We start from the raw sequence: 133,277 nt of genomic DNA, 5'->3' as shown, positions 1-133,277 counted from the left end.
CATCTACCTGTTATCTACATTAGGTACTTTTCCTAATGCTGTCCCTCTTCTAACTCCCTACCCCCTGACAGGCCCTGGTGTGTGATGTTCCCCTCCCTGTGTACATGTGTTCTCATTGTTCAACTCCCACTTATGAGTGAGAACATGCAGTATTTGGTTTTCTGTTCTTGTGTTCCTTTGCTGAGAATAATGGTTTCCAGCTTCATTCATGTCCCTGCAAAGGACTTGAACTCATCCTTTTTTATGGCTGCATACTATTTCATGGTTCATATGTGCCATATTTTCTTTATCCAGTCTATCTTTGATGGGCATTTGGGTTGATTCCAAGTCTTTGCTATTATGAACAGTGCTGCAATAAAGATATGTGTGTATGTGTTTTTATAATAGAATGATTTATAATTCTTTGGGTATATACCCAGTAATGGGATTGCTGGGTCAAGTGGTATTTCTAGTTCTAAATCCTTGAGGAATTTCCACACTTTCTTCCACAATGGTTGAACTAATTTAAAATTTCCCATCCCTGAACATGGAACATTTTTTCAATTTTTAGCGTTTTCAATTTCTTTCATCAGTGTTTTATTGTTTTCATAATAGAAATCTCCCACTTCTTTGGTTAGGTTAATTCTTAGATATATAATTTTATGTGTGGCTATTGTAAATGGGATAACTTTTAAGTATTTTTCAGACTGTTCACTGTTGACATATAGAAATGCTACTGATTTTTGCATGTTGATTTTGTACACTGCAACTTTACCGAATTTGTCGGTTCTAATAGTTTTTTGTGGAGTTTTTAGACTTTTCTAAATATATTATCGTATTCTCAGCAAAACAGGAATAATTTGATTTCTTCTTTTCCAATTTGGATGCCCTTTATATTCTGCTCTTGTCTGATTGCTCTAGCTAGGACTTCCAGTACTAGATTTAAGAACAGCATTTACATGGGTCTCCTTGTTGTGTTATGGATCTTAGAGAAAAGGTTTTCACTCTTTCCTCATTGAGGAAGACCCTCATTGTGGGTCTGTCATATATGACTTTGGTCATGTTGAGATATGTTACTTGTTTCCCCAGTTTTTTGAGAATTTTTTTTATCATTAAAGGATGTTGAATTTTATTAAATGCTTTTTCAACATCAATTGAAATAATCATATGGTTTTTCTACTTCATTTTTCTAAGTTCCTGTGTCAGACCTTCTGTTGTCCTTTGAAACTTCCAGAGTAAGTTGCCCAGCAAAATACAAAGTCAAGCTTAATCCCCATAGTATGACACTAAACTGTCTCTAGATAACAGTTTGATGCTAAATGAAGACCACTGATCTATTTGATTTTAAGGGTAACCTACTGCTTGGGGATGGGGTGCAGGGAGAGTATGTGTGACATGCTTTACTGAATGTGTGTTAATCACATCTTTCCCCACCTTTGTTCTAACTTTAGAAGCCAGGCAGAGAAATCAAACTGCAAAATGACCTAAAGATATTACAGTTTCATCTTGTGAAAAATGGAGATTGTTAGTGTGATGGTAACAACCAACTAATAAAATTTCGAGACTAGACTGCTTGTCATGTCTGGGGTTCACTGATAATAAATGATTAACTGGAAAAATTCTACTGTTAAAAAAATGAGGTTTATAACTTGCCCTAAGTATAACAAGGGATGTATTTTAACAACAGATGTGTTTTTTCTTGGGAAGCAACCATTTCTTGGCTTAATCATAATAGCAACAGTAAAGGCTTTGAATCTACTAATGGTTTTCTTATCTTATTGGATATTTATTTTTACAGTTAATCACTGCATTTTATTATGGGAAGATTTAAATATTAAATAGAAACTAGCCAAATATAGTCTGAACAGAGTTAATGTCTGTCATAAGACTCATTTTAATAGATTTCTATCCTTTATTCTGTTGATATTATGTATCACATTGATTGATTTGCATACATTGAGCCATCATTGCATCCCAGGGATTGCACTGGGTCATGATGAATGATCTTTCTAATGTGTTGTTGAATTTGGTTTACTAGTAGTTTGCTGAGGATTTTTGCATCAATATTCTTTAGAGATATTGGCCTGCAATTTCTTTATGTGTCTTTGTCTGTTTTTGATACCAGAGCAATGCTAGGCTTGTGGAATGAATTTCAAAGTATTCCCTTTTCCTCTTTTTTTCTGAATAATTTGAGTAGGCTTGGTATTAGATCTTCTTTAAATGTTAGATGGAATTCACCAGTGAATTATTGGGTCCCAAGTTTTTCTTTACTGAGAGACTTTTTCATACAACTTCTACCTCGTGACTTATTATTCATCTGTTTGGGTTTTGGATTTTGTATCAGTCTGTTTTCAGGCTGCTAATAAAGACATACCCAAGACTGGGTAATTTATAAAGGAGCGAGGTTTAATTGACTCACAGTTCCACATGGCTGGAGAGGTCTCACAATTGTGGTAGAAGGCTAATAAGGAGCAAAGCCACATCTTACATAATAGTAGGCAAATGAGCTTGTGCAAGGGAACTCCCACTTATAAAACCATCAGATCTTGTGAGACTTATTTACTACCATGAGAACAGTATAGGGGAAACCACCCCTATGATTCAATTATCTCCACCTAGCCCTGCCCTTGACACATGGGGATTATTACAATTTAAGGTAAGATTTGGGCGGGGACACAGCCAAACCATACCATTCCACACCTGGTTTCTTTCACATCTCATGTCCTCACATTTCAAAACCAATCATGCTTTTCCAACAGTCTCCCAAAGACTTAAATAATGTCCACCGTCCAAAGTCTCATCTGAGACAAAGCAAGTCCCTTCCACCTATGAGCCTGTAAAACCAAAAGCAAATTAGTTACTTCCTGGATTCAATGGGAGTACAGGCATTGGATAAATACATCTATTTCAAGTGGGAGAAATCTGCCAAAACAAAGGGACTACAGACCCCATGAAAGTCCAAAATCCAATGGGGCAGTAAAATATTAAAGCTCCAAAATGATCTCCTTGACTCCATGTCTTACATCCAGATTATACTGATGCAAGAGGTGGGCTCTCATGGCCTTGGGCATCCCTGTCCTTGTGACTTTTTAGGGTATAGCCTCGCTGTTGGCTGCTTTCATGGACTGGTGTTATGTCTGCAGCTTTTCCAGGTGCATGGTGCAAGCTGTTGGTGAATCTACCATTCTGAGGTCTGGAGGATGGTGGCCTTCTTCTCACAACTCCACTAGGCAGTGCCCCAGTTGGAACTCCGTGTGGCGGCTCCAACCCCACATTTCCCTTCCATACTGCCCTAACAGAGGTTCATGAGGGTTCTATCCCTGTAGCAAACTTTTGCCTGGGCATGCAAGCATTTTTCATACACCCTCTGAGATCTAGGCAGAGGTTCCCAAACGTCAATTCTTGACTTCTGTGCACCCACAGGCCCAAAACCATGTGGAAGCCACCAAGGGTTGGGGCTTGAACCCTCTGAGGCAACAGCCCAAGCTAGAGTTCAACAGTGATGTTGGCCCCTTTTAGACATGGCTGGGAATGCAATGAACCAAGTCCTGAGATGGCACAAAGCAACAAGGCCATGGTTCAACCCATGAAATTATTTTTTTCCTTTTAGACCTCCAGGCCTGTGATGGGAGGGGCTGCTGTGAAGACATCTGACATGTCTTGGAAACATTTTCCCCATTGTCTTGGTGGTAAATATTTGGTTTCTTGTTACTTACGTAAATTTTGGCAGCTGGCTTGAACTTCTCAGAAAATGGAGTTTTCTTTTTTATTGCATCATCAAGCTCCAAATTTTTCAAAATTTTATGCTCTGCTTCCCTTTTAAACATAAGTTCCAATTCCAAACCATATCTTTATGAATACATAAAACTAAATTCTTTTAACAGCACCCAAGTCATCTCTTGAACACTTTGCTGCTTAGAAATTGCTTCCACCAGATGTCCTAAATCATCTTTCTCAAGTCCAAATTTCCACAGTTCTCTAGGGCAGGGGCAAAATGCCACCAGTCTCTTTGCTGAAGCATAACAAGAGTCACCTTTGCTCCAGTTCTCAACAAGTTCCTCATCTCCATCTGAGACCAACTTGGCATGGATTTTATCGCTCATATCACTATCAGCATTTTGGTCAAAGCCATTTAACAAGTCTGCAGGAAGTTTCAAACTTTCCTACATTTTCCTGTCTTCTGATTCCTCCAAACTGTTCCAACCTCTGCTTCTTACTCATCTCCAAAGTTGCTTCCACATTTTTGGGTATCTTTACAGCTGCACCCCACTCTACTGATACCAATTTACTGTATTAGTCTGTTCTCATGCTGCTTACAAAGACATAAACAAGACTGGGTAATTTATAAAGAAAAGAGATTTAATTGACTCATAGTTCCACATGGCTGGGGAGGCCTCACAATCATTACAGAAGGTGAATGAAGAGCAAAGTCACATCTTACATGGTGACAGGCAAGAGAGCTTGTGCAGGAGAACTCCCATTTATAAAACCATCAGATGATAGGAGACTTATTTGCTATCACAAGAACAGTATGGGAAAACATCCCCATAGTTCAATTAGCTCCACCTAGCACCACCCTTGACACATGGGGATTATTACAATTCAAGGTGAGATTTGAGTGGAGACATAGCCAAACCATATCAGATTTCTTTCTGGTTCAACCTTGGTAGTTTTTATGTGTCTAGGAATTTGTCCATTTCTTCCAGATTTTCCAATTTATTGGGGTATATTTGTTCATATTAGCCACTAATGATCCTTAGAATGTCTGCAGTATCAGTTCTAATGGCTCCTTTTTCATTTCTGATTTTATTTATTTGGATCTTCTTTCTTTTTTTGTTAGTCTGGCTAAAAGTTTGTCAATTTTGTTTAACTTTTTAAAAAACTAACATTTTGTTTCACTTTTTTATACTTCAGTTTTAATTTGATTTATTTCTGCTCTAATCTTTATTTTTTCTTCTCCTAAGTTCTGGTTTGGTTTGCTCCTGTTTTTCTAGGTTTTTAACATGTATTATTAGATTGTTTATTTGAAGGTTTTCTTGTGTTTTGATGTGAGCACTTATAGCTGTAAACTTCCCTATTAATACTGCTTTTGCTGTATCCCATAGGTTTTGGTATGTTGTGTTTCCATTATCATTTGTTCCTAGAAAATTTTCAATTTTCTTAATTTTTTCATTGATTCACTGATCATTGAAGAGCATATTGTTTAATTTCCATGTATTTGCATAGTTCCAAAATTCCTTTTTAATAATTTTCACATTTATTCCATTGTGTTCAGAAAAAATACTTGATATTATTTTAATTAAAAAAAAGTTAAGACTTGTTTGTGATCTAACATATGGTCTATCCTTGAGAATTATCCATGTGCTAAAGAACAAAAATGTGTATTCTGCAACTCTTGTATAAAATGTTCTGTAAATATCTATTAGAACCATGTGGTCTACAGTGCATATTAAGTCTGAGGTTTCCTTGTTAATTTTCTGTGTAGAAGAGCTGCCTAATTCTGAAAGGATAGTGTTGAAGTCTTCAGCTATAAGTCAGAAGCATTGGGGTCTATCTTTCTATTTAGCTTTAATATTTCTTTGTATCTCTATTTGCCGTTGTGTTGGGTGCATATGTATTTAAAATTGTTATATCCTCCTGCTGAATTGACTCCTTTATCGTTACACAGTTACTTTGTCTCTTCTTGTAGTTTTTGTCTTGAAATCTATTTTTCTGATATTAGTATAGTTACTCCTGTTCTTTTTTGGTTTCAATTGACATGGAATATCTTTTTGCATTTTTTTTTTATTTTCAGTCTCTGTGCGTCTTTATAGGTGAAGTGTGTTTCTTGTAGGCAAGCGATCATAGTTTGTTTGTTTGTTTGTTTATTTAATTCATTCAGCCAGTGTATGTCTTTTGATTGGAGAGTTTAGTCTATTTGCATTCAATGTTATTATTCATAAATAAGGACTTTAGCCGGGCCTGGTGGTGAGTGCCTGTAATCCCAGCTACTTGGGAGGCTGAGGCGGTATAATTGCTTGAACCCAGGAGGCAGAGGTTGTGGTGAGCCAAGATCATACAACTACACTCCAGCCTGCGTGACAGAGTGAGACTCCATCTCCAAAAAGAAAAAATAAATAAGTAAATAAGGACTTACTTCTGCTATTTTGTTATGTGTTTTCTGTTTTTTGTTGTTGTTATTGTCATGTACATTTTTTCTTTCCTTCCTGTCTTTATCTAGTTAATATGAATTTCTCTAGTTATATGATTTAGTTTATTGTTTTTTATTTTTTGTAATTCATTGTATATTTTTTGGTTTGAGGTTACCTTGAGGCTTCCAAATACTATCTTATAATCTATTATTTTAACTTGATAACAATTTAACACTGGTTCCATAAACAAATAAGCAAAAATAAAACTAACAAAAGCTGTATGTTTTAAGTTTGTCCTCCTGATTTTTAACTTTTTATAATTTCTATTTATATCTTATTTAATGACTATGTCTTGAAAAGTTGTTGTAGTTTTTATTTTTTATTAGTTCATTGTTTATTCTTTCTACTTAAGATAAAAGTAGTTTATACACCATACTTACAGTGTTATAATACTCTATGTTTTTCTGTGTATTTACTATCACCAGTGAGTCTTGTAGCTTTAGGTGATTATTGCTCATTAATGTCCTTTTCCTTTTGATTGAAGTGCTCTCTTTAGCATTTCTTGTAGAACAGGTCTGGTAGGGATGAAATTGTTCAGCTTTTTTCTAGGAAAGTGTTTATTTTTTCTTCATGTCTAAAGGAAACTTTCACTAGATATGCTATTCTGGAATGAGGGTTTTTTTTTTTCTTTAGCACCTTAAATATTTCATGCCACTCTCTCCTGGCCTTTAAGGTTTCTACTGAAAAGTCTTCTGCCAGAGGCATTGAAGACTCTATTGTATGTCATTTGTTTATCTTATCTTGCTGTTTTTATGATTCTTTCTTTATCCTTAACCTTTAGGAGTTTGATTTTTAAATGTCTTTAGGTAGTCTTCTTTGGGTTAAATCTGCTTGGTGTTCTATACCTATTTGTACTTGGATATTGATATCTTTCTCTAGGTTTGGGAAGTTCTCTGTTATTATCCCTTTGAATAAACTTTCTACCCCTATCTCTTTCTCTACCAACTCTTTAAGGCCAATTACTCTTAGATTTGCTCTTTTGATACTATTTTTTAGATCCTGTAGGCATGTTCATTTAACTTTTTTTTTTTTACTTTTATCTGCTCTGTGTATTTTCAAATGGCCTGTCTTCAACCTCACTAATTCTTTCTTCTGCTTGATGAATTCTGCAATTAAAAGACTGAAGCATTCTTCAGCATGCCAATTGCATTTTTTCAGCTCCAGAATTTCTGCTTGATTCTTTTTAATTATTTCCATCTGTTTGTTAATTTTTTCTGATAGAATTATGAAATTCTTCTCTGTGTTATCTCAACTTTCCTTGAGTTTCCTCAACACAGCTATTTTGAATTTTCTGTCTGAAAGGTCACATATCTCTGTGTCTCCAGGATTGGCCTCTAGTGCCTTATTTAGTTTATTTGGAGAGGTTATGTCTTCCTGTATGGTGCTGATGCTGGTAGATGTTCTCCGGTGTCTGTGCACTGAAGAGTTAGGTATTTATTGTAGTCTCCACTGTCTGCATTTATTTGTAGCCGTTCCTCTTGGGAAGACTTTCCACATATTTGAAAAGACTTGGGTGTTATAATCTAGCTCTATCTGCTTTAGGGGACACCCCAGGCCCAGTAATACTGTGGTTCTTGTAGACTTGAACCTCTTGTAGAGGTGCAGCCTTGATGGTCTTGGACAAGATCTAGAAGAATTCTATGGGTTACCAGGAAAAGACTCATTCTCTTTCCTTACTTTCTCCCAAACATGCAGAGTCTGCATGTTTGGGAGAAAGTAAGGAAACATTACTTTGGGAGAAAGTAAGGAAACATGTTTGGGAGAAAGTAAGGAAACAAGAACCTTTGTGGCCACCACCACTATGAATACTCCGGGTCAGACCTGAAGCCAGTACAGCACTGAGTCTTGCCCTAGGCCTGCTGTAACTACTCCATGGCTGCTGCCTATGTTTACTCAAGGCCCTAGGGCTCTACAGTCAGTAGGTTGCAAAACAAGCCAGACCTGTGTCCCTTCCTTCAGGGCAGTGAGGTCCCCAGGCCCCAGGTTGATCCAGAAGTGCCATTAAGGGGTCAGTGGCTAGAGTAAAAAACCTTTAAAGTCTATACCTTGTGTTCTTATTTTAGTCTCACTGAGCTCACACTCAAACTGCAAGACGCAGTCCTTCCCAATCTTCCCTTCCCTTTCCAAAGGCAAAGAGTCTCATTCCATAACCACTGTCTCCCCAGGCCATGAGGAGTACTGCAAGACTAACACTGATGTTCCCTTAAGGCGCAAGGCCCCTTAAGTCAGATTTTCATGAATACTTCCTGACGTAGGACTCATCCTTCAGGGCAGTGGGCTCGACTCTGGCCAGGGCAGGTCCAGAAATGTCATCCAGCAGTCACATTTTATAATCGAGGACCCCAATTGCCCACTTGGTGCTCTGTTTCCCTGTGGCCATGCTGGTACCTAAAGTACAAGACAAAGTCCCCTTTGCTTTTCTCAAGCTGAAGGAGTTTTGCCCTGAGGCCACCAAAGCTGGTAATGTGCTGAGTCTCACTTGAATCTAGCAAATTTCAGAGGCTCACCCAAGGCCCTCAATATAGTACCTGGGTATTGCTGCTGGTCATTCAGGGACCAAGGGTACTTCATGTAGCAAGTGATAAATGCAGCTAGGACTGGATCCTTTTCTTCAAGGCAATGGGTTCCCTTCTGGCACAGGGTGTATCTAGAAATGTTCTCTGGGGTCAAGGGCCTGGAATGGGGTTGTCACAGCTCTAAGCAGTGTCCTATCTTGCTGTGGCTGAGCTGGTATCCTAGATGCAAGACAAAGTCCACTCCACTCTTCTCTCCTCTCCTCAATTGAAAGGAAAGGGTTTCTTTTGGAGCTGAAAACTGTGTATCCTGGGGTTTCAGGTAGGGTGATGCTTACATTCCTTTGGCTGTCCCAGCTGGTATTTCAGTATGCCATGTGCCCCTACAATCTACTGTCTCTAGGTTCAACTCTAGGATTCATATAATTATTCTAGTTCAACTCTAGAATTCATGTAATTCTGGTCCTTATAACCTAGATTGCCTTTCAAGTTTGCTTAGAAACTAGAGAACTTTGGCCCTCAGTGATGAGGTTTGTGGGAACTCGAGTTTGAACTGCTGGAATTGGCAGTTCTCCTCTGGCTGGGGCTGGCTTAAATGCTCCTTCCGTGTGTGGGTGTCAGCTGAGTTTGGTCTGGTTTTTATTTCTGCTCTAACGACAGCACTAAGTTTGATGCCACACAATTGCTGTGTTCCCCATCTCCCAGTGCCCAGAGAAGCTCTCTGCACTAAGCCACCACTTCTGGGCATTGAGGGAGGTGTGACATCGGCAACTCAGGGCTGTTTTTTCTATCTCTTTAGTGTCTCTGTCAAGGATATGAAGTTAAAACCAGGTACTATGAGTGCTCACGTGATTTTTGCTCCTTATGATGGTGTTTTTCTGTGTAGATAGTTAACTTGCTGTCCTTGCAGGGAGGGGAGGGATGATTAGTGGATCTTTCTATTCTGCCATCTTGCTCCACTTCTCAGCATGAGTACATCTTTTGTTCTCAATGACATTGTTGTTAGCCTAGGTGGCCTGGAGGTGGTGTTATATTAGATTGATAAAAGGATATATGTGACCAATTGCTTTGCTAATCAGAATCCTGAAGACAGTAATATCCTGGCACTGATGCATGAAATAATTGACCATATCTGAAAATATTTCTCTGGCAGTCAGTTTTAAATAAACAGTAACCCAGTCATCTGGTGATGCCTTATGGTATAGTGAAACATGCATCAGCTTTGGGATTAGTCAGAGCTATACTGGAATACTAACGCTACCATTACTAGTTGTGTGACCTTGAGTCTCATGTTCTCATCTTTTTAAATGTCCTATTTCTTTTCTTTCTTTCTCTCTTTCTTTCTTTCTTTTTTTTTTAAAGATGGGGTTTCACCATGTTGGCCAGGATGGTCTCGATCTTCTGACCTCGTGATCCACCCACCTCAGCCTCCCAAAGTGCTGGGATTACAGGCATGAGCCACCACGCCCGGCTCTTTTGTTTTTTTTGAGATGGAGTCTCACTATACCTGGGTTCAAGCGATTCTCCTGCCTCAGCCTCCTGAGTAGCTGGGATTATAGGCATGCGCCACCACACCCAGCTAATTTTGTATTTTTAGTAGAAATGGGGTTTCTCCATGTTGGTGAGGCTGGTCTCAAACTCCCGACCTCAGGTGATCCACCCGACTCAGCCTCCCAAAGTGCTGGGATTATAGGCGTGACCCACTATGCCTGGCCTTTCCTTTCTTTCTTTTTAAGATGGAATTTCACTCTTATTGCCCAGGCTGGAGTGCAGTGGTGTTATTTCGGCTCACTGTAACCTCCGCCTCCTGGGTTCAAGCAGTTCTCCTGCCTCAGTCTCCTGAGTAGCTGGAATTAAAGGTGCCCACCACCACACCTGGCTAAGTTTTTGTATTCTCAATAGAGACAGGGTTTCACCATGTTGGCCAGGCTGGTCTTGAACTCATGACCTCAGGTGATCCACCTGCCTTGGCCTCTCAAAGTGCTGGTATTAACAGTTGTGAGCCACTGTGCCTGGTCTAAAATGACCTATTTCACATGGGTCATAGATAAAAGCATTAAATGAGGTAATATACAATTTAATAGTTAACATTAAGACAGTATCTGGTGGGGGGGTGCCCGTGACCCATGACGCCCCAGAAGGAGTGTTACAGTCAGCACTCTTTTTAGCTTTGCTGTCTGCAGATGGCTTAAGTGTTTAATAGATCAGTGGACCCTCTGCCTTTTCACTAGGACAGAGGATCAGTGTGACAGGCTTCTGCATCCTAAGCTTTTGCCTGGCATTCAGGAAAAATTAGGTTCCACAAATGAATTGAAGGATAGTAAATTCAGGAGATTTTATTGCTGATGGAAGTGGCTCTCAGCAGGAAGGGGATCTGATCTAGAAAGGGGATGGAGCAGGAAGGTATTCGTCCCCTGAAGTCCAGCCATCTCCAGCCGGACTCTTCTCTAAAGTCTTGCCGTTAAGCTGTCCCTCTGAAGTCAAACTGCTTCACTTTGATGTTCAGTTACTTCTCCCCTTCTCTGCTCTTTGCCAGTGAAGCCTGGGGCTTTTATGGGTACAGGATAGGGGGTGAGGGGGGCCAGTTGTGGTTTTGGAAAAGGCAACATTCGAGTGGGAAAACGGGGATGTAAAGTTCCAGGCTTTAGGGTGGGGCCCTTGCCAGGAACCCCACCCTTTTCTGCCTAGAATTTCTCTGCCTCCCATCCCTATCACTGTTTTAAGCGTTTTATGGATTATCTCTTTAAAACTTCACAGCAATTCTATGACATAATGTTATGAACTGGATTGTGTCACCCCCTTGCCTCAAATTCATACGTTGAAGTCCTAATGCCCAGTATTTCAGAATGTGACCTTATTTTAAAATAGGGCTATCACAGATGTAATTAAGTTAAAACGAGGTCATGAGGGTGAGAATATTGAGAATGACCTCAGTCAATTCAATATGACTGGTATCCTTATGAAAAGGGGAACTCTGAACACAGACATATGCTTAAAAAGATGATGTGAAGAAATATGAGAAGGGATGGATCTATTCCAGTCCTTCTCTTTGGCTTGCAGATGGCCAAGGAGAAGGACTGGAATAGATCCATCCCTTACAAACCTTTAATAAGAACCAGTCCTGCCAATGTCTTAATTTGGAACTTTTTTTTTCTTGAGACAGGGTCTCACTCTGTTGCCCAGGCTGGAGTGCAGTGATGTAATCTTGGCTCACTGCAAACTCCGCCTCCTGGGTTCAAGCAATTCTGTTGCCTCAGCCTCCCAAGTAGCTGGGATTACAGGTGTGCACTACTACACCCGGCTAATTTTTGTATTTTTTGGTAGAGACAGGGTTTTGCCATGTTGGCTGGGCTGGTCTTAAACTCCTGTCCTCAGGTGATCTGCCCACCTCAGCCTCCCAAAGTGCTGGGATTACAGATATGAGCCACCGCACCCAGCCAATTTGGGACTTCTAACCTTTCAAACATGAGATAATAAATGGCTGATGTTTAAGCCAATCAGTTATGGTACTTTGTTATGTTAGCCCTAGCAAACTAATACAAACAAGTACTGCAATTAGTTTCATTTTACAGGGGAAGAGACTAAGACAGAGTGGTTAAAAAATTTACTCAGCCACTTTGGGAGGCCAAGGCGGGTGGATCACGAGGTCAAGAGATCAAGACCATCCTGGCTAAAACAGTGAAACCCTGTCTCTACTAAAAATACAAAAAAAATTAGCTGGGCATGGTGGCATGCGCCTGTAGTCCCAGCTACTCGGGAGGCTGAGGCAGAAGAATTGCTTGAACCCAGGAGGCGGAGGTTGCGGTGAGCCGAGATCGTGCCATTGCACTCCAGCCTGGGTAACAAGAGTGAAACTCCGTCTCAAAAAAAAAAAAAAATTTACTCAGCATCACAGAGCCAGGATTGGAATCCAGGCAGTCCAACTCCAAAGTCTAAACTATTAACCACTGCATCATACTGCCTTCCTTGCATAAATACATCTCAAACCTTATAACCAGTTTTATATTTCACACATAACAGGTGTTATGCTCAGCACCTGTCATTATCCTTCCAATTTAGAAAACTATTGCTAAATTACGTACTATGAGACAGGTAAGTGGGCAAGTTGATCAGTAAACTATGAGTCTTTTGCAAACAGTGTCCAGGTCTTAATTTATTTTGAAATCTCCAGAGCCTACCAAATAAGATGCATCTCATATTAAGTGCTCAATAACTGTTTGCCCTTATCGTTGTTATTAAAGGAATGTAAGTGACAACTTGAAACTATCATTATTACATTGATGATCTGTATATTAAATGAGCCAGTGATCACTATTGTGGAGATGGCTAATTAATTAGATGGCGGATTCAGGAGAGTTGCTTGGACAAAAGATAAAACAATGTTTGGCTCCATATTAAATAAGTCTCACTTAATTCTAAAACACATTTGGAAGAGAGGCCCAAGTAGCAGCTCAGAAAAGTGCATTTCTATAGAGTAAAACAAGCCTTGAGGTCTGCAGAAGCAATTGCTGCTCTATGAGGTTTAGATCCTCCACGGTGAGTATACAGCTCCTCAGAAATCCACGTATCCAATTGCTGGCCGCGTATGGTGGCTGACACCTGTAATCCCAACACTTTGAGAGTCCTAGGTGGGTGGATCACTTGAGGTCAGGAGTTCAAAACCAGCCTGACCATCATGGTAAAACCCTGTATCTACTAAAAATACAAAAATTAGCAAGGCAAGGTGGTTGACATCTGTAATCCCAGCACTTTGGGAAGTCGAGGTGGGAAGATCACAAGGCCAAGAGATGCAGACCATCCTGGCCAACATGGTGAAACCTCGTCTCTACTAAAAATACACACCTGGGTGTGGTGGCACACGCCTGTAGTCCCAGCTACTCGGGGGGCTGAGGCAGAAGAATTGCTTGCACCCAGGAGGCAGAGGTTGCAGTGAGCCGAGATTGCACCACTAAACACCAGCCTTGCAACAGAGTAAGACTCCGTCTCAAAAACCAAAAAAAAAAAAAAAAAAAAAATTAGCCAGGCATGATGGCCAGCACCTTTAATCCCAGCTACTCAGGAGGATGAGGTAGGAGAATTGCTTGAACCCAGGAGGTGGAGGTTGCAGTGAGTTGATCACACCATTGCACTTCAGCCTGGGAGACAGAGTGAGACTGTCTCAAACAAAAAAGAAAGAAAGAAATCCACAAATCCAATTGTTTACTTGGCCTTGCCTATAAGGCACCTTAAACTCAAGTTGTCCAAAACCAAACTCATAATATTCCCTCCCCAAACATGTTTCTTTTTTATTGTTTCTCAGTGAATGGCACCACTATTCATCCAGTTGCTCGAGTCAGAATTCTAAGAATCATCTTAGACACTTCCCTCTCCCTCAACTTCAATATTCAATCTGTTACCTAACTTTGTGGATTGGACCGCCCAAACACCTAAATTCAGTCTACTTCTCTTCATCTTCACTTCCCCCACCTAGTATAAGCTGTAATCCTTTATTGCTGAAGTCCTGCACCAGCCTCTTAATTGGTCTCCCCTAATTTGCCACATCCCCTTCCAATCAGCTCTCTATGATGCAACCAAAGATCTGTTTTCAAATATCTTATCATGTGGCTTCTCTGCTTAAAATATTGAGTGGCTCTTTAGATAAAAACAAAGCTCGTTGTTGTAATTAATTGATTTTTTTTTTTTTTTTTTTTTGAGACGGAGTTTCACTCGTTACCCAGGCTGGAGTGCAGTGGTGCGATCTTGGCTCACCGCAACCTCCGCCTCCTGGGTTCAAGCGATTCTCCTGCCTCAGCCTCCCGAGTAGCTGGGACTACAGGCACGCGCCACCATGCCCGGCTAATTTTTGTATTTTTAGTAGAGACGGGGTTTCACCAGGTTGACCAGGATGGTCTCGATCTCTTGACCTCGTGATCCACCCGACTCAGCCTCCCAAAGTGCTGGGATTACAGACGTGAGCCACCGCGCCCAGCAAATTGATTTATTTTAGAGGCAGGGTCTCTTTCTGTCACCCAGCTTGGAGTGCAGCATGATCATATCTCACTGTAACCTTGAACTCCTGTGCTCAAGTGATCCTCCTGCTTTACTTCTCCAGTAGAGCAAGTAGAGCATGCCACCATACCTGGTGGCTGATTTATTTATTTATTTACCTATTTATTCATTTATTTTAGAGATATGGTCTTGTTATGCTGCACAGACTGGTCTTGAACTCCTGGCTTCAAGTGATCCTCCAACCTTGACCTCCCAAAGTGTTGGGATTACAGGCATGAGTCACCACATCAAGCAAACAAAACCCTTTAGGATCGCTATAAACTCCTGCATAGTGTGGCCCCTTCATCTCCAGCCTCAACTTGTACTGCGTGTCCTGTTGCTCACTTTCCTCCAATTTTTCTGACCTTTCATGTTTTTGAACATGTATGGTCCTTCCTGCTGCAGGGACTTTGCTTATGAGGTTCCATCTTCCTGTTCCCTCCCTGTTAGTTTTTCTCATCTTCAGGTAAGCCTTCCTTGATCTTCCTTCCTAGCTCAAATCTCTCTCTCATAGCATATAGTACGTGCCAAACAGGTATCTGTTTAATAAATAGCTGGATTTCAAGAGGGAAAGGCCTTAATGTTGCTCAGAATCTGGCTCTCCTGGCCTATGGTAGCCAGGAATGTGAACGTGTTCATGACTGTTTTACAGTGGTAGTGAAAATACGTGCTGTCTATTTGGAGAACAACATAACTAAGCAAAAATTAGTACTCATTGCCTTCCTGTCTTGGAGGCATACTCAAGAATAGCGAACCACATCTTGGTAATGCTTCATATGTAGCATGTATTAGAAACCAGCAATATGGAAAAAGGAGTCATTATTGGTAGTGTTTTCCTGATAGAACCAAATTAGAGGCTAATTGCTTCAGGTTCTGTCTAACTGGATTTGTAGAATCCAGGATTATTCCATGCCGTTCTCAATTGTACCTTTTAAAAGGCTACAGATATTGGTTGAACCCAAGAGTTAGAGCAGAAGCAGATATTTTGACAGACAGAACACTGAAATAGAGAAGTAAATTAGAATTGGGAATGTGGATAGATAGCAAAAGGAAAGGGGTTAGTACCCTGAAGAAGGACTAGTGGTAGGTAGAGGTCCAAGCTTCTAGGCCCTTGGTGATAGCTGGGGTCACTTGCTGCAGACCAGGTGAGAGTGGAATCACTACTAGGAATGGAATTGGCAGAATCTCAGAAACTAGTCAGGTCAGAGATGAGACCACTGAGCAGCCATCGCATCAGTAGCACTAGTGTGAGGCAGAATCATTTGACTTGTTTTACCTACCAAAAGCAGAAAGGAAAACGTGTACCAATGCCTGCATCTATGTAGAGAGGATCCAAAGGTAACCTGTTCCAAGGAGCAGGGATAAAAGAACTTTGATGTTTTTGATTAATTATTTTAGAACTCTGTAAATGTCTGAGATATCAGATAAAGTGTGTAAACTCACTCCTGCTACAAGCGGGGGATAGTGAGGTAATATACCTAGGCTGGAGTTCTGGGAGCTGAGCCAAGAGTCTGGGTTAGAGTGATGAAGAGCAGAGTCCTGCTCAGTAGCAGATATATTTTGGGGTATGATAAAACAGTCCTTTTGCTGGTTCAAAACATGTTCTGTGATAGGAACTCCTAAATAAATTGACTATTTCCTGTGTACGAAACTGGCAATAAACGTATCACCAGTCTCCTCTTAAAACTAATAACTCTTCTGTTTTCTAATAAGCAGATCATCATTCCATCTGAGCAATATCCTATGACAATCAAAGGAACTCATCATGTACTAGTGATATAGTCAAACTTAGAACATAAAAGGTAACCTAACACATGTTTACTGATACACATAATTGGTATTTTGCCTTATAGTAATTAGTCATAAATAGGAAGGAAGGTTTAAAGGCCGATTAAAAATTCAACTTTTTAATTTTACACTAAGTCCCAAACGGGCAAATCTCCTTCTCAGAAACTATTCATACAGATTTGTAGAGCTGTAAAACGGTTTGTGAGGATTAGGTTAGGATTTCAAATTGAGAAAACAGAGATGTGAGATTAAAAAATCCAGTTGGTTTAGAGAAGAGGTTAACAGCATGAGGCCAAGACCTCACAGTGGTCAAAGGAATTTGTGCTACTTCTTTTTTGAGATTCTCATTATATATATATATATATATATATATATATATATATATATATTTTTTTTTTTTTTTTTTTTTTTTTTTTTTTTTTTGAGACAGAGTCTTCCTTTGTCGCCAGGCGCCAGGCTGGAGTGCGGTGGCGCGATCTCGGCTCACCGCAACCTCCGCCTCCCGGGGTCAAGCAATTCTCCTGCCTCAGCCTCCTGAGTAGCTGGGACTACAAACGCGCGCCACCACGCCCAGCTAATTTTTATAGGCGCGGTGGCTCATGCCTGTAATCCCAGCACTTTGGGAGGCCGAGGCGGGTGGATCACGAGGTCAAGAGATCGAGACCATCCTGGTCAACAAAGTGAAACCCCGTCTCTACTAAAAATACAAAAATTAGCTGCACGTGGTGGCGCGTGCCTGCAGTCCCAGCTACTCGGGAGGCTGAGGCAGAATTGCCTGAACCCGGGAGGCGGAGGTTGCAGTGAGCCGAGATCGGGCCATTGCACTCCAGCCTGGGTAACAAGAGCGAAACACCATCTCAAAAAAAAAAAAAAGAAATATCAAAAATAGTGTTCTTCAAAATTGTGGCATATTTTAAATATTTACATTAAACAAAACAACACATTTTAAGATGCACACATAATAGAATGCTATTTACAAGATGATAAAAATATTCTTATATATAAATATAAATATCATAGTGTGCAATAGAAGGTGTAGTCCAATCATAGGCTCCATGTTTGAATTTGTATGTTGAAATATTCTTTCAAAAAAAAAGAAACAAAAATTCTTTCAATGTTGTGATTTGGCAATAAAGGCAGAAGTTTAAATTTAATATCTTTTGGGAATGTGAGGACTTGACCAAGTAATTTTCGGGACCCATCTGTGATAGTCCATGAAAGAAACCTCTTCTTAGGCCTCCCTGAGGAATGGAGTGTCATTAAACACAGATGATTAGTGGCCAGTTACGACAGTATCTCTAGCAGGAGGGGTCTATGCGGGCATAGAGATTATTAAAATCAAGAAGTTCTGAACCCTAAATATTAGCAACTGGGAATGGGCCGGCTAAAGCGCCAGGCTTGCTTCTTGACCTATACTAAAAATAACCTCCATAAATGGAAAAAATAAAATAAAGGTGCTTCTTAGCTATCACGAGGCTAGTGTCTAGAAATATTCAGATAGGGACCAGTGCTGAAGATGCCTGTTGACCTCCAACCTCTCCCCAGTGTCCTCACCTTCTCCGACTTTTTCCCAACTTGTCCCCCTAACTCAATTCAAAAGTGGTGAAAAGAATACAAAAATTAGCCGGGCGTGGTGGTACGTGTCTGTAATCGCAGCTACTGGGAAGTCTGAGACAGGAGAATCTGTTGAACCCAGGAGGTGGAGGTTGCATTGAGCCGAGATCCTGGCACTGCACTCCAGACAGAGCCAGACTCTGTCTCAAAAAAAAAAAAAAAAAAAAAAAAAAAAAAAAAAAAGAAACAAAAAACAAACAAACAAACAAACAAAATACAAAATACACTGGTGAGAGGTTGAGAGGTTGAGACAACTCTAAACATTGGGGGACAGTAGAGATTACAATCTGGTGTGTACTTGGCAATAAAACAGGGATAACTCACTACTTCCTCAGGGTAAAATGGGAATCTCAACGTTGTACTGAGGAGTAAACGAAGTAATGTATAAATAGTGCTAATTTGGTAGCTGTTATTATTAGATGCTTTCATAAAATGGAAATTAAAAAAAAAGAATTAAAGGTAGAAAATATTCTTTCCTCTGAAGATCTACAAAATGTACTTCCTATGACTCAGTTGTCTGTTTACAACACCTGTGGAGCAATAACAGAATAACAGGATACATGGTCTTACTCCCTACAGAACGAGGTCCAGGCCATTAGTATTCCAAGAATAGCAATCGTTATTATTAGTCTCCAGAATAGCAACATCAGCACCACCTGGGAATTTGCTACAAATGTAAACTATTGGGTTCCACCCATGACCTACTCTATCAGAAACTCTGGAGGTAGAACCCTGCAATCTGTGTTTTATCAAGAACTAGGGATTCTGATGCATGCTACAGTGTGAGAACCATAAGATAACAGGTTTTTTTTTTCGTGTTTTTGTTTTTCTTTTTGTTTTTGTTTTGTTTTTGAGACAGAATCTCACTATGTTGCCCAGGCAATGGCTTGATCTCCGCTCACTGCAACCTCCACCTCCCAGGTTCAAGTGATTATCCTGCCTCAGCCTCCCGAGTAGTTGGGACTATAGGCATACACCACCACGCCCAGCTAATTTTTTTTTTTTTTTTGTATTTTTAGTAGAGCTGGGGTTTCACCATGTTGGCCAGGCTGGTCTCGATCTCTTGATCTCAGGTGATCTGCCTGTCTTGGCCTCCCAAAGTGCTGGGATTATAGGCATGAGCCACTGTGCCTAGCCCAGATACTGAAGTTTTAAGTGCTGTCATAGAATCTTAAATCGGTGAGAGGCACTTCTTCTTCACACAAAAAAATGTGCTATTATTCACATGTGCCTTTTATTTTATCAAATGTGTTCATGTTTCTCTGACAAATGTGTATTATACAATACTCGTATGTTTTTGTTCTGTGCTTTGTCATAGTTTACATAATTATCTGAATAAAGAATCTAACATTTTGGGTTTCCATTTTTAATACACTAATTTGTATTCTTGGCAAAACAATTTAAGTTAAATTATACTTACTTACTTGCACATAAGCATAATAAGCCATATTGATGATTTCACGGAAAAACAAATTTGTGCGTTTCTGGAGCTCTAAAATGGGAAAAATAATACTGACTGAAATTGTCAGAACTAGTTCTGAAGCAAAATTTAAATTAATAAATAATTATACAGCAAATGGTGTTTTTGGTCACCATGGAAAAGTGCCTCCTGTTTTATTCCTACTTGGGTCATGACTAGAGGTGCCTCCCCTGGCCTTATTAAAACACAGTGTGTCCAAGGACAGATACGAACATGCAAAAAAAATCGTCATTTGCCAAAACTTGTACAGGTTTATAATAGTTCCTTATCCAGACCTCTAGGGCTCATTTCTGAGGATCCATGGCATGTCCTACGGTCTATGTTCTTTGGATCCAGCTACAGTCAAAACAACTGAAAGGAGTGATATGTTATGTGATCTTGGCAAACTCACTTAACTTCTCTCTGCCGCAATTTTCTCCTCTGTAAAATCGGGATAATGGTACTCGTAGGAATTAAATAGCTAACTACATGTAAAGCACCTAGAACAATGACCGTCACATAGCAAGCACACTATTCGTGTTAGTTATTATTACAGAAATGTAGACTAATTTCAGCCTCAAACTCTTACTCCAATTATCATTAGTAGGAAAAAATAACTTACTGCAACCTAGCCTATCCTCAAGACTATGGCCCCTTGCCATCCCAGCATATTCAGGAGTTTTGTAGATCAGAGAAGTCAAAGATGAACACTGCATTAAAAAGCAAATGAGGATATCACTTAGTCAGCCAGACAGCGAATTTAGCAATTTTTATTGAGCAACTACTCTCTTTCAAACAATGGATCACATTTGTGAGAAAAGTTGACCTAGATTCTTTCACAGTAAAGATTCAAGTGAGAGAGATAGGCATAGAAAAAACAATCACACAAATACATAACATACCTAATTACAAATTGTGATTATTGTTACTAAGCCAAATTTCTAAGCAGAGAGAAAGATGTAGCCAGGATTTTCGTACTTTGCCTTGCACAGCATTGTCTTGAGCAAGTGGCAAATAAATCCTGGTTGGGGAGATGAGGCTAGGGAGAAAAGCATAAGCTATTTCCAAAGGCTTTTTTTTTTTTTTGTAGATTACATTAAGAGATTTTACTTTTTATCTAACACTTGTTTATGTTTTTGTCTTTTTTTTCCTTTTTGTGGAGAACACATTCTCACCATATTGTCCAGGCAGGTCTTCAACTCCTGGGCTCAAGCTATCCTCCTGCCTCTGCCTCCCTAAGTGCTGGGATTACAGGAGTAAGCCATGGCGTCTGGCTTAGTTTCTATCTTGAGGGCAATGAGACACCTTTGAGAAATTTCTGATTTTTTGCTGTAGTCAGCCCTAAATAAAAAAGAAAAGAAAAAGAGAAATTTCTGATTTTGGAATGATACATTTTAGCTGCAGTGCCTGAGGGTAGAAATGGTTAGGGAGCCTAATTAGGAGGTCATTTTGATAGTGTAGGTAAGAAATGTTATGGTGGGTCTTGTTACTAGCGTTACATACTCGTGCTCCGAGAGTATTCTTTCCTAAAGCTGATATGACCCAGGTAAATGAAAATTATGATAAGATGTTGCTTTATAAACAGTTCATCTTGTTTTATCTAATTATATAAGTACTATAAATCTGTCATAGAAAATGTGAAAAACAAAGAAGCATAATAAAGGAAATTAAAACCACCATAATCCTTCAGCTTCCTACAACTATAGTCCTATGTCCAACTAGATCCTTTTTATTATAGAAGCAATACATGATCTTTATAGAAAAATCTTTAAATAAGATAAAATTTTCTTTTTTTTTTCTTTTCTTTTTATTTATTTAGTTAGTTTTAAATAGAAACGGGGTTTCACCATGTTGGTCAGACTGGTCTTGAACTCCTGACCTCGGGTAATCCACCCGCCTGGGCCTCCCAAAGTGCTGGGATTACAGGCATGAGATACTGCGCCCAGCCATAAGATAAAATTTTCTTGTAATCCTACTAGCTATCCTTTGTTTTAATCCTAAACTGTGTTTGTTTCTGTGGCAAAGATGAATGGCATGTGTTTATGTCTAGCAAAATGTAAATGGTAGTGTAACTATACTTCTATGTCCTGTTTTTACACTTATTATTATACAAATATTTTCTGTAGTGATTGAGAATTCCTGAAAAATTTAAATTTTAATGGCTATATAATGTATATGTTTTACTCTGTTCCTGCTGCTATAAAAAAATACCCCAGACCTGGTAATTTATAAGTAATAGAAATTTATTTACCACAGTTCTGGAAGTTGGAAGGTCCCAAATCAATGTGCCGGCAGATTTGGTGTCTGGTGAGGGCTTGCTCTCTGTTTCCAAGATGGTGATTTGTTGCTGCATTCTCCAGAGGGGATGAATACTGCCTCCTCACATGTAGGAAGAGACAGATGGGTAAAAAGGGGTGAACTCGCTCCTTGAAGCCCTTTTATAAGGACATTATTCCCATCTTTGCAGGTGGAGACCTATGACCAATCACCTTCCAAAAGTCTCTACCTCGTAATACCATCACTTGGAAGTTAAGATTTCAACATATGAATTTGAAGGGTACACATATACTTAGATCCTAGCAGTGTGTCAATCATATGGTGTACTGTAATTTAGTTACCCAATATGTTATTATTAAACATTTAGATCTTTTCAATTTTTTTCATTATTGTATTTAAATCCAGGGTGACCATCCTTTGTTTCCATCTCTGGTTTTCTGGTAATAGAGACATTTATTCTCATCCTTGCACTTGCTTACCTGGCAAACTATATGGTAAAGCATCTTGGTCTCTGTGAGATGCCATCCCTGGCCTAGGAGTCTTTAATATTTTGCTCTAATCAACCAACTAATAGGTGGTAAGGGGGTATGAAAACTATGTTATGCAAGAGATAGATTACATAATCAGAGAGGTTTATGGGAGAGGACAGAAGGTAAGACGTATGAGGAATCTGACATGGTTCTCCAGGGATGAGTCCCAGGACCAATAGGTGGAAATATCAACAAGGCATGTTTCAGTTCAACATAATAATAGCAAAAATATATATAGTGCTTACTCTGTGGCAAGTACTCCTCCAAGCATGTTATATGTACATGTATTAAGTTACATAATTCTTTCAATATCCTATGTGGTAAGTACTATATCATTATCCTCACTTTACAAAGGAGGAAGCCAAGGCCCAGATAGGTTAAGTAACCTGTCCAAGGTCATACAGTTAGTAAGTGGCGAAGTCAATATTCACACTCAGGCATTTGCAGCTCTAAATTATTCCATTCTACAGATTTTTATTACTTGTCATATGACAGGCACTGTGTTCAGAGTTGAAAGCCTAAAGATGATTGAACTACTTATTAGACTCCTGGCCTCAAGGAGCTGACAGTCCTTGAGTCAGCTCCTTAAGGCCAGGAGTCTAATAGTAGTTCAATCATCTTTATCTCTTTTTATGTGGCAATCTTATTCATTAGACTATCTCTTTTTATGTGGCAATCTAATGGATAAGACATATCTCCATTAGAGATATGTCTTTTTATGTGGCAATCTAATGGATAAGACTGCCACATAAAAAGACATATCTCTGATGGGTAAGACTGCCAGATAAAAAGAGAGGTATACTATATTGCGGTGAGCCCTCTGTGAGAAATATGTCAGAGTGCTGTAACAGTCAGCAGAGGACCCGTTAGCCCAAACTGGAGATTCAAGGAAGAAGAGTAGAAGCCTTCACCTAGGCTTAGGGGAAAAATGCCATGTTCTGTTAAGAATTCTGCCATGGGCACAGGAGGAGGAGGCAAGCTTGCTTCATATTTATTAATTTCTGGGTTAGACTCTCCTCTAGACCAAGGTGTCTAAATAAAGGAACTCCTGAATTGGGAATAGAATTAGATTCAATCATGGGTTGCTAAAGTTCAATTACTTATGTTTAAACTTCATGATTTAGACCATATCTGAGTCCTACCTATATCGTTATTTACTTAATATGCTTCTTTAAATCAACTGACATGTATTACTGAAATAAATTTCATCACAAATAGCATTACCATAAATGGAAAGCAAGGTTTACTCTCCATAAATAGAAGGTAACCATACAAATAAATATATACTATTAGAAAATATTTATGTGCCACCTGAATCACATGGTACGAGTGCCACTGGATGAAACAACGTCTTTGGGTGCTTCTTACACCAATGTTCTGTGATTGGGTGAGTAAATCTTGCTAGCTTATGTGTGTCCATTGTTTTATTGTCAGTATATTTTTGTGTATTCTCCCCACTTGTTCACACAGTCCTGGTCATTTAGTTATGTGTTTATATCATGTAAACAGGTATCATTGCCTCTATCTCTATGACATACTAACTAGACTCTTATCTTGAATCAAATAATTTATCTCACCTTAGGAAGTAAATTGCTACAGCTAACCTGCCTGGCTTACTCTTTTAAATTCACTGCTGGCCTGACTTGAGAAGCGAATATCCTGTTATTGTGGCTCCAGGGTAAACTGCTCAAACTATATTTGTGGTATTGACTTGAGGGAAAAGGACTACCACAATGCAAGGCCATTCGGGCAAACAAAAGACAGAGGAAATGAAAAATAAGGCTGCAGTACTTCAATAGGTGTACTGGCCGAAAGGTTTTAAGAAAGCACCAAAGACATGCTCCCCACCCACTTTCTTCTCTCCCTTTTACTTTCTGAGGGAAGTGATAAGACTGCAATGGGAAGAAGGGTGAAGGCCAATCTCCTGTTGGTTTAGGGGACAGTGAAAGATGGATACCACCCCTCTGTTGGGGAAGTGAGAACTGCTTGTAGTAAGTAACACAAGGACGATAAGCATGAGCTTGCCTTTGGGGGCCTTCAGGGCCCTGGCGCCTCTCTGGATTAGCTCAGTGATAAAGAAGTTCCTGTTCTATTTATACATTTCCTTAGACAATCTCATACATTTATTTGTTTAATATTAAAGCAGTAATGCAAGTATTTTTTTTTTTTTTTTGAGACAGAGTCTCGCTGTGTCGCCCAGGCTGGAGTGCAGTGGTGCGATCTCGGCTCACTGCAACCTTTGCCTCCTGAGTTCAAGCGATTCTCCTGCCTCAGCCTCCTGAGTAGCTGGGACTATAGGCTTGTGTGAACCACCACTGGTAATTTTTGTATTTTTAGTAGAGACCGGGTTTCATCATGTTGATCAGGCTGGTCTCGAACTCTTGACCTCGTGCTTCGCCCTCTTCGGCCTCTCAAAGTGCTGGGATTACAGGCATGAGCAACCAAGCCTGGCCTGCAAGTCATTCTCTTGTTTACACAATAGGCTCTTTCCTGGCTGGGCTTGGTGGCTCACACCTGTAATCCTAGCACTTTGGGAGGCCGAGGTGGGCAGATCACAAGGTCAGGAGTTCACGACCAGCCTGACCACATGATGAAACCCGGTCTCTACTAAAAATACAAAAATTAGCCCGGCGTGGTGGTGCTTGCCTGTAATCCCAGCTCCTCAGGAGGCTGAGGCAAGATAATCACTTGAACCTGGGAGGCAGAAGTTGCAGTGAGCCAAGATTGCGCCCCTGCACTCCAGCCTGGATGACAGAGTGAGACTCTGTCTCAAAAAAAAAAAAAAAAAAAAAAGACTCTTTCTCTGATTCAGGAATATACATTTTGGGGACAAGGCCAAGGATGTTATCCCTTTTCTGCAGGTGCAGTTTTTCTGGTTTGACTTGGTTGTTGATTATAAAACCTCTTCCCTCTTCCCTCCTCCAATTTATGAGTGTGGTAGTATCTAGGGTCTAAAATGGAGTGAAAAACCCATGCATACTCAACCCCCTAGCCCCAACACACACACACACACACACACACACACACACACACACACACACACAGTTCCCTACCTAGTCAAGCTCCTTGCTCATAAAGATAGCAGCCTGAGGCACAGCTAAATTTATAGGACTCAGCAGGCCTGCTAGAGCTTGTCTGGGATGGTGCTGTGCCAGGAGAATTTCAAACCCTGGCCACATGTTTCTGGCCCATTGGCCATTCCTAAACCAAATTTAATCATACCTTTGAATGTCTCAAGCAAGCAGTTTAGTTGCTGATCTTTATAAACTGATTTATTTATATATACAGTGGCAAGGGTTGTGGAGAACATGGGGGCATGTTCTCAATATCTATGACCAGAAAGAGATTCAACCTAAAGCTGGTAGTTTTCACAGTTGCCATCGCTATGGATATTAGTTAACCTTTGTTGAGAGCTTTTTTTGTATGCCAGGCACTGTACTTTGTAGGCTATAATCTCATCGGGGGCCAACCTAGGTTTTGTGGCGCTGGAAGCTTATGCCACTTTGGGGACCCTCTTTAAGAAAAACACAATATTTGATCCCTCCTAAAGTCTTGGAAAGGGGCATAAAGCTTAAGCTTCATTAATTTTACTGTAAAGCAACCTTTGCATCTTATTTAATCTTTTTGACAATTCTGTGAAGTAACAAGATATCTTTAAAACAGGTGAGGAAACTGATGTATAGAGATATGAAGGCATTTGCCCAGGATTGCACAGTTTGCAATCTAAATCATTGTTTTACTCCCGCAATCTCCTTCCAGGCTTTCTTCTCTCAGCTAACTAAATTTCCTTCTCCAAAATGTCTTTATCCTCTGCTGGCAGTAACCTTAGCGCTGTCCTCTGGGACATGTGAGGAACTTAACACTGGTTCAACATTAGCAGAGGGGCGAAAGGTCTCCTTCTAGCTGAGCTCGCAGAAGAAATATGCTCTCTGGGGAACTGTGGAATAAGAAGAAAAGTGGGTGAGGAGGACAGTTTTGTTTCCACTAGGTCTGAACTATGCCCTGGTTTTAGCTACATTTTTGTTGTTCCATGAACAACAGTGATTTAATGAATGCAAATTTTTCTGTTTATATATTGCTTGACTTCCCTCCCATCTCCAGGCCAGCTTTACCCAGCTGAGGCCCTAACTCCCCTCCCATCTACCCACCCTTCCTCACTTTGCCCTATTCTGCCCCACCTTCCTGTCAGCCCCAGCTTCTCAAGCCTTCTTTTTTTATTGTTGTTGTTCTACTGGGAACAGAGAGGGTGGAGTCCTCTTACTGAGGCTTTTCCACCTCCCCTCCCTCCAGCCTTCAGACTGGGCTCCACCCTGGTAGTTTGTAAGCTGGCTTTCAGGAGGAGGAGAAGCAGTATGATGAAGAGGAGAAAGACAGGAAGGGAAGAACAGCATATGTGTGCCCAGAATAGTGTCTGCATCTTTCTCAGCTGCTTTTCATTAGGTTCCACACTTAATTTAATTCTTTTTTTTTTCCTTATAAAGATGGGGTTTCACCATCTTGGCCAGGCTGAGTCTTGAACTCCTGACCTCGTGATCCACCCGCCTCGCCCTCCCAAAGTGCTGGGATTACAGGCGTGAGCCACCACACCCGGCCCTTTTGGTTTTTTTCTTTTTTTTTTTTTTTTTCCACTTAATTTAAGTCTTACACTCCTTGTCTGATTCCTTGGATACACAGAGGAAAGCACAGGCTGCTTCTTCAAGCAGTTTCCCTCAGGCATAAGGTAGGATGGAAGGAGTTGAAAATACCGCAGGTTGGTATTTGGTTCATGTTATTCTAGCTAGCTAAAGAAAGGAGAGCCTGTAGTGCTTCCTAGAAGGACAGAGAAATTTATCAAAACTTCTAGTTCTCCATACCTGCTCCCTCACACCCTTTCCTGTGACATAGACAATACCAACCACATACTGATTATTTTGATGTGTCAAGAGTAAAAGAATATAAAGGCAAATTCCCGCCTTTGATATTAACTGTGGTGATGGGTTACATAGTTCCCTGTGAACTACCTTTGGGTCCTAATTTGAGTGAGACCGAGGCCATACTTGAAGGGGAAATGTGGACTAATACGCTGTGTGTGTACAGTGAAATTGAGGGCCCCTCCTCTGGAGCCTCTTGGATTGAATGGATGTTCTCATTCTATCCCTCACCCCAACACCTAGCATTTTTCTTGATAAAGCACAGGTGTTCAGTACATTTTATTGACTGAACGGATGGAAGAACAGATAGCAAAGGATCTTGGGTTTGTTTCTACAAGTTTCAATAGCTTCAGGTTTTTCAAAAACTGAATTTACCATCTAAGGTCTACATTTTCCCACAAATAAATTTGAGTCAGTATTTCTAAAACAAACAAAAAACTAGAGCTTAAAATAAATTTGTTAACAAGAAAGACTTTTAATAAAATATAAACTGTTCAGTTATCTGTGTACGAATGGATCTTCTTGAAAAGCTCTTTCAGAATAAACAAGTAATGCGATGGCCTTAAGGCATACCCACTGTATTCAGGGCTGGTAGTGGCTACTGTTTTCAAAATGTTACTTCGGTGATCTACTCATTTTCATCTACACATCACAAAAATGCATTTATTGTTGATATAAACTGTTTAGTGTCTTTCACACACTTGAATCTAAGAGAAAACTTTTCAGCATTGCTCAAAATATCCTTGGCTGTAGTGGTGAGAATCCTATGTTGAATAATACTCCCCAAATTTTATACATTGAGAAACAAAGGCTCCAAGGGATAAAGTAAATTTTTTAAATGAAGGCATAGAGAGTTATACACTTCTCTGTATGATTCCATGTCAATATATTTTACCTTGTAAGCTTGGCAGGGGTGCAGGTGGTGGTGATGAGATATAGTGAGATAGAGTTATTTATGAAACCCCTACTACAGGGACATTCTTTTATGAAACAAATACTTAATGCATATGTATTTATTTAACCTCTGTCACTAAGTTTCCTCATCTGTAAAATGGGGATAGCAGTAATGTCTACCCGTAGGATTGTCAGAAGGATTCAATGAATTAATATACATAAGAGGCTTACAACAGAGTTTAGTACATAGTTCATGCTCATTAACTATTATTATGGTTAATAATAATGTAACGTGGCATCCAAGTTACAGAAATGAAATCGCCTGGTGCTTCAGCTCAAGGACTTTACAGTTTAGTAGGGGGAAGCAATTATACCAACAAATATGTGCCCTGAGGAAGAGAAGGGGACAGAGGAAGCAATGGTCAGTTTTGCCTGAAGAAATTAAGTAAGGAGGGGAGATGACCTTGAGTTAGTCCTTTCCAGAAAATGGACGGATTAATTGGAAGGACATGCAAGAAAAAAGGTGGGCAGAGAGCTTAGTCTATTTCAGTCAGAGAAAGTAAAGCAACCCAAGGCATAGAGATTGGAAACAGCTTGGAATTCCCAGGGATTTGTAATCCAGGTAAAGCCCAGGAGAGCAGCAAAATCTCTGCTGTTTGAGAGGTAGGCAGAGGCCAGATCACAGCAGGTTAAAAGATGAGTTCCAGGGTGCTGCCTTGGATGTGTGGTGGTGCCATTCAGGTAGTTGGTGAACTACAGTAGGAAGAACAGTGTTTTGGGGAAAGGAAGGTAGATGAGATGCTCGGAAGACATTCAGGCAGAAATATCAACTAAGAAAGTGGACCTATGTGTTCAAAAATACTGGGCTGTGGCCCTTCCTTATTTTTTTAAATAAAGGGCACATAGAATATAAAAATATCGTTTCCAGGGTTGTTATTGGGACTAAATGGGGAAATGATGAATGTAAAAGCACCTGGCCCAGGGACTTGCCCATATTAGGTGCTGAATACATGGCAGATACTATTATTTCTCCTGTGTCTTTGCTGTTCCTCCCTCTGCTTTGTTTCTCGTCTCTCTTCTTTTGCCTCCCCTTTAAAAGAATTGTGGTAGGGAAGAGGCACTGAAAATGGGCTGTGGTTGCCTGTGACTTCCTGGCCTCCCATTAAAATGAGCTACAGAGAGACTTTCAGGCAAGCGTAAAGAAATCCTGGAAACATGGCTCCAATCCTGTGGATTCAGCTTTATGGGGATTTTCGCCAATGCCTGGCTGAGAGGCGGTCTCAGGGGGTTGAGAACTCTATTCTTAGAGGTCTGGTATCTGGGAGACTGAGAAAGCCTTTCTTAAGTCTCCCTGCTGGGCCACGCTGTATTCACAGATCATCTTCAACTCCTCCTTCTTCCCCACCTACTCCTTCGCCCTCACCTCCTTCGCTTATCTCTTGCTAGAAAATGCACCGAGCTCCAATCTCCGTTCCTTTTAGCTTCCTCCCTGAGAAGACACTGTGACCTCGCTGTCCTTGCTGGTGTTACCATGGAGAGGTAGGAGGATAAATATCGCTTCCAGTTGCCAGCTTTTTTGTTTTCTCCTTTACCCATCCTTTCCCTCCTAGACAGCCCCCAGCCCCAATCCCAGTACCCGTTTCACCCTCCCCTGGAGAGTTAGCATAACCGGAGTAAATAGGTAACCGAGCAGTGTGCTTGCAAGCCTTAATTTTGCTACAGATAAGGAACTGAAATTGATTCGAATTATACCTGCCGCTGCTGGAGGCTGAGGGAGTCGGCCGCCGGGGGTGAGGCCAGCTCTCTCGGCCCAGGGCCCCGCCCCACCCCCTCCTTCCTCCCTCCTCCTTCTCAGCCCCACCCTTCTCCACCTCCTCCCACTTTGCTCTCTCCTCTAGCGGCCGCCTGTCCTTTTTAAGGAACTCCACCCTAGGTGGAGTTCTCACGATAGTCACACCTCTCTTTTGGGCCTAGCAGGGCCAGAGAAAGACGGAATCACTCCACCCACTCAGGTTGCCCAGAGAGCACTTTAGGTTCTGACCCGCGTGGGGGAGCGAGGTCCCCAGTGGGGCAGCTAGGTGCCTCCAAGAAACCCCGCCCCGGAGGACCCGCACGAGTTGCTGCCATTTTTCGCTGAAGCCCCTGCCCTGGGGCTGGTGTTCTTCTCTATGATTCTACCAATCGTCGGCATTTTTCTCCTCCCTTCTTTCTTTTTAGGAAGGCGCTGGGGTGTGCGGCGGCAAAGGCGGCGGTGAAGGGATCCTCTTGTGGTATATCCTCGTGGGTTCCTGTCTTGAAGGATTTCTTCTCCGCCTCAACTTTGTATTCAAGTAGTGCTTTGGGGTTTGGCTTGGTTTTCTTAGCCCCCACCCCCGGCCGTCTCCTTTTAAAGGGTGTGTGGAGTTCAGAGGATGGGTGGAGAGTGGGCTTGGCCGGAACTGAATTGGTGGAGGTAAAAGGGGAACGGAGGATCTTAAGCTCTGGCCACTTCGGCCCAGCGAACCCACTTTATTTTTGTCCAAGGAAAAGCTGCAGGGGGAGGATTCTTTTTATGAAGTCTACTCTGCCGGCCCCTGATTTTTGGGTTGGATGCTTAAGAGCTTTGTTTCCCTTGTTCCGAGAGTGGCCCAGCTGGGTCTGAATCGACTCCCTCCCCTTTCGATCCCCTCCTCATTTTCCAGCCCGAAGAAAAAGGGGAGTAGGGGGCCAAGAACGAGCAGACGAGAGCGCGTCGCCCTGCGCGTTGTCAGAATGGGGCGGGTGTGAGGGGAACTGCTCTCTTGCCATCAGCTCAGGAGTATGAACCTCCCGGAGGACGGCATGAGTTCTGGACACTTCAGGAGTCCTCAGCTAGTGACATGGTCGGTAAGTGACTCTGGGACTAGTACCCACCCACTCCACCTCTTTCGTCTAGATTCTATCCCCCTCCCAGTCCCCCTGCTCCCCCCACACACCCCACTTGGTGTTTTAGCAATGGGGGCGGGAGCGGAAGGTTAATAACACCATGTGGAATCAGATGAAACTCAATGGAAAATGACTTTGCTAAAGGGCTGGGCCAAGAGGGGCTAAGGAGAGGAGAGAGCTTGGTGGAAGAAGTGAAAGGGGGCAAGAATAGATGGATTTGTCTAGTCTAGTCCGCCCTGGCTCGGCACTCCCAATACTCCTTAAGCGTACAGGATTGTCTTTGACTTAACCCCACACAGCCAAAGTCACAACCAGAGAGAACAGGATTCAGAAAGCCAGTGCTCCCAGGTAACCCCCTGAAGCCTTGGCGGGTACCTAGAGAAGCTTCTGAAAAGAGGGAGGAGGGGACAGGGGTTTAAGGTGCAAACTTAGGCTCTGGGAGGCACAGAGTGAGGCCTGGAAGCAGCTGCGGGGGAGGAGCTGCTTTGGGCGTGCCAGCTCTTTAAGGAGGGGCTGAGGTTGGTTGGAGAAGGAAGCCGGAGCCTAGGCTCTGCTCCGGCCCCTTAAGACGTGGCCAAGGCTGTTGGTTCGTCTGTGTAGGTGGAAGATTGATTGGGCTGAATTGCTGTGATTGCTGAACTGAATCCATTTGTTCAGTCACTTGGAGGAGCTGTCTTTTTGTGGGCTTTTTTTTTTAACCCTAAGAATTTGGGAAAAAAATAAGTCACATCCAAACAGGTGGCCAAAGACACGATGTCTTATTTCTTTTGGTATTGTCTTCATCGTGAAGAAAGGCATTTATTAAGTGTGGTAATAACTGAGCAAAAAGAATAATCTCTAAATTTGGATTTGAGACTGATGGAGATTGCCATGGTGTGGGGTAAAATAAAGATCTGCTTTGAAACCCTAGTATCACCACTTATTAGTGCATCACCCTGGGTCTTGCTTTTCTCTTCCATACAATGCAGTAGATACTCAGGTGGATGAAATATCTTGTATATGTGGCAGAGGTTGCCACTTGTATCTTACTTTAAGTTCCTTTTTCTACTCAGTTTGGAAGTCTTTTTCTGAAGCACTGCTGATAAAATTGGTGTTTTTCTGTCCTTAAAACACCTTCCAGATGTGGTAAAGGAAAACACCGGAAGACTGAATTAGTTTGCCCAAAGGCTGAGGCTAGAACACAGGTTTTATTTGCTTCTTATTTAACATCGTTTTCACTAAACTATCACTTCTGAAAGAGAGGGCCATTAGCCTGCCTTTCCTCTCATTCTTTGGACAACTTGACCAGAATGGTATAACCAATAGGACCTTTGGACAACAGAAACAAGTGATTCATAAATGACCTCATCCCATTCTTCAGAGTTATGGGGGAACCCCTTTTATGAGAGTTGTTGACCTTTGGTGACTGCTGAGGACACAGAGAATGGGTGGGGAACAATGTCTTCAGGAAGCCTGGGGGGCAGACAGGCGGCAGCAAACATAGGAAGAGTAGAAATAACCTCAAAAGTAAAAATGACAAGAGCATCTATATAGTCCGTTCTCAAGACCAACTGAGTTAATGGCTGTACCTTCAAGAGGGCTCTACCCTCCTGTTTAGACTTTTCAGGATACTTTGGAAATTCAGAAAAAATAACCATGAACCAGACTACCATCACCACTCTCATTGTTGTAGTGCACGTATTTCTGAGATGGGGTTCTCATTGGCTCAGTTAAGTGAATTCCAATAACCAAAGTACCAAGCAGAGTCTAGTCATCTTTGATCTTGCCAGATTGTCTGTGTCTGGTGCAGTGGGGTCTTCAGGAGGGAGCCTAACCACTCTTTCTCATTCTGGCCGGAACTTTATTATTATTTAATACATTTGTATGTTACCCTTGCCTTGAGTAACTTGTACTTTATGACCTCACTTAAATTGCTGAATGAAGAGAAGATCGTCTTTGGATATATGATTCATTTAGCAAATATGTGTTGAAATACTAAATATCAGGCACTGAGAATATTTTTTAACTCATTTTCTATTCCTACCATCTTAAATATCTTCTTAATCCCCTCATCCAACCCCCACTTTTCTATCAAGTCCTAATTTAATTCCTAGCCCCCACAGCAAGTCTTTCTTTTCCTCTCAGCTATTCCATACATTTCTTACATCCCTCTCTGTCTGCTCAGTTGATATTTATCATAAACGAACTGCCTTATAATGTACTTGTTTTCATTATTTTTCCTGAAAACGGTATTTATGGATTCTCTTCATAATCCCAACTTAAATGCCATTTCTATGAAACCTTTCCTGATCCTTGCATCTAGAAATACCACTTTGAGTTTCCATATCACATTTTCTGCATTTTCTAGATTACTCTGTCCTGCATTATGGTTATTTGTATACATATCTAAGCCTTTCTCCTTTTTTCAGACTGAGAGGTGCTTGAGGACATGCACTATCATTGTATCCCCAAAGTATTTACGCATTTACTGGATGCCATTTACCTTTCCCATGTAAATACTTGGCGCGTATTTTGTAGACAATCTAAGATCTAGCTTGACAATGCCATGTTTTTGTGAATGAAGGAAAACTTGATGAGGATTATTGACCTAGATGATCATCTAGTATGATTGCCATTTTATCGCTAAGTAGAGTATGAATAAATGAATAACACTGTATATTGGGCTCATTTGTTCATTCAAAGACAGTGTGAGATCATGGTTGGTTTTCTTCCTGACTTTTATTTTTTCTTTCTTTTTTTTTTTTTTTTTGAGATTGAGTTTCGCTCTTGTTGCCCAGGCTGGAGTGCAATGGTGCGATTGCAGCTTACCGCAATGTCTGCCTCCCAGGCCATGGCTTGAACTCGGCTCACCGCAATCTCTGCCTCCCAGGTTCAAGCAATTCTCCTGCCTGAGCCTCCTGAGTAGCTGGGATTACCAGGCATACACTACCACTCCCAGCTAATTTTGTATTTTTTTTCTTTATTTTTTTTAAAGATGGGATTTTACCATGTTGGCCAGGCTGGTCTTGAACTCCTGACCCCAGGTGATCGACCTGCCTTGTCCTCCCAAAGTGCTAGGATTACAGGCTTGAGCCACTACACCTGGCCTAATTTTGTATTTTTAATAGAAATATGGTTTCTCCATGTTGGTCAGGCTGGTCTCGAACTCCCGACCTCAGGGGATCCACCCGCCTAGGCCTTCCAAAGTGCTGGGATTACAGGTGTGAGCCACTGGCCCTGCCCGGCCTCTTCCTGATTTTTATATACTAATATTTTTTATTTAGTTTTTTTTTTTATACCTGGAAGTTAAATTTCTGTTCTGTTTCTCCTCAACTGAGTTTCATCATTTAACCTCAGTTTCCTCATCTCTCAAATGAAATGGTGATTCATAATTATAAATAATGTAAGCATTGAACCCTGTTACTGATATCTAATATGTATTTCATAAGTTGAGGGTCTCATCATATTTGTTATTTTTAAAAATTTGTTTTATTTAAATGCTGCTGTGTGTTTGCAGAAGAGGAATGTAGATTAGCAGACAGGAAGCTGGATTTAAATATCTGAAAGATGCTAGATGCTCCATTTAATATACTAAAAGATGTTATCTGTGTATTTAGACAAAATAGATGTGATGTTGGCAAACCAAGCTCTAGGATTATTAAGGAGCAATAACCTAACTCAAGAGCCCAATCCAGATATTTCAAATCACTAGCAATTTAATAATGTTGTAACCTCACACTCACCATTCCTAATACAGAGCTTCACCTCTCGACTCTTCACTCATCCCTTATTCAAGACTCTTCCTTTCGCTTCCTTGGTCCTGCAACTTACTATGACCATAGTAATGGTGAACTTACTTAAACTCTGTACTTTAGTTTTCCCATCTGTGCAATGGGGATAATAGCAACTACCTCATAAGGTTGCTGTGAAGAATAAGTGTGTTAATTTTGTAAACACTTAGAAGGCAGCGTGAAAGTGAAGTAAGCAGTGGGAAAATGTATCTGTTGTGGTACTCATGCCCCATGCTCAAATGCTGGCGTTAAACTTTCCCCTTCCTCATTTTCTCATTTAATTAGATGCCTACAGCTGTTTATTTTTCCCCTTTGTATCAGGTATCTGATTCTTTCTTATGCTAACTGCCACCACCTATAATTGAATTTAGGCTAGAGGCGCAAACAATTAGCCTACAGACCACTGCACATCTATGGCGAGGTGCGGTGCCTCACACCTACAGACCACAAGCTCACACATGTGTTTTGTTTTCCCTAAAATTTAAAAACTTTCAATTAAAACATGCTTTTTAAATTGGCAATGCATTCCACATAGCTCAAAATTCAGTATTTACAAAAGGGCACATAGTGAAAAATGTCTCCCTCCTATTCTATAGCCACCCATTTTGACTCGCTGGAGGCAACTAATATTATCTATTTATTAGGAGTCTTTCCAGGGCTATGTAATGTATATCAAGCAATAGGTGTGTGTGTGTGTGTGTGTTTATGAATAACATTGTAGTATTGGGCTCATTTGTTTACTCAAAAATAATGTGAAATCATGTTTGGTTTTCTACAGATAGATGGAGATATATATGTGTGTGTGTGTGTGTGTGTGTGTGTGTGTGTATATATATATATGGTTCAGTATCTTCTGATTATTCAAAAGAAACTGGAATTCTAGGATTTTAAGTGAAATCTGATTTTGAAATGTTGACAATCAATCAACTTTTAAAAGTGTGGGACTAGGCAACTTGACATACTGACGTGAACTGAATTGTGCTCCCCTGCCAAAATTCATACAGTGAAGATCTAACACCTAACCTTGTGACTGTATTTGAAGATAGATCCTTTAGGAAAGAAATTAAGGTTGAATGACCTCCTATTAGGTATAATACGCATATAATATGCATATATATATGAGTACTACAACAACTATATTTTCTCACTGCTTACTTCACTTTCATTCCTTTTTCTTTTCTTTTCTTTTCTTTTTTTTTTTTGAGACGGAGTTTCGCTCTTGTTACCCAGGCTGAATGGCGCGATCTCGGCTCACCGCAACCTCCACCTCCTGGGTTCAGGCAATTCTCCTGCCTCAGCCTCCTGAGTAGCTGGGATACGCGCCACTATGCCCAGCTCGTTTTTTGTATTTTTAGTAGAGACGGGGTTTCACCATGTTGACCAGGATGGTCTCCATCTCTTGACCTCGTGATCCACCCACCTCGGCCTCCCAAAGTGCTGGGATTACAGGCTTGAGCCACCGCGCCCGGCCCCATTCCTTTTTTTAAGTGTTTACAAAATTAACAGTTATTCTTCACTGCAACCTTATGAGGTAGTTTCTATTATATATGTGTGTGTGTATCTATCTATCATCTATCTATCTATCTATCTATCTATCTATCTATCTATGTGTATATATCCCCTTCACCTTTTATACACAGGTAGTAACACATTCTGCATATTGTTCTCTACAACTTTCTTGTCTACTTAAAAATATACTTTGGAAATATTTTCATGTATGTACTTTTTTTTTCTTTTTCTTTTTTTTTGAGACGGAGTCTCACTCTGTCACCCAGGCTGGAGTGCAATGGCGGGATCTCGGCTCACTGCAACCTTTGCCTCCCGGGTTCAAATGATTCTCCTGCCTCAGCCTCCCGAGTAGCTGGGATTATAGGCGCCTGCCACCATGCCAAGCTAATTTTTTTTTTTTTTTTTTTTTTTTTTTGAGAGGGAGTTTCGCTCTTGTTACCCAGGCTGGAGTGCAATGGCGCGATCTCGGCTCACCGCAACCTCCGCCTCCTGGGTTCAGGCAGTTCTGCTGCCTCAGCCTCCTGAGTAGCTGGGATTACAGGCATGCGCCACCGTGCCCAGCTAATTTTTTGTATTTTTAGTAGAGATGGGGTTTCACCATGTTGACCAGGATGGTCTCAATCTCGACCTCGTGATCCACCCGCCTCGGCCTCCCAAAGTGCTGGGATTACAGGCGTGAGCCACCGCGCCCGGCCTAATTTTTGTATTTTTAGTAAAGACAGGATTTCACCAGGTTGGCCAGGGTGATTGCAAACTCCCAACCTCAGGTGATCCATCCACCTTGGCCTCCCAAAGTGCTGGGATTACAGGCGTGAAGCACCGCACCTGGCCGTATATACATTTTTTTAATGCCTCATTCTTTTGTGGTACTGCATAGGTTTTTACTATATGTGTGAGCCACAGTTTTTTAAATAGTTTTCTGTTGATTGATCTTTAAGTTACTTCCAAACTTTTGCAGTGACAAACTTTGTTATTTGTAATGACAATAAAAACTTTGTAAGCAGTACATTAGAGAGCTCAGGCTGCCATAACAAAATACCATTGACTGAGTGGCTTAAACAACAGAAATTTATTTTCTCACAGTTCTGGAGGCTGGAAGTCCGTGATCAGGGTGGCAACATGGTCAGATTCTCATGAGGGCTCTCTTTATGACCTGTAGAAGGCCACCTTTTCACTGTGTACTCCTGTGACCTTTGTACAAATGGGAGGAGAAAGAGTGAATTCTCTCTGGCGTGTCTTAGAAAGATACTAATCCTATCAGATCAGAACATCACCTTTATGAGGTCATTTAACCTTAATTTGTTTCCTAAAGGCCCTATCTTCAAATATAGTCACAAGTTTAGGTCTTCTACTTATGAATTTTTTTGGGGGGTGGCACAATTCAGTTCACAGAAGTGTGTCAAGTCGCCTAGTCCCACACTTTTAAAAGTTGGTTGGTTGCCAGTATTTCAAAATCAGATTTTCCTTAAAATTCTAGAATTTTAGGCAGGCCGCTATGGCTCAACGCCGATAATCTCAGCACTTTGGGAGGCCAAGGTGGAAGGATCACCTGAGGTAGCAGTTCGAAACCAGCCTGACCAACATGGTGAAACCCCATCTCTATTAAAAATACAAAATTAGCCAGGCGTGGTGGTGCATGCCTGTAATCCTAGCTACTTAGGAGCCTGAGGCAGGAGAATTGCTTGGACCCAGGAGGTGGAAGTTGCCGCAAGCCTGGGCAATGAGTGAAACAACGTCTCAAAAAAAAAATTATAGAATTCCAGTTTCTTCTGAATAATCAGAAGATACTGAACCAGCATTCTCCCCTGGCAATAATTGCCTAGAGTTGATGAATCTCTCCCTCCCTCCCCTTTAAAACGAGACTTATATTTTTGGTTTACCATGTTACTCATCTGGCCTAGGTGCCCTTAACCTGTCTGACCTCTAGTATAGGTATTGGGATTATGGCACCTCTGTAAGCTCTTACTCCAGTACTCATAGAACATTCCAATAGTTTCTAGTTCTACCTTGATTCTTTCTGCTGTCTCTACTCTGAGGACCACTGCAAGGATATATTCCTTAAAACACTTTTTAAAATTATTCTACTCTCCTTCACTCCACAGTCATTTACTGGGTGTCTACAAAGTTCGAAGCTCACGCTAGAAGCTGAGGTGATAGTGGTAAACTATCACTTTAGGTTAGGTAAAATATCAGTTTAGGTGGGATCCTTGCCTTCATGGAATATGCAGTTTACTTTTCCTCTCATCTGGATTTCCGTCTTGTTTCTTCATTGTCCTAGTTCTTCAAGGCCCACTTCAAAAGCATTTATTTGAAATTTTTTCTGACTATTCCATTATCAATAATCTCCTCCTCTCCTAATTATCGCTCATAACCTCAAATCATAATTCAGCAATGCAGCATCTATTATCTTGTGATATTTGATTGGTATTATTTTATGCATAATTGTTTCTCATCACATGGACCTGGTATCTCAAACTCAAATCATCAGGGCCCAATAAAATGAGAAAAGTATACGCTGTCTAAAGGGCGCAGCCATTGATCACCTCCAGCTAATTTTTCCCTTGTGTCAATGTAGACTCTGTATTATAAGATCTCTCAGCTTTTTCAGAAGAGCAAGAAATAGGGTTTTTTTCTTTAAAAAATATGAAATCTGCTTTTGAAAGGTTGTCAGATGATTCTGTTTTAATCTTTAACATCACTGTGAGAACCAGGCCAACATCTGCAGTGGGCTGCCAGTTTTCTCTGACCTAGACTGCAAATTTACTGAGGATAGAGGCCAGAGACCACGAACTTTGTTTTCTTCCATCTGGTATTACCTCCTCCCACATTCCCACACAATATCAACTACCCCTGTTGGCTATTTAGTAGGTTCTTGATAAAGACCTGATTACCATCAGAAAGTTCCTCTTTAAGTTAACTGTGATGTCCTGTAAATGAGGTGGCAGTTCTGCTTTCTCCACATACCTAACATGTGCCTTTGAAGACAATTACCAGGCCAGCTTTTGTTTTCCCTGTCCCCCTTTTTGCCAGATGTGACCATCTATGTTTCTTGATATAGCTCCGTTTTGTTTTCTTTTTTAAAAATTGGTTTCCTTATTTCTCTGTAGAGTTTCTTTCATTTTTTTCTGCATTTCTCTTCTATGTATCATTTTTCTTAAAATATTGTACATCACAAATAAAGTACAGTATCTTCAGAAAGGTCTACCTGATGCTGAGCACATAATTAACTTTGATTCGTTGGAGCTAATTATTCTAGCTCTTTTTCTTCTTCCTATACTTAGAATGATGCAGTTGTGTCATCTTCAGTTAGAATGGGAGGGGATGTGATATGAATCTATTTATTTCTTAAACGTTTGTTAAGGTAGTTCTGATAAATATACATACCTATACCTTATTTTTGTAGCTAGATCCTAGAATAGATGTGTAGCGTCGAATTGGCCACTGCGTTAATCTCACTTTCTGGAGTTCTACAAACTGAAATGGTTCAGGAGTTTTCTAGGATGCCTTGTCTTGGTGCTCCTGAGCCATGTAGCTCAGGCAGTGAGTAGAAAGGCTATTCAAGAGCCAGGGTCTCTTCCCTTAAGCACCTGTTGCACAAAACATGTGTGGGGACCAATTGTATTGTTACAAATTGTTTGTAGTTGCCACACTACCACCGTGTTTAATTTATTGGAAGAGATTGTTGTATGAAATAATGGTATGAAGTAATGAAGAGGATCACTTGAGATGTTACATAATGTTGCAGAGCAATGAGTTTTTGCTGCTGTGGCTCTTTGTCCCTTAGTGTCATGCTGGAGTTGTAATTTCTAGAGGCTTTGTTTTATAATTAACATAGTTAGTAGGAATCCTTTAATACTCTCTGCAAATGTTCAATATTAGAGTATGCTACAAAGATATAAAAACACCTTCATCATTATTATTTTTAACTTCAACAAACTATTTCAAAGTGCAGGATAGTAGCAAGTACCTTAAGGAAAAAAAAAAAGAGCTTCATATCAAACATCGTACCTGGATTCAAATCCCAGCTCAATAATTTACCAGTTTATGTGACCTTGGGATTACTTAACCTCACTGACTCTGTTTCTTCATGTATATAGTGGGATCAACAGTAATACCCACCTCACAGGGCGATAGTGTAAATTAAATATATCCCATTAGAAATGCCATGAAGTGTGGCACACGTTTACCTGTGGAACAAACCTGCACATCCTACACATATACCTCAGAACTTAAAAATAAAATTAAAAAAGAAATGCCATGAAATGATATTATATCTGGGATTTGCATAAAAATATCCATTGAGAAAGCGGGAGTGGTTTGAGGTACAGATGAAAGAAGATTTACCATTAGCTGAAAATCATTAAATCTGAGAGTAGGCACATGGGGTTTTTGTCTACTTTTGCATGCACTTAAAATTATCCATAATAATTTTTTTAGACAGAGTTTTGCTCTGATGCCGAGGAGGCTGGAGTGCAGTGGCATGATCTTGGCTCACTGCAGCCTCTGCCTCCTAGGTTCCAGCGATTCTTCTGCCTCAGCCTCCTGGGTAGATGGGATTACAGGCACACACCACCACGCCGGCTATTTTTTGTATTTTTAGTAGAGACGGGGTTTCGCCATGTTGGCCAGGCTGGTCAAACTCCTGACCTCAGGTGATCCACCCACCTCAGCCTCCCAAAGTGCTGGGATTAGAGGCGTGAGCCACTGTGCCCAATTTTTTTTTTTTTTTTTGAGATGGAGCCTCGCTCTTTTGCCCAGAGTACAGTGCAATGGCGTGCTCTCAGTTCACTGCAACCTCTACCTCCTGGGTTCAAGCGACCCTACTGAGTGGCTGGGACTACAGGCATGTGCCACCATGCCTGGCTAAGTTTTGTATTTTTTAGTAGAGACGGGATTTCATCATGTTGGTCAGGCTGGTCTTGAACTTCTGACCTCAGGTGATCCACCTGCCTTGGCCCCCCAAAGTGCTGGGATTACAGGCGTGAGCCACTGCGCCTGGCCATCTATAGTAATTTTTTAAATGCCATTGGAATTAGACTCAAGTTTACCTAATGATTTGTACAGAACTTACTCCTTCTTGATATCAATCTCACAGGTTAAGCAGAAACTTGAGACAATTATTTTGGATTTTCCTTCTGTGTCCTTGTAATAAAATCATGTATCATAGAATGTTATAAACTGGAAGGGATCTGAAAAGGACTAAGTAGATTACTCAAAATGACACTGCTAGCTAACGGTGAAGCCTGATCTAGAATACAAGTCTCCCAGATCCTAGTTAAATGATTTTCCCATTGTTTCACATGGCCTTTTTTAATAGTAAGAGTTTTATCAGTTTATTGCATGTAAGATTATTGTTTAAACATAAACATATTTGTTCAATGGAGATTCAAGGCAAGGGGACTGGTTCTAGGTATCTGAGGTTATGTAATACCTCAGATTACATATATGTTATATAATACCTTTAAATCTGTTTTGTCAATTGATTCTTACAAGTATCTTGTGAGGTGAGTGAGAAGGAGTTATTTCCACTTTCTATATTAAGTGACGAGACTTGCCCAAGGTCATGCAATAATGTAGCAATTAAATTAGAACTAAAATGTAGGCCTGGAGTTTATTGAGCTTCAACTCCACTTGTATTTTCAGTTTTAGACTTTTATCATAATTCCTCTTAGCTTTCATCTTTTTCCAGAATGAGGAATCTTAATCTCTAGCACATTCCAAGGTGATTCTTTTTTGTTTGTTTGTTTGACACAGATGCTAGAGCATCCAAGGTGATTCTTCATTCATGCGTATTTATTTTCTTTTTGTGGAAAAGAAAATGTAGCTTAACATCAGCATCTGAGAGAAGCACAAGTGGCTGAAAGCATTGGAGGCTGTGCAGGTGATATTGTAGAACATGAACTCATGGGAGAATGGAGATAAAGATATCAGAAAGCACACATCAGTTTGTTGCTGGAAATGGTTTACATCTTAAGTATGTGACTGTATTTACTTTTATGTACTTTAAAAAATTTTCTGACACAAGTAATCCTAAAACTTATATGGCTATTTTATATTTACATCTTATAAGAAATTTTTACATGTCAATTGTCATGATTGGTCTTCATAACAACCATGAGCGGGAGGGCTACACTGATGTATTCCCATTTTGCAGAGGAGAAAACAGACATAGAAAGGTCAGATAACTTGCCCAAAGTTATACATCTCTTTTCTGGTATTTCTTATCACCTTATATTTTCAATACCTTACATTAGTTTATTACTTACAGCTTAGCTGGCTGTTGCAGTAATTACGTAATACTCAATTTCAGTCTTTCTGCCACTGTCATTCATACATGTTATATGCTGTCAGCCTTCATTTATTTTTGCGGCAATATGTTTTCTGCTCTTAAATTCTGTTCTTTTTAGCATCCTAGTTTGCCCCCACTTCCTTTTATCTCATACCTCATTCCAGGTAAGCTAAGAAGGCAAACTACAGGGGTTTTCTGTTTGTTTTTTTTTTAATGGAAAAGATATACATGTATTTAGAATTAGTCAGATGGACTCAGTTTAGATGATCCTAATTTTGTTGGCAACATCCAAAGCATCGTGATCAGGAGCCAGTTGAACATATGCCTTCTCTCCATCAGGCCGAATCAGGTGTTGAACTTTTTAACATCCACAATGAACACAATTGTATTGTTGTCTTGTATCTTCTTCGTGGCAGACTCAGTGCAGTGGAAACTTGATGATCGCATAGTGGTCAGGCTCGTTTCTCCTGGGGGCACTCTTCTAAGGATATTTGGGTGACTTCCGGAGTCGCAATGAGTAACGTTCGGATCTTTTTTTTTTTTTTTTTTGTGGTCGTGGACACCTTTCAACACTACCTTCTTGGCCTTCAAAGCCTTCACTTTGGCTTCGGCTTTAAGAGGGGCAGGAGTTTCCTTCTTCACTTTCGGCACCATCTCGGGGTGTTATGTTTTTACAGCTACTTCTGAGTGCCTGCTGTGGTAGTGGTTCCTGTAATTTAGATTGGGTACCTCAAGTCACCCTCAAGCTTTTGTGTATGTTGAAACTCTTGTGATTTTTTATTTTTATTTTGTTTTTGAGACAGAGTCTCACTCTGTTGCCCATGCTGGAGTGTAGTGGTGCGATCTCAGCTCACTGCAACCTCCCCACCTTTTGGATTCAAGCAATTCTCCTGCCTCAACCTCCCATGTAGCTGGGATTACAGGCATGTGCCATCACGCCCGGCTAATTTTTGTATTTTTAGTAGAGATGGGGTTTCGCCATGTTGGCCAGACTGGTCTGGAACTCCTGACCCTAGGTAATCTACTTGCCTCAGCCTCTCAAATGCTAGGATTACAGGCATGAGCCACCACGCCTGGCCCAAAACTCTTGAATAGGAAAATCATACAGAGCTGCCTGCTGAGGTGCTACAACTGGGAGTTGAGGTTGAGCTTTCCAATGGTGATAGGTGTGAGCCTGTTTGGGGGAAATGAGAGAAACTGCAGGCTCTTGCAATCTCCCTTTATTAAGTCATTGGTTTACAGCAACCATTTACTGCCTGCCATGGAATCTGCTTAAAGCAGAAGTTGGGAGATCCCGCTGGTATCCAGGTAATTTCATTATAGCTGCATTTTATCTCCAGACTACTGAGGTTCAAATCTTCTCTCTGCTGTTTATTAACTTGGTGATTTGGTGGTAAGCAACTTCATCTCTCTGTGCCTCAGTTTCCTCTTTTTAAAATTTCATTCAATTTAATTAAGTTTTATTTTCTGTTTTCGAGACAGCATCTCTCTGTCACCCAGGCTAGAGTGCAGTGGTACAGTCATAGCTCACTGCAGCCTCTACCTTCTGGGCTCATGTGATTGTCTTACCTCAGCCTCACACACCACCATGCCTGTCTAATTTTTAAAATGTTTGTAGAGATGGAGTCTCACTATGTTGCCCAGGCTGGTCTCAAACTCCTGAGCTCAAGTGATCCTCCTGCCTTAGCCTACCAAAGTGCTAGAACTACAGGCATGAGCCACTATGCCAGGCCCAGTTTCCTCCTTTTTAAAATGAGGAAATAATAGTACCGACTACTAGAGTTATAAAGATTAAATGAGCATATCTATAGATAGATAGATAGATAGATAGATAGATAGATAGATAGATAGAGATATACATCACCATTCCATTATTAATGTCATGCTGCACGCTAGAGTGACCTTAATCCTGAAGGCTTTTGCAAAGGCCCATCCCAACACTACCCTTTATTCCTCTGGAAGATATGGAGTAAAATTATCTGAAAATGAATGTGTAGTCTAGTCTTTCTCAAAACCCTAAAACATTAACTTTTTTTTTTTTTTTTTTGAGACGGAGTTTTGCTCTTGTTACCCAGGCTGGATTGCAATGGCGCGATCTCGGCTCACCGCAACCTCCGCCTCCTGGGTTCAAGCAATTCTCCTGCCTCAGCCTCCCGAGTAGCTGGGATTACAGGCACACGTCACCATGCCTAGCTAATTTTTTGTATTTTTAGTAGAGACGGGGTTTCACCATGTTGACCAGGATGGTCTCGATCTCTTGACCTCGTGATCCACTCGCCTCGGCCTCCCAAAGTGCAGGGATTACAGGCGTGAGCCACCGTGCCCGGCCCTAATTTTTGTTTTTTAATAGTTCCAGTATTTCTTGTAGGTTAGAGGCCAAAGATAAATGATATCTGCTTAAGATCTTCCTAAGTGATTAGTTGTATTGTCCTTAAATGTGTTCGTATTTTAGCAGACAGTTTTTCAGAAAGAAAATGCTCACCAGATTTGAGGTAGTAGAAAATGGTTGGGGAGCCCTAAAATTTGAATCAGAGGATCAAAGTTTCAGTTCTGATTCTAGCACTTCTAAACTATGTGATCTTGGGCCGCCAAATTTATTATTTGTGAAATGGAAATTATATGAAAGCTGTCTATTTCCTTACTGTAAAGCTATGTCAGTGTACATAAGAGATTATTATTTGAATTGTCCAAATGCTGTATCCTGTTAAGGCACAAGGTCCCTTCTTAAGCCTGGGTCAGGGTTTCCAATGCTCTGCTTTGTTTTTAGATGTAGGCTCTCATGACTCTGCTTTGCATCCCTCCTTACTTTATCTCTTCTTGTATCCCTTCTCACTTTATCTCCGGGCATTTTTCCCCTTCCAGCGTTAGACAAAGGGTGGGATATTTTCTCCTTAGCCAGCCACCTCCTCCAGTTTCTTGGAGGCACTGTTCACTTTTGTAAAACAAGCTGATCATTATAAGAAATGCCACTTAGGTATAATATAAACTTGGGGACATGACAAAAGGTACATAATTTTATCAAACTTCTGTAGTCACAGTTGCTGGAATGTGGTTTGTGATGTCCTGCATATATGAGACATTGACCCACTGGCAATGGGACTCAATTCTTCACTATTTCTTCTTCCTCTCTTTCCTTCTATAGTACCCCTCCCCTTAGGAGAAGGACCAGAAACTCCAGCTTGTAGACACAAAGGCTTGAAGAGCCAATCCAAGCAGAATAATGGTTATTACCTCAAGTTGGTAATTTGCATTTCTAATGTCACCCTACCTGAGTGAGTCACGTCTCAATGGCCCAGGCCATACATACTATAACCCCCTTTTATAGATTTCCTTACCACTTCCTCACTGACAGCTTCTGTGCAGCTGTCTGGTCTCTCTTAGACACTTAGAGCAGAAATTCCAACTGTAGAGAAAAGCAAGAGGCTTATAAATCCCTCTTTTTTTGTTAAAAACCAAACAAACAGAACCTTCTTTAAGACCTTTTGTGGGCCTTAATTTCCTTCAGTTTTGAGTTTTACCTGGGTAAATATTTTTAAAAATTAAAGTTAAAAGAGAAGGTTATATACATGCCCAGTATCCTTCCTTATAGTCATTCCTACCAACATTTAGAATGTTGACCAGGATTACATAATGGCTATTCCATTTGGTTGTTCTCTGGGTGAGGGCACTAACCAGAAATGACTGAGACATTCTTAATTGTCAGTTATTCCCATTATACCATTTGACTAAAATATTTGTGATATATGAGGGGCAAGAAGTATTTTTCAGGCTCCTTGACTGTTGCTATTAAAGCTTTTGAAGATGACCAGTTATAGTTCTGGATATGGCTCTATCTTTCCTCATAGAAGTCGCAGAACCAGAATGTGATTCTAGGCACTCACCTCAGAGCCCACATTTTACCACACTTTGATAGCAATGTGGAGTATTTACCAGAAGGGAAAGGAAGTGAATAGGAAATGATGAAGGACTAGATTTAAGAGATATATCTGCAGGAGAATTATTTTTTTTCTTATTTTTTTTTTGTTTTTTGGTTTTTTTTTGTTGTTGCTTACTGTATACTGAAGTTTATACCCTGACTGCAGGAGAATTATTACAGCTGATAACCAACTGGCTAAAGATGGGGAGAGAGGAGTCAAAGATGGAGAGAGAGGCCCCCAAGTTTTTAGACTGATAGACTGGGTTTATGGTGGTGCTAGAAATTAAGATTAGAAATATAAGAGGTGGAGCAGGTTTGTGAACTCATGGGGTATAAAAGTCCTATTTGATACACAGGAGAGATTCTTTGGGCCAGAATTCAAGATTCTTATCATCAACAATAATAATAGTGGTGATGATAATAATAGCTAGTTGAGAGTGTTCTACATGCCAGGATTTAAGTGTATTTACATGTTATTAATCACTTAATGGCGGTGATACGTTCTGCAAAATACATCCTTAGGCAATTTTTACATTGTGTGAATATCATACAATGTACTAACATAAACCTAGATGGCATAATCTACTACAACCTAAGCTATATGGTATAGCCTATTGCTCCCAAGCTACAAACCTCTCCAGCATGTTACTTTACTGTATACTGTAAGCAATTGTAACATAATGGTGTGTATTTGTGTATCTAAACATAGAAAAGGTACAGTAAAAATATGGTATAATTTTAAAATGGTATACCTGGATACCACTTAACATGAATGGAACTTGCAGAATTAGAAGTTGCTCTGGGTGAGTCACTGAGTGAGTGGAGAGTGAATATTAAAGCCTAGGACATTACTATAGCTTACTGTAGACTTTTTAAACAGTGTATACTAGGCTACACTAAATTTATAAACAATTTTTTTCTTTATTAGTAAATTAACCTTGGCTTACTATAACTTTTTTAGTTTAAAACACAAATGCTATACCACTGTGCAAAAATATTTTATTTCTTTGTATTCTTATTTTATAAGCTTTTTTCTATTGTTAATTTTATTTATTTATTTTTTTGCTTTTTACAACTTTTTGTTAAAAAGCAAATCACAAAGACACACATTAGCCTAGGCCTACAACGGTCATCAATATCACTGTCTTCTACCTCTATATCTTGTCCCACTGGAAGGTCTTCATGGAGCTGCCATCTCCTATGACAATAATACCTTCTGGGATACCTCGTGACGGACCTGCCTGAGGATATTTTACAATTAACTTTTTTTTTAATAAGCAGAAGGAGTACACTCTAGAATGTATAGTGTAGTAAATACAGAAACCAGTAACATAGTCATTTATTATCATTGTTAAGTATCATGTACCGTATATAATTATATTGACTGGCAGTGCAGTAGGTTTGTTCACACCAGCATCACCACAAATACATGAGTAATACATTTCACTGTGTGTGACACTACAATGTCTGTGATGTCACTAGGTGATAGGAAGTTTTTAGCTCTATTATAGTCGTATAGAATCATCTTATCTGTGGGTCATCGTTGACTGAAACGTCATCATGTGGCACATGACTGTATTAAGATGGAATGCTCACATTAACTCTGTTAGGGCAATACTGTGTTCCCCTCTTCTGGCAAGTGCAGAAACTGAAGTTTATAGAAGCTAAATAGCTTGTTAGAATCACTCTGCTTCCTCAAGACTGCTGTCTCTTAATCCATAGGAATTGAAGAACAGATTGGAGATGGCTCTTTTTTTTTTAGGAATATACACAACATTCATTACGTTTGCTGTCTTTATAAACCTGGTTCCTGGTGCCCGAAGATGGCTCTCTTTAAGTTGTATTTGATAGAAATAATGAAGCCTGGTTGAAGGTGTTGTGAATGCAGAGGGAGAATCGAATCTTCTCCACTCCTACAGATTTTTCTGGCAACAAAGAAAGCTCTCCTAGCATTTTGGTGCCCCCCTGTGGACTGTATGAGAGTTACCTGACCTCATATTGTTTTTCCACCATAACACCTCCTTTCCCTATGGTAGAAACCAGAAAAAGCTCAGCTGTCCTTTCTACCACCTATCACTTCATAGTTGATTATACCTCAGGCATCCTTCATACATAAATTCTCTAATTTTCTTTCATTCTTTTCTACTCTTTTCCAATTTCTGTATTTGAGAAAACACATTCTCTCATTCTTCTTTTCTGTCACTGTCATCAAAAATCTTCAGAAATGTGATTAAACACTCATATATCAGGCAATGTTGTAGGGCCTTGGGTATCTGCCTGCAAGGAGCTCAGATTCTATTGGAAGTCAGTTTTCTGAATGCTGGCTTCTATTATTCTTATTACTTACTACAGTTCCTCCATTAACCTGTTAAAAGAAAAACTTTAGACAAACTACATTTAACAGAATTGAATTGAGCAAAGAATGATTAATGAATCAGGCAGCCCCCAGAAGAAAAATAGATCCAGAGCAACTTTTGGGCTGCTGTATTTTGGCAGATAGTATTTATGGGCAGAAAAAGGAAAGTGAGATACAGAGAACAGAAGTGAGGTACAGAAACAGCTGGACTGGTTACATCTCGGTGTTTGCCTTATTCGAACAGTTTGAATAGTTGACCACCTGTAATTGGCTGAAACCCTGTAATTGGTGCAAGAGTAGGTTACAATCCGTTTACACATCCAATTAGGTTATGGTTCATTATGTATAGGGAAACCTTTAGGCTGAACTTAAAAGATGTAAGGAGGCAGGTTTAAGCTAACCTTAATGTAACAAACCCCACCCCCAAATTCCATGGAATCCTTAGGGCTCTGCAGAGGATACTCTGAAATCCTTTAATCATAGATGGACAAGTTGAGGCTTAGAAAAAAAAAAAGGCCTTGCCAAAGATTACAGGTTGTGAGTGCTGTGCATCTGACTTGCAGAAAATCTGGTTGAGGAAGAAAGCTAGTAGGTGCTTCTAGTATGAATGACTAATAGTTTAACTTAGTTGAATGAGGTTACCAATTCCCTCTTTTCGTAAGAGGAAAAACTAAAGAGGAAAGAAAATAACTGTTTTTATTAACCCCACTTGACTTGTAGATTTAAGAGAGATAGACAGATAAAATACTTCTCTCAAGAGATTTGGCCTTGATGTGTAAATAAGTCCACTGGGGTAAATACACATATAGGAGCTTGGAACTCCTTCAAGCAAGAACTAGACCAGGAAGGTAGGATTCTGAAAACTGTAGCTATGCTGATGTTCCTATGAAGGCAGAGCAGGTTGGAGAAATAAGAAGAAACAGATTACCTGCATGCAGTTTGGAGGGGAGTGGCTAGTATTATTGGGGAAATGTTAGGGCCATCTTGATGAGTAAAATAAGTCAGCGTGTTTCAATGACTTACCAGTATTCAGTAAGTACTAAAAGATAAAGTTCATAGAACACACATAACTGTGAATAGCGTTCTTATGTCTGTAGTGGGTTAGATTTTATTCTAAAAGTTGTCTTTTCCTTTTATCTTTTCCAGATATGGATCAACTCATAAACAACTTGGAGGTCCAACTTAATTCAGAAGGTGGCTCAATGCAGGTATTCAAGCAGGTTAGTTATAAGGAAAATAGGGTATTAATATCGGGCCATAATAGTGTTGAATATCTGGTAATGATTAAAATTTAAACTCATTTTTCTTTCTACATGTTTGAGTATTGAGAAGAGGTGAAGGAAGACAGATTTCCAGAAAGTATATGAATGCCTTGGTTTCATATTCAACTAGGGAGTAGATCGGGCCTGAGAGAAACATAGCTTCTGGAATCAAGGCTATAAAGACAAGATTAGTCTTGAGTATACAGTGTTGTTTATACAGTACTTGTCTGTTTCTTTATCTAATTCATCAGATAAAATATCTAGGTTACATTTAGGAACCATTGTTTTTGTTATAGTTTCAACTTTTATTTTTTGAATTCTAAACTTTTTATTTATTTGTTTTTTATTTATTTTGAGACAGAGTCTTGCTCTTTCACCCAGGCTGGAGTGCAGTGGCGTAATCTTGGCTCACTGCAACCTCCACCTCCCGGGTTAATGCTATTCTTCTGCCTCAGCCTCCTGAGTAGCTGGGACTACAGGTGCGCACCACCACACCTGGCTAATTTTTTTTATTTTTTAGTAGAGATGGAGTTTCACCCTATTGTCCAGGCTGGTCTTGAACTCCTGACCTTGTGATCCTCCCACCTTGGGCTCCCAAAGTGCTGGGATTATAGGTGTAAGCCACTGTGCTTGGCCTAATTTTTAATTTTTGTAGGTACATAGTAGTTGTGTATATTTATGGGGTACATGAGATGTTTTCATACAGGCATGCAATGTGAAATAATCACATTATGAAGAATGAGGTATCCATCCCTGCAGCATTTATCCTTTGTGTTACAAACAATAGAATTACACTCTTGTACGTATTTTTAAGTATACGATTAAGTTATTATTGGTCCTAGTCACCCTATCATGCTATCAGATAGTAAGTCTTATTTGTTATTTCTACCTTTTTTTGTTTTTCTATTTTTTTTTTTTTTTTTAGTTGGAGTCTTTCTCTCTTGCCCAAGCTAGAGTGCAGTGGTGGGTTCTCAGGTCACTGCAACCCCTGCCTCCCAGATTCAAGCAATTCTCTTGCCTCAGCCTCTTGAGTAGCTAGGACTACAGGCACACACCACCACACCTGGCTAATTTTTTGTATTTTTAGTAGAGATAGGGTTTCACCATGTTGGCCAGGCTGGTCTCAAAATCCTGACCTCAGGTGATCCACCCACCTCGGCCTCCCAAAGTGCTGGGGTTACAGGAGTGAGCCACTGCACCTAGCCAATTTCTAGCTATTTTTTTGTACACATTGACTACCACCATCTCCTCCTCATCATTCCACTGCCCTTCCCAGCCTCTGGTAACCATCCTTCTACGCTCTATGTTCATGAGTTCAGTTGTTTTGATTTTTAGATCCCACAAATAAATGAGAACATGTGATATTTATCTTTCTATACCTGGCTTATTTCACTTACCATAATGATCTCCAGTTCCGTCTATGTTGCTGTAAATGACAGGGCCTCATTCTTTTTACGGCTAAATAGTACTCCATTGTGTATCTTTACCACATTTTCTTTATTCATTCATCTGTTGATGAATACCTAGGTTGCTTCCAAATCTTACCTATTGTGAACAGTGCTGCAACAAACGTGGAAGTGCAGATATCTCTTCGATATATTGATTTCCTTTCTTTTGGGTATATATCCAGCAATGGGATTGCTGAATCATATAATTAGCTCATTTTTCAATTTTTTTGAGGAACCCCCAAACTGTTCTCCATAGCAGCTGTACTAATTTATTTTCCCATGAACACTGCACAAGTGTTTTCTTTTCCCACATCCTCACCAGCATCTGTTATTGCCTGTCTCTTACATAAAAGCCATTTTAGATGTTATGAGATGATATCTCATTGTAGTTCTGATTTGCATTTCTCTGATGGTCAACGATGTTGAGCACCTTTTCATATACCTGTTTGCCATTTGTAAGTCTTCTTTTGAGAAATATCTATTCAAATCTTTTACATATTTTTAAATTGGATTATTAGACTTTTTCCTATTGAGTTGTTTGAGCTCATTATATATTCTGGTGATTACTCCATTGCCAGATGAGTAGTTTGCAAATATTTTCTCCCAATCTGTGGGATGTATCTTCACTTTGTTGATTGTATCCTTTGCTGTGTAGAAGCTTTTTAACTTGATGTAATCCCACTTGTCCCTATTTGCTTTGGTTGCCTGTGTTTGTGGAGTATTGCTCAGGAAATTTTTGCCCAGACCAATGTCCTGGAGATTTTCCCGAATATTTTTTGTAGTAGTTTTATAGTTTGAGGTCTTAGATTTAACTCTTTAATCCATTTTCATTCAATTTTTGTATATGGTGAGAGATAGGGGTCTGGTTTCATGGTTCTGGATATGGATATCCAGTTTTCCCAGCACCATTTATTGAAGAGATGGTCCATTCCCCAGTGTATGTTCTTGACAACTTTGTCAAAAGTGAATTCTTTGTAGATGTATGGATTTATTTCTGGGTTCTCTATTCTGTTCCACTGTGCTATGTATTTGTTTTCATGCCAATACCATGCCATTTTCGTTACTATAGCTCTGTAGTATAACTTGAAGTCAAGTAATGTGATTCCTTCAGTTTTGTTCTTTTTGCTTAGGATAACTTTGTCTATTCTGGATATTTGTGATTTTATATAAATTTATGGATTTTTTTTTCTATTTTTGTGAAGAATATCTTTTTTTTTTTTTTTTTTTGAGATGGAGTCTCACTCTGTCGCCCAGGCTGGAGTGCAGTGGCACAATCTTGGCTCACTGCAACCTCTGCCTCGCAGGTTCCAGCAATTCTTGTGTCTCAGCCTCCCAAGTAGCTGGGACTATGGGCGTGTGCCACCATGTCCAGCTAATTTTTGTGATTTTTTTTTTTTTTTTTTGGTAGACACGGAGTTTCACCATGTTGGCCAGACTGGTCCCAAACTCCTGACCTCAAGTGATTCACCTACCTTGGCCTCCCAAAGTGTTGAGATTACAGACATGAGCCACTGCGCCCAGCCAAGAGTGTCATAGATATTTTGATAGGGATTCTATTGAATCTGTAGAGTGTTTTGGGTAGTATTGAAGCAGGATATTTCCCTGACCCCCTCGTGAGTGGTAATTGGAGTACACAGGTGCTGGACCTAGCTGGCACTTTGGCACTGGCAGGGGTGAATTCCACTCAGTTGAACTTGCTATGTTCTACCCCTTGTGGAAGGGGAAGCACAGGTCAGTAAATATAGGAGGTGGGGTGAGCACCTTCGGGCACCAGCAGGAGCAAAACATTGTGTGCACCCCACAGCAGCATCTGGGGGGATGCTTGTAACCCCTGAAGCCCCAGGAGGAATGTTACAGTGCCCTTTTAGCTTTGCTGTTCACAGATGGCTTAAGTATTAACAGCTCACTGGAGGGTCAGTGTGACAACCTTTTGCACCCACACCTGAGCTCTTGTCTGGCATCCAGAAGGAATGAAGGTTATACAACAAATCAACCTCATTGATTGGGGGATTTTATCGCTGATGAAAGTGACTCTCAGTGGGAAGGAGAGCTGAAAAGGGGATGGAGCAGGAAGGTAATCTTCCCCTGGAGTCCAGCTGTCCCCATCTGGACTCCTCTCCAAAGCTATACTGTCAAGCTGTCCCTCTGAAGTCAAGCCACTTCTCTCCAATATCCAACTATAATCTCTGATGTTCAGCTGCTTCTCCTTTCTCTTCCAGCTAAGTGTGGGTTTTTATGGGCACAGGAGTGGGGGCAGGGTCAGCCATGGGTGCTTTTGGAAAAGGCAACATTCAAGCAGGAAAACAGGCATGTAAGTTCTCACTTTGGGCCGTGGTTCTAGGCTTGAATTCTGTCTAGAATTTCCCCACCTCCTGTCCCTATCAGTCTGGACATTTTAACAATATTGATTCTACCCAATCCATGAGCATAGAATTTTTTTCCATTTGTTCATGTCCTCTTCAATTTCTTTCATCAGCGTGTTATAGTTTTCATTATAGAGATCTCCTACTTCTTTAGTTAATTTGTAGGTATTTAATTTTGTGTGTGGCTATTGTAAATGGGTTTACTTTTTTATTTCTTTTTCAGATTGTTCACTGTTGGCATAAAGATGCCACTGATTTGTACAGGTTGATTTTTCTATACTGCAACTTTACTGAATTTGTTTATCAGTTCCAATCGTCTTTTGGTTTTTCCAAATATAGGATCATATCATCTGCAAACAAAAATAATTTGGTTGGCTTATTTTTTTCCAATTTGAATGCCCTTTGTATCTTTTTCTTTTCTGATTGCTCTAGCTAGGACTTCCAATACTATGTGGAATAACAGTGTAGAAAATGGGCATCCTTGACATGTGCCAGATCTTAGAGGAAAGGCTTTCAGTTTTTCCCCATTCAGTATGATACTAGCTGTGGGTCTGTTTTATATGGCTTTTATTATGCTGAGGTATGCTACTTGTATCCTCAGTTTTTTGAAGAGATGTTGAATTTTATCAAATGCTTTCTCAGCATCAGTTGAAATAATTATGATTTTATCCTTTATTCTATTGATATTATGTATCACATCGATTGATTTGTGTATGTTGAACTATCTTTGCATACCAGGGATCTCACTTGGTCAGGATGAAGGATCTTTCTAATGTATTGTTGAATTTGGTTTGCCAGTAGCTTGTTGAGGATTTTTGCATCAGTATTCATCAGAGATATTGGTCTGTAATTTTATTTTTTTGATGTATGTTTGTCTGGTTTTGGTATCAGGGTAATACTAGCTTTGTAGAATGAGTTTGGAAATAGTCCCTTCTCTATTTTTCAGAATAGTTTCAGGAGAATTGGCATGAGCTCTTCTTTAAATGTTTGGTAGAATTCAGCTGTGAAGCCATCAGGTCCTGGGCTTTTCTTTACTAGGAGACTTTTTATTATGGCTTCAATTTCATTACTTGTTATTGGTCTGTTCAGGTTTTGGATTTCATGGTTCAGTCTTGGTAGGTTGTATGTGTCTAGGAATTTGTCCATTTTTCTAGATTTTTCAATTCATTGACATAATTGCTCATAGTGGCCACTAATGATTGTTTGAATTTCTGCAATATCAGTTGTAATGTCTCCTTTTTCATTTCTGATTTTATTTATTTGGATCTTCTCTCTTTTTCTCCTCATTACGCTGGCTAAAGGTTTGTCAATTTTGTTTAACTTCTCAAAAAGCAACTTTTTGTTTCATTGATCTTTTGTATTGTTTTCTTTATTTCAAATTCGTTTATTTCTCCTCTCTGTTATTTCTTCTACTAATTTTAGGTTTGGTTTGCTCTTGCTTTTCTAGTTTTTTTTTTTTTTTTTTTTTCAAAAGAATATGCAGGTAACATTGCTTTTCTAGGTCTTTAAGATGCATTGTTAGATTGTTTATTTGAAGTTTTTTCTCTCTTCTGATGTAGGCACTTATAGCTATAAAACTTCCCTCTTAGGACTGTTTTTGCCATATCCCATAGGTTTCAATATGTTGTTTTCCATTATCATTTGTTTCAAGAAATTTTTCAGTTTTCTTCTTGATTTCTTCATTGACTCACTGGTCATTCAGGAGCACATTTTTTAATTTCCCTAGTTAAATTAAAGCTTAATGATATGATGAACCATTAATATTTTCATATTTTATAATACTAGTGGTGTATGGTGTTTGTATAGTTTCCAAAATTTCTCTTGTTATTAATTTCTAGTTTTATTCTGTTGTGGTCAGAGAATATGCTTGATGTTATTTCAGGTTTTCTGAGTGTCTTAAGACATGTTTTGTCACCTAACATGTGGTCTGTCATTGAGACTGATCCTTGTGCTGAGGAAAATAATGTGTATTCTTCAGCCATTGGATGAAATGTTCTGTAAATATATATTGGATTCATTTGGTCTATAGTGCAGATTAAGTCTGATGTTTCTTTGTTGAGTGTCTTCAACTTTTATTTTAGATTCAGGGAATACATGTGCAGGTTTGTTACATGGGTATATTGTGTGATGCTGAGGTTTGGGATATGGATGATCCTGTCACCAAGGCAGTGAGCATAGTATTCAATGGTTTTTCAACCATTGTTCTCCTCTTTCCCTGCTCCTTCTATTAGTCCGCAGTGTCTATTTTACCATGTTTATGTCCATGAGTACCCAACATTTAGCTCTCATAAAAAGAACATGCAGTATTTGGTTTTCTGGTCCTGCATTGATTCCCTTAGGAGAATAGCTGCTAGCTGTATCCATGTTGCTGCAAAAGACATGATTTTGGTCTTATTTATGTCTACATAGTATTTCATGGTATATCTTTACCACGTTTCTTGATCCATTCCACCATTGATTGGCAACTACATTGATTTCATGTCTTTGCTATTGTGAATAGTGCTGTAATGAATATGAGTGCAGGTAAATTTTTGGTAGAATGATTTATTTTCTTTTGTATGTATACCCAGTAATGGGATTGCTGGGTCAAATGGTAGCTCTGTATTACGGTTCTTTGAGAAATCTAGGAGTCATTTTTAAAAATTGTTCTCAATCGTTGTTTGGCCCATGTGTATAAATGAATTTGCTTAAGTTACATGTGCATATGGATGAGAATTCTTTGTACTGTTTTAATGATATTAAGCCCAATTTGATGTCCCATTTACCTTAATCATAGCTGTTGCTACGATTTAGGAATTATTAGCACATCGAAACTTGCTAATTGTTGCAAAACTTCTGCCTATTGCTAGAGCTTACTCATAGTTAATACCAAGAGGAAGCTGAGTATAAGTAGTATTAGATCAACATCTATTGTACTTGTAATAAAAATACTCTGAAATATCATTTAGCATGCATAGCTACCTTATTTTGAAACCTCAGTGTACCTAAGTATAATTCTAGGAATGTTTTTCTATAAATTCTTTAGGTATACTGAACTTCCAGAATTTGGAGACACTTTGAAATTGGTTCAGTTTGTAGAAAAGTCCTGATAGTAAGGGATCTAAGCCCTTTGTTTGTTTGTTTCTTGGCATTTCCAGGATGTCTCGTTTTTAGAAAAGCTAGAGTGCTTTTGATAAATGGCCACAGAATACTGACCATGACTCAGGGGACAAGGACCAGGAGTTTGTATTCTATAACTACACAATGCTGGCATCATTCTAGTGTGGAGAAGCCTTCTGCTTTGAATCATCATATGATTTGTTTATGTCACTAGTTAGGATCAGTGTGTGGGTGTGTAGCTCAGGGCATACATGCTGCTCTCCCTTCTCTAAATTTCTATATCATCATACCATACCGTGAATGAGAATTTGGTTGTCACCTGCCCTTTATTTTTTGTTTCTGATTACCTCCTAGAAGTGGGATTTCTTGGTCAAAATGTATGAGCAGTGTTAGGGTTAAATTTTATCATATGTGTCTCTCCTTTACCCTCATTTAATATTGTTAATATGTGGCACATATCTTCACACAGACTAATACTCTCTCTCTCCCTATTTTATTACTACTGTAAGTTGCGTCAAGGAACTTCACCACTAAATTATTCTGCGTGCATCACCTACAGATAATGACATTGTATTATATAACTAGATCAACAGTGTCACACCCAAGAAAATGAACAATATTTCCATGATACTATCTAATTGGCTCATACATTTCTTTTTTCCCTTTTGTTTTTTTACAGCTGGGCTTCATTCTTAGGGCCTATACATTTCTGTGCCACTTTTTCCCCCACACTATTATTTTTTTGAGACAGAGACGTTCACTTTGTTGCCCAGGCCGGAATACAATGGCATGATTTCAGCTCGCCACAACCTCTGCCTCCAGGGTTCAAGTGATTCTCCTGCCTCAGCCTCCTGGGTAGCTGGGATTACAGGCATGCGCCGCCACTCCTGGCTAATTTTTATATTTTTAGTAGAGATGGGTTTCTCCATGTCGGTTAGGCTGATCTTGAACTCCTGATCTCAGGTGATCCACCTGCCTCAGACTCCCAAACTGCTGGGATTACAGGCGTGAACCACCACGCCCAGCCCCACACTGTTTTTTTTTTTTTTTTTACTTGGATTGTGCGTCAATCAGCTTTTTATAACTCACCAAACGCTCCACTTTTCTTAGGGCTCGAATTCCAGTTTCATCTCTTCCATGAAACATTCACAGAAAACCCCAACTGTCACGAATCTCTAGTGAACTCATGTTCCTGGAACACTGAGTCATCTGTATTAGTCACTAATGCGGCTCTACTCATTACCTGTTCTCTATTGTCAACTACTTTATGTAAACATCTCTTGTTTCCCCAGTAATATTTTTTGTCTCCAAAACTTCAGTTATTTACTTACCACTTTGACGATTTTTGCCATATTCTTGCCATCAGTATTATTTACATACTTTAAAAATTATTTGAATAAATAAACAAACAAACCTATATTAGTTTTGGCCTAAGCTATCTGGAGAATTCTTGGTTTGATGTGAGGTATTAGTTTCCTAGAATTGCTGAGACAAATTACCACAAACTAGGTGCCTTAAAACAAGAGAAATGTGTTCTCTCATAGTTGTGGAGACCAGAAATCTGAAATCAAGTTACTGTCAGGGTCATACTCCCTCTGAAGGCTTTAGTGAATAATCTTTTCCTTGTGTCTTCCAGCTCCTGGTACATACAGGTGTTTTGGGTTGTAGCCCTATCACTCCACTGTCAGCCTGCATCTTCACATTCCCTTCTCCTCTATGTCTCTGTGTGTTACTTCTCTGTATGTCTGTTATAAGGACACTAGTCATGGAATTAAGGGCTCACCCAGATAATCCAGCAGGATCTCTTCAAGATCCTTAATTATATCCGCAAAGATCCTTTTTCCAAAAAGATTCTAGGAATTGAAGTGTGGATGGGCCTTTTTGAGGGCCACCATTCAGCCTACTACAATGTATTATATATATTTTTCTAATATACAATAAAGTTGTAACGTTTAAATGAGAGGCAACAGAGGCCAGTTATTGAAATGAAGAAATTTAATCGGCTCCTGAGTGAGGTTCTGAGATCTGACAGGAGGGGCCAGAGAAGTCACGCAGACTCCTCTCAGACGTGGGGTTTTATAGGGAGTGGAGGCATTCAACTGGTTGTGGGAGAGCAGGACGTGGACGTGGCAAGCTGCTATTGGCAGATAGGCGGGATTTCCGGTGAGCGGGCCGCCCAGGGGAGTGGGACCTGGACGGGACAAAATGCTATCGGGCAGGTTCTGGCAGGGCTTCTTTTGAATTTTGGCAGGGTTCTCTGATGGTGAGCTAGGTGCTGAGTGCAGAGCTTGGTGCCAGGCGTGGAGTGGTGATGTAGTTTCTAGGTGTGGAGGGGGATGGGCGTGTCCGAGCTCCTGGCGAGGGGAGGGTGTCCGAGCTCCCGGAGAGGGGGTGTGTGTCCGAGCTCCTGGCGGGGGGGGGGTGTGTCCAAGCTCCCGGCAAGGGAGGGGGTGTGTGTGTCCGAGCTCCCGGCAAGGCGACCGGCCTTACATTCCGACCTTTTTGATGATACAGGACGCCGCTCCTTCTGGCTACTTCCTGCTGAGTAGGGGCGGAGTGAGGGGGACGGGTCAGTTGGCTGGTGCCTCAGTTGGGAGTCGGACATAGGGATGAAGCAACATTTGGTTAACAACCACTCTTCCAATTTCTCGCATACGAGCTTGCAGGAACCTGAGAAGGAAAGGGGCTATTAGTAGTAGTAAGCAGATTATGATGATGGGAGTGATGATAGGGGTCAGCCAGGTAAGCATGGGAGATTGCCACCAGCTGAGAGGCAAAACGATGTATTCCGCTTTTTGCGGAGGTCTTCTTGGAGGTGGTGGAGAGTGTTGATGTTCTCTTCTACCAGGCCTGATTCATTGATATAGTAGCAGCACTGTTCCTGAAGAAACAGACAGGTACCTCCTTTTTCCGCCATTAGTAGGTCAAGGACCTGTCGGTTTTGGAGAGTTGCCTGGGCTAGTGACGTGATTTGTCACTGGAGGGAGGCCAGGGAGGCGGCGGACACTTCAATGGCCACACGGAGCTTGTCTTCCAATTGTGCGGCTGAAGTGACACTGTAGCCTATCGCTCCGCTTCCTTTTCTAGCAGCCGCTAAAGAGGATGCTAAAGAGAGGCCAACTACTATTGGGAGGAAGATAACTCCTTTGTTTCGGCGAGCAGGGGGAGGTGAAAGGAGAGATAGGAGCTTAGCTTGCCTGTATACCTCTAACTGCGGGACTAGAGTAACGGGCAGACAGTGGGAGGGGAGGGAGGCATTTATAACTTTGGTTAGGGTCCCATTACACCAAAAGTATCCTCCTGGAGGTGCATAAAGGGTAGATTTTACTTTTACAGCTGTGTTGCAGCTAGAGCTGTTGGCCATTCCATAGCAGAGAAAGAGATCTTGGGGAGTGCGCCTTGAACAGCGGGATACCCGTTAGGGTGGTATCAGGCCCCATAGATGATTGTGACAGATTGAATGAACCCAGTCCGGAGGGGAACTGCGGCTAAGGGGGGTTTGTTAAGGGAGGCACATAAAAAGCAATTAGTGAAGTTTATGGCTTCGACTAGCGTTAACCAAGAGAAAGGTTGGGAGTTGTTGCACCTTTATTATCACCCTTATTATCATCACTGTTATCACCACAACCTTTATCATCACCACCTTTAGCATCATTACCTTTACCATCACTACCATTACCATAACCTTCATTATTAACTTCATCATCACCCTCACCATCATCACCATTACCATCACTTTCGCCATCATCAGTTTCATTACCTTTGTTACCACCTTCATCATCACCATCATCACCTTCATCACCTTCATCATCTTAATTACTTTCATTACCACCATCATTATCAACAGTCACCTTCATCTTGAGGGATAGGGGGTTGAGGCGAGGGGTTGAAACCGGGCGTAGGGTCAGTTGGGAGGGGCAGTAGGAGGTGAGTGGGTGATGGGTTTGAGTATGGTGGGCCAGTAAGTTGGAGAGTGGCCCCCACAGTCTGGAGAATATCTCGTCTTAACAGGGGAACTGGGCATGAGGGTATGATTAGAAAAGAGTGAGAAAAGGGGTGTCCTTCAAAGACACAGGCTAAAGGATGAGTTTGATTAGGACAGGAAGGCTTTCCATCAATTCCCGTAACTGAAACCTGGGAAGGTATGCTAGGCCCTGAGTAGGAAGGCAATACAGAATAGGTAACTCCCATATCCACTAAGAAGGAAGTGGACTTACCCGCTACCTGCAGCATTACCCTGGGCTTGGCAAGGGTGATGGGGGTCCTCGAGTCCGGGCTGCGTCAGTCGTCCAGAAGGCCGAGGAGTTCAAGCACTTCCTGCGGACTGGCCTGCCCCTCACATAGAGGTGTGGGGGGTGAGCCTGTAGTCCGGGACAGGCAGTCAACCTTCCAGCTTGGGCAGGGTCCGAGAGGTGAACGAGGACAGGAGCACTGCCGTGCCCAATGTCCCTCTTGACCACATTTGAAACAGGGTCCGGGCGGAGCCCTTGAAGAATTTCGGAAGGGTTTCGATGGACCCCCTCCACCAGATGTTCGGTGGGCTGCCGGCCTCAGGGCTGCTACAAGAGCTTGGGTTTGGAGGCCTACCTTCTGCTGTAGGTGGGCCTGTCGGGTTGCCTCAGCCTTTTCCTCTCGGCCATTAAAAACTTTAAATGCCATGTTTACCAGGTCCCGTATGGGAGTTTGGGGGCCCTTCTCAGCCTTTTAAGTTTCCTTCTTATATCAGCCGCCGACTGGGAGATGAAGTGGGTGGCTAGGACTGTAGCCCCCGCTAAGGAGGCTGGATTCAGCCAGGTATGGAGGATCATAGCATTAGTTAATCGGTCAAGGAAGGTGGTGGGGTTTTCATCAGGTCCCTGAGTTATTTCGCTCAACTTGTCATAATTAACTACCTTTTGGGTTGCGCTTTGCATGCCCACTAGGAGGCACTGTAGCATTTGGTCTCAGCGGCGGTGGCCATCTTGATCAATCTGATAGTCCCAATTAGGGTTGGCCTCGGGGACTGCTGCCGCGCCTACCGGCATCTGGTTGTTAGTTAGGTGTACCTAATCAGCATGTGCTCGGGCTGCTGTAAAAGATCTGGTCCCGCTTGTCTGGGGTGAGGGTGGAGGATAGGATTACATACATGTCATGCCAGGTTAGGTCATAAGCCTGGGTAAGATAGTGGAATTCTTTGGTGTAGGCAGTCAGGTTAGTGGAGAAAGACCCTAGGCGCTTTTCAATAGCCGATAGGTCAGAGAGAGAAAACGGAACGTGCACTCGTACAAATCCCTTGGCCCCGGCTACCTCATGCAAAGGGCAGAGGAGTGGGGGGTTGTGAGAGCGGGTATGAGCACTGACTGGGAAAGTCATATTAGGGCTTTGGGGAGGAGAAGGAGAAGAGGGAAGAGGGAGTTGAGGCCTCGCATAAGGAGGAGGGTTGGTAAAGCAGGTGGGGCAGGACAGGTCTTCCGGGTTTTCGGAGAGTGCAGAGTTGGGCAGGGCTGAGGGCAAAGGTGGGGTTTTGGCTAACAGGAGTTTAACAAAACTGGCGAATCTACAATAAAGACAGAACCACATATAGGATTGACGGACGAGGGATGGGTGCCCCCCAGATGGGAGACCAGTCTGATGCCTGTCCGGCCACGTCCCTGAAGGGATGTTTCAGGGCGTCTTGGCTAAGGTGTACCCATATAACCCCTGGGCCTGGTCACCTCAGAACTTTCGGTCCAGAGGTGAATCACCGTTATGCCTTATGAAATCCCCGTGGAACCGCAGGTTGAGGCCCACACAAGCCCCGTAGCCGTCAGGTCATGGGACTACATATAAACTCACTCACTCACTCGCATCAGGGTTAGGAAGAGAAACTGAAGGTACAGTTACTCCATAAAGCAGGAAACAGCTGTTATTTAGAGAGAGAGAGAGAGAGAGAGAGAGAGAGAGAGAGAGAGGGAGATGGAGAGTTAGAAGCGGGAAATGGCCGCCATCTTGAGAGAGAGAGAGAGAGAGAGTTAAGAGCAGGAAACGGCTGCTATCTTGAGAGAAATGGCCGCCATCTTGAGAGAGAGAGAGAGAGTTAAGAGAGATACTGAAAGTACAGTTACTTAGTTAACGGGAGCTTTTATGCCAATGGGGTGGTTTCAGATAAACGTTTTGGTGGTGTAAGCCAGGGTTTGGTTCTGCTGTGGGGTAGGGCCAGGATTTACAAACGGGGCTTCTACTTACCCGCACCTCCGTCGCTGCTGCGGAGGTGGTCGGAAGAGCGACTCAGCGTCCTGGGCCGTGCCACCTAACACCAGAGAATACGAGAGGGTTCAGGAAGGTGGGGACGTCTCCCTTGGAATCCTGACCCTGATGAGGCTGGCGTCCCGGACCCACGGCAAAAAACGAGACGAAGCCAGGGTCCCATACCCACGGCAAGCGAGAGGCTTCAGTAAAGTGGGGATGTCTCCCTCAAAATCCTGACCCTGAGAAACCCCTCACAGGGAGAAGACAAGAGTGCAGGGACATCTCCTCTACACTCAGGTCCTCAAGACGAGGCTGGGGCCCCGGGCCCTCAGCGGGAAGCCAGGGTCCCGGACCCACAGCAAGAGATGAGAAGGAGTCCCTGACACTGCAGTGTTTATGAGCAGGGAGTCCACGAGGCAAACAGTGGGAGGGGCGGTGGGCAACAGAAGCAGAAGTCTTACCTTGTGATGGAAAGGCTCCCCGGTCCGGCTTTGAGTGGAGGAGTCAGTTTCCCCCAGGATGGGTCTTACAACTCCTCCTGGGTTTCAGCACCACTTGTAAGGTTTAAATGAGAGGCAACAGAGGCCAGTTATTGAAATGAAGAAATTTAATCGGCTCCTGGGCGAGGTTCTGTGGTCCGACAGGAGGGGCCGGAGAAGTCGCGCAGACTCCTCTCAGATGTGGGGTTTTATAGGGAGTGGAGGCATTCAATTGGTTGTGGGAGAGCAGGACGTGGACGTGGCAAGCTGCTATTGGCAGATAGGCTGGATTTCCAGTGAGCGGGCCGCCCGGGGGAGTGGGACCTGGACGGGACAAAATGCTATCGGGCAGGTTCTGGCGGGGCTTCTTTTGAATTTTGGCGGGGTTCTTTGATGGCGAGCTAGGTGCTGAGTGCAGAGCTTGGTGCCGGGCGTGGAGTGGTGATGTAGTTTCTAGGCGTGGAGGAGGATGGGCGTGTCCGAGCTCCCTGCGAGGGAGGGGGTGTGTCCGAGCTCCTGGCAAGGAAGGGGGTGTGTGTTTCCGAGCTCCCGGTGAGGCAACCAGCCTTACAAAAGTAAGTATAAATATTAAAATAACTTCATCCATGTATCACCCAAAAACAATCTTAGATGCTTTGAAAAGAAAAACTGTTTTAGTATTTTTCACATTTTCTATAGTTTTGTGCTAGGTACTAATATTTATTGCCATGCAAGGTATTAAGCAAATACTTGATGAGTGAATATATGTGTACATATATACATACATATGTACATTTCTGATCTCATTTTGCCTGATTGTGACTGCTACTATCCCAATCTCTTAAAATTGTTGGGTTTGTTAGTTTGTAGAAATTGGTGAATCATTTTGTCCTACAGTTCTCCATTTTCTGATGCTACTGACATGGTAGTGATAAAAGATTTGAAATTCCTCTGTGTTTAGATTAAGTCTTGTTTTCTAATAATTCCCATCTCCATCCGCCTTTCCTTTTTCTAATACCCAAACACAAAATGCTCTTACTGGAAAAATACTTGAGTTTTAGAGGGCTAAACAGACATTTTGACCTAAACAATGAATGTGTACAATGTATGTGTGTATGTGTATCTAGGCATGAAAATAATTGAGTTAACCCAGAGCAAAGCTGAAAGGTACCTGTTTACAAAAATGGGTTTCCTCTTTCTGTTTGCGAGGAGCCTAGGCTTTATCATGTTACTATAGCAACATGCCTTTCTCTCCTACCTACTGTGCTGTCTATAGTATTTTGTTCTTTCATTTTCTTTCTAATCGTGCCTTACCACTTTCAAGCTCCACATCAGAGCTGTTTTAAATAAATGAAAAGTGGAAACTTTGTAACAGTTGATTCCACTGACTCTCAGGGTTTCTCTACCTATCTTAATCAAATGCTTAAATATTCGTGAAATTGACCAACTTTTCTCAGAATTTATTTCTAGAATTGAGAGGCATGTTTCCTAAGAACTGAGAGCCTCTCATCTTTAGTAATACATGAATAAATAACTCTTTTTATGTTTTTTGTCAATTCAGATTGGCTTAAGGAAACCTGATATGGATTCTGGGCATTTGAGGAGTAGCACTGTGGAAATTAAAGCTTGTCTTCAAACTACTCCTAAATTTCCTTATTTTCTTTCATGCACAACCATCTTCATAGATTCAGAAATCCTGGAATTCAAGCTAAAGTCTTAAAATAGCAAATGGGGAAAGTAGCTATTCTCTTTCTTTGGAGAGCAGTAATGATTGACTAGAGAATACTTAAAAACTGAAGCCATCACACCATGCTAAAGATGAAGAAAGATGACTTTAAAAGAAAAATTTGATGGCAGAACAATCCTCAGATGAGTTTTTAAAGCTGAAGTAATCATATTCAATGAATCATGAAATAGGTAGCCATCCCAAGTCATCTTAGTGAGAAATCTTAAAATCACCAAAATTCTAGGACCAAAAACTCACTCAGTCGAGACTTGAAGGTCTTCTTCAGAATTTCCAAGCATAATATGCTATCTAGAAAGATAAGGTAAAGCAAGTAGTGTGTTGTGTCTTTTTTTAACTGCAGGGAGGGTTATATTCAAAATATGGAAGAAGTTAGTAATGCTGTATAGCAATATTTTTATTAAAATTAGTTTGATCATGTTGAAAAAAGAATCCTCAGTGCACACAAACAAATCTTTTTTACCCTAATAGTGTGTAGATGTGGAATGCTTGTCTTTAAGCCACAAAGGAAGGAACGGAAAGGTCAACCTTGGGACCTGCTTTTGAGTACAGTCTGTTTTCTTGAGAAAGCTTGCATTCAGAAGACAATATTTACACCTAGAAAATACTTGCCACAAGATGGATTCACTTAGGCATAAGAGGCATACTTGGAAGTGATATGTACAGAAGAAAATATGTGGTGATATGCTTTGAGGAAGTTACTATTTAGATACTAAAACTGAAACAACCGGCCTTCCAACATTTCTCTCAAACCCTATGATGGCAGGAGAGAAGTAATGACTGAAGTCCTGCTGCAGACAGGGTTTGATTAAGAATTGACAAACCACTTTGGTTAAGAATTGGCAAACCACAAAATAGATTTAGTCTATAAAAGGACAGCTCATGATAGCCTGTTGGTGCAGGACCCTGTAACACAGTGTCTCATTAAGGCAATAAGAATAGACTATCAGTTCTTAATTTTCTAGACTTGCATCAGTCAGTTTCCATTTTAGATGTTCCTAAATAATGTTTTTCAAAAAAATGCACACCTGCAGATCAAGTATCAGCTAAACACAAGGCCTTGAGCTAGTAACATTGTTGTAGGCAGCACTCAGCTCACCTAAATGGCCTTTCTTTGGCAAAAGAGAGTAAAAGTTGCCAAAGTATTGTTTATTTTATGGTTAGGATTCAAAGCCTCATTTTCAGGTTTATGGGCCTAAAGCTTAGAGTCCAAAAAGTCTCTAAAATTTAGCTAAGTGCTTTCTTAATTTCATTAGCAGGTTGTGTTTATTTATACACCTGTACCCACAACTGTATTCTTACAGAAAATGATATTACACTGAACATCATTTTTTTTTTTTTTTTAGACAGAGTCTCACTCTGTTACCCAGGCTGTAGTGCAGTGGCACAATCTCGGGTCACTGCAACCTCTGCCTCCCAGGCTCAAGCAATTCTCTGCCTCAGCCTCCTGAGTAACTAGGACCATAGGTGCATGCTAACATGCCTAGCTAATTTTTACTTTTTTATTAGAGACAAGGTTTTACCACGTTGGCCAGGTTTTACCATGCCTTGGCCTTCCAAAGTGCTAGGATTACAAATGTGAGCCACTGCCCCCAGCCTACACTGAACCTCTTCTTATGCTTTCTGTTGTAACTTTGTTTTTCCCTGTTGTTGACAGCAATGGTAGAGAGACTATGGAAAGAGATACATTGTTGTCCTTGGGTTCTATCTTTTTAATCTGGGAGTGGAGCTACTGAAGTGAAGAGACATGTAGGAAATGTAGGAAAAATAAGAGCTTAAGATGATTTGGGGGATTCTGAGAACAGGGGAGTTTTATGTTCAGCAGAGCCAATCTTGACAACTTTCTCTCCCTGTCAACAGGATTCTACTCTCCCCCCTTATCTGGATGGGTTGAATCCACCGATGAGGGATGGATTACATTAGCAATAGGTGAAACATTTAGACAAATCACAGAAATCATGTCCTGGAGGAGCAGATTGAAGCAATGTTTGGACCACAAACAAGGGCTGAGTTGGAATGGGGATTTTCAAGTCAAGATACCAAGAGGGTTGTAGCATAAAAGAAGGGAAAAGCAGATGGCAGTCTGGCTAAATTCTGGAGATAAAGCAGGGATGGGTTTTTTGGTGCCTTTACTCATTCCCCGCTGCTCTGAGCGTTGCTGTAGTGTTTTTTTGACATAGGGTCTTGCTCTGTCACCCATACTCGAGTGCAATGGTGTGATCATAGCTCACTGCAGCCCTCTGAGGATTTTTTAAACAAAATCAGAGCAAGAAGACACTGCCTCCCCTGCCACTCGTTACTCTCTGAATTCAGACACTTATTATCTCTCACCTAAATTTTAAAAAATCATAAGCATAATATAATGATTACACCTTAAAATTAACAATAATTCCTAAATAATGTCAATACTCAAATATTTTTACATGTCTCACCGAGATTTTTCCACTTGCTTTCTTTTGGATTTCTTTGAATCTAGTCTTATTCTTCTTTCAATCAATCTTCATTGAGAAGCTAGTTAAATCTCACAGAAATAACTGTCCTTGTTACTCCTCTCCTCCAAACAATTATCTTCTATCACTCACACTTTCATTGAACTCTACCTTTCCTCATTTTCCAAATATACAAAACTAAAGCTGGTTATATTTTATATAAAGGATGCATTCCTTAGCATTTTTCATAATTTAAAACCCCATACTTCAAATATAATGCTAATAGATAATGGAGGCTTGTTATGTTTACTGGCTAAAGTGGTACCACCATCTCCAAGGTCATCTTCAAGATCCAGAGTATTGCTTGGCAGTGGCCTACACAGTTCATTAAACCCTTGACCTTTGAATTCATGGAATTCTTAGCTTTTAATTAGGTTGAGGCCTTATTTCATATATTACATATAAAGTGATCATTTGTTAGTTTTTTTTCAAATCCCAGAATTAAAAAGTTGCACAGTTCAGTCTTGCATGTAATACAACTAACTTTATTGCATCCTTATTCTCTAATTATGTTGTCTGTTGTTATGTCTCTATTATAGACAGGAATATCTTTCTTATCTCTTATCTGCCTAGAGAATTCCTATTAATTTTCTATGACTCATCTGAAATATCACTTCCTTCTTGAAGCCTCCCTGTCTAGACAGAATGAGTCATAGAAAATGACTCTTTTCTTTTTCTAAAATGCCTTGCTTACATGCCTGTTACATCCTTTATTATGGTATGATTTATAAACTATTCACATTATTCTATCATTGTATTTAGTATGTTAGTATGTACTTATTGGCTGTACTATAATTCATGTGTGCTGTCACTGAGCTTATAGCGGATACTCAGAAAGTCTTTAATTAATTTTGTAAGATTATTGTAAAGGTTAAATGAAATAATTTTAAACAATTGCCTGATACAATACCTGGTACTTACTGGTACTCAGTAAAGTTTCCCTTCCTTTTTTCTCTTTAGTTTACTCCTGCCTCATTTCTCTCAGCACCATGTATTCCTTCTATGAGAAATGAATAGAGATTTCTTTTTTTCATTGTTTCCATGTCTCTTCAGGATACTAACACAGGCTTATGCATCCCTCATTTGTTTATTTTTTTAAGGGCACTGGGTCTGTTCGGAACAGAGATCCCCCTGAGATAGAAGACAGAAGTAATATGACTTCTCCACCACTCTTGGATGCCAACCCGATGGATAATCAAGCACTGTTTAATGACATCAAGATTGAGCCCCCAGAAGAACTTTTGGCTAGTGATTTCAGCCTGCCCCAAGTGGAACCAGTTGACCTCTCTTTTCACAAGCCCAAGGCTCCTCTCCAGCCTGCTAGCATGCTACAAGCTCCAATATGTCCTCCCAAGCCACACTCTGCTCCCCAGACCCTTGTGGTGTCCACGTCAACATCTGACATGAGCGCTGTGGCAAACATTCCTGCTGTTCTGACCCCAGGCTCTGTCCTGACCTCCCCTCAGAGCTCTGGTGGTCAGCAGATCTTACATGTCATTCACACCATCCCCTCAGTCAGTCTGCCAAATAAGATGGGTGGCCTGAAGACCATCCCAGTGGTAGTGCAGTCTCTGCCCATGGTGTATACTACTTTGCCTGCAGATGGGGGCCCTGCAGCCATTACAGTCCCACTCATTGGAGGAGATGGTAAAAATGCTGGATCAGGTGAGTAACAATATTGCCCCTTTCCTGGCCTTCCTGCATCTATTCCCTTTTTGGGTCATCCTGTCTCCTGTCTCTTTTCACCTCCTCCAATTATTCTTGCATGCTGCTTCAAGAGTAATTTTTCATATGTACTGTTTTTATCATGCCTTTTCAGTACTTAAGAATGTGCAATGACTCTTGAATAGACCATGCTTCTCAAACACGTATGCATATCTATCAGCGACATACAACTTCCTGGAACTTCCATATCATTTGATATTAAATAATTTAAAGCAATATATATATACACATATATATGTGTTTTTTGTTTCTTTTTTTGAAACAGAGTCTCACTCTTTCACCCAGGCTGGAGTGCAATGGCGCAATCTTTGCTCACTGCAACCCCCGCCTCTTGGGCTCAAGCAATTCTCCTACCTCAGTCTCCCAAGTAGTTGGGATTACAGGCACTCGCCACCAGGCCCGGCTAATTTTTATATATATATATATATATATATATATATGTATATATATATATATTTTTTAAGACGGGGTTTCACCATGTTGGTCAGGCTGGTCTTGAACTCCCGACCTCAGGTGATCTGCCCACCTTGGCCTCCAAAGTGTTGGATTACAGGCATGAGCCACCACACCCAGCCAATTTTTATATTTTTAATAGAGACAGGGTTTCACCATGTTGGCCAGGGTGGTCTTGAAATTCTGACCTCAGGTAATCCTCCCGCCTCGGCCTCCCAAAGCGCTGGGATTACAGGTGTGAGCCACCGCGACCGGCAGCATTTTATATTTAAAATATGATTATTTTATAGTACAAAATGCAAAATTTGAAAAACCTGTTGAGATAAACCACAAACTTCAAAAATAGTTTAAGCTTACTAAAGGCATCTGCCCTGGGACTTTTCAGGAGAACTTGTTTATTCTTTTACGCCATTCAGAATGCTTTGGTGGAAAAGTTGAGAACAATGTATGTGTCCCTACCATACTTAGCCAGTATTAGCTCCTGTCTCTACCAATACTTTCCCTTTTCTCTTCCCTACAAAAAAAGTCATTGAAATATGTGTTCTTCATTTGGCATCTATTACTCTCCATTTTACATATTTATTTGCTTGTATCACAAGTGTCTGGGCATTATTCACAACTGAATTATAAATTCCTCAAGAATAATACTCTTATTTTTTTATGTGTGCCTCTCCAGAGAACTTAACACAGTGCTAGTAGTTGTCTTGCAACAAATAATTTGATGAATAAGGAAACTTTAAAATTTGTCCAAGAGAGAATTCAAATGCTATAATCTTCCATTTTATTTTATTTTTAAAGGAAGTTGAGAATTCAGAAAGGTATCAGTTAAGTTTCTCTTCCACCACTATCCCCCATCCGCTAGTTCTCCTCCCAGAGGTATATCTATTTTAGTTTGTAATCAGGAATGATCAGAGAAAATTATGTGGCCTCTAAGGCAGGATGATAATATTTTCCATAATTATAAAGGCCAAGGGGTGAGAATGACTAAGAAGCAGATTTCAGCTCAGTGTAAAAGAATCTCTACCTTTGAAATTTGATGCCCTGCACTAAATGTAGGAGGCTGAAAAACAACATACTACTAAGCATCAAGTTGTTGAGACTCTGCACCGGTCTTCTGAATACAAATATTATCATTGACTAGTGATTAATTATGATAATAAGTGTGCATTATCTTATTTTGAGATATGATATCCGTTCCATATAGGAAAGGAGAGCCAAACAAACAAAAAAAAAAGGAACAAACAAAAACGGAAATAAAATTCCCCATGTGAGAGTTTGCTGAGATAAAGGCAGTGGTAGCATCAAGGGATGGTTTGAAGGAGCTTTGAATATTCCCTGTAATATCATCAGTCCATCAAACCCACTCTAAATAAACAGAGTAAATTTTAAATGTGCTCAGTGTACTCTGTATTAGTCTGTGCACTGTATTAGTCTGTTTTATTAGTCTGTTTTAAATGTGCTTTGTATTAGTCTGTTTTCATGCTACTGATAAAGACATACCGAGACTGGGAAGAAAAAGAGGTTTAATTGGACTTACAGTTCCACATGGCCAGGGAGACCTCAGAATCATGGCAGGAGAAAGGCCCTTCTTACATGGTGGCGGCAAGAGAAAAATGAGGAAGAAAGAAAAGCAGAAACCCCTGATAAACCCATCAAATCCCATGAGACTTACTCACTATCACAAGAATAGCAGGGGAAACACTGGCCCCCGTGATTCAATTACCTCCCCCGGGTCCCTCCCACAACACATGGGAATTCTGAGAGATACAATTCAAGTTGAAATTTGGGTGGGAGCACAGCCAAACTACACTAGTATCCAAAATGGGGGGCTGTCTAAACCTTCGGGGGCACACACAGAACAATTGGAGTACAGGAAGAAAGTATCAAAATTTATATTTTCTTACCCTTAAAAAATTGACAGATTATATTTTATGTTTTTATCATGTATAACATGATGTTTTGAAGTATATATACACTGTGGAATGGTTAAATGTAAACAACAAATGTATTGCCTCATTATTGTTTTTGTGGTGAGAGCACTTAATAGTCATTCTCTTTACAATTTTAATAAATAAAATGTATCATTAACTATACTCACCTTGCTATACAATAATCTCTTGAAATGTATTCCTCTTATCTAACTATAATTATGTATCCTTTGACCAACATCTCTCCATCCCCTCCCCACTAGCCACCCCAGCCTCTGATAACTACCATTCTACTCCCTACTTGCATGAGATTAACTTTTTTAGATTCCACATATGAGTGAGATCGTGCACTATTTGTCCTTCTGTGCCTGGCATATTTCACTTAACATAATGTCCTCCAGGTTCATTTGTGCTGTCACAAATGGCAGAATTTTGTTCTTTTTTATGGCTGAATAATATTATATATTGTGTGTGTGTGTGTGTGTGTGTGTGTGTGTGTGTGTGTGTGTGTGTGTATACATTGCTCATATTTCCTTTATTCATTCATTTGTTGATAGATACTTCTAAGTTGGTTCCACATCTTGGCTATTGTGAATAATGCTGTACCAAACAGGGATGCAGATATCTTTTGGATACATGATTTTATTTCCTTTGGATATATACACAGAAGGGAGATTGCCAGATCATGTGGTAGTTCTAATTTTAATTTTTTGAGGAACCTCCATACTATTTCCATAAAGACTAACTAATTTACATTCCCATCAACAGTGCATAAGGGTTCCCTTTTCTCCACATACTCACCAGCACTTACTGTCTTTTGTCTTTTTGATAATAGCCACTCTAAGTTTGTTTTCTTATAATGTATACAGAATTGTAGGATACTAGTACATGTATATCACATACATGTACAAACAGGCATACCTCAAGATACATGCTTAAACCTTTTTAGTGAATGATATGCAAAGCACAGAGACAACTGTTTTAACCAAATACTTGCTCCCCACCTTATCACCACCCCTAAGATTCTTCTATATAGAAATTTTGAAGATTTCACTGGATCTAGGAAACTGTTGACCACCTGATTGAGATTTGTTAAGAATTAGAAATATCGGTAGTTGATAATAAGGAATGTTTGACAGCTTCTCCCAACATAGGTGGAAAGGAAGCTTGTATCAAGCACCTACTAGTTGGTAGGTATATGTTTCATCTCGTTGACTCATTTCTATTTAGGAGCACAGAGGCCAAAGTGGATGTTCTCACATCTGGACTAATCCTAGACATTGATTTTAGGACAAGCAGGAGCTATTCAACAACTTCAATTCAACACACACTGTTGAAACTAACTTTTCAGCAGACCCTGTACTGGGAGCTGAAGATAGTAGAGAGAGAAATCGTACTCAGACCATATTCTAGACACACTCTCATTCTAGTGGTACCAGAACTCTCCATATTACTCTTTCTTTAAAGGCATTTCTGTTTCCTGCTGTGCAAAAAAAAAAAAAAAAAAGGGTATTTTCTTCCTTCCATGCAAATACACTTATTTCATCTTTGTTTTTTCTTTATTTTTCTATCTTGCTGCCACTTCTTAAGGTGGGACAAACTGGGAATCCTAAATAAATGGTTAAAGAAGCACATACATTTTTAGCTCACACTGCTCCCTTGCTTTGCTTTTAGTGAAAGTTGACCCCACTTCCATGTCTCCACTGGAGATTCCAAGTGACAGTGAGGAGAGTGCAATTGAGAGTGGATCCTCAGCCTTACAGAGTCTGCAGGGACTACAGCAAGAGTGAGTACTTTTTGTCTTCAGGTCTGTCTTTGAGTATGTGTGTGTACATTTGCACATACGTATAGGTGGAACTAATGATGAGACACAAGATTAAGAATTTGAGGACAAAAAATATAGGAAGCCTGCCTTTCCAGTGTGCATACATATGCATATACATATGAGTTCGTGTGCATACATATGTATATACATGCATGTAATGGTAGAGCTATGTTCTAACTGTAGATCATCATTTTTCTTTTCAAAAATCTTCAAATTTTCCATAAAGTGTGATTGTGTACTGTTTCTGTAAGTTTAAAACAGCTTTGTCTTTCAATATTGGAGCTAATTGGAAGTAGTTAGCTTGTGTTTAGCAACAACTGTTGTATGGAAAACAAATTTTCTGAAGTAGAAGAATGAAACTTAATTAAAGTGAAATGCTCACACTGTTTGGGAACACAACCACTGAAGGAAACATTATCACCTCCCATGCTATCTCTGAGCATTTACTGAGGGACTTGCACCTGTTGAGCAGAATGGCTTGGTTGACAGAATTATTTTTACTATTCCAAGTATTGCTTTTTGGGGGGATCTAGCATTAAATTCGTATAAATTAAAAGCGGATATGAGGTGGCACCAATGAATGTAAATTCATTTAGTTAGCTTTCACTTTAAAGTCACCCTTTGGCTTTATCTCTATTTCTTCAATCAGACCATCAGCAATGGCCCAAATGCAGGGAGAGGAGTCGCTTGACTTGAAGAAAAGACGGATTCACCAATGTGACTTCGCAGGATGCAGCAAAGTGTACACCAAAAGCTCTCACCTGAAAGCTCACCGCAGAATCCATACAGGTCTGCCCATCTCACCCCCAACACACACACACACACACACACAGAGAGAGAGAGAGAGAGAGAGAGACAGAGAGAAAGAAAATGAAGTCTTGAAACAAAGACATGCATTTATGCATTTATACTCGTGGGCGCAGTCTCCATTCATGGTTTTTACCCCTATTTCTTGTCCCTACTCTAAGGCAAATTTTATAAAACTGGCCTGGGAAAACACTAAACTAAATCTGGTGTCTTCTTAATAGTCATCATTTCCAATGAGCCACTGTGGGTCTTTCTAATTGGGAAGTCAACACTTACGCAAAGATTAAGGCATTACTCCCTTCCTTACTACCGGGGTCTCACAGGTTTTACTAAGCATGGAAAAGCACAAGAACAATTTAAACTAAGTGAAAGTAAAGCAGGCTTTTGGAGCTTTAGGTTAGTACCATCCAGTAACCATTAATGTGTCTTTGTTCACATTAGAAAAAAGATACACATAAATAAGTAAAACAGACCTGGTAGTAATCCTGCCAAACTGGACAGCACATACCTGATCTGAAGAAGGAGAGCTGCCACTCAAATCCACGTCCATGGATGTGGGTTCCTGGGTTCCACATCCATGGATTCAACCAACCACAGATCAAAAATATTTTTAAAAAAACAAAATAACAATACCAATAAAAAATAATACAAATTTTAAAATATAGTAAAATAAACTACTTACATAGCGTTTACATGGTATTAGGTAACATAAGTACATCTAGAGATGACTTAAAATATAGGAGAGAATGGGCATAGATTATATGCAATTACTATGTCATTTTATATCAGGGACTTATGCATCTATGGATTTCATTAACCACCAGATGGGTGGGGCTGGGAACGTGATTGGCTCTGAAATCAATCCCCAATAGATACTGAGGGACAACTGTATTAGTAAATTTAATTGTTAAGCAAAAAAAAAAAAAATCAAGATTATTATGTGAAACATCTTTGATTTTGAATGTCGGCATCTAGTTCAAAAATTTTTTATAACCCCAGGAATTCAAAGAAACCTGCCTAGAAGCCAGATGCAGCTTGCCATTTATCAGTATGTGCCCTTTGCTTTGGAGACTCCTCCAAGCTCAGAATTGGGGCTTAGGCACCTTCGACAAGGAGGAAGCCCTCCTTTCTTGTAAACATCTGCTGTGTTACATTTGCTATGTTAGAATTTGTGTAGAAGGACTCAGAGTCCCTAGTTGTTGTACCTAGAGGCTCTAAACAGGTGAGTGATGTCCAGGCTGCATTATTCAAACATTCCCATGACACTATTCTTATTTCCTGATGTATTTGTTTGCTTCTCTTCCATGGGAGATGGATGCTGAATATATATATATACATATAGCCATATATATATATATATATATATATATATATATATATATATATTCTGGATGCTGACTCTCTCTCTATGTATATATTCCCACTCTCCAATTAAGCTGCTGTGGGATCTGATGTGTCTTCCTACCTCTTTCCTACCTCTTTGAACTTAGGTTTCCTAATTGTAAAGTGAGGGGCTTGGACTAGGTGATCCCACTTGACTATTTTAATCTAGAACCTTATGGATTGAATTTCAACGTAACCTACTGTGTGGCTACCTTCTAGAAGGTCCCAAGTGTAGGCAGGTTGGAAATTGCTTTATAATACTAAAAGTCTGGCTGTCTTTCCTGTATCACCTCTTGACTCTAAAAGAGAGATAACAGATACAATTTACTTTTATTTACTTTTCAGATTTTAGTACTGTTTTTCCCCCTAGTGGTATAAGCTTCCTGAATGAAGGGATAAAATGGTCTTAAAATATCGACAATTCTTAGCTTTGTGTGTTATAGGAGAATGCCTTATCTGATAAGAGATCATGACAGCCATATGGCTGGTGAATAGAGACAACTGATGTCTACTTGAATATCACTATTTTTGGTTTTTCAGACAGAGTTTTGCTCTGTCGCCCAGGCTGGAGTTAAGCCTAGGGTGATCTTGGCTCACTGCAACTTCCACCTCCTGGGTTCAAGCTATTCTCACGTCTCAGCCACCCGAGTAGCTGGGATTACAGGCATGTGCCACCTTGCCTAGCTAATTTTTGTATTTTTAGTAGAGATGGGGTTTTACCATGTTGGCCAGGCTGGTCTTGAACTCCTGGCTTCAAGTCATCCGCCTGCCTTGATCTCTCAGAGTGTTGGGATTACAGATGGGAGTCACTGCCCCCAGCCTCACTTTGTTTAGATTCGGAATTGCTCTTATTCTACTCAGGTTTTAAAATTGACCCATACCTTTGCCATGGGTATGTGACCATAGGAGTAGTTACTTGAAGGTATTTCACGGAAATATTTAATTTGCCCTGACTGTTTGACTTACAATGGGCTTAGTTGCTAGGGAATAAGGTGGCAATTCTGTAAGTACCCCCATCCCTGCCATATTGTAATAGGCTTTCTTTTCTCACTACAGGTCATTCTCCACACAGTAGCCAGAGGATTTTCATCTGTTTGCTTTTGTTTTGTTTTGTTTTGTTTAAATATAAATAAGATTATATAACATTTTCTACTTAAAATATTCCTAGGACTTCCCATCACATTCTAAATGAAATCCGAATAGAGTATCCCAAAAGGCCCTGCAGGATCTTGCCTCTTACCAGTTTTATCTCTTGACATTTCTTATCCTGGAGAGAGATCCAAGATGGCTGATCACTAGCAGCTCAGGCTCCTAGCTCCCAGTGAAAGCGCAGAGAACGAGAGGACGCCACACTTTCAGATGAACATTTGTTGCGCACGGACCAGGAGATTCCCAGCAGAGGAGCCCCACGGGTCGACAGGGCAACTCTTGTGGCCGGCGTGGCGGTTTTGCTGGTGCCTCAGCACGCCAGTTTTTGGTGCAGAGTCCGGATATTCCCAGGCAGAAAAGCACCATCAATCTTAACACCACTATTTTGGCCGGCGCAGTGGACTGCTCAGATTTCGGCGCTGGGAATCAACAAGTTGGACGTCTGCTCAGAGACCTAGTTAGAAAGTCAGTAATTACAAAGACAACAGACGGATAAATATATAATGAAAGGAAGAAATCAGCGTAAAAAGGCAGAGAATACTCAAAATCAGAATGCCTCTCCCTCTACAGGGGATCGCACTTCCTCATCAGTAACGGAACAAGGCTTAATAGATTACGAGTGTGTTCCAATAACAGAAGCAGGCTTCAAAACGTGGGTGATAAGAAACTTCTGTGAATTAAAAGAACTTGTTCTAACCCAATGCAAAGAAACTAAGAACCTTGAAAAAAGGTTTGACAAAATGTTAACGAGAATGGACAATTTAAAGAGGAATATAAGTGAATTGATGGAGCTGAAAAACACAACACGAGAACTTCGCGAAGCATGCACAAGTTTAAACAGTCGAATTGATCAAGTAGAAGAAAGGACATCAGAAGTCGAGAACCAGCTCAGTGAAATGAAACGAGAAGACAAGATTGGAGAAAAAAGGATGAAAAGGAATGAGCAAAGTCTCCAGGAAATATGGGACTATGTGAAAAGACCTAATTTACGTCTGATAGGTGTACCTAAATGTGACGAAGAGAATGAATCCAAGTTGGAAAATACTCTTCAGGATATCATTCAGGAAAATTTTCCCAACCTGGCAAGGCAGGGTAATATTCAACTCCAGGTAATACAGAGAACACCACAAAGATATTCTTCAAGAAGACCAACCCCAAGGCACATAATTGCCAGATTTATTAGGGTTGAAATGAAGGAGAAAATACTAAGGGGAGCCAGAGAGAAAGGTCAGGTTACCCATAAAGGGAAACCTATCAGACTTACAGCAGATCTCTCAGCAGAAACCCTACAAGCCAGAAAAGAATGGGGACCAATATTTAATATCCTTAAAGAAAAGAACTTTCAACCCAGAATTTCCTATCCAGCCAAACTAAGCTTTATAATCGAAGGAAAAATTAAATCCTTTGCGAACAAACAAGTACTTAGAGAGTTCATCACCACCAGGCCTGCTTTACAAGAGCTTCTGAAAGAAGCACTATACATATAAAGGAACAACCAATAATCAGCCTTTCCAAAAATATATCAAAAAGAAAAGAACATTAACACAACGAAAAATTTACACTAACTAATGGGCAAAACAGCCAGCTAGCATCAAATGCCAGTATTAAAGTTATATAAATTCTAATTGGATAAAAAGCCAAAACCCATTGCTATGCTGCATCCAGACCCATCTCACATGCAACGATACACAAAGACTCAAAACAAAGAGAAGGAGGAAGATTTATCAACCAATCAGAGAGTAAAAATAAACAAATAAACAGCAGGAGATGCAAATCTCGCCTCTGATAAAGTAGACTTTAAAGCAACAAAGAGCAAAAGAGGCAAAGAAGGACATTACATAATGGTAAAAGGATCAATGTAACAAGAAGAGCTAACGATTTTATAGGTCAACCAGACAGAAAATTAACAAGGACATCCAGGACTTGAACTCAGACCCGGAACAAGTAAACTTAATAAACATTTATAGAACTCTCCACTTCAAGTACATAAAACATACATTACCATCTCACACCTATTCCGTAAGTGACTACATAATTGGAAGTAAATCACTCCTCAGTAATTGCATAGCATTTCATAGGTTTAAATGAAATATTGGTTGGCTGCTCGTTTGTTATTTTCTTCCCTTATTCCTTCCTGTTTACATCAAGTACAGTTATTGGTATAAAAGAGGTTTTCAATACCCATTACTAAACTGCATTCTAGCCTGGGCAAGAAAGTAATACTCCCATTCTCTCCCTCTCTTTCTCTTCCTTTTTCCTCCTCTTCTTTATTCTTTTTCTTTCTTTCTTTCAAAAAAAAAAAAAAGACATTTCTTATCCTTTAGATCTCAATTCGAATGTCTTCTGCCCAGAAAAAAATCTTCCCTAAACCTACCTTAAGCAGTCTCCCCTCCCAAATATCTATATAAGAAAACGCTACTTAATTTCTTGATAGAGTTTCCTTTACTTTCTCTTTTATTTTTTCTTTTAAAAATTTTAATAATATATATTTTAACCCAATATATCACAAATATTATCACTTTACAACCTAATCAGTATGAACAATTATTTTTATTTTCATATTCTGTAGGTATGTAGTAGGTTTATGTATTTATAAGTCACATGAGGTATGAGATATTTTGATATAGGAATGCAATGTGTAGTAGTCAAATCAGAGTAAAGGTGTGTATCTATCCCCTCAAGCACTGGGCATCCTTTGTGCTGCAAACAGTCTAATTACACTCTTTTAGTTATTTAAAATGTACAATTAAATGATTTTTTACTATAATGATGATGTTGTACCATCAAATAGTAGATCTTAATCATTCTCTCTATTTTTTGTACCCATTAACCATCCCCACTGCCCCCCAACCCACTGACATCCCACCATCCTTCCCTGCCTCTGGTAACCATCCTTTTACCTCTATCTCCATAAGTTCAATGATTTTAATTTTTAGCCACCACAAATAAGCGACAACCTGTGAAGTTTGTCATTCTGTGCTTAGCTTATTTCAATTAACATAATGACCTCCAGTTCCATCCATATTGTTGTTGCAAATGATAGGATCTCATTATCCATTGTGTATCTGTACCACATGTTTTTTTTTTGGCAGAGGGTGGGTGTCAGGGGCAGTGGGGGATGGCATCTTGCTTTAAGCTTTAATCTCCAACTTAAAGTTACCCTTAACAATCCATGTATACCATTATGTCAAATTTTAGTCAGCCCTGCAGAATTTTAGACAAGTGAAAACAGACAAGCTAACACCAAAGAGTTAAGCACAGAAAGTGATACTGATTAAAAAGTTGAAAGTAAAATCTACCTTGGCTGGAACTAAACATTCAGATCCATCTCTGTAGAAGAGAATCTAACTTGAATCATAATGGTTCATATTTTGACTAATTCATACCATATCAGTTAGCAACTTATGGCTTGAAAATACTTTTTCTTAGCTGCATTTGACTACCTAAAATCCTACTGAGCATGCTGTTTGACATGTCTTATTCCTCTGAAATAATCATCTACTTTCCAAAAGCTAGAAAATGAGTTTGCTTATGATGTAAATTTCAAAAAGTGGTTTGTAGAAAACACAAAAAGAATCAACCGTTTAAAGTCTTATCCTTTACTGTACAACAGCTACTTCTACAAAAAAAAGGGATATGTGGATACTTTCTAAGAACTCAAAAATGAGAAAACCAAAATCAGAGGGTGCGTGAATATACGTACACACATATGTACAGACTTAATCTCTGCATCCCCCAAACAGATTTAAACAGGTAATTCCAACATTCTAAATTCAGAAAGCAGAGATAAACAGTTTTGTTTCTAAATCAGTGGTACTACTAGCTTAAATGTTTAGTAGAATACTGCACCTGTGGTTCAGCAGGTCTTCGATTATATCCCAGTCAAAAAATCAAAACAATCAGCACTTCTTCTAACAGCAAAGAATTCTCCCACTTTTTATTCTGACATACTGGTATGTCCATAAACTTGCAAGTGGGAGATAAGCTATTTAATAAAAACCTTCTTTTACATATAATATATAGAAATTATTTTAGAAGTCTGTTCATATAACAGATTATTTTGGTACTAAGAAAAATTGTATACAATCCATCAGTTGTATGGCTAGAAATAAAACCATTACTAAACTGAGACACAGGGCTTTCCTGCACTTCATTTCAGGAAAAAATTCCAAGTAATTGCTATGTTAGAAGAATAAAGTACGTTTGTCATAGTATATATTATCATATTCCCTTTAAGGGGGACTATTTAAAGTTTTTAAGTTAAACAATGTCTAGGAATACTTCTGTCTGTACATTCAGGAATAATCATATCACTGGTTACATACAATTCTCTCCTCATGCAAAAAAAAAAAAAAAGAAACAAAACCCTCAGTTATTTTCTTAAGTCTGATTAAGCGCCAAACAAACAAATAGCAATTTAATCAGCAAGTTGTAAATCAGACAGGTATAAAAATTCAGCAGTTAAACTGTGTTTCCCACCTATAGTACTACTGCTACTCAATCTATTTTCTTCATATATTGGAAGAATTAATAGGCATTGATGGTCAAAATAAGAATTTCAATATTGCAGCAAATGACAAATGAGTGAGAGAAAGTTCCTAATGTTGTGACAATCTTAACGATCCTTTAAAAGGTAAAGGATTGTGTGTGAATTCGTGTGGAAAGGAGTAGGAAATCAAAGCAGGTTAAGACAGGTATTTAAAGGGAATGCCAAGATAGCTACATTAGAATATTTATTTTTTAGAAAATTGCTCTGAAGTCTGCCCAGTGTACCAAAAACATAAAAAAAAAAAAAAAACCAGCAGATATTAGTGTAAGTTTAACCTGATGATTTATTTGTGGGAAAAAAGCTGCTTATGGTAAGAAAAAGTTCAGTCCTTTCCTTATAAATACAGAGAAACTCAACAGGAATTTTAAAGGTACTGGGCCAGAAAATGCAAAAGTAACTCTTATAATCCTTTTCTTTTTTTTTTATTGCATTTTAAGTTTTGGGGTACATGTGAAGAACATGCAAGACTGTTGAATAGGTATACACATGGCAGTGTGATGTGCTGCCTTCCTCCCCATCACCTATACCTGGAATTTGTCCCCATGATATCTCTCCCCAACTCCCCACCCCTGCTGTCCCTCCCCTATTTCCCCCAAAAAGACCCCAGTGTGTGATGCTCCCCTCCTTGTGTCCATGTGTTCTCACTGTTCAACACCCACCTATGAGTGAGAACATGTTGTGTTTGATTTTCTGTTCTCGTGTCAGTTTGCTGAGAATGATGGTTTCCAGGTTCATCCATGTCCCTACAAAGGACATGAACTCATCGTTTTTTATGACTGCATAGTATTCCATGGTATATATGTGCCACGTTTTCCCTGTCCAATCTGTCATCGATGGGCATTTGGGTTGGTTCCAGGTCTTTGCTATTGTAAACAGTGCTGCAGTGAACATTCGTGTGCATGTATCCTTATAGTAGAACGATTTATAATTCTTTGGATATATACCCAGTAATGGGATTGCTGGGTCAAATGGAACTTCTATTTCTAGGTCCTTGAGGAATCGCCACACTGTCTTCCACAATGGTTGAACTAATTTACACTCCCACCAACAGTGTAAGAGTGTTCCTATTTCTCCACATCCTCTCCAGCATCTGTTGTCTCTAGATATTTTAATGATCGCCATTCTAACTGGTGTGAGATGGTACCTCAATGTAGTTTTGATTTGCATTTCTCTAATGACCAGTGATGATGAGCATTTTTTCATATGTTTGTTAGCCTCATGTATGTCTTCTTTTGTAAAATATCTGTTCATATCCTTCGCCCACTTTTGAATGGGCTTGTTTGTTTTTTTCTTGTAAATCTATTTTAGTTCTTTGTAGATTCTGGATATCAGCCCTTTGTCAGATGGGTAGATTGCAAAAATTTTTTCCCATTCTGTTGGTTGCCGATTCACTCTAATGACTGTTTCTTTTGCTGTGCAGAAGCTGTGGAGTTTGATTAGGTCCCATTTGTCTATTTTGGCTTTTGTTGCCAATGCTTTTGGTGTTTTGGTCATGAAGTCCTTGCCTACGCCTATGTCCTGAATGGTTTTGCCTAGGTTTCCTTCTAGTGTTTTTATGGTGTTAGGTCTTATGTTTAAGTCTTTAATCCATCTGGAGTCAATTTTAGTGTAAGGTGTCAGGAAGGGGTCCATTTTCTGCTTTCTGCATATGGCTAGCCAGTTTTCCCAACACCACTTATTGAACAGGGAATCCTTTCCCCATTGCTTGTTTTTGTCAGGTTTGTCAAAGATCGGATGGTTGTAGATGTGTGGTGTTGCCTCTGAGGCCTCTGTTCTGTTCCATTGGTCTATATCTCTGTTTTGGTACCACTACCATGCTGTTTTGATTACTGTAGACTTGTAGTATAGTTTGAAGTCCGGTAGTGTGATGGCTCCTGCTTTGTTCTTTTTGCTTAGAATTGACTTGGCTATGCGGGCTCTCTTTTGGTTCCATATGAAGTTTAAGGTGGTTTTTTCGAGTTCTGTGAAGAAGGTCATTGGTAGATTGATAGGGATAGCGTTGAATCTGTAAATTACTTTGGGCAGTATGGCCATTTTCACGATACTGATTCTTTATAATCCTTTTCAATTAAACAGGCAAATCAAGTTGAAGACCAGTGTTAAAATACTATTCAGCCTGAATATTTATCAGTCTATATATCCTGTTGTTCAATTGGCTTTTCATTTAAAAAAAACAAATCAACAAACTTTATGAGAGCTACCACCACATTTAGAGTGATGAAGATAAATTAGTTCCTCTCCAAACATATTATTTAACTTCTAAAGCATAAGAAGCTATATAATATACAAATTAACCAGCATTTTTACAAAAGTAATGCAGTTTTGGACTGATGATATTACACTGTATTTGTAGTAAAGTACTAGGCACAAGAATATATATATCAATTTGACAGTATCAGTCTAATCAGTCTCTTAAGACTATCATTTAATTCTTGGCAATATATAATAACTGGTATGCATTTTGGTACTTAAGTCGTGAATTGTAGAGAACCAGGAACAATGTATCATAGTAACAGGGCTTATATCTAATAAACAATTGCAGTGTTGAACAAACCTCTTCTATGAGCTTCGTGATCTGTTTTGCTGTTGGTCACTTGAAGTAGATCCTTGATTTGATTCTTCCGTATTCATGCTTTCTCCATCTGCAGTCTAACATTTCTTCATCTTCATCATCATCATGTAGGTCTTTTGAAATTAATTGTCTAGCTAGTATGATACTGAGTCCTTCACTGTAGTGAAGCTTCCTTTTCATTTCAAATTGTTGCTTTTTTCTTGTTATTCAGGTGAGAGGTCACTATCCTCCTCTCCAGTGCTTTCTTGTTCCTGAGTCCGATACTTTAGCTCCAAACCTTCAGCAGCAGCTAATTTCTTAGCTAAGGTGGTCTCTGTATCACTACTTGGATCTTCATCACCCATCATGCTAGTATGACAAGCACATTGTAATTAATACCTATCATAAGGAGTGCTTTGTTTGTCTATTTTCATTAAGCCATAGTCTTTGTCTGATGGATGATATGTCACCAAGATGTTCATTTCATCCCACTTCTGAGATTTTTTGCTCAGTTCCTCGTCGACACTCCCGTGGGGCTGTTTGGCCGACACCACCATAGAGGAAGTTGTAGAGGTCTTGTTCTTCAGGATCCCCTTGATGGGCTGGTGCTGGGCTATCGAGACTGCCATTGCCCGGGGCTCTGGCTGTCGGCTCAGGGTCGCTGCTTGACGTGGGGTCCACGAAGAGAAGGGTCGGCACTAGCAGAGCCCCGCATGCAGCCACGGAGCCCCCTCAGGGCTAAAGAGGCCGCACCTGCTGCCTCAGAAACGGCTACCAGAGCAGTTGTCATGACACAGTGACCCTGATGCCAGAGCCAACGTCTAACAGGTGGGCAGCTCCTCGTGCACCCTTAGCCGCATGCACTTGACAGGCAACTCGTGGGGTGACGCCAGCCCAGAGCTCCCGTACCACATTTTCTTTATCCATTGATCTGTTGATGGACTCAAGTTGCTTCCAAATTTTGGCAATTGTGAATAGTGCTGCAATAAAAATGAGAGTGCAGATATCTCATTGATATACTGATTTCTTTTCTTTTGGCTATATACCGAGTAATGGGATTACTGGATCTTGTGATAGCTCTACTTCGTTTTCTGAGAAACCTCGAGATGTTGTCTCATTGTAGTTTTGATGTGCATTTCTCTGATTGTCAGTGATACTGAGCACCTTTTCATATACTTGTTTGTGTTCTTTTGATAAATGTCTTTTCAGCTCGTTTGCCCATTTTTTAAATTGAATTATTAGGTTTTCTCATAGAGTTGTTTTGAAGTCTTTGTATATTCTGGTTATGAATCCCTTGTCAAGTGAGTAGTTTACAAATATTTTCTCCCATTATGTGAGTTATCTTTTTACTTTTTTTATTGTTTCCTCTGCTGTGGAGAATATTTTTTTAACTTTATGGGACCCCACTTGTCCATTTTTGCTTTGGTTGCCTATGCTTGTGGGGTTTGGTCCACAAATCTTTGCCCAATCCAATGTCCTGGAGAGTTTCCCCAATATTTTCTTCTAATAGTTTCAGGTCTTAGACATAAGCCTTTAATCCATTTTGATTTGATGTTTGTATATGGTGAGATATAGTGCTCTAGTTTATTCTTTTACATATGACATCCAGTTTTCCCAGCACCATTTATTGAAGAAACAGTCCATTCCCCAATGTATGTTCTTAGCACCTGTGTCCAAAATGAGTTCACTATAAATGTATAGATTTATCTTTGGTTTCTCTATTCTGTTCTATTGATCTGTGTGTCTGTTGTATGCCAGTACCACACTATTTTGATTACTATACCTCTGTTGTATAATGTAAAGTCGCATAATATGATTCCTTCAGTTTTACTATTTTTGCTTAGGATAGCTTTGGTTATTCTGGGTTTTTGTGGTTCCATATAAATTTTAGGATTTTATTTTCCTATTTATGCAGAAAAATGTCATTAATATTTTTATAGAGATTGCATTAAAATTGTAGATTGCTTTCAGTAGTGCAAACATTTTAACAGCATTTTTTTTTCCAATCTATAAACATGGAATATCCTTCCTTTTGTTTCTGTCTTCAGTTCCTATCATCAGTGTTTTATAATATACATCGTAGAGATAATTTATTTTCTTGTTTATGTTAATTCCTAGATATTTCATTTTATTTGGAGCCATTGCAAATGAGATTATTTCTTGATTTCTTTTTCAGATTGTTCATCTGTTGGCATATAGAAATGTTAGATTTTGTATGTCAATTTTTTATCCTGTAAGTTTACTACATTTTTTTTTATCAGTTCTAATAAGTCTTTTGGTGAAGGTTTTAGGTTTTTCCAAATATAAGATTATGTCTCCCGCAAACAAAGATAATTTGTCTTTTTCCTTTCTAATTTGGATGCCCTTTAATTCTTTTCTCATCTGACTTCTCTAGCTAGGACTTCCTGTACTATGTTGAACAAAGGTGAAATTGGGCATTCTTGTCATGTTCCCAATCTTAGAGGAAAGTCAGTTTTTCCCAATTTAGTATAATACTTCTGGGTCTGTAATTAATGACTTTTATTATGTTGAAGTATGTTTCTCCTATACCCAGTATTCTGAGGATTTTTATTATGAAGGGAGGTTGAATTTTATCAAATACTTTTTCAGCATCTATTAAAAGGACCATATGCTTTTTATCTTTCATTCTGTTGATACGATGCATCACATTAATTGATTTGTATTTACTGAACTATCCCCACATCTGTGGGATAAATCCTATTTGGTCATGATGAATGATCTTTCTAATGTGTTGTTCAACTTGGTTTGCTAGTATTTTGTTGAGGATTTTTACATCAATATTCATCAGTGATATTGGCCTATGGTTTTCATTTTTTGATGTGTCTTTGTCTGGTTTTGGTATCAGGGTAATACTGGCCTCATAGAATGAGTTTGCAAGTATTCCTTCCTGCTCTATTTTTCAAAATAGTTTCAGTAGAATTGTTATGAGCTCTTCCGTAAATATTTGTAAGAATTCGACAGTGAAGCTGGGAGTTTGCAGAGTTCAGCCCAGTTTTGCTTTCTGCTGTGACAAGGCAGCAGTGAGTTTAATACAATGTCTCACAAGTGCTATACTCTCCCTGTCTGAAGCACACAGATTCTCTCTCCACACTATGCAGTCACTGCGGAGGGATGAGTGACGGGTGGTGTTGGCGATTCAAGACTCGTTCCTACCCTCTTTCAGTGCCTCTTTTAATGATATGAAGTTAAAACCAGGTACTGTGAGTGGTCACCTGATTTTTGGTTCTTATGAAGGTCCTGTTTTTGTGTAGATAGTCATGAAATTGGTGTTCTTGGTAGGGCATGACTGGTGGAGCATTCTATTTGGCCCACTTGCTCTAACCCCTTCTCCATTTATTTTTCAATTGTATAAGTTTAAGGGGTACAAGTGCAGTTTTGTTACATGGATATGATACATAGTGATGAAGTCTGGACTTTTAGTGTAACTAGGGAAGTTTTTAAAGTAGGGAGAATAACAATCAATATGAGAAGGAGCAAGCTACGTAAAAAGCTTGGCAAAAGACTATTGGCTCAGCAGAGTACAAAAGTAGTGAGATGGGAATAAGCTTGCCTTGTTCTAATAACTGATACTAGTTAAGCTTAGCTAGGACATATTGAGCACAGTGGTGGGTGGAGAAAGCATTGAGGTGCAAGCGTAGAAGGGGGAAGATGATTTAAGAGGCTAATGAAGCAATCCAGGCAATAAATGATGACAGCCCAACTAGTATGTCGTCAGTGGAGATGGAGAGAAGGAAGCACACTGATGATTGAAAGGACATTGGTGACTCTAAGGTTTCTGTTTTGGGTGACTGGGTGAATGGAGGTGCCGTTTATAGAGATGGGGAATTTGCCAATAGTTACACTGAGTTTAATGCAATGTCTCACAAGTGCTATACTCTCCCTGTCTGAAGCACACATCAACCATGAATATTCTCTGTCTTGAGTTATTTGTTTCTAAAGTTCTATTATTTCTAATTTTGAATAGTTACACAGGTAGTAAATGGGTAAAGCCTCATAGGATTAAACCTTTATATCTAACCTAGATATACTTCTCTATTGCTAGTACTTCACAGCTTCCTTGGGACAGAAGCAGCTACAGAAATGCCTGATTCATTGCCCTCCAAAGATCGTGATTCATTGTTAAGGGTCCTAGAGAGTGCCATCTCTGTTTTTGGTAGATCTTCTTCCAGCAGAGAGCCATGAGACTCTTGCTTATCTGCAAACACCAGGCATGCAATGGAGCACTTCATTTTCCTCTGTGTTTGCAATCATACAAAGCAGGAAATACATGAAATATGTTCTCATTAATCATACTGTAAGCATACCATCAAGTCCCAGTATATTTATAATGGCATCACCCATTTACCCAGGCTCTAAATGTATCATTGATTCTTAACATTATCTCCTTTTTTCCCCCCAAGTCAGAGTCTCACTCTGTTTCCAATGCTGGAGTGCAGTGGCACAGTCTTGACTTGCTGCAGCCCTGATCTCCCGGGCTCAAGCGATTCTCCCACCTCAAACCTCTGGAGTAGCTGGTACTACAGGCAGGTGCCACCACACCTGGCTAATTTTGTTTATTTTTTGTAAAGACGAGGTCTCACTATGTTGCCCAGGTTGGTCTCAAACTTCTAGACTCAAGTGATCCTCCTGCCTCAGCTCCCCAAAGTGATAGGATTACAGACATGAACCCCCATGTTTCTAAAGTTCTATTATTTCTAATTTTCAATAGCCTTTTTATTCATAATGGCTAAAACTATGTATTGTGAAACTACAGTGTCTCGATTTGACATCGCAGTCTACTACTCATTGCTGAGAGTTGCTTCACCCCTCTTAACCTCTGTTTCCCGACTTGGAATATTAATAGTGTAAAATACTTAAAATAGTATCCAGCATATAGTGAATACTCAATAAATGCTAGCTTTTATTAATGTTTTTCTTTCCATTTCAGTCTTGTTGTCACCTTCTTAGGTTTTATTTATTATTGTTTCCTTTATCAATTGTGCAAAAAATTAATTTGAGCTTTATGTGCCAGACTAACAGATTGCCCCAGTAGGCTCCTAGTCATTGTAATCACCTTATACAGCATGGCTAAATAATTTTAATGCACAACTTTGACCAAGTCACTCTTGAGTTAAACAGACTTTTAGTCTGCTTTATTATTGTTTTAAAGTTCTCTACTGTCAGAGCATCCCCATTATTGCTCACACCTAGGACAGACTGCTCTCACCCTCACTCCCTTGGGTATATCATTGCCTTTCATGCTTAAGTCCAAATTCTCTTTTTAAAAATAATCCAAAGTTTTTCATGTGGCTTTCATAATAAGGATCATCTCATAATATTCTTGTAAGGATGTTCCATGCTCCAAGATGGCTAACCCTATATGTACATTCACTGCGTTACCTTGCCAAGACCTTGCCATCAGCTGACTGGATTGCTTTCTTCTTCTAAAACCTACCCATGCCTTCATATCTGTGCTTTCACAGTAACCCAGAGCTTATTATCTAGCCTCGGAATTTATATCACATACATTTATTTATTTATTTATTTATTTATTTATTTGAGACGGAGTCTTGCTTTGTTACCCAGGCTGGAGTGCAGTGGCATGATCTAAGCTCACTGCAACCTCTGCCCCCCAGGTTCAAGTGATTCTCGTGCCTCAGCCTCTCGAGTAGCTGCGACTACAGGCATGTACCACCACACCTGGCTGATTTGTGTATTTTTGGTAGAGACGGGGTTTCACCACATTGGCCAGGCTGGTCTTGAACTCCTGACCTCAAGTGATCTGCCTGCCTCAGCTTCCCAAAGTACTGGGATTACAGGCGTGAGCCACCACGCCCAACATACCACACTTACCATCTTTGCCACATAGTTAATATATGTGCTTTATATTATGAATTCTTTTTCTGAATATATGCTTTGTTCTTTAATTCAAATGAAAAGTTGATGGAGATCACGAGTTGTGTTGTATGATGTTCACTGTAACAAACAGGAGCTTGTTCAGTGGTAATACAAGGTAACTACTTTTGAAATAGGAAAATGGGCCTCACTGCTGAATTCATTTACAGTAATTTGTGTGTTCTAGAAATGAGCTCTGATCACCACAGGGTGTCACTACTTTACAAGTCTAATATTCCTCATTTGGGTGAGATGTAGATAGGAATTCTCAGAAGACATTTTTGAGAGATCGCAACAAAACACACAGATAGCGATGCAGCTGTTGGGAGGTGTGGAAATGATACAAAATCACATAGAACAAAAAGTGAAAATTTCATTTACACACTGTAAACATCCCCTGAAATCCCATTCTCCTTCCCTCTGTTAACAATTTGTTGTATAGCCTTCCAGATCTTTCCTCTGTGGAGAGGGAGAGAGAGAAAGAGAGACAGACAGGCAGACAGAGACAGAAACAAGGTTTAGAAAACATAAATGAGATCCTACTCTCTGTGAGTATGTGTGTTGTTTGATTGTTCACTATCTTTTTTTCATTTGATAATATTTCATTGGCCATCTTTTTGTCTCAATACACCCAGCTTTATGTCATTGTTCTTAGCAGCTAATGCAGCAATTTCTGAATATTGAAATGATCAGTAATGGCATCTTTAATCTTCATAGTGTTTGCCTGGGTATATTCCAAAGCTGTGATTCAGACTGGATTACACTCTGTTGCTCATTATGTGAATACTATACAGTTAATTAGCAAACACTTGGGAGAGTTGGTAGGTGGTGTGTAGTAAGTTGGAAAACAGTTTATGCAAGCCAGATTGCCACCAGAATTTAGAACAGCATAAAATTAAATGCCCTAGATAATTTACAAGGAGAAAAGGAGAAAAGACCGAAAGAGACTATTAGAATACCAATACATTTTTGTGTCTGCATTATTGCTCGTTTCTGATTATAAAATAATACATGCTTATTGTAGAAGATGGGAAACAGACAAATGTATTAAGAAGAAAGCAGGCTGGGCGCAGTGGCTCATGCCTGCAATCCCAGCACTTTGGGAGGCCAAAGCAGGCAGATCACCTGAGGCAAGCAGTTGGAGACCAGCCTGACCAACATGTAGAAACTCGTCTCTACTAAAAATACCAAATTAGCCAGGCGTGGTGGCACATGCCTATAATCGCAGCTACTTGGGAGGCTGAGGCAGGAGAATCGCTTGAACCCAGGAGGAGGAGGTTGCAGTGAGCCGAGATCGCGCCATTGTACTCCAGCCTGGGCAACAAGAGTGAAACTCCATGTCCAAAAAAAGAAGAAGAAAGCAAACATTACCGTAACCCTACAACCCAGACTTATCCACAATTAATATTTCCTGTTGCTCGTATAGCTTATTTCCTGTTTTAAAATTTTTATGATGATACATCAGTATGATTTTAAAGCATTTTAATACAGTTCAAAAGGGTATAAAGTAAAAATGAAAAGTTCTCTTCCCACTATCCGTGGTCCTCACTTTCCACATAGTCATTCATTGTTAACAGTTTCTCTCATAATGTACTTTTAGGTATACTGATACTGCCTTTATTGTGAGTATACAAATGTGTAGTGTGTGATCTATATACCATAATGAGGTCATACTCTGTTAATGTTTTTTTATACTACTTTTTTTCCATTTAGCTTTCTATCTTGAGCATACATATCCTATATATAATTCAAATACAACCCAATGATTCTGGGCATGGAGCTATTTCAAAAAGTTTTGCCTGACACTGCACTTCATGCCATTAAATCCCTTGAGTTTCTAACCTTACACAGAAGGCCTGTAGCCTTAGCTGAGGGCCCTTTCCTGTGAGTTACACATTCATCCTGTGTATATATGGCTCTATTTTAGACTGTTTGGTGGGTGACATTAGAGGAGAGGACTATTACTAGTGTGGTACAATAGAAAATGCCAAAGACCTGAGTTTACATCCTAGGTGTATTGCCTGCTAGCCATCTTTAAAAAAGAAAATGTTTTGAACAACTTTCTGATATATTTTTATCCTTTAGAGGTGAGAAAACAGAGACCAAGCCAGGAAGAAGTGATTATTTAAGATCACACAGCTAATTTGTAGTAGACCCGGATCACACAAAGGCCTATTTGAACAAGAGGCTATGTGATTCCCACTCTAACATCTTGGCCTTTCTTTAGGACTTCTGTAAGTAACAATGTATTGTATTATTGAAAATCAATGAGAGAGTAGATTTCAAGAGTCCTCACCACAAAAAAAGTGATAAGTATATTGGTAATATGTATGTTAATTAGCTCAACTTAGCCATTCCACAGTGTATATACATCTCAAAACTTCATGTACATTTATACAGTGCTTCTGGATTAATTAATTAATTTAAAAGATGAATGAGCATATGCCTTCAAGGTTATTGCCTAACCTTTTCACTAAAGCCTTGATGCAAGTTACGTATTCTATTATCTTTCTAGTGTCCAATCACCCCCTCTCTGATTCTCTTTGTTTTGTCACATTTGCTTTTTAGGAGAGAAGCCTTATAAGTGCACCTGGGATGGCTGCTCCTGGAAATTTGCTCGCTCCGATGAGCTCACTCGCCATTTCCGCAAGCACACAGGCATCAAGCCTTTCCGGTGCACAGACTGCAACCGCAGCTTTTCTCGTTCTGACCACCTGTCCCTGCATCGCCGTCGCCATGACACCATGTGAGCTGCACAAGTCACACTAGAGAAGCTGCGCTCGTATTTTTCCTGTTTGTGTGCTGAGGTCAGAACAGTTTTTTTCCTCTTTGACTTCAGCTTGCATCTGAAATGGAGTTGAAGCAACCCACTGAGCCAAGTTGAGGAGACTGGAGGAAAAGATAGCTGGTCTCCCGTGGGGTTCTTCATATTCCACCTTCACCTCTCCATTGTCCAGACCCATTTTTGTCAACCTCCATATGGGTTGAATTCCAGTGTGGCACCCATGGATGCCTCCCATACCCCCTGCTCTGAAATAGGACGTTTTTCCTACAGTAACAAAACAGGAATCAGATTCAAGGCTGTGAACAAACATACGCTGCTTTTTTCTTTCCTATTATTCTCTTGTTTTCTAGAACTCTTATCCATATGTTTTTTAAATAAGTACTTAAAGGTGGTTTGATAGTGTCCTAAATGACTTTTTTAAGTTCCTAGATGGAAAGACCATAACAGTGTAGTTGAGTGGTAAGATTTACAGGGATTCGGTTTCTGAGTATGAGGCACATTTCCAGTGAATAAGCTGAGTCCCATACCAAATTCAACAGGTTTTAATAAATCTAATCCTATTTCCTCTTAAAGTTTGGTTTTCAGATGGTGCTGGTCCTTCTGCTTCTTAAGTTCATCAAGGGAATGAGGAATTCTTTTCCTTCTCCTCCTCGTCCTCCTCTTCTCTTTTACTTTCTCCTTCAGGATTAAGATTTTGTTGCACAATGATTATTTGTTAGGTTAAATTTGGACAGATATTCAAAGCACATGTAGACATGTCAGTAAGGAAAAAAATGTTCCAGGAGAGTAGGTTAGGCCGTGACAGGAACAAACAGACCTAGGATGATCCTGAGAACAAATAGAGGGATACATTTATTTGGACAGGATATCTAAAGTGCTGTTAATCACAAACCTCATTCAAATGGCAGGCTGTTGAGACGGTGTCTTGAGGGGCTGGCTGTGCTGTTTATTTTTTCATTTACACAAAGAAACAATTGAGTATATTGCATGATGAGAAATCACACACAAGAGGCGTGTCATACAGAAGTGAGGGGTTGGAAGAACAGAGTGTTGTTCACTCCACAGAATTATTGGCATTCATTCCTGTTTCAAATGAATCATAAGATGCTTTTCATGGAAACTGACGTACAAAAAGCAATTTCATGTTCTGCAACTGCTATGAAAACCTAAGCCATTTATTTTAGCTATTACAGCAGGTTGCATAATATACTCATTTGGCTGCCCAATCAGATTGTTTTATAATATGATCTGGGGTATAAAATCCTCTGTTCCTGGCCCTGGACCACAGATCTACCTCCACATGGCATATTTCCTCTCCTGGGGTCAGGGGTTGGGGAGGGGACTTGCATCACTTGAATTTGGACTCAGCCTCTCTTTTAAAGATTGTCTTTATATTGAACACCTTTTTCTTTTCAACCCTGCTTGCATACTTTATGTTACTATTTCCTGAGGCTGTCCATTCTCACTAAATTGTAGAATTCTAGCACCAAGAAGGGATCCCATTAACCATCTAGTCCTATTCATCCCTTGTATTTTACAGATGAGACAAATACGGGTCAGATTTGTTCTCCAGATGTTTCTTTGAGGCCTTATACACCTGCATGCTCATTCTCCTAGGGATCACATAATTTTATTTATTTATTTTTTGAGACATAGTTTCATTCCGTCAACCCAGGCTGGAGTGCAGTGGAGTAATCTCGGCTCACTGCAACCTCCACCTCCTGGGTTCAAGTGATTCTCCTGCCTCAGCCTCCTGAATAGCTGGGATTACAGGTGTGTGCCACCATACCTGACCAAATTTTGTAATTAGTAGAGGGGAGGTTTTGCCATTTTGGCCAGGCTGGTCTCAAACTCCTGACCTCAAGTGATCTGCCTGCCTTGGCCTCCCAAAGTGCTGGGATTACAGGCATGAGCCACCACGCCTGGCCAGGATCACATTATTAAACCAAATTAAGGTTTATGTGATTGGTGGCAATATTTGTCTAATTTTATATGTTACTCTTCAGAAAAACGTTAGACCTCAAAAATCATTTACAGCTGATTAAATAGCAAGTAAAATGTACTCGTGGTCATTGCCATATAACGTTAGACACACACTTCTAACACGTCTATAATATCTAGATTTTATTTACCTCATTTTAACTTGCAATGTCTTATCTAGATCATAAACTCTCCATGAATCCAAAATTTTTCAAAATGACATGTGGGTTTTTACTGTTATCATTGTTATCCATCAGGGCTTTTTCCTAATTTGGGGTATACAAGTTCCAAATGTGCATAATTGCTAACGCACTAGGAGATCTCAAAGGCCAGTCTGTTACCAGGGGCCTCTAATGTAGCTGTAAGACAGATTGGTAAAGGTGAATTAACATACATTTAAGCTTATGATTGAGTAATTGATGCAGTATTTCACAGTAGAGCCCAAGCTTACTCATTTTCTTCATAATTTGGATCCTGATACTCCTTTTTCAGAGCTCAAAACTGAACTGCTCCCCTCAGACCTCAGAATCTTTTGCCTTGAGACATATGATCTATTTATAAATGAAGATTATCAAATATCCTGTTGATCAAATTAGGTTGATCAAATTAGTATCCCAAATATTGGGGTCCCTGACATCTGAGCCTTTATTTTAAAATGTTTCTGTAACATAATGAGAGACTTTATGTTTGTTAATTGTCTATAGTAAAGAAATTTTAACCCTATTCTCATTTCTCTCTCCCCTTCAAAAAATGATAAAAGTGTCCCAATTGCTTACATATGCTCTAAGATGTGTGTCAGGATTCATTAACAGAATTTTATAGAGTACAGGAATTCAAATATAGTACACTACCGAGTTATTATACCAAAAACACATAAAACTTTGCTAGGTAGACAGTGAGGTGGTGGAAAGGAACTAAAATGTATCTCTCTTGAATAGCATTTGGGGTTCAATTGAATTTGTTGTGTTTATAACAGCAAAGCACCAGTAGCCTGGACAGTTGCTTAGGGCATCAATAGGATTGGATAATATTCTGGGATTTGTCACAGCAGAATTCCTCTATCTGATGATCAGCAGTTGAACATAATAAACTTCATAGTTATAATAAAATTTAGGAAAAACTGTGAAGAGTGTAAACCGATTGGGTAGATTAAATTGGCAGAGTGCATTATGGGCAAGACAAAGGTTTTCAATATTAAATTTTTTTAAAATAAACTTTATTTTTGAACAGTTTCAGATTCACAGAAAAATTATGAACTAGTACAGAGAGGTCTCGTATACCTTACATCCAGTTAATATTATTAACTGAAGTCCATACTTTATTCAGGTTTCCGTAGTTTTTACCTAATATCCTTTGTAAAGGATTGTTTAAAAAGGATATTAGGTAAAAACACCGACTGCTCACGGTAGCTCATGCCTGTAATCCCAGCCAAGGTGGGCGATGACGAGGTCAGGAGTTTGAGACCAGTCTGGCCAACATGGTGAAACCTTGTCTCTATTAAAAATACAAAAAATTAGCTGGGCATGGTGGCGGGTGCCTGTAATCCCAGCTACTGGGGAGGCTGAGGTAGGAGAATTGCTTGAACTTAGAAGGTGGCGGTTGCAGTGAGCCGAGATCTCTCCACTGTGCTCCAGCCCAGGTGACAGAGCAACACTCCATCTCAAAAAAAAAAAAAAAAAGTTTCAGCATCTTGTTCAGGATTCCACATTACATCTAGTAGTCATATCTCCTTAGGTTCCTTTTGATTGTGACAGTTTCTCAGACTTTCCTTGTTTTTAGTGACCTTGACAGTTTTGAGAAATATTTTCCTCAACTGGGAATTGTCAGTTGTCTTTCTCATAATTAGACTGGGGTTATGAGTTTTTTTGAGAGTAGGACCACAGAGAGGAAGTGCCATTTTCATCACATCATACAGGCATACTTTGGAGATGATGCAGATTTGGTTCCAGATCACTGCAGTGAAGCAAATATTACAATAAAGCAAGTCACACAAACTTTTTGGTTTCCCGGTGCATATAAAATTTTATGTCTATACAATCCTGTAGTCTGGTAAATGTGCAATAGCATTATGTCTTAGAAGCAATGTACATACCTTATTTTAAAATACTTTCTTGCTAAAACGTTACTGGCACAGACACAAAGTGAGCACATGCTGTTGGAAAAATGGTGCCAAATAGATTTGCTGGTCACAGGGTTGCCACAAACTTTTAATTTGTAAAAAAAATGCAATATCAGCAAAGTGCAATAAAGCAAAAGCACAATAAAACGAGGTATGCCTGTATTTACATGACTTATCACTGTTGTTAACCTTGATCATTTGGCTGAAATAGTCTCTGTCAGGTTTCTCCCCTGTGCTCTTTTTTTTCCTCCCTTCCATGCTGTACATTTTGAAAGGAAATCACTATGTGCAGCCCATGCTTAAGGAATGGTAAGTTATATGCCACATCCTTGAGAGAAAGTATCTTGTATAAATTATTTGGAGTCATTGTTTAAGGGAGATTGTCTCTTCTCCCCCATTTATTTATTTATACAATATTTATATCGGCATGGACTCATGGATATTTATTTTATATTTTGAGTTATAATCTATTACTACTAGTTTATTTTGTTGCTTAAGGTGTTTCAGCTTTGGCCATTGGGAGCTCTTTTGGGTGATTCTCAACTTTTGATGTACTCCCATCATTTTTTCCTAGCATGTCCTTTCTGCCATTGCAAGATGTTCCAGGCTCATCTTACATATTTTGTGGACTACTCCTATAATCAGCCATTTCTTCTAGGAGTCCTGGTTTCTTTTACTGGATAATTATATTAGAAACCAATAACTGGGCATTAGGTATCCTTGTTGCTACTGGGCTATTGTTGCTTCTAGGCCATCTCAGCTAACAGAGCAAGGAAACATATGTGTGTATACTATCCTATGTATATGCGCATGTCTATAAATATTTCTATATGTAATCATCCAGATTTTTCTTTAGCTAAACATGAGTTCATATTGATGTTTTCAACTCTAATCTGTTACCACATGAATCATTCTAGCTTCTTCCTCTTATCTGAAACCTCCCACACTAATACTGAGAAACCTGGCTCTCAACCTCTGTCATCTATTTATTTAATTTTTCAGCTTCAGCTGTATCTGAATTGTTAACCTGTATACCCATGGGAAGCAACTTTGATCAACTACAGTACAGTGTGTATGTACATGATAGTTATATCTTTAGAACTCCAACAGCTCTTTGAAACAAAGTGGTCTGCAAAATTCTGAAATTAGGGATTTCTGTGATGTGAGTTCCAAGAATCTAGGGTCTGTCCTGCTCCCGAAAAGTTTTCTCATGAACCAAACCATCGAGAATGCACCTAACCTTAAGTAAGCCAAAGGAACTTACTGATGCTCCACAGTTTGCTAATCCTTGTATGAGGGATGGACACAGAAGAAACTGGGTGGGCCAAATTTAAATAAACACATAGCACTATCTTTTCTTACTGTTAAATATGGCTCTCTGACAACAGTGATGTTACCCTGAGTCACCTCTCTTCTATACTTTTACAAGTTTCACTTGGTTGAGTTTAGGCAAGTCAGATCACCTCTCTGTGCCTCAGTTAATCCATTTGCAAAATGGGGATCTCAATATCTACCTCACAGGAATATTGTGAGGCTTCTCATAAATTATGTCGGCAAAAATGATGAGAGATCTTTAAGTGAACAACCAAGTATTATAACCATTATTATGATAGTTATAATACCTTATATTTACCCAATGTAAAGGAGATTAGGCTTCCTAGGTGATAAAGAGATAAATTTGAATCAGTAAGAAGGATCATTGAAGAGTGGCCACTGGAAGCAATATTATTTATTATCTTACTTTCACATTCCCTACATCTTCTTTGTTACTAATAGGATTATCATCCATCTCCATACTTGACATCTATTAGGACCTAAAGGAAGAGGTAGGCAAAATTCATTGCTTCAAAAGCTGTATTCTTCCCCCTTTGTAACTCTGCTTGGACCACATTACATGTCACACTCTCAGAAGCACAAAGGCAATTTTCCAGAGCCCTTTAAACCTTGGGCAGTTCAGTTTCACCACTTATATTTCCTCTTTCCCGACTTACTGTACTCTGAATAGTATAGGTAGGAGGAGGGAAGTTGGGTAGGGTGGTTGGGGGTGGGAGTGGGTTGGAAGAGGATGGGATTTATACCAGTGGCAGGATATTTCTTTGTTTTCCAAACACTGGTTTTACTTTCCATTTCCTTTTCTGGTGTTGGGTTGGGGTCAGAGGAAGAGACATTATTTTATTAACTTAAAAACTCTCCTTCCTTTCCTAGAGTCACTGTAAGTAGCTGTGTTGGACCTTACTTTGTAACTATGTTGTATGCAGTGCTGTTTTCATTGTGTCACTGAATTAAAAGGGGAAGAGAATTCCTAATGGTGTCCATCCCTGTTTTTTGACAGGAGGTCACAGCAGGAGAGCAGTGCCAGAAACTGGTTCTCTTTTTTGTGTTGGGGAAAGGAGCCTGCAGTGAAAGGATTAGTTGGATTTTTTGTCATTGTTAGTTTGTTTAAAGAAATTATAAAACAGTATATTAAGCTTGAGTCTCTATAACTCTTATGTTTGTGCCTCATTATTTTAGTGCTTTAGAGCAACACCTTGTTTTTCCTTTATTTTATACTAGTTCTTGCTCCAGAGGCATGGCTTTGAGGCTAGGATCATGAGCAATCTCTCATAAACAAGTCTGTTATGCATCTGGAGATACTCAAGATCTCAAGATTTGCCTCTGTTAGCATGGCCACTTAGAGATTACTCTGTTCTACTTCAGAGACTCTCCCACTATGGCATCCATGCAGGGTGTGTGCTTGGGTACTAAGCAATCTTGTTCAGTTTAATTATTGTACTTTTTATTAATAAAAAGATTTTAAACTTCAGAAATCATGGCTATTTTCTGGACTTTGTCTCTAATCTCTGTTTCTCTAGCATGACATGAGTAGATCACTTTTTTTTCCATAGCTGGGTGAAGTTATAATGAAACTACTATATAGTATTATGGGATAAGAAAGGAAGCCAGGTTGTCTTAATCATGACAGTTTCTCTGTTTAATCATATGAGGTCCTCCCCATTTTGGGGAGTCTATTCAGCCGTGTCCCTGAATGGAGTTTCATGAAGGCTTTGTGCTCCTTTTGCATATTTTCTACAAAGGATCTGACAAGAGTTTGTAGGATACAGACTTAGTTGGCTAGATTTTCTTGCACAGATCTGTTCTCATTTTGTTTATATTTTCTCAAGATGTAAGGGGGGAAAGGAGGGTATTGGGACAGCTTTAAACTTCAAAGCCACAGCAGTAAAAATTCTAGCACTGAGTGAAGATGTGGAAGTTGCCTCACCTTTCAGAGAAACTCTGGGAGAAAAATAGAAAGAGGGAAATTCTGTGATGGAGATTGAGGCCAAGAGCAGGAACAACAAATTGAAAAGTGACTGTTCCTGGGGTGACCAGAATGAGATTTTCACTACAAATGATAAAAAAATAAGAAATCTCACAAATTTTTTACTCATTTCTTTATTCTAAGAGTCGATGTCATCCCTTTGGGCTAAAGGCATTATCAATTCAAGGCTACCAATATTGACTAAAACGCTACAATAATCCAGTCTCTTTTCTCGTTGCTATGGAGATGAATAAAACCCAGCTCCTGCTCTCAAGAAATTCACTCTCTGTTGGAAGAGACCAGCATATGAAGAAACACAGTAGTGTTTTCGGTGTTATTATGGAGATACGTTTAGTATTTTCAAAGATTTAATACATGTGAACCATGAAAGATACCATAAACAAAATTTAAAGATAGCCACATATATAATGCAAGATTTCTATCCAGAATGTATTTTTAAAAATCCTACAAACCAATAAGAAAAAATACAATATACAGTAATTTTAAAAGAAATTAACAAATCAGAGATAGATTACACGTAGTCAATGAACATAAAAAAAGATGTTGAGGCCAGGTGCGGTGGCTCACGCCTGTAATCCCTACACTTTGGAAGGCCGAGACAGGTGGATCACGAGGTCAGGAGTTCAAGACCAGCCTGACCAAAATGGTGAAACCCTATCTTTACTAAAAATACAAAAATTAGCTAGGCATGGTGGCACGCACCTGTAATCCCAGCTACTCAGAAGGCTGAGGCAGGAGAATCGCTTGAACCCGGGAGGCAGAGGTTACAGTGAGCCAAGATGGCACCACTGCACTCCAGCCTGGGTGACAGAGCAAGACTCCATCTCAAAAAAAAAAAAATTTCAATCTCATTAGTAATTAGGGAAATAAAACGAAATTGAACTATTTTCCATTCATTTAACTGGAAAATGTTTACAAGTATTATAAGACTAAGTGTTGGCAAATGATATAGAAAGGAGAAATTATAAATTACTGGCTGGAGATAAAAATGGTAGCTGTTTTGGAGGGGAACTTTTTTCATATTTATTATGACCAAAAAGCCCTTATGCCTTGTCTCAGAAATTTCACATTTTGGTGTCTATAGTAGAGCAACTCTCAATTACATACAGGTTTAGTCCATATACCATAAACATATTAATTTAAGCATTGCTTGTAATTGTGCAGAATTATAAACAACCTAAATACTTATCCATAGGGGAATGGCTGTTATATTGTGTGATAGAATTAATTGTGTGATATGGGTATGTTATATTGTGTGATCCAATGCAGCAGTTAATAAAAATGAGGTAGATCTATATTAATCTACATGGAATGATCTTCAAATCACATTGTTGAGAAAAAAAAAACAAATCATATTGTTTGGGAAGAATTCCTACAAACCAGAATACCATGCCTATGATTGAGAGAAGCAAAGGGTCTGAGTTTGAGGGTCTACAATTAGTCTGTGAGAGTTCAGGAAGGAACTCTGTAGGGCTGGTGAGGATATTGTCAAGAGAACAGTGAATGCAAAGGTACCTTTCCTCTGAAATCTGCTATTTTAAATGTTTAGGGGTTACTTAGGATAGTTAATATGTAAATTTATGTTTGAGCACCCCTGAGTGTATTAGCCTGCTTTGTTTATCAGGTTAGGAACAGTAACCTGGCAGAGAATTTGCATGGGTAGGACAGAATGCAACCTGGTACATTTTCAAAGGAACTAGAATAGGTCAGCAAGGGGAAGGTACATGTCCTGGTAAAAACAATCATTGCCTCTTGGTTAATGCACCGTAAGAAGCCGGAACAGCTGAGGGCGAGAGGCCCAGAACACAAGCTTTGTATCCCTCAATAGTGAATGGAGAGCCTTCCTGCTTGCTTGCTTTGTTCCTCATGCTGGATCTCTGGATCTGTTGCTTTACAGCAATACTTGTGGGCTGTCTGTCTTCCCTTAGCATTTTCTCTAAATCATATTTTCAGTATAATGTGGCTGAACCTTGATAAAAGCGGATGGTCATCTCTAAACACTTATTTTCCTTTTCTTATTTTGGTTCTTGTCATTATGAAATATAAAAACAGAGGAACGAATAAAGCATATATCTACAATTGAAACAAAAATGATAGCATAAACCCACATGTGTCCACTACTCAGGTTCAGATACAAAACATTTATTGCCCAGACCTCCAGAAGCATCTAGGTACCTCTTACTTAACCACATCTCCTCCGTTTCCTCAAAGGTAACTTACCTCTATCTTATTTTGAGTGATAATTATTCTCCTCTCTGTGAAAACAAAAATTTTTGCCACTGATGAATGAAAACCTAAATCGTAGTTTAATTTTGCCTGTTTTTGAACTTTAAATAGATTGAATCATATTGTATGTGTCCTTTTGTGCTTTATTTTTTCTCAGAATTATGCTTGCGTAATTAATCCACGTAGATATTTATAGCTGTAGTACTTTTACTTCCATAGCTCTGTAGTATTCTGTTATATAAACAACTGTATTAATCACATTGAGCTTTGAAGAAGTTCCCTTGTGTTGTTTCAAGTGTAGAGGTAACAATGTTTAGATAAACAATATTTCTATGAATGCTCTTTTAAATGTCTGGGGGTATACATGTACAAGAATTTCTCGAAATAGATCTAAGGGTGAAATCGCTGGGACAAAGGGCATTTGCTTTTTATTTTTTTTTTTTTAGCTAGATGATGCAAAATGTTTCTCAATGCAGTTGCACGAACACATTTCTACAAGCAGTGTATGAGAATTTTAATTTCTCTACATCTGTGCAAATATATGGTACAGTCTTTTCTTAATTTTTACAATTTAATGGCAGATAAGTGTGTTTTATGGATTTTTGGCATTTCCCTGTGGACTAATGAGGAGACAATTTTTTCACGTATTTATTGACCTTTTGGATTTTTCTGTTGAAATGTCTGTTGAAGTCTATAGTGGTTGCTATCACGTGCCTCCCAGATACCACTCTCCAGGACAGAAGCACTCGTTGTCAAGCTACTGGGAGTCAACACTCCAGTAGCATATAGATCTCAGCTGAATTTCTCCCCAAGATGGGGCTTACCAAAATTTACATATCTTTCGCAGGGTCAGCCTGCATCCAATGGCTGTTTGATGTGAGAATATAAAGGCCCTGACCTCCATCCCAATTCAGGACGGCTTTGAAGGGCCATTCTAGCTCCAGAACCCCCATAGGATTGTCTGAGGCCTTTGCTGTGACTGTATTGCAGTCCTTCCTTTCCTTATGTCCTGTACTGCTTCTTCCACTTCCCCATAGGTTTTGATCCTGAGATCAAGTCCCAATGCATTTTCTATGTTCTTTCTAAAATCACTACATTTCTGGCCAGGCGCAGTGGCTCAAACCTGTAATTTCAGCACTTTGGGAGGCCAAGGTGGGCAAATGACTTGAGGTCAGCAGTCCAAGATCAGCCTGTCCAACATGGTGAAAGACCGTATCTACTAATAATACAAACGTTAGCTGAGTTCGGTGGCGCGTGCCTGTAATCTCAGCTACTTGGGAGGCTGAGGCAGGAGAATCTCCTGAACCCAGGAGTCGGAGGCTGCAGTGAGCCAAGACTGCACCACTGCACTCCAGCCTGCAAAAGAGTGAGACTCTGTCTCAGAAAAAAAGAAAAGAAAACAAAACCACTACATTTCTGTCTTTTGAATTTAGATCTTAATTCATCCCATAATTAATGTTTGCATGTGATGTGATAGAGGTTTTGCATCATTTTTTCGTACATGGATGACCAGTTGTCCCAGCATGATTTCTTGAAACACCCGCTCTTTCCCCACCAATATACAATGCCATTTTGTTATATTAAGTAATGCAAGTGTCAATTTTGGGGCCTCCATTTTTGTTCAATTACTACACACAGTTACTTATAATAGCTTTATAATTAGGCTTGATACCTGGTGGAGAAAACCTCATGAGAATCAGTTTTTCTCCTTTAAACCATTAATTGAGTGGATTATACTTTTGTAATGTTAAATCAACTTTGCATTCATAGAATGAACTCAACCTGATCATAGTGTATTATCCTTTTTACTAACAAATAATAATAAATTGTTACTTATAATATTGCTACACATTTCTGAATTCGATTTGCTAACATTTATACCATGAATAAGATTGGCCTGAGACAGCTCCAGAGTTTCCTTTTGTTTGTTTGTTTTTCTTTTCTTTCTTTTTTTTTTTTTTTTTGAGATGGAGTCCAGCTCTATTGTGCAGGCTGGAGTGCAATGGCGTGATCTTGGTTCACTGCGACCTCTGCCTCCCAGGTTCAAGTGATTCTCCTGCCTCAGCCTCCTGAGTAGCTGGGATTCCAGGTGCCCACCACCACTCCTGGCTAATTTTTTTTTTTTTTTTTTTTTTTTTTGAGATGGAGTTTCACTCTTGTTACCCAGGCTGGAGTGCAATGGCGCGATCTCGGCTCACCGCAAACTCTACCTCCTGGGTTCAGGCAATTCTCCTGCCTCAGCCTCCTGAGTAGCTGGGATTACAGGCACATGCCACCGTGCCCAGCTATTTTTTTGTATTTTTAGTAGAGACGGGGTTTCACCATGTTGACCAGGATGGTCTCGATCTCTTGACCTCGTGATCCACCCGCCTCGGCCTCCCAAAGTGCTGGGATTACAGGCTTGAGCCACCGCGCCCGGCCCTAATTTTTGTATTTTAAGTAGAGATGGGGTGTTTCACCATGTTGGCCAGGCTGGTCTCGAACTCCCAACCTCAGGTGATCCACCAGTCTCGGACTCCGAAAATGCTGGCATTACAGGTGTGAGCCAGCATGCCGGGCCAGCTCCAGAGTTTTCTATAGTTTTTGGATAAGTTTAAGACTGGAATTATTTATTCCTTGAATATCTCAGAGTTTATTTTTTTCTGGGAATAATTTAATCTACTAGTTCAATGTTTTGGATATTTTATTCTTTCTTGAGTTAATTTTGAGGTTATATTTCTCCTAGGAATTTGCTGGTTTCACTACAATTTAAAATTTACTAGCATAAAGCTGTTAATAATGGCTTCATTTATCCTACAATTTCTTTTGAAATTTTTCAGACCTATAGAAAAGTGGAAAGAATATTGCAAAGAACACCCATATACCCTTCATCCAAATTTACCAATGGTCATCATTTTGCCACATGACTGTTACCTATTTATACACATGCACGCTTGCGAGCGCACACACACACACACACGCAAACTTTCAGCTGAGCGATTTGAAAATGAGTGGAATAGAGGTCATGACAATTGACCAATAAATACTTTAGTGTGCATTGGTTAAGAACAAATATATTCTTTTACGTTACCATAATGCATTATTATAATAGAGAGAATAAAAATAATTGCATAACTTTAGTTACTATGAGGTCGTATTGAAATCTAATTGTCCCTAAAATGCCTTTTATAGTTTTTTTTTCTTTTTTTCCGATCTAGTATTCAGTGAAGTTTTACACATTACATTTGGTTATGTCTCTTTGGTGTGTTTTAATGAAAATGAAGTATGTTGGAATTTTGTTTGCTTCTTCATGACACTGAATTTTTTAAAGAGTCCAGGTCTTACAGAATGTTTCTCATTCTGGATTATTAAGATTGTTTCCTTATGACATTCAGATAAAATATTTTTTGTGAAAATACTATATAAGTTATACTGTATACTTCACATTTCATCTGATCATGAGGTACATAATGTAAATTTATTCCAATACTTGAAATGCTATTTTTGATCACTGCATTACCTGACTTCCCAGATTTCTTCATTGAAAAGTACATTTTCCTTATGTAATTTGTAATTAATTACTGGAATGATATTCTGTTCTCCATCAACTTCTCTGAGTTTAATGCCCAAGAGTACTATATTTTAGTGAAATACTAAGTGTCTATTGAGTTTTTAATCTTAGTTCTATGGTTTTATTTTGTTTTTTTTTTTTAATTTCTAGAAAATCCATTTGGTTCTTTTACAAATCTGTAGGATCACTCTTTATAGGGTACTGTTCATTACATATATTTTAAGTTTACATTTTACCTCTTTAAATGTAACAAGCATAGTCATTATATATTTTATGTCTGAGAATTCCAACATCTGAAGTTTTTGTGGATCTTTCTCTGCTATCAGTTTGTTTGTGACAGTTCTCCCTCATGGCTCCTTATTCTGCTCTGTTACTGGGTATTTTTTTGTGGTGAGCAGCCCATTGTTGAAAATTTATTTATAGGACTTCTTTAAGAACTTAGATGATAGACTCTTTTTCTATAGGGAATTGGCGTGTGCTTCCTTCAGGTCCTGGAGTATTATTATTGTAGAATGACATTAAATTCAATTAACAGCTTGAGGCTTTTAGGGCCACCTAGATGATGGGAATTTGGGTTGTAATTCTCATAAGGGTGTGCTTGAGTTACAAAATCTCAGTGATAGCTTTATCCCCTGCATTGCTTAGGAACCAGGCAACTTTCCTTGCAGTTCTCTGGGGGTTGGTGCGGGTTGGGTATGTTTACTTCTATTTCATCCTTTCACTGAAAGTATAGCTCTTTAGGGTTTCAAATATATTGAATCAGGGTCTCTTGTTAGATTTCTTATCTACGTGGATTCCAGACTTTGTCTTCCATCCTTGTAGAATGCCAAACCCATGAAAACAAGTGTTTGATGCACAAAAGTGGCTTCGGTGCTCCTGTTATTTTTATGGACAATTGAGTAGATTTCAATACAACCTTATAGTAGGGAAAATTATGGAATTATTTTTATTATCTCAATTATGATAATGCATTGTGGTTATGTAAGAGAATATATTTATTCTTAAGTGATGCACACTAAAGTGTGTGTGTGTGTGACTGTATGTGTGTGCGTGCATGTGTATAGATAGATAAATAGGTAAGAGTCATGTGGCAAAATGATGACCATTGGTAAATTTGGATGAAGGGCATTTGGCTGTTCATTGCAATATTCTTTCAACTTTTCTATAGGTTTGAAAATTTTCAGAAGAAATTATGGGATAAATGAAGCAATTGTGATTTTTTTTATTATACTTTAAGTTCTGGGGTACATGTGCAGATCTTGCAGGATTGTTACATAGGTACACACGTGCCACGGTGGTTTGCTGCCTCCTTCCCCCTGTCACCTACATTAGGTATTTCTCCTAGTGTTATCCCTCCCCAATCTCCACACCCCCTGCTATCCGTCCCCTAGCTCCCCAACCCCCAACAGACCCCAGGGTGTGATGGTCCCCTTCCTGTGTCCATGTGTTCTCATTGTACAACAACCAGTTACGAGTGAGAACATGTGGTGTTTGGTTTTCTGTTCTTCTGTCAGTTTGCTGAGAATGATTGTTTCCAGATTCATCCATGTCCCTGCAAAGGACATGAACTCATCATTTTTTATGGCTGCATAGTATTCCATGGTGTATATGTGCCACATTTTCTTTATCCAGTCTATCATGATGGGCATTTGGGTTGGTTCCAAGTCTTTTATTAACAGCTTTATGCTAGTAAATTTTAAATTGCAGTGAAACCAGCAAATTCCTAGGAGAAATATAGCATCAAAATTAACTCAAGAAAGAATAAAATATCCAAAACATTGAACTAGTAGATTAAATTATTCCCACAAAAGAAACTCTGAAACTCTGAGACATTCAAGGAGTAAATAATTCCAGTCTTAAACAAATATGTCCAAAAAGTATAGAAAACCCTGGAGCTATCTTACATTCGTTTTATAAGACCAATAAGACTTTGATTCTCAAACCTGGCAAGGACAATTCAGAAAAGAAAAATTACAATCCAATCTTATTCATGGTATAAATGTTAGCAAACCAAATTCAGAAATGTATAGCAATTATTATAAGTAACAATTTATTATTATTTGTTAGTAAAAAGGATAATACACTATGATCAGGGTGAGTTCATTCTATGAATGCAAAGTTGATTTAACATTACAAAAATATAATCCACTCAACTAATGGTTTAAAGGAGAAAAACTGATACTCATGAGGTTTTCTCCACCAGGTATCAAGCCTAATTATAAAGCTATTATAAGGAACTGTGTGTAGTATTTGAACAAAAATGGAGGCCCCAAACTTGACACTTGCATTAATATAACAAAATAGCATTGCATATTGGTGGGAAAGGGTGGGTGTTTCAGTGAATCGTGCTGGGACAACTGGTCATCCATGTACAAAAAAAGGATGCAAAACCTCTATCACATCACATGCAAACATTAAACTCTCCCATCAAATAAAATTCCAGGACCAAGAATCCCAGGACCAAACATTTTAAAAAGAGATAACACTAATTCCTAATTCTTTTCAAACTCTTACAAAAAATTTTAAGAAGAAGGAATAATTCCAAAGTCACTTCACAAGACCCGAATTACCCTGATAACAAAGCCAAAGACACTGCAAGAATAGAAAATTACAAGCGTACATCCTTGATGTGCATAGACGCAAAAATCCTCAACAAAACACTATCAAACCGAATTCAACATCACATTAAAAGAATGATTCATCATGATCAACTAAAACTTATTCAGAGGTGCAAAAAGGAATCAACATACACAAATGTATATATATAATAAATGTAATAAACTACATTAACAAAATGAAGGAAATAACCTTATGATCATCTCAACAGATGTAGAAAAAAATTATCAAATTCAGTATTCTTTCATGATAAAAGTTCACAACAAATTAGATATAAAAGAAATGTAGCACAGCAAAATAAAAGCCATAATGAAAGGCGCACAGCTAATGTTACACTCAGCAGTGGAAAACTGAAAGTTTTTTCATTAAGGTAAGTGAGAAGACAAGAATGCCCACTCTTGCCACTTCTATTCAACAAGGCAGTGGAAATGCTAATCAGAGCAATTAGGTAAGAGAGATAAATAAAGGCATAGAAATTGAAAAGGAAGGAGTTAAATTGTTCCTATTTGCAGATGGTGTGCTGTCATATATAGAAAACCTTCAAGAGTACACCAAAAACAATTTGAACTAAGAATTGAAATCAGTAAATTTTCAGGATATCAAATTAACGTACAAAAATCAGTAGCATTTTAATATATTAAATGAACTCTTTGAAAAAAAAATCAAGGAAATAATTTTATTTACACTAGCTACAAAATTAAATAATATACTTAGAAACTAGTTTAACCAAGGAGGTGAGGGCCTGTATACTAAAAATTATTAAACATTTACTTAAAATTGAAAAAGCTACAAATAAAAAATGAAACAATAGTCCATGTTCATGAACCAGAGGAAGTGATATTATTAAAATGTCTATACTACTCAAAGCTTTATACAGATTTAATGTAATTTCTATTAAATTTCCAATGACATATCTTACAGAAATAAAAATACCAAAATTTGTATAGAATTACAAAAGGCTCTGAGTAGCCAAAGCAATCTTGAGCGTAAGAAACAAAAATTGAGACTTCGTGCTCCCTGGCTTCAAAATTTTCCACAAAGCTATAGTAATAAAAGAAAGCATAATACTGGCATTAAAAACATCATATAGACAATAGAACAAAATACAAAACTCACAAATAAATCTATGCCTATATGGTAAATTGATTTTTGACACAGATATCAAGAATACCTAATGAGGAAAGGACAGTCTTCAATAAATGGTATTAGGAAAACTAGATACCTTTCTACAGAATAATGAAATTATCTCACACTACATCCAAAAATAATTTCCAATGGATGAAAGACTTAAATATAAGAGCTTAAATTGTAAAACTACCAGAATACATGACATTGGTTTGGGCATTGAGGGTTTTTTGGATATGGCCTCAAAAGCACAGACAATAAAGGTGAAAATAGACTTATGTGATTACATCAAACTAAAAACGTTATGCACATCAAAGAAAACAATCAACAGAGTAAAGAGAATACCTGCAGAATGGGATAAAATATTTGCAAACTATACATTTGAAAAAAGGGTTAATATACAAAATATACAGATGGTACTCAACATACGGTAATTCAACTTAGCACTTTTTGACTTTACAATGGTGTGAAAGTGATATGCATTCAGCACACTCCTCAACTTAAAATGGGGTTACATTCAGATAAAGCCATAAGTTGAAAAAATCCTAAGTCCAAAATGCACTTTTGAATTATGATATTTTTCAACTTATGATGAGTTTGTCTTTATGTAACCCCATCATTTGTTGGGGAACATTTGTATAAGGAATTTAAAAACTCAACAGCAAGAAAACAACCTGAGTAAAAAATGGGCAACCAACCTGAATAGTCATTTTTCAGAGTAAACCTAAATGGCCAACAAGTTTGTTTTTAAAATCTCAACATTACTATTTATCAGGGAAATAAAAATTCGAACTGTGATAAGACCAGAGTTGATACTATGGCTGACTAGAGGCACCCATCACTCACCTTCTCCACAAAGAAGGAACAAAGTAGTGAGTTGACAATTGCACATGGAATACAGCATCCAGGAGAGTACATTCAAATTCAGTAGGGAAGTGACAGGGAACCTCTGAAGTACAGAAGAAGAAAGTAAAGCAACTGGCCTGGCCAGGATTAGCTCAAAGCCAAGAGGAACTTCCCAGTGCAAGGCAAAGATAAAAGAGAACTGCCCAGCAGCCCACATTTCTACAATGGACTACAGCAATGCTAGCCACAGAAGAGCCCATTGGCCCTCAGAGGCACTGATGCAAGGATCAGGAGCTTCCTAGAGTCCATACAATAGCATTGTTCCAGAGAAGGAGTTTGCACTGGGTCCCAAACAACCCCTGAAACCCAAGTAGCTGCATCATGTCATCATTTTAAAAGCCCACTTCTAACCAAACTTCATTCTGTTCTGAAGCCCAACATTCACCTCTGCATCCCTGGAAACCCTCTGACATCTCTGCGTGCCCACAGAGAGGGCTGCAGTATTGTGACACCAACTGGACTCAGTGGTGCAGAAGGGCTCCCAACACTCTAGCCCACACAGTGTCCTAAACCCTGAAAAATGGGTGGTGAATGCCATGCAGAGGCCTAGGAATTGATATGCCCCACCTCCCACAGCTGGCAATTGTGCACACCATTGAGGAGCCTGAGTACAGACCTGTGCACCTGCTTTTGCCACCAGCACTCATATGCATCATCTGGAGGCCAGTGGATCAACCCAGTGTGCTTTCTATTGACCATACCCACTCTACTCACTGCCAGCACTGCTGGTACTAAAGGACACCATCTAGAAACCTGGGGATCAACTCACTCCACATGTCAAACCCTGAATCTATGCATGACTTTAAGGGGCCTGAAGACAGGCCCAGCTAGTCTGCTAGCACCTGCACACATCATATAGGGGGTCTAGGGATAGACCTGCCCCACTAACAATCCCAGCATTTACATATACCTTTCACAATTCTAAGGATGGATATGCCCAACTTGCCACCACCATCACTACCAGCACCCAAGCTTATGTGCTACCTAGGGGCCTGAGGACTGCTCCTCTCCAGTTTCACTACTGCCAATTCTGGTGCCTATTTATGCTGCCTTGGGGTCTGAGGGTGGCCCCACAGCTGCTACTGCCATCACTGATGCCATGCAGGACGCCCAAGGGACCGACAATACATCTGCTTACTAGGCCAACTACTGCCATTGTTGGCACTCAGGCAAAACACATGGAGGCACAATGTCTGGCTCACAAATACTTTCTACCATTGGTGCCCTCATATACCACAGAGGGATCCAAGGACTAGCACACCTGGCCCATCACCTCCACCACTGGAGCATGAAGATAGGCCCATCACCTGAAAACTCCATCCCAAACCAAGCCTCACTACATACTTCACTAACAGCCACAGTCTGAGGCCTGTGGAACTCTGAAAAACTCACAGACAACATTGACACTGATTATAGCCAAAGAAATTATATGAAGACTCTACTACTGTGTTCATCCAGAATCAAAGCCTAAGTGCCTTACGCAACCAACACCATAGAAACATTTGTATGGTTTGTATAATTGTCCCCTCCAAATTTCATGTTGTAATGTAATCCTCAGTGTTGAAGATGAGGTCTGGTGGGAACTGTTTAGATCATGGGGGTCAGCCGGGTGCAGTGGCTCACACCTGTAATCCCAGCACTTTGGGATGTCAAGGTGGACAGATCACTTGAGGTAAGTAGTTCAAGACAAGCCAGCCAGGCCAACATGGCGAACCCTGTCTCTACTAAAAATAGAAAAAATTAGCCAGGCATGGTGGCCGGAGCCTGTAATCCCAGCTCTCAAGAGGCTGAGGCAGGAGAATCGCTTGAACCCAGGAGGCAGAAGTTGCAGTGAGCCGAGATCACACCACTGCACTCTAGTCTGGGCAACACCTGCGCAACAGAGTGAGACTCCATCTCAGAAAAAAAAAATACAAAACAAAAAGAAGAGATCATGGTGGTGGGACCTTCACCAATGGCTTTGTGAATAGCTGTGGTGATGAATGAATTCTTGATTTGAGTTTATGCTAGATCTGATTGTATAAAAGTGTGTGTCACCTGCCTTCTCTCCCTTCCTCCCTCTCTTGCTATGTGATATGTTTGCTTTTTCTTCACCTTCTGCTATTATTGTAAGTTCCCTGAGGCCCTCACTAGAAGCAGGATGCCATTGCCATACTTCCTGTACAGCATGTAGAACCATGAGCCAAATAAATTACTTTTATTTATAAATCACACAGTCTTAGGTATTCCTTTATAGCAACAGAAGAAAAAAAGTAATATAGAAAATTGATATTGAGGAGTGGAGCATTGCTATAAAAATACTTGCAGATGTGGAAGCACCTTTGGAATTGGGTAACAGGCAGAAGTTGGAAGAGTGTGGAAAGCTTAGAAGACAGAAAGATGAGGTAAATTTTGCCCTGCTCAACCTTGGGACATTCAATGGACCCCAGATAGAGCTTGGGCAGCTGCTCCAGTGGGTCCAAGCCGTAGATCTTGGCAGCTTTCTTGTGATGTTAAGTCTGTAGTTAAACAGAATACAACAGTGAAAGAGGCGTGGTAGCTTCCGACTATTTCAGAAGATACGTCAGAATGCCTGCATGCCTAGGCAGAAACCTGTCAAAGGGGAAGAACCCCCACAGAGTGACTCCACTAGGGCAGTGCCAAAGGGAAACATAGGGTTGCAGCCCCTACACAGGGTCCTCACTGGGATATTTTCCAGTGGACCTGGGGGAAGGGTATTGCTACCCTCCATATCCCAAAATGTTAAATTGACAGCTTGCACTTTCTGCCTGGAAAACTGCAAGCATTCAACTTCAATCCATGGGAGCAGCCACGTGGGTTACATTCTGCAAAGCCATGTGAGTGGGGCTGCCTAAGGCCTTGGAAGTCCATCCCTCACATCAGGATGTGGGACATGGGGTCAAGGATTATGTTAAAGCTTTAAGAGATTTAATGCCTGCCCTGCTGGATTTCAGGCTTGTGTGGGACCTATTGTCCCTTTCGTTTGGCTGATTTCTCCCTTTTGGAATGTGAATGTTTACCCAATGCCTGTGCCACCATTGTATCTTGGAAGTAAATAACTTTTTTTTTTTTTTAAATCTCACAGGCTCATTGAAAGTAACTCATCTCCAGGTGAAACTTTGGACTTGAGAACTGAGACTTTCGAGTTAGTGCTGGAACAAATTAAGACTTTGAGGGACCATTCAGAAAGGATTATTTTATTTTGCAATGTGAGAAAAACATGAGATTTGGGGGGCCAGGAGTGCGGATGTCTGTCCCCTCTAAATGTGTTGAAATGTAACCTCCACTGTTGGAGGTGAGGCCTGATAGGAGGTGTTTGAATCATGTAGGCAGCTCCATCATCTTCCTGGTGATGAGTAAGTTCTTGCTCTGAGTTTATACAAGATCCTGTTGTTTAAAAATGTGTGGAACCTTCCCCCTCTATCTCTTGTTCCCTCTCTCACTATATGATATGCCTGCCCTTTCACCTTCCACCATGATTGTATGCTTCCTGGGATCTCCCCATGCAGATGCCAGCAGTATGCTTCTTGTACAGTGTATTAGTTTTCATGCTGCTGATAAAGACATACCCAAAACTGGGAACAAAAAGAGGTTTAATTGGACTTACAGTTCCACATAGCTGGGGAGGCCTTAGAATCATGGTGGGAGGTGAAAGTCACTCTTTTTTTTTTTGTACTTTAGGTTCTGGGGTACATGTGCAGATCATGCAGGATTATTGCATAGACACATACATGGCAATGTGGTTTGCTGCCTCCGTCCCCCGTCACCTATATCTGGCATTTCTCCCCATGTTGTCCCTCCCCAACCTCCCCACTCCCCTCTGTCCCTCCCCTAGCCCTCTCCAGCAGACCTCAGTGTGTGATGTTCCCCTCTCTGTGTCCATGTGTTCTCATTGTTCAACACCTGGAAAGATACTTCTTATATGGCGACAGAAAGAGGAAAATGAGGAAGAAGCAAAAGCGGAAACCCCTGATAAACCCATCAGATCTCGTGAGACTCATTCACTACAACAAGAACATCCCAGGAAAGACCCACCCCCATAATTTCATCACCCCCACCAGGTTCCGCCCATGACAAGTGGGAATTGTGGGAGTTACAATTCAAGATGAGATTTCGGTGGGGACACAGTCAAACCGTATCATACAGCCTGCAGATCTGTGAACCAAAATAAATCACTTTTTTCTTTATAAATTACTCAGTCTCAGATATTCCTTTACAGAGATGGAAACATATTGACACATACATCTATAGGAAAACATCTTTTTCTGATAAACGCAATCAATATAATTGGAATGAATGACTATTACACCAGATATGCAGATGTCAATGTAAGGACACAAGAAACATTAAAAGATTGTTTTAAATGGCACCTCTAAAAAAACACAATAATTCTCCATCAACAAATTTCAACAAAAAAGAAATGTATGAAATTGCAAAAGAAGAAATCAGAATAATGATATCAATGAAGCTCAATGATATACAAGAGAACAACAATAATACAAACAAGAAATATTTATGATCAAAATGAGAAATGCAATAAAGAGATAGATATCATTAAGAAATAACCAAACAGAAACACTGGAACTGAAAAAAAATCAACAAATGAAAGTAAAAATACAATGGAGTCCTTCAACAATACACCAGATCAAGCAAAAAAATAATAATTTCAGAACTTGAAAACAGGTCTTTTGAAATAGTCAAATAAAAAGACTAAAAGAATAACAAAGAAGGAAGAAAGCCTATTTTACAGATGAAACACAATAAAGCAAAAAAGTATTCCAAATTTGGGTGTTCCAGAAGCAGAAGAGGTGGGCAAAGGCATAGAAAACCTATTTAATAAATTAATAACTGAACACTTACCAAGTATTGCAAGAGATATAGATATCCAGATACAGGAAGCTCAAAGACCCCCAAATACATTCAACACAAATATTTCTTCAAGACACATTGTAGTCAAGCTGTTAAAGACACTGAGAATTCTAAAACAGCAAAATAAGTGTCAAGTCCCCAAACTGACATTGGGTTTTGTTGCAGAAATCTTACAGGTCAAGAGAGAATAGATCATATATTCAAAGTGTTGAAAGAAAAACTTTCATCCAAGAAGACTAGATCTAGCAAAGCTATCCTTCAAAAAAAAAAAAAGTGAAATAAATTATCCCCTAGGCAAGCAAAAACTGAGGGCATTCATTACCACTACACTGGCCCTATAAAAAAATGGTGAAGAAATTTCTACACCTGGATGTGAACAGGTGATACAGACCATCACGAAAACACACAAAAGTATGAAACTCATTGTAGAGCAGACACACAAATGAGAACAAGAAAGGAGTCAAACAATAGCACTATGGAAAACCATTAACAGCAATAATAAGCAATAAGAAAGAGAGAAAGGATCAAAGGATATACAAACAAACCATAAAACAATTAGCAAAGAAAAGAAATAATTCATCATCTATCAGTAATAACCCGAACGTAAACACATTAAATTCCCAATTAAAAAATATAGACTTGCTAAATGGATGTCTTGCTAAAACATGACCCAACTACATGATTCCTATAAGAAACTCATCTCACCTGTAGAGACACAGGTAGACTGAAAGTAAAGGGGAAAAACAATATTCTATGCAAACGGAAACCAAAAGTGAGCAGGAGTATTTATACTTACATCAGGTAAAATGGACATTAAGTCAAAAACAGTAAAAGAAGACAATGAAGGCCATTATGTAATCATAGAGGGATCAATTCAGCAAGAGGATATAACAATCATAAATATGTATACACTCAACATTCAAGCAGATGGGTATATAAAGCAAATATTATTATCTCTAAAGGAAGAGATAGACTGTAATACAATAAAGATTGGGGACTTCAACAACTCATGCTCAGCAACAGAAGATCATTTAGAGAGAAAATCAACAGGGCTGGGCTCGGTGGCTCACGCCTGTAATCCCAGCACTTGGGAAGGCAGAGGTGGGCGGATCACTCAAGGTTGGGAGTTCGAGACCAGCCTGATCAACATGGAGAAATCCGTCTCTACTAAAAATTCAAAATTAGCCAGGTGTGGTGGCACATGTTTGTAATCCCAGCTACTTGGGAGGCTGAGGCAGGAGAATTGCTTGAACCCGAGAGGCAGAGGTTACGGTAAGCTGACCAAGATAGCTTCATTGCACTCCAGCTTAGGCAATAAGAGCGAAACTTCATCTAAAAAAAAAAAAGAGAGAGTAAGAAAATCAACAAAGAAACATTGAAATTAATGTGCACTTTAGACCAAATGTACCTAACAAATAATTTCAGAGCATTTTATTCAAAAGCTGAAGAACAAACACTTAGCATATAAAACATTCTCTGTAGTAGGTCATATGTTAAGTCACAAAACAAGTTCTAAGAAACTAAAATAATAAAATTGCATCAAGTGTCTTATTAGACAAAAATGGATCAACACCAGAAATCAGTATCAAAAGAAACTTTAGAAACTGCACAAGGCACAATGTGTATGCCTGCAGGTGCTCTGCACCTTCACTCCTGCCAGGGCCAGGCCAGGAAAAAGAGAGGAAGGCCTCTGGTATTTGTGATTGGGCCAGTATTGATGCAATCACTGCAGGAGCCCTGACTCCACAGCACGTTTTTTTTTTTTTTTTTTTTTTTTGAGACGGAGTTTCGCTCTTGTTACCCAGGCTGGAGTGCAATGGCGCGATCTCGGCTCACCGCAACCTCCGCCTCCTGGGTTCAGGCAATTCTCCTGCCTCAGCCTCCTGAGTAGTTGGGATTACAGGCACGCGCCACCGTGCCCAGCTAATTTTTGTATTTTTAGTAGAGACGGGGTTTCACCATGTTGACCAGGATGGTCTCGGTCTCTTGACCTCGTGATCCACCCGCCTTGTCCTCCCAAAGTGCTGGGATTACAGGCGTGAGCCACCGCGCCCGGCCCCACAGCACGTTTAAGCTCATTCCTCTCCAGCTTCTCTGAAGTTGGGAGCTGTTTCTCCAGGGACACTGAGCCCCACCAGAGTAGTCTCTGGCCCAGCAGCCACATCCTCAGCTCAGTATCCTGGAAGTTTTCATTTGAGATACCTAATGATGTACCTCTGCCAGCAGACTGGGAGATGGCAAAGACATCTTCTGGTCGAGATACTTCTGAAATCACATTTTTTTTTTTTTTTTTTTTTGAGACGGAGTTTCGCTCGTTACCCAGGCTGGAGTGCAATGGTGCGATCTCGGCTCACTGCAACCTCCGCCTAATTTTTTGTATTTTCAGTAGAGACGGGGTTTCACCGTGTTGACCAGGATGGTCTCGATCTCTTGACCTCGTGATCCACCTGCCTCGGCCTCCCAAAGTGCTGGGATTACAGGCGTGAGCCACCGCGCCCAACCCTGAAATCACACTGATCAGACAATAACATAGCAGGATCCCAGGAAGGTCATACTCTCTCAGATAAATGTTACAGCCCTCACCAGTTCACCAGTGCAGCAGAATATGATAAACTCAGCCTCAGATCCTCTTCCTGATGGATGGGAACAAGCCATGACTCAGGATGGAAACATTTACTATATAAACCCTAAGAACAAGACCACCTCTTGCCTAGACCTAAGGTTTGACCCTCATTTTGGTAAAGCCATGAACCAGAGAATCAGAGGGGAAACAGCCACCACCTTTGGCTCTCCAGAGCCCACAAGGAGGCGTCATGGGTAGTGGCAACTTCAACCAGCAACTGAAGATGGAGAAAGAGAAACTGCAACTGAAACAGCAAGAACTGCTTTGGCAGGAATTAGTTCTCTGTAGCCAGTTACCAACACTGGAGCATGACGACAGAACTCTGAATCCAGTATCTTCCCCTGAGATGTCTCAGGAATTGAGAACAATGACTACCAATATCTCAGATCCCTTTCTTAACAGTGGTGCCTATCACTGTCAAAATGAGAGTACAGACAGTAGACTAAGCATGAGCAGCTACAGTGTCTCTGACACCCCGGATTACTTCCTGAACAGCGTTGATGAGATGGATACAGGTGATATATCCAACAAAGAACTCTGCTCTCACAGAAGAACCATTTCCCAGACTACCTGGAAGTCATTCCTGGGACAAATGTGGACCTTGGAACACTGGAAGGAGATGGAATGAACATAGGAGAGGAGTTGATGCCACGTCTCCAGGAAGCTTTATGGTCTGACATCCTTAATGACATGGAATCTGTTTTGGCTGCCACCGAGCTAGATAAAGAAAGCTTTCTTAGATAGTGATACAGACCTAAAATAGACTGAATTCTAAGTCTGTGAAGGATCTACGGAAATAAGACATATATGCCTGATATTTCCAAGTAAGCCAGTTGCAAGTTTCCAGTTAATACAGAAAAAGTTGAACAAATGTCCAGCAAGACTCTTTCATACACTATTTTGCTCTTCCTTGTCTATTGCAGCTGTTAATATATTGTTGACCTCTTTAACAGTTGGTTCTAAAGGAATCAAAAACAAACAAACAAAATTGTTTCTTTTGATATTATAACTACTGTTCATTTGGGGGGTTGGGGGAAGTGAGCCTGTTTGGATGATGGATGCCATTCTTTTTGCCCAGTTAAATGTTCACTGATCTGCCGGGCGTGGTGACTCATGCCTGTAATCTCAGCAGTTTGGGAGGCCGGGGAGGGCGGATCACCTGAGGTCAGGAGATCGAGACCCACTTGGCCAATATGGTGAAACCTTGTCTCTACTAAAATACAAAAATTAGCCGGGCGTGGTGATGGGCACCTGTAATTCCAGCTACTGGGGAGGCTGAGGCAGGACAATCACTTGAACCTGGGAGGCAGAGGTTGCAGTGAGCGGAGATCACGCCCACTGCACTCCAGCCTGGGCAACGGAGTCAGATTCTGTCTCGACAACAAATAAAAACAGTTTCACCTATCATTTTAAGTAAATACTCAGAATTAGAAATCAAATGTTTCATGTCATAGTTTGTTCAAAAATTGTTTCTTCAGCTGCCTTTGATCAGTGGAAAAACATGACTTACTGGTCTAACAGGCTAAAAATGTTAAAACTGATATTCAGTACTTAATGCTGATTTGAAGAGTTAACTGAAACCAAGACTGAAGACTGTTTTTCTTTCAGTATTTTCTTTTCCTTCTAGTATTTTCATTAGTCACATAGTGGCCTAAAATAAAAGGAGTGAACTTCTTTAATTTTAGAAGCTCATAGGCATGAGACAATTTCCATAGAAATATATTAATTATTGCCACATAGTCTAGTATAGGTTTTGGTGAATAATTTTGTGGGTGTGTGTTTTGTTTCGCTTCGTTGGTTTTTTTTCTTTTTTGGTTGGTGGTTAGTTTTGTTGAAACCTATTTAAATGATCATATTAGCACATCTATCTGTTCATAGTTGTAGCTCAGAACGGGTATTGTAGTTGTTTTGGTAAAATCTTCATTTCCTGTTTTTTTACCATCTTATTTAAATAGTGATTATATGCTCTCTCTTATACACACACACACACACACACACAATGTTTATAATAGTGTGATAGTGGAATGTATCTTTTCTTTTTTTAGGTTTCCCTACTTTTCAATTAATTTTGTAAATGGTAGCTTTGTATGCATTTAGAATAAATGATCAGTAGTTTATATTTCACTCATAGTTTAAATCTGGTTGGGGCAGTCTGCAGATGTTAGAAATGGTTTCAGGTTCTAGAAAGGGATATTACTATGGATAGTGCCTAGGGGAGTACTCTATGCCGTCTGGGCACACGATAGATTATATCTGATAAATTGGAAAAGTGCAAACAAGAAATAGCCTTATTTTTCCCCCTTGGCCTCTATTGGACAAATTTTTAAGTCTTGGTGGAAAATCACTGAGTAGGTTCATAATGTGCACAACAGAAGTAAGATTTGTAGTTATTCATTTACCTTTGGAAGTTTACCTTTGCCTTGGTTTTGGAAGTAAATTCTAGTTTGTAGTTCTCATTTGCAATGAACACATTAAAGACCAGGTTGAAATATTGCCTTCAACATTGTGCTTACTTATAAGACTTGCTCCTACTTCTGTATGCTTAGAATTGACTCTGGATAAAATATTATAAGGACATGATATAGCTGGTAAAGTGATCAGATTAATAAACGTATATTGATAGATGAATTAAGCAAAGAAATAGAGATAATGATGATTATACCTTTATTTTTACAGAAAGATATGTAACTAGAGTACGTGTCTATAGGAGTAATAATGGTTTCCAAAGAGTATTTTTAAGGGGAAAAAATGAGCATCGATTAACTCTGCAATATAAGCTATGAAGTAATAGTTGGTTGTAAATTAAAGTGGCTAGCACTTCTATGATTTAAGGGTCTTTCATTGTTTCTAAATAAGCCTTTATTTTTAAAGGTTTATAACAGACATAAAATCTCTTTTCCTGGCAAAAGCTGCTATGAAAAGCCTCAGCTTGGAAGGATAGATTTTTTTTTTCCCAATTACAAAAATCTAAGTATTTTGGCCCTTCAATTTGAAGGAGTGCAAAAATTGGAAGTCAGAAGTTTTAAGTACTTTCAGTGCTACAAAAATATGCAATCATTGTGCTGTATATAATAATTCATAGCTTGATCACTTGTAATAATTGACTCTAAGGTTTATATTGAGGAAATAGAAGAAAAAATAAACCTTGATTTAAGTTTGGGGGAAGATGGCCACTGTACAGATGGAGTTTTAGAGTAATAATGAAATCTTACCTAAAATGCAAAATTGGGTATATTAATCATACAGCATATTGTTGGGTTATGTTTTTAATGTGCAGAAGATCAAAACTACTTGGAAGGAGTGCCTATAGTTTGCCAGTAAGCCACAAATTAATATTGCATCTTATATATCATCAGGGTAGCTAGCTTAGGGGAAAGGGGAGAAGGTGTGGGGGGATGTAAAGATTTAGTAGGATCTCGATAGAGAAATTTATAAACTTTTAAAAAATATTTAATAGAGACTTGTCTTACATCTTGCTCTCATTAAAGGCAGTTGTTCCTAAACTTCCAATCATTTAAATACACCCACGAAACAAGAATATGGATATCTTCATTTCCCATTTGCCCAGCTATATATACCTCAAGGTTGCAGCAGTACTGTGATACCTGACACAGTGCTTTGATTTTATGATATACTCTTTACTGATCTAAAGGAGATTTAAGAGTCCTTTCTTTTCTTTGAATTTCAGTCATAGCCTTGATGTTGTCTCTTGTTTTATGTATTTGTTCTTAATGTAAAAGTGCTTAACTGCTTCTTGGTTGTATTGTGTAGAATTAGGATAAGATTTTATGTGAGTATTATTAACTGAAAATAATACAAATGTAAAAACCTGATAAATTTAAGGATTATAAAATTTGTTTATTGTAAAAGCAATTCAAGAATACCCAATTTCCCAGTTATATCTCAATGTTGTAGCAGTACCGTGATACCTGACAGTGCTTTAATCTTATGATGGAGCACATTTATTTGGAGTTTCAGATCTTCTAAAGCACTATTTATTGTAATAACTATTTTTTAAATATATTGTCTTTAAAGGAAAAATGAACACAGGAAAGTGGCTTTGCTACAAATGATGTTGCTATTTTAATTATTCATGTTATATATATGAATTCTATATGTAACATGGCAGAAAGACTGAAAAATCTAATTGTGTAATTCAGAATTCATACCAGTCAGTGTTGAAATACAAACATTGCAAAAGTTGGGGGCAATATCCAGTGATTAACAATTACATAGCTTTGGTACATGTGAGATATTAGTGCTCATATGAATTTTATCTTTGCAAGCATGTTTTTATAAGAATTGTGGGTGTGGCTATCATGACAATTGTTTTCTGTATCTTGAAAAAGTATTCTCCACATTATACATGTTTTATATTTGAGAATTCCTTAATGCACACTTTTCAAATATATGTATATGTATGTATATATATGAAGTACCAATGTTACCTTTTCAATTTTTGGTTTATTTATTTATTTTCTTCAACTTTTATTTTCAGCTCCAGGGTACATGTGCAGAATGTGCAGGTTTGTTACATAGGTAAACATGTGCCATGGTGGTTTGTTGCACATATCAGCCCATCACCTGGGTATTAAGCCCAGCATCCATTACATATTCTTCCTGATGCTCTCTCTCCCCACTGCCTCAACAAGCCCCAGTGTGTGTTGTTGCCCCCATGTAGCCATATGTTCCCATGATTCAGCTCTCACTTATCAGTGAGAACATGAGATGTTAGTTTTCTGTTCCTGTATTAGTTTGCTGAGGATAAACGATTCTAGCTCCATCTATGTTCCTGCAAATAACATGATCTTGTTCCTTTTTATGGCTGCATAGTATTCCATGGTGTATATGTACCACATTTTCTTTACCCAGTTTGTCATTGATGGGCATTTGGGTTGATTCTACATCTTTACTATTTTGAAAAGTGCTGCAATGAACATAGGTGTGCATGCATCTTTTTAACAGAATCATTTATATTCCTCTGGGTATATATCCAGTAATGGAATTGCTAGGTGAAATAGTATTTCTGCTTCTAGATCTTTGAGGAATTGCCACACTGACTTCCACAATGGTTGATCTAATTTACATTTCCACCAATGGTGTAAAAGTGTTCCTTTTTCTTCGCAACCTCACCAGCATCTGTTTTTTCTTGACTTTTTAATAATCGCCATTTTGACTGGCATGAGATAGTATTTCATTGTGGTTTTGATTTGCCTTTCTATAATGATCAGTAATGTTGAGCTTGTTTTCATGTTTGTTGGCTGCATGTATGTCTTCTTTTGAGAAGTATCTGTTCATGTCATTTGTCTACTTTTTAATGGGGTTGTTTGTTTTTTTTCTTGTAAATTTGTGATTTTTTAAATTAATTTTTTCAAAAAACATGCTCCTGGATTCATTGATTTTTTGAAGTGTTTTTTTCTGTCTCTGTCTCCTTCAGTTCCACTCAGATCTTGATTATTTCTTGCCTTCTGCTAGCTTTGGGGTTTGTTTGCTCTTGGTTCTCTAGTTATATTAGTTGTCATGGTAGGTTGTTGATTTGAGAACTTTCTAGATTTTTGATGTGGGCATTTACTGCTATAAGTTTCTCTCTTAACACTGTTTTAGGCCTGACGTGGTGGATTACCCCTGTAATACCAGCACTTTGGGAAACCAAGGTGGACAAATCACCTGAGGTCAGGAGTTTGAGACCAGCCTGGCCAACATGGCGGAAATTCATCTCTACTAAAAATACAAAAATCAGCTGGCTGTGGTGGCATGGGCCTGTGATCCCAGCTACTCAGGATGCTGAGGTAGGAGAATCACCTGAACCTGGGAGGTGGAGGTTGCAGAGAGCCAAGATCATGCCACAGCACTCCAGCTTGGGAGACAGAGAGAGACTCCATCTCAAAACAAAAAAAAGTACTGTTTTAGCTGTATCCCACAGATTCTGGTACATTGTCTTTTTGTTCTCATTAGTTTCAAATAACTTCTTGATTTCTGCCTTAATTTTATTATTCACCCAGGAGTCATTCAGGATCAGGTTGTTCAATTTCCACGTAGTTGTGCAGGTTTGATTGAGTTTATTAATTTTGAGTTTTAATTTGATTGTACTGTGGTATAAGAGACTGTTTGTTAGGTTTTCAATTCTTTTTTTTTTTTTTTTTTTTTTTGAGACGGAGTTTCGCTCTTGTTACCCAGGCTGGAGTGCAATGGCGCGATCTCGGCTCACCGCAACCTCTGCCTCCTGGGTTCAGGCAATTCTCCTGCCTCAGCCTCCTGAGTAGCTGGGATTACAGGCACGCGCCACCATGCCCAGCTAATTTTTTGTATTAGTAGAGACGGGGTTTCACCATGTGGACCAGGATGGTCTCGATCTCTTGACCTCGTGATCCACCTGCCTCGGCCTCCCAAAGTGCTGGGATTACAGGCGTGAGCCACCGCGCCCGGCCAGGTTTTCAATTCTTTTGCATTTGCTGAGGAGTGGTTTCCTTCCAATTATGTGATCAATTTAAAGTACTTGCCATGTGGCAATGAGAAGAATATACATTCTGTTGTTTTGGTGTGGACAGTTCTATAGATATTTATCGGGTCTGTTTGATCCAGAGCTGAGTTCAGGACCTGAATATCTTTGTTAATTTTCTCTCTTGATGATCTATTTAATATTTTCAATGGGGTGTTAAAGTTTACCAATACTATTGTGTGGGAGTCTGAGTCTCTTTGAAAGTCTCTGAGAACTTGCTTTATGAATCTTGGTGCTCCTGTATTGGGTGCATATACACTTAGAATAGTTATCTCTTCTTGGTGAATTGAACCCTTTACCATTATGAAGCCATTCTTTCTGTTTTTTGTTGGTTTAAAGTCTATTTTGTCAGAAACTAGAATTGCAACCCCTGGTTTATTTCTATTTTACATTTGCTTGGTAAACTTTCCTCCATCACTTTATTTTGAACCTATGTGTGTCTTTGCAAGTGGTATGGATCTCTAGAAGGCAGCATACAGATGGGGCTTGACTCTTCATCTGGCTTCCCATTCGGTGTCTTTTCATTAGGGCATTTAGCCCATCTACGTTTTTGGTTAAAATTCAATATTTTCATGTGTAAAATTGAGCTTGTCATGATGGTATCTGGTTGTTTTGCAGACTTGTTTATTTGGTTGTTTCATGGTGTTACTGGTCTGTGTACTGCAGTGTGCTTTTGCAGTGACTGATAATGGTTTCTCCTTTTCATATTTAGTGTTTCCTTCAAGAGCTCTTGAAAAACAGGCCTGGTCATGACAAATTCCCTCAGCATTTGCTTGTTTGAAAGGTATCTTATTTTTCTTCACTTAGGAAGCTTAGTTTGGCAAGGCAGAAAATTCTGGATTGGAAATTATTTTTTTTAATGATGAATATTGGCCCTGGGTCTCTTCTGGCTTGTAGGGTTTCTGTTGAGAGGTCTATTAGTCTGATAGGCTTCCCTTTGTAGGTGACCTGGACTTTCTCTCTGGCTTCCCTTAACATATTTTTTCTCATTTCAACCTTGGAGAAACTGAAGATTATTTGTCTTAGGGTTAATCTTGTGGAGTATCTTACTGGGGTTCTCTGAGTTTCCTGAATTTAAATTTTGGCCCATCTTGCTAGGTTGGGGAAGTTCTCCTGGAGGAAATCCTGATGTATGTTTTCCAACTTGGTTCTGTTCTCCCCATTTCTTTCAGGTACCCCAATCAGTTGTAGCTTCAGTCTTTTCACATAATTCCATATTTCTTGGAGGTTTTGTTTATTCCTTTTCATTTTTTTCTCTATCCTTGTCTGCTTGTCTTTTATCAGCAAGATGGTCTTCCAGCTCTGAGATTCTTTCCTCTGCTTGGCCTGTTCTGCTATTGACACTTGTGATTGCATGGTGAAGTTCTTGTGTTTTTCAGCCCCATAAGGTAAGTTGTATTCCTCTCTAAACTGGCTATTCTTGTTATGAACCCTTGCATTGTTTTATCATCATTTTTAGTTTATTTGCATTGGTTTACAACATGCTCCTTTAACTCAGCAAAGTTCATTATTACCCACCTTCTGAAGCCTACTTCTGTCAATTCAGTCATCTCAGCCTCAGTCCAGTTCTGTGTCCTTGCTGGAGAGGCGGTGCGTTCATTTGGAGAAGAGGCACTCTGGCTTTTGAGTTTTCAGTGCTTTTGTGTTGATTCTTATCGTTCTGGACTTATCTTCCTGGGCTTATCTTTCTTCAATCTTAGTTTGCTGACATACGAATAAGGTTTTCGTGGGGTCTTTTTGTTGATGTTGTTGCTTTCTGTTTGTTTTTATTTTAGGTTAGGCCACTCTTTGGTAGGGCTGCTGTGGTTTGCTGGGGGTCCATGCCAGACCCTAGTCACTTTGGTCCCTCCCACACCTGGAGGTATCACCAGTGAATGCTGTGAAACCGGAACCATCGCAGCCAGCTCCTTCCTCTGGGAGCTCCATCCCAGGGGGCACCAACCTGATGCCGGCCTGAACTTTCCTGTAGGAGGGGTCCGAAAACCCCTGTTTGGTGGTCTCACCCAGTCAGGAGGAACAGAATTAGGGACCTGCTTAAAGAAGCAGTCTGACTGCCCCTTGGCAGTGCAGGTGTGCACTGACCACCCAGACACCCCAGAGTCAGAAGGCTGGAAGAACTAAATCAGCTGAATTGCAGAGACAATGGCTTCCCCTCCCCTTGGGACTTCATCCCAGGGAGCAATAAGAGTTCTGTCCATATAATCCTGGCTGGAGTTGCTGAAATTCTTGCAGGGATGCCACACCTAGTAATGAGAGATGGATCTGGGTCCCACTTAATGGAGCAGAGTGGCCACAGTGAGACCCAGCTGCTGTGCTGTGTTGTGGGGAACTCCTTCCAGTCCCCAATGCCAGCAGGCTATAGCCGCTGACTCGAACTGCATAAATCATGGCCTCCCCTCCACCCGGGAAACTCAGTTTATCTCAGGCCTGCTGTCACTGGCCAGCTGGAATTCCAAGCCAGTGGGTCTGAACTTGTGAGGTGCCGCGGAAGTGGGACAAACACAACATGCCACCTGGCTCTGTGGATTCAATCCCCTTCCCAGGGGGATGCACAGATTTCTGCCTTGCTGAAATTCTGAGTGCTGGGGTAACTCCTGGGTTTCCTTGCATACTCAGGCAAGTGAGCAAGTGCGTCACTGTGACTCCACATAGCTCTGTGTTTCAAACCCAAGACCATACTGGTGTAGGTTCACAATGAGATCTCCTGATCTGTGGGTTGCAGAGATGGATGGGAAAAGCATGGTTTCCTGGGGAGGATCACACAATTACTCACCACCTCCTTTGGTTTCAGGGTGCGGGCTCCCCTGGCTCCATGCCACTCCCAGGTGGGCCATCACCCAGCCTGCTTTTCCTCACTCTCTGTGAGTCGAGTTGTCTCAATATGAAAATCTGAATACCTCAGTTGAAAGTTCAAAATTCACTCACTGTTTTCATTGGTCTCCACAGAAGTTGAGAACTGAAGCTGCTTCTAATAGGCTATCTTGGCCCCATGGAACTAAACTTTCTTCTTAGAACTTATTTTTGTTGCATTTTACAAGATTTGGTAAGCTATGTCTTCATTTTCATTTGTCTCAAGATTTAAAAAAAATTATTTTAATTTCTTCTTTGGACAGTTTGTTATTCAGGAACATATGGATTAATTTTCATATATTTGTGATTTTTCTCAAATTTCTTTTGTTATTGATTTCTAGCTTCATACCATTGTGGTCAGAAAAGATACTTGATAGAATTTCAATCTTCTGACATCTCTTAAGAGTTGTTTTGTGGCCTAAAATATAATCTATTCTAGAGAACATTCTATGTGCCCTTGAGAAAAATATGTTAAATGAAATGTTCTATATATGTCTGTTAGATCCATTTGGTCTAAAGCGCAAAGTTGAATTCCTATGTTTCCTTATTGATTTTCTGTCAGGGTGATCTATACATTGTTGAAAGTCATATTCAAATTCCCTACCAGTAGTTATTCATATGTCAGACAAAACAAACTTTAAAGCTACAGCAGTTAAAAGAGACAAAGAGGGACATTATATAATGGTAAAAGACATGGTCCAACAGGAAAAATCACAATCGTAAACATATATGCACCTAACACTGGAGCTCCCAAATTTATAAAACAATTGCTAATAGACCTAAGAAATGAGATAGACAGCAACACAATAACAGTGGGGACTTCAGTACTCCACTGACAGCATTAGACAGGTCAACAAGAGAGAAAGTAAATAAAGAAACAATGGATTTAAACTATACCTAGGAACAAATGGACTTAACAGATACATACAGAACATTTTATCCAACAATGGCAGAATACACATTCTCTTCAATAGTGCATGGAACTTTCTCCAAGATAGACCATATGATAAGCCATAAAACAAGTCTAGATAAATTTATGAAAATTAAAATTATATCAAGCACTCTCTCAGACAACAGTGGAATAAAATTGGAAATCCACTACAAAAGAAACCTTCAAAACCATGCAAATACATGAAATTAAATAACCTGTTTCTGAATGAGCATTGGGTCAAAAACGAAATCAAGATGGAAATTGAAAAATTATTTGAACCGAACAATAATGACACAACCTATCAAAACCTCTGGGATACAGCAAAGTTGGTGCTAAAAGGAAAGTTCATAGCCCTAAATGCCTACATTACAAAGACTGAAAGAGCACAAACTGATATTATAGGTCACACCTCAAGAAGTAGAGAAACAAGAATAAACCAAACCAAACCCAAGCCAGGAAGAAGAAAGGAAATAACCAAATTGAGAGCAAAATGAAATGAAATTGAAACAAAGAAAATACAAAAGATAAATGAAACAAAAAGCTGGTTCCTTGAAAAGATAAATATAATTGATAGACCATTAACAACATTAACCAAGAAAAGAAAAGGAGAGAGAAAATCAAAATAACTATATTAAGAAACAAAACAGGAGATATTACAACTGACACCATTGAAATTTAAAAGATGATTCAAGGCCACTACAAAAACTTTTATACACATAAACTAGAAAACCTGGAAGAGGTGGATAAATTCCTGGAAAAATACAATCTTGCTAGATAAAATCAGCAAGAATTAAATACCCTGAACAGACCAATACAGGCAGAGAGATTGAAATGGTAATTAAGAAAAATAATTTCTTAATTACCATTTCAACAACAACAAAAAAGTCCAGGACCAGACAGAATCACAGCAGAATTCTATCAGACATTCAAAGAAGAATTGGTACCAATGTTTTGAAACTATTCCACAAGATAGGGAAAGAAGAAACCCTCCCTAATTCATTCTGTGAAGCCAGCATCACTGTAATATCAAAACCAGGAAAGGCTATTAGAGAAAAAAAAAAACCCTACAGACTGACATCCTTGATAAACACAGATGCTAAAATCCTTAAAATAATACCAGTTAACCGAATCCAACAACATTTCAAAAAAATAATCCACCATGATCAAGTGGGTTTTATAACTGGGATACAAGGATGGTTTAACATATGCAAGTCAATAAATGTAATACGCCACAGAAACAGAATTAAAAACAAAAATCATATGATTATCTCAATAGATGCAGAAAAAGCATTCAACAAAATCTGACATTCCTTCATGATTAAAATTCTCTGCAAAATCGGCATACGAGGGACATACATCAATGTAATAAAAGCAATATATGACAAACTCATAGCCAACATAATACTGAATGGGGAAAAGTTGAAAGCATTCCCTCTGAGAATGGGAACAAGACAAGGATGCCCACTCTCACCACTCCTCTTCAACATAGTACTGGAAGTCCTCACCAGAGCAATCAGACAAGAGAAAGAAATAAAGGGCATCCAAATCAGTAAAGAGGAAATCAAACTGTCACTGTTTGCTGATGATATGATCGTTTACCTTGAAAACCCTAAAGACTCCTCCAGAAAGTTCTTAGAACTGATGAAATGATTCAGCAAAATTTCCCAATACAAGATTAATGTACACAAATTGGTAGTTCTGCTATACCCCAACAGTGATCAAGTGGAGAATCAAATCAAGAACTCAACCTCTTTTACAATAGCTACAAAAAAATAAAACACCTAGGAATATACCTAACCAAGGAGGGAAAAGACCTCTAGAAAAAAAACTACAAGGCACTGTTGAAAGAAATCATAGATGACAGAAACAAATGGAAACACATCTCATGCTCATGTATAGGTACAATCAATGTTGTGAAAATAACCATACTGCCAAAAGCAATATACAAATTCAGTGCAATCCCCATCAAAATACCACAATCATTCTTCACAGAATTAGAAAAAACAATTCTAAAGTTTACATGGAACCAAAAAAGAGACCACATAGCCAAAGCAAGACCAAGCAAAAAGAACAAATCTGGAGACATCACATTACCTGATTTCAGACTATACTAAAAGGCTATAGTCAACAAAACAGCATGGTATTGGTATTAAAAAAAAAAAAGAAAAAAGGCATATAGGCCAATGGAACAGAATAGAGAACCCAGAAATAAACCCAAATACTTACAGTCAACTGATATTTGACAAAGCAAACAAAAACATAGAGTGGGGAAAGGATACCCTTTTCTACAAATAGTGCTGAGATAATTGGCTAGCCACATATGGGAGAATGAAACTGGATCCTCATCTCTCATCATATGTAAAAATCAATTCACAATGGATTAAGGACTTAAATATATGTCCTGAAACTATAAAAATTCTAAAAGATAACATTGGATTTCATGACAAAGAACCCAAAAGCAAATGCAATAAAAACAAAGATAAAAAGTCAGGACTTAAACTAAAGAGCTTTTGCATGGCAAAAGGAACAGTCAGCATAGTAAACAGACAACCCACAGAATGGAAGAAAATCTTCACAATCTACATATATGACAAAGGACTAATATCCAGCATCTACAATGAACTCAAACAAATCAGTAAGGAGAAAAACCAACAACCCTATCAAAAAGTGGGCTAAGGATATGAATAGACAATTCTCAAAAGAACATATACAAATGGCCAACAAACATATGAAAACATGCTCAACATCACTAATGATTATGGAAATGCAAATCAAAACCACAATGCCATACCACCTTAGACCTGCAAGAATGACCATAACAAAAAAATCAGAAAACAGCGGATGTCGGTGTGGATGTGGTGAACAGGAAACTCTTTTACACTGCTAGTGGGAATGTAAACTAGTACTAGTTGATGTGAGTTCTTGTAGGCAGTGTATAGTTGGGGCTTGTGTTGATCATTCATTAGGCTTTTGATAGAATTTACATTCAAGTTAATTTTTAATAGACAAGGACTTATTGCTGCCATTTTGTTAATTATTTGCTGACTGTTCTGTACATCCTTTGTTTATTCTTCTTTTTCTATACTTTTTTATTGCCTGAAGTTTTTTCTATACTTTTTAATGATTTAACAGTTTTCTGTAATAGTATGGCTTCTTTCCTTTCTTTTTTTCTTTGTGTATTCACTGTAGACATTTTAACTTTCTTTGTGCTTACTATGAGGCTTTCATAAAATGTTTTGTATTTACAACAGGCTATTTTAAGCTGATAATTTAATTTCAAACACATAAAAATATTTACTCTTTTACTTTTCCCCTCACATTTTGTTTGGACGTCACAGTTCACATCTTTATATATTAGGTACCCCTTAAAAGTTATTATAATTTTATTTATTTGTAATCATTTTATATTTTAATCTTCATACTGGTGATATGTTATTTACACACCACCATTACATTATTAGTGAATTCTGAATTTGACTTTGTACTTAATTTTCCACTAAGCTTTCACTTTCCCATGCTTTAATATTCCTAATACTGTTAGTCTTGAGATAAAAATGCCAATTTCAAACTGGAGTGGTGTCAGAGAAGACCTACAAAACCAGAATATTTAAATGAGATTCGACATCTCGTAACATAATACACAATAACCAAATTTCAATAAAAATCATTCATTGACTGATAGTAAATTATAGTAAAACCCAGGAAACTTTCAAGTTGACTGAGAAAATCAACAGGTGTCAACACTACCATAATATAGATGTTGGAATTATGTAATGCTTATTAGATAACTCATCATAAAAATGAACAATTGTATGAACAACTGTTCATTTAATTAAGAAATGAATAATCTTTCATTCAATGAACCATTGTGAGCACACTTGAGACAAAATTTTTAAAAATACAGTCCCAACAGAACAATAGAGGGGTTCATTGAAGAAATAAATGATATGAAGAACCAAATGGAAATACTAGAAAAGAGAGAAACAATAGCTGAAACGAAAAACCCAAGGATGGATTCAACAACAGAATAAATAAGACAGAGGAAATAATCAGTAAACTAGTAAACAGAGCAAGAAAAATCACACAATGTAGAAAAATTAGGGAAGTAAAATAAACAAACCCACCTCTTTAGCAGTTTAACAGTTTAGCAACCTATAGGGTTCTAACAAAAGATTTAACATTCATGTCATTAGAGTTCAAGATGTAGAAAATAGAAAGCTAGGGTTGAAAATGTCTTGAAGTAAGTATGGGGAAGAGGGACAGAGCAAGATGAATCAGCTCCACTGATCATCCTGCAGCAAGGACACTACATTAACAATTCTTTACTCAAGAAAAACACCTTCATAAGAACCGAAAATAAGATGAGCACAGGCAGTAACTTGTTTTAACTTTATATTATTGAAAGAGGCACTGAAGAGGGGAATATATAGTCTGTTATTACCAATAGCACACATGTTCCAATCCCCAGCAATGATTGTGTGATACAGAAAGAAAATTTGTGCAAGAAAAGAGGGAGAGTGGAGTAAATGTATGACATTGCATGGAACTCAATGCTGCCCTGTCAGCCGAAAGCAAAGCTGAGTTAAACTCAGCTAAAGCCTGCCCATGAAGAAGCATT

General features: G+C 39.5%; 1 protein-coding gene and 2 pseudogenes across 5 annotated transcripts; 2 read left to right on the top strand and 1 right to left on the bottom strand.

The window, feature by feature from the left end:
• The first annotated feature begins 30,413 nt into the window (after window positions 1–30,413).
• On the top strand, window positions 30,414–99,628 carry KLF8 (KLF transcription factor 8). Of its 5 annotated transcripts, XM_012476108.2 has the most exons (7): window positions 30,442–30,462; window positions 30,864–31,047; window positions 50,073–50,146; window positions 69,097–69,661; window positions 73,777–73,888; window positions 74,577–74,716; window positions 92,830–99,628. In XM_012476108.2, the coding sequence occupies exons 2-7, from the start codon at window positions 31,041–31,043 to the stop codon at window positions 93,009–93,011; spliced, it is 1,080 nt and encodes a 359-aa protein (XP_012331531.1). In that variant the 5' UTR covers window positions 30,442–30,462; window positions 30,864–31,040; the 3' UTR covers window positions 93,012–99,628. The 5 variants fall into 5 exon arrangements, with proteins under 5 accessions (XP_012331532.1, XP_012331530.1, XP_012331533.1 ...); XM_012476109.2 differs by having other exon boundaries at window positions 30,414–31,043; XM_012476107.3 differs by having other exon boundaries at window positions 30,414–31,047.
• On the bottom strand, window positions 84,375–84,995 carry LOC105733608 (protein phosphatase inhibitor 2-like; annotated as a pseudogene).
• Window positions 99,629–116,562: 16,934 nt separating the features above from the next.
• On the top strand, window positions 116,563–126,999 carry LOC105733593 (transcriptional coactivator YAP1-like; annotated as a pseudogene).
• Window positions 127,000–133,277: the final 6,278 nt, after the last annotated feature.

Source organism: Aotus nancymaae, unplaced genomic scaffold (assembly GCF_030222135.1).
Source record: "Aotus nancymaae isolate 86718 unplaced genomic scaffold, 86718_ANA_hifiasm-v0.15.2.pri h1tg000058l, whole genome shotgun sequence".
Classification (NCBI taxonomy): Eukaryota; Metazoa; Chordata; class Mammalia; order Primates; family Aotidae; genus Aotus; species Aotus nancymaae.
This window is presented reverse-complemented; position numbering and strand designations above follow the sequence as displayed.

What these genes read in the sequence shown, in the direction of transcription:
- KLF8 (XM_012476107.3), top strand. An exon ending in CAATGCAGGTATTCAAGCAG is followed by an intron (nt 50,147 to 69,096) that starts GTTAGTTATAAG and finishes TATTTTTTTAAG; the next exon opens with GGCACTGGGTCTGTTCGGAA. An exon ending in TGGTAAAAATGCTGGATCAG is followed by an intron (nt 69,662 to 73,776) that starts GTGAGTAACAAT and finishes CTTTGCTTTTAG; the next exon opens with TGAAAGTTGACCCCACTTCC.